The 122,668-nt window shown below is 37.3% G+C and overlaps 16 protein-coding genes and 5 non-coding genes across 64 annotated transcripts; 13 read left to right on the top strand and 8 right to left on the bottom strand.

Annotated features, from left to right (window-relative positions):
- Positions 1-1,229: 1,229 nt before the first annotated feature.
- LOC103318068 (LIM domain and actin-binding protein 1-like) lies at positions 1,230-3,500 on the bottom strand. 8 transcript variants are annotated; one of them, XM_032596098.1, is made up of 7 exons: positions 3,302-3,500; positions 3,143-3,211; positions 2,472-2,970; positions 2,097-2,390; positions 1,769-1,955; positions 1,529-1,637; positions 1,230-1,448 (listed from the first exon to the last, which is right to left on the bottom strand). In XM_032596098.1, exons 3-7 carry the CDS (start codon positions 2,759-2,761, stop codon positions 1,372-1,374), a joined length of 957 nt encoding a protein of 318 aa, XP_032451989.1. In that variant the 5' UTR covers positions 2,762-2,970; positions 3,143-3,211; positions 3,302-3,500; the 3' UTR covers positions 1,230-1,371. The 8 variants fall into 8 exon arrangements, with proteins under 8 accessions (XP_032451989.1, XP_008217427.1, XP_008217424.1 ...); XM_008219205.2 differs by having other exon boundaries at positions 1,769-1,973; positions 3,302-3,388; XM_008219202.1 differs by having other exon boundaries at positions 1,769-1,973; positions 3,029-3,211; positions 3,302-3,383.
- Positions 3,412-6,274, top strand: LOC100114076 (pumilio homolog 3). 3 transcript variants are annotated; one of them, XM_016986611.3, is made up of 2 exons: positions 3,412-3,501; positions 3,903-6,274. In XM_016986611.3, exon 2 carries the CDS (start codon positions 3,916-3,918, stop codon positions 5,890-5,892), a length of 1,977 nt encoding a protein of 658 aa, XP_016842100.1. In that variant the 5' UTR covers positions 3,412-3,501; positions 3,903-3,915; the 3' UTR covers positions 5,893-6,274. The 3 variants fall into 3 exon arrangements, with proteins under 3 accessions (XP_016842100.1, XP_001599242.1, XP_008217423.1); XM_001599192.4 differs by having other exon boundaries at positions 3,492-3,644; XM_008219201.4 differs by lacking the exon at positions 3,412-3,501 and adding an exon at positions 3,503-3,707.
- Positions 6,076-16,517, bottom strand: LOC100114110 (proteasome adapter and scaffold protein ECM29). Of its 3 annotated transcripts, XM_031926636.2 has the most exons (28): positions 15,423-15,719; positions 13,886-14,133; positions 13,693-13,811; positions 13,472-13,621; positions 13,079-13,357; positions 12,787-12,982; positions 12,577-12,665; positions 12,258-12,450; positions 12,040-12,185; positions 11,671-11,971; positions 11,410-11,596; positions 10,970-11,326; positions 10,722-10,897; positions 10,540-10,641; positions 10,258-10,464; positions 10,068-10,182; positions 9,804-9,987; positions 9,437-9,725; positions 9,130-9,366; positions 8,691-9,035; positions 8,462-8,618; positions 8,225-8,383; positions 7,706-8,150; positions 7,377-7,560; positions 7,082-7,217; positions 6,809-7,018; positions 6,524-6,737; positions 6,083-6,412 (listed from the first exon to the last, which is right to left on the bottom strand). In XM_031926636.2, exons 1-27 carry the CDS (start codon positions 15,448-15,450, stop codon positions 6,535-6,537), a joined length of 5,442 nt encoding a protein of 1,813 aa, XP_031782496.1. In that variant the 5' UTR covers positions 15,451-15,719; the 3' UTR covers positions 6,083-6,412; positions 6,524-6,534. The 3 variants fall into 3 exon arrangements, with proteins under 3 accessions (XP_031782501.1, XP_008217430.1, XP_031782496.1); XM_031926641.1 differs by lacking the exon at positions 15,423-15,719 and adding an exon at positions 16,400-16,517 and having other exon boundaries at positions 6,076-6,737; XM_008219208.4 differs by having other exon boundaries at positions 6,076-6,737.
- Positions 16,518-17,025: 508 nt separating this feature from the next.
- Positions 17,026-19,265, bottom strand: Or187 (odorant receptor 187). The gene is made up of 9 exons (NM_001190635.1): positions 19,116-19,265; positions 18,920-19,042; positions 18,717-18,834; positions 18,336-18,594; positions 18,133-18,255; positions 17,956-18,046; positions 17,736-17,872; positions 17,235-17,367; positions 17,026-17,145 (listed from the first exon to the last, which is right to left on the bottom strand). Exons 1-9 carry the CDS (start codon positions 19,263-19,265, stop codon positions 17,026-17,028), a joined length of 1,254 nt encoding a protein of 417 aa, NP_001177564.1.
- Positions 19,266-21,656: 2,391 nt separating this feature from the next.
- On the top strand, positions 21,657-23,571 carry LOC100114187 (mitochondrial import inner membrane translocase subunit Tim22). 5 transcript variants are annotated; one of them, XM_008219215.4, is made up of 5 exons: positions 21,657-22,101; positions 22,304-22,649; positions 22,858-23,042; positions 23,111-23,183; positions 23,273-23,571. In XM_008219215.4, exons 2-5 carry the CDS (start codon positions 22,370-22,372, stop codon positions 23,353-23,355), a joined length of 621 nt encoding a protein of 206 aa, XP_008217437.1. In that variant the 5' UTR covers positions 21,657-22,101; positions 22,304-22,369; the 3' UTR covers positions 23,356-23,571. The 5 variants fall into 5 exon arrangements, with proteins under 5 accessions (XP_008217437.1, XP_008217436.1, XP_016842103.1 ...); XM_008219214.4 differs by having other exon boundaries at positions 21,657-22,162; XM_016986614.2 differs by having other exon boundaries at positions 21,657-22,022; positions 23,273-23,545.
- LOC100114230 (septin-1) lies at positions 23,205-28,048 on the bottom strand. Of its 4 annotated transcripts, none has more exons than XM_016986612.3 (7): positions 27,652-28,033; positions 26,376-26,568; positions 26,265-26,282; positions 25,548-25,806; positions 25,097-25,462; positions 24,895-24,999; positions 23,205-24,811 (listed from the first exon to the last, which is right to left on the bottom strand). In XM_016986612.3, the coding sequence occupies exons 1-7, from the start codon at positions 27,673-27,675 to the stop codon at positions 24,679-24,681; spliced, it is 1,098 nt and encodes a 365-aa protein (XP_016842101.1). In that variant the 5' UTR covers positions 27,676-28,033; the 3' UTR covers positions 23,205-24,678. The 4 variants fall into 4 exon arrangements, with proteins under 4 accessions (XP_016842101.1, XP_016842102.1, XP_001599322.1 ...); XM_016986613.3 differs by lacking the exon at positions 27,652-28,033 and adding an exon at positions 27,060-27,527; XM_001599272.6 differs by lacking the exon at positions 26,265-26,282 and having other exon boundaries at positions 27,652-28,048.
- Positions 27,819-31,753, top strand: LOC100114268 (tRNA N(3)-methylcytidine methyltransferase METTL6). The gene is made up of 10 exons (XM_001599293.6): positions 27,819-28,697; positions 28,945-29,373; positions 29,462-29,607; positions 29,697-29,840; positions 30,047-30,213; positions 30,430-30,497; positions 30,687-30,779; positions 31,004-31,067; positions 31,271-31,326; positions 31,532-31,753. Exons 2-5 carry the CDS (start codon positions 28,990-28,992, stop codon positions 30,201-30,203), a joined length of 831 nt encoding a protein of 276 aa, XP_001599343.1. The 5' UTR covers positions 27,819-28,697; positions 28,945-28,989; the 3' UTR covers positions 30,204-30,213; positions 30,430-30,497; positions 30,687-30,779; positions 31,004-31,067; positions 31,271-31,326; positions 31,532-31,753.
- LOC116417673 lies at positions 29,893-29,980 on the top strand. Its single transcript, XR_004227921.1, has one exon. It is a non-coding gene; the product is annotated as a small nucleolar RNA snR60/Z15/Z230/Z193/J17 (small nucleolar RNA).
- LOC116417672 lies at positions 30,273-30,358 on the top strand. The gene has a single exon (XR_004227920.1). It is a non-coding gene; the product is annotated as a small nucleolar RNA snR60/Z15/Z230/Z193/J17 (small nucleolar RNA).
- Positions 30,536-30,621, top strand: LOC116417675. The gene has a single exon (XR_004227922.1). It is a non-coding gene; the product is annotated as a small nucleolar RNA snR60/Z15/Z230/Z193/J17 (small nucleolar RNA).
- On the top strand, positions 30,855-30,939 carry LOC116417677. Its single transcript, XR_004227923.1, has one exon. It is a non-coding gene; the product is annotated as a small nucleolar RNA snR60/Z15/Z230/Z193/J17 (small nucleolar RNA).
- On the top strand, positions 31,119-31,202 carry LOC116417678. Its single transcript, XR_004227925.1, has one exon. It is a non-coding gene; the product is annotated as a small nucleolar RNA SNORD70 (small nucleolar RNA).
- A 768-nt stretch (positions 31,754-32,521) lies between the features above and the next one.
- Positions 32,522-37,938, bottom strand: LOC100114300 (eukaryotic translation initiation factor 4H). 3 transcript variants are annotated; one of them, XM_008219224.4, is made up of 5 exons: positions 37,079-37,938; positions 36,528-36,692; positions 35,987-36,243; positions 34,871-35,158; positions 32,522-34,729 (listed from the first exon to the last, which is right to left on the bottom strand). In XM_008219224.4, exons 1-5 carry the CDS (start codon positions 37,108-37,110, stop codon positions 34,578-34,580), a joined length of 894 nt encoding a protein of 297 aa, XP_008217446.1. In that variant the 5' UTR covers positions 37,111-37,938; the 3' UTR covers positions 32,522-34,577. The 3 variants fall into 3 exon arrangements, with proteins under 3 accessions (XP_008217446.1, XP_008217447.1, XP_008217449.1); XM_008219225.4 differs by having other exon boundaries at positions 36,008-36,243; positions 37,079-37,287; XM_008219227.4 differs by having other exon boundaries at positions 37,180-37,270.
- On the top strand, positions 37,926-42,367 carry LOC100114330 (cell death-inducing p53-target protein 1). 8 transcript variants are annotated; one of them, XM_032596101.1, is made up of 5 exons: positions 38,983-39,261; positions 39,330-39,376; positions 39,557-39,686; positions 39,942-40,098; positions 40,291-42,367. In XM_032596101.1, the coding sequence occupies exons 1-5, from the start codon at positions 39,243-39,245 to the stop codon at positions 40,394-40,396; spliced, it is 459 nt and encodes a 152-aa protein (XP_032451992.1). In that variant the 5' UTR covers positions 38,983-39,242; the 3' UTR covers positions 40,397-42,367. The 8 variants fall into 8 exon arrangements, with proteins under 8 accessions (XP_008217453.1, XP_008217451.1, XP_008217456.1 ...); XM_008219231.4 differs by lacking the exons at positions 38,983-39,261; positions 39,330-39,376 and adding an exon at positions 37,926-38,102; XM_008219229.4 differs by lacking the exons at positions 38,983-39,261; positions 39,330-39,376 and adding an exon at positions 37,927-38,580.
- A 300-nt stretch (positions 42,368-42,667) lies between these two features.
- Positions 42,668-47,899, top strand: LOC100114359 (pyruvate dehydrogenase phosphatase regulatory subunit, mitochondrial). 2 transcript variants are annotated; one of them, XM_032596094.1, is made up of 15 exons: positions 42,668-42,801; positions 42,876-43,250; positions 43,394-43,606; positions 43,689-43,852; positions 43,916-44,079; positions 44,159-44,342; positions 44,427-44,632; positions 44,748-45,063; positions 45,152-45,309; positions 45,382-45,530; positions 45,627-45,834; positions 45,963-46,052; positions 46,128-46,307; positions 46,388-46,588; positions 47,111-47,893. In XM_032596094.1, exons 2-15 carry the CDS (start codon positions 43,015-43,017, stop codon positions 47,318-47,320), a joined length of 2,679 nt encoding a protein of 892 aa, XP_032451985.1. In that variant the 5' UTR covers positions 42,668-42,801; positions 42,876-43,014; the 3' UTR covers positions 47,321-47,893. The 2 variants fall into 2 exon arrangements, with proteins under 2 accessions (XP_032451985.1, XP_031782504.1); XM_031926644.2 differs by lacking the exon at positions 42,668-42,801 and having other exon boundaries at positions 47,111-47,899.
- On the bottom strand, positions 47,855-61,337 carry LOC100114396 (CCR4-NOT transcription complex subunit 1). 5 transcript variants are annotated; one of them, XR_513165.4, is made up of 19 exons: positions 60,947-61,337; positions 59,781-59,993; positions 59,269-59,703; positions 58,888-59,175; positions 58,336-58,802; positions 57,714-58,190; positions 57,264-57,411; positions 56,445-56,996; positions 55,028-56,311; positions 54,598-54,894; positions 53,998-54,522; positions 53,217-53,830; positions 52,912-53,118; positions 52,712-52,838; positions 51,903-52,629; positions 51,466-51,821; positions 50,445-50,893; positions 49,305-49,427; positions 47,855-48,675 (listed from the first exon to the last, which is right to left on the bottom strand). XR_513165.4 is itself a non-coding variant. In XM_008219238.4 (18 exons), exons 1-18 carry the CDS (start codon positions 61,046-61,048, stop codon positions 48,597-48,599), a joined length of 7,347 nt encoding a protein of 2,448 aa, XP_008217460.1. In that variant the 5' UTR covers positions 61,049-61,337; the 3' UTR covers positions 47,855-48,596. The 5 variants fall into 5 exon arrangements, 3 of the variants coding, with proteins under 3 accessions (XP_008217460.1, XP_008217461.1, XP_016842105.1); XR_513166.4 differs by having other exon boundaries at positions 51,469-51,821; XM_008219238.4 differs by lacking the exon at positions 49,305-49,427.
- A 3,589-nt stretch (positions 61,338-64,926) lies between these two features.
- LOC100114433 (protein phosphatase 1 regulatory subunit 12A) lies at positions 64,927-100,460 on the top strand. Of its 10 annotated transcripts, XM_031928856.2 has the most exons (22): positions 65,095-65,412; positions 66,417-66,789; positions 71,315-71,445; positions 72,571-72,689; positions 73,090-73,249; positions 73,391-73,535; positions 73,625-73,755; positions 73,852-73,997; positions 74,627-74,767; positions 75,272-75,481; positions 75,564-75,675; positions 76,429-76,566; positions 77,312-77,470; positions 78,202-78,333; positions 79,841-80,051; positions 81,333-81,608; positions 83,105-83,309; positions 83,915-84,024; positions 84,670-84,741; positions 93,076-93,402; positions 94,933-95,028; positions 96,675-100,460. In XM_031928856.2, the coding sequence occupies exons 2-21, from the start codon at positions 66,541-66,543 to the stop codon at positions 95,026-95,028; spliced, it is 3,270 nt and encodes a 1,089-aa protein (XP_031784716.1). In that variant the 5' UTR covers positions 65,095-65,412; positions 66,417-66,540; the 3' UTR covers positions 96,675-100,460. The 10 variants fall into 10 exon arrangements, with proteins under 10 accessions (XP_032451981.1, XP_032451983.1, XP_031784730.1 ...); XM_031928870.2 differs by lacking the exon at positions 74,627-74,767 and having other exon boundaries at positions 65,083-65,412; positions 96,675-100,447; XM_031928862.2 differs by lacking the exon at positions 94,933-95,028.
- Positions 100,461-100,590: 130 nt separating this feature from the next.
- Positions 100,591-103,542, bottom strand: LOC100114474 (glutamyl-tRNA(Gln) amidotransferase subunit B, mitochondrial). Its single transcript, XM_001599426.5, has 11 exons — positions 103,418-103,542; positions 103,056-103,323; positions 102,578-102,725; positions 102,398-102,511; positions 102,154-102,326; positions 101,931-102,079; positions 101,614-101,849; positions 101,345-101,533; positions 101,142-101,275; positions 100,947-101,070; positions 100,591-100,860 (listed from the first exon to the last, which is right to left on the bottom strand). The coding sequence occupies exons 2-11, from the start codon at positions 103,166-103,168 to the stop codon at positions 100,642-100,644; spliced, it is 1,599 nt and encodes a 532-aa protein (XP_001599476.2). The 5' UTR covers positions 103,169-103,323; positions 103,418-103,542; the 3' UTR covers positions 100,591-100,641.
- LOC100114546 (ubiquinone biosynthesis protein COQ4 homolog, mitochondrial) lies at positions 103,327-119,585 on the top strand. Of its 3 annotated transcripts, none has more exons than XM_008219242.4 (5): positions 103,327-103,582; positions 104,235-104,386; positions 107,231-107,580; positions 107,658-107,881; positions 119,367-119,585. In XM_008219242.4, exons 2-5 carry the CDS (start codon positions 104,308-104,310, stop codon positions 119,515-119,517), a joined length of 804 nt encoding a protein of 267 aa, XP_008217464.1. In that variant the 5' UTR covers positions 103,327-103,582; positions 104,235-104,307; the 3' UTR covers positions 119,518-119,585. The 3 variants fall into 3 exon arrangements, with proteins under 3 accessions (XP_008217464.1, XP_031784783.1, XP_016842120.1); XM_031928923.2 differs by lacking the exon at positions 119,367-119,585 and adding an exon at positions 113,022-114,742 and having other exon boundaries at positions 103,425-103,582; XM_016986631.3 differs by lacking the exons at positions 103,327-103,582; positions 119,367-119,585 and adding an exon at positions 116,232-117,503 and having other exon boundaries at positions 104,234-104,386.
- Positions 103,346-106,447, top strand: LOC100114508 (UDP-sugar transporter UST74c). Its single transcript, XM_001599450.6, has 2 exons — positions 103,346-103,582; positions 104,235-106,447. Exon 2 carries the CDS (start codon positions 104,521-104,523, stop codon positions 105,499-105,501), a length of 981 nt encoding a protein of 326 aa, XP_001599500.1. The 5' UTR covers positions 103,346-103,582; positions 104,235-104,520; the 3' UTR covers positions 105,502-106,447.
- LOC107981281 lies at positions 107,786-113,022 on the bottom strand. The gene is made up of 2 exons (XM_031928888.1): positions 108,021-113,022; positions 107,786-107,901 (listed from the first exon to the last, which is right to left on the bottom strand). The coding sequence occupies exon 1, from the start codon at positions 112,193-112,195 to the stop codon at positions 110,222-110,224; it is 1,974 nt and encodes a 657-aa protein (XP_031784748.1). The 5' UTR covers positions 112,196-113,022; the 3' UTR covers positions 107,786-107,901; positions 108,021-110,221.
- Positions 119,586-122,668: the final 3,083 nt, after the last annotated feature.

The raw sequence follows: 122,668 nt of genomic DNA, 5'->3' as shown, positions 1-122,668 counted from the left end.
CCTCTGCGCGCGCTGCCTTGTACAAAGCTGGAGGAGGAGGAGGAGGAGGCGGAGGAGAAAAGAGACGGCCGCAAGAGCCTGCAGCAGCGGGGAGAGAATGGAGCGGCAGATTTATATTTGAAATTAGATTAAGCTCCTGCTCTTGAAAGCTATATAAACGTCCCGGGCCGCCCCCGTTACGCTTCCGCGAGAGAGAGAGAGAGAGAGAGAGGGACTCAATAAACCAACCGCTCGCTTACTTTTCTTTATTTTCCTCCTCCTCCCCTTCTTTTGCGCACTCATTTCCACTGTATAGTTCTTCTCTAGTTCTCCCTCGTCTGCGCGCAGCTCACACTGCCTTCCTCTTTCCGTTCTCCATTTCAATTCATCCCTTGTGCATATCGCCTGCATCTAAAGATTTATCTCGAGACTTATATTATTCCTCCGCGCGATTATTCTCTTCTGCAGCTTATTCGCTTCGTGCATAAGCTTTACAAGCGAATCCAATTGCACATAATATGCACTGAATCGTTTTTCATTATTTTATAGCATGTACTCGAGACCACTCGAGTTCACGATGGAACTATGATTACTCGTATCAACGCATTCATCCGCAACGAGTTTTTATTGCTCGACCATCGGCAAAACTCTACACCCTCATCATCCGCCCACAAATTCGCGATAATAATACAGCCCCCCTCCCGCCGCGCAATCCGGTCCTCCTCAACCTCGCCGAGAGCTTAAATCGTTTTCTTTCCGCTCTCTTATGTGCACCTCTATACACTATACTCCTTTCACCGGCATGTCGTATGCACACTGCCGCAGTATATAGTATAATATATTTTAAAGTCGAAGCTGCACAGGAGACCTGTATACTATATTCGCAGCCTCCGCCGCCGCGCGAGTTTTAATGGATGTTTGAGTGGCTATATATAGCCCCGGCTCTGATGGCCTAGTCTGACTATAATCTCTTTCTACGCTCTTTTCTTCCCGCCGCCGCCACTGCTGCTGCTGCTGCTGCTGCTGTGCGATCATTATTTTTTTCCGATGGGGAGAGAGTGTGTACGCGTTAAAAGAGTGCGCGCCCGCCGGTTTTCATTGCTCCGATTGGCTCGCCTATAATCGAGCGAGACTACTCGCAGGGGGTTGATGCCGGACTTGTCGCTTCATATTGCTTTTGACGACATTAATAAAATTCGTTACATTTATGCGGATTCGAGGAAGAAGATTTGATTAAGGATTCAATAGCGTTCATGTTGTATAACGTATACTGTATATGGCCATCGAATTATGCTTCTGTTTTTCTACGTCTTTTCTACAATCATTCATAATCATTCGGATTAATGTAAAAAAGTAGTCGCCGACATGAAAGCAAAAAGTTTGATAAAGCCCCTACAAGGGGGTCTGCAAAACTCCGGCGCCTGTTCCGTATCCGTATCCTTGCGGTCCGAAGTTTCGGGTGTAACATTCTGGAAGTAGGAAAAGTAGCGCTATCGAGTGGAGGAAAAATGGGCAAATTTTCTAATATTTCTAGTCTACTTTGACTCACGTTTACAAAAAATTTCACGGCAGTGTTCTTCGTAAGTGAACGGCTCCAAAGGCTTACGGCAGCAAAAGCAGCTGAAGCAGATTCTGTGATACGCTTCGCCAGAAACAAGCTATAGTAAATGACGATGGTTAAATTAAATTTTGAAATCCTCTAAACTGAGCCTATAAACATCCAGCGGAAGTTTCGGAAAGTCTTTCGAAGATTTATACTTATATTATAGAAATTAGGAAAAATACATACCTGCATTTCCGCGTGATAGACTTTTCTCTCGCATCTTCGGCAGTTCATGCCACCTCCGAGATTCTCGCGCACCGCCGGGAGTGGAGTATTTCTGGAGGTTCTGCATTTATGGCTGTGCCTGGAAGTGCACTTGATTCCCGGAGTCGTAGGTAGCGGCGATTCCTCGCCTCTGGGATCGTCATTCGATCTAAAATATAAAAGTGCCCTTTGAGCAAAAAAAGCAATAATTTAATTTTTTAATTTCATAATTGCATAGTAGCAGAAGTAGAACTTCGCACGTCAGAAACGTATATTTGATTATCGTCCAAATAGTTGTAGTAGACCCTACCTGCAACACCTCCGACTCGGCTCATCCGCGCCATCGAGCTTGCAACGCTGCGAAGCACAGTTGTCGGAAGCGCTCCGTCGATAACTCGAGGGAGTCGCGTGGCATGCCGAAATCGATACTCGGCCAGCATCGACGCTTCTTGCACGTCGATCGCACTCGGCTTTAGCGGAAAAAGTTCGGCGATCGGTCTTGGGTCCGTGCGACGTCGATCGGTTGCAGGCGCAAGCTTCTGTGCTTTTTTCGCGGAGACGCGGACAGTCGATTTTAGGAGCTTCTCGATCCACACTCCGGGATCTGCAACGAAAGGAGACTTTGGAACTTTCTTCCTTCTTCCAGATGAGGTCCATTAATTATATTGCACATAAAAGTTCATACCCAGAATTTAAACGACGAGCCTCAAAACGATCCTTCTGCAGTCCACGTCTTTCATCATCGCCGCAACGCTTAGCTCTTCCCATACCAGCATTGAAATCGTTTTTCTCAACTTTACACTCCCTTCTACAGCTTCTAGAGCAAGAATGCCTCTCTTCATCACGTTCGCATTCGTGATCGCAAACATTTTCACGCGAGTCGACTCCTCGACTGTCGTGATAACCGACTTGAGGACAGCCGATTTCTTGATCTGAGCGACCTTTGGGTCTACGGCATGATGATCTATTTGGCATCGAATGCTTCGAGTTTTTGCTTGATTTTCGATGGCATTGACAGGAACATTGGGAACACGGGTCTACCGTGTCCCTCCGTTTTTCGCAGGTCGATTGAAGGTACTGCGGAGGTAGGGGCGGATAATTCGTCGGTCTTCCGCGCGAAGGTAATATTTTGATGCTTTTCCTTTCGCTCCAGAATTTTTCAGCATCGCATTATACTATTTCTTCTGTCGTCGAAATTTAAAACATTTAGTTTTTACATCAATTTTATAAATAAATACAAACCTCAATTTCAGGCATTATATTTTATATTACGCAGGTACGGTTTTTCATGCTATATTACACATCATCGCACAATTTATTATCTAAAAATCATGTTCTGCTAATTTGTGTGGTTACCGGAAAACTGGTAGAGGCATCAATAATTCTTAACAACAGATTATTGGTTATGTTGCTAATCGATGAAGACTAGAAAAATGATCATCAACTGTTATTTATTTAGAAAACTAGATATTTTGACTTTGGTCTTATCTGTGATTATAAAGAATTTCAACTTACCCTGATGTAAGTTAGTTATATCCGCTTGTCATTAATATACCTATTATTAAAAAATAGCTATAAACAATTTTTCAATTTACCGCCAAAGAGTCTCTAGCCCACGTGATATTTTCATAGACCAATCATAGGGAAGAGGTCCATCACATACTCGTCGCGCGCGCGTATCGCCATGTGACATAACATAACCTTCAATCCAAAAGGTATAATTATTTTCTCGTGCACAGCAGCGTGCACCACTTGTCACGCGTAATTGTAATTTAACATGCTGTTAGAAAAGTATATGTTTGTCAACTAGTATTATTGTTGTAACTATAACATATCTATTACTCGTTGCGTTTGAAAGGTAAAGATCCATCAATCGCTTAAATATTTTACAATACAGCTGAAAAGTTCAGTTGAATTTGAGGTTATATATAATATTTAACTAAAAATATCATTATAATTAACATATTTCTTTGGTTTTACTTTTTTTGAAAATATATTATCGAAGCTCGTTTGATTTATAGAATTCTTGATAGTTTACCATTATTCAAAAGTATTGAAGCATGTTTATAAATATTTAAAGAACAAATATTACAATAACTTTATCTTTTTTTTTCAGATAGAATACAAATATGAAAGTGAAACGAGGACATCAGAATTCTTCTGATGGGCCAGCTAATAAGAAGACAAAGAATTCAAAAAGTTTCTCAAAAAATAAACAGAAGCATTCTTCATCTAGACATAAGAAACCACATCAATCGCCAAGACACAAAAAGGGACACCAATCAGCTAAAAATAAAGGACAAAAGCCAAAAAATAATGATCAAGATTCCAAATCCCCAAAATATGAAAAGCCAACAGCCAAGAATAATGATGAAGCGATTCCCAAACCAAAAAAGTCAAAATTCTCAAACAAAGTGGGAAAACCAAATTTAGATAGACCTAAAAATGTAAATAAAGATCAGACTGGAACTGATACAACGGGTGAAAAGCCTGATTGGTTGGAATACAAAAAGCAACAAAAAGAATTAAGAGAAAAACGAAGAGCCAAGAAATTGGAAGATACGTATGAAGTGGCAATTCAAGCAAAACAAATTGGTGAAAAACTTAGAAGGTCTAATTTGTCGGCGGATATGCAGGAGAAATTAACAAAGAAATTACATGATTTAATACAGAATCAGTATGCTAAAATGATATTCGCACATGATTTATCCAGAGTTATCCAATGGCAAATCAAGTACTGTAATCCAGATATTCAACTAGCTATAGTACAGGAATTAAAACCACAGTTACGTGAAATGTTCTATTCAAAGTATGCGAAAAATGTAGTAAGGACATTGTTGAAGAAAGGTTCTGAGAGTGTTAAGAAAAGTGTTTTACAGGTTTGTACTGGTCATGTTGTTAAGCTATGTACTAATGTTTTGGCAGCTCCAATATTTGAAAAAATCTATGTTGAAGTTGCTTCTGAAACTGAAAAATCTCAGTTTAAGCAAGAGTTCTATGGTGATATGTATAAAAATTCAAAAGACCCTAATGTCAAAACTTTGACAGATGTTTTTAAAAATTCACAAGATATGAAATCAGCTACATTATCGGGTGTAAAAGCCAATTTAATCAGGATATTAAACAAAAATCTTATCAATTCTACACTAGTTCATACAGTACTTTATGAATACTTGTCAAATTGTTCCAAAGAAGATAGAACTGAAATAATGGCATTGGCAAGACCTTTAATTGCTGATTTGTCTCAAACTAGGGATGGAGCAAAAGTTGGTAACTTGTGCATTTGGCATGGAACAAATAAAGACAGAAAGCTCATAATGAAATCATTAAAAGAACACATCAAAGACATTATAACGTCTGAACATGGTCATCTAATGATAATAGCTCTTTTAGATTCTGTCGATGATACTGTTCTATTGAAAAAAATTTTATTGCAAGAAGTGTTGAATAATTTATCTGATATAGTATTGAATGATTATGGAAGAAGAGTTATTTTATACATTGTTGCAAGAAGAGATACACATTACTTTCACCCAGCTCTAGTTGAATATTTAAAAGAAGGAGATGGAAATGAAACAAGTAAAAAGCCAGCAGATATTCGTGAAAAAGAACTTTTAGATAACATGATTGATAACCTTTTGGAAAACATTGTTCAAGATTCAAAAATGTGGTTGTCAAATGGTCAAATGCAACTAGTAACATTGGCAATTTTGAAAGCTAGTCGTGGTGATAAACCCAAAGTAGCTTTTGAAACTATAGCCAAATTCATAACAGACAGCAATTCCATGTTGCTACACGGTACAGAAGTAGTCAAAGCTGTGGAAGACCCTGGTTTACATATGATACTAAAGAAAATAATTCAAATGGATAAGAAACGCCTTGAAGACAACGAGTTAACGTTTGGTGAAGTACTTCTTGAGCATTTAACACATGAAGTTATAGAATTCTGGGTTGATTGTAACCGAAGTTGCTTCTTATTAGTTTTATTAGTTGAAAACGAATCGGAGAAAGTAGTTTCTGAATTAAAATCAAAACTGAAAAATATCTCAAAACTGAAATCTAAGAAAACAAAAGGAGCTACAATATTGTTAACAAAGCTAAAATAATGTAATTAAGAAATTTTGTAAATTAAATTTAATGAATAATTAAGCACATACATCGTTTTTAATAAATGTTTTGTAAAAATAAAAGTATGTAATCTAAATTTTTCCACCAAATCTCCTTCAATTATATAGATTAGAGTATGTATACAATTAGACTTGGGAAGATTTTGAAAAATATACAAATTATTTGTAATTGAACATTTTTATTTAGTTACAATTTTAGTATAAATAATTCATTTTAAGCTACTATTTCCCTAGCCAAGTAACAAAACGAATCTACGATATCGACAGTATAACCTTGTAATTTGAAAATACCCGACGGAAAATCGAATAAAAATCGAGTAAAACTTTGCAAATGTAAAATTCATAAATGATTACAAATCTATGATCCACGTTTTATTTACTATTATGCATAATTTAGTACGCAGATGCACCATCATTTTCTTCAGTTCAAGATGTGTTGATTTTAGCTAGTGGGCATTTCTTAATTATGACGTAAAGGTAAAAATGAAGAATAATCCCACTAAAATTGCAAAATAAAGTAAATATCGTTTGACATGGTTGAAAAGATGCAAGAGATAAACATCTGGCCACTGGCCAAATCACATTTGATCATGTGTACCAATATTCTTACATGAATATTATTTATAATTTAAGCATATCTTTGATATCAACAACCCTAGATCGAATCTCTGGTTGATTGTCTTTCGATAGTTCAGGCAACATATCCTTCATTAAAGCCATCATGAAATTTGATTGCTTGTGATTTTGCATTTCGCTCAGTTTTCTTGACAGAGATATCACAATATTTAATGCTTCTTTCCTTATTCTAGTGTATTTTGCGATACCTAAAAAATAATTTCTCATTACGTGTGCTTTTCTATGCTCAGTTATAAATCTTAATTTAAAATGAAATTACCAATAGCGTATCGCAAAATTTTAAGAAGTGTTCCGCAAATAATATCCAGCATTTCCTTATCATTCTCGGTACACTGATTATAATCCATTTTCAATAGAGCCAATTTATCAACATAACGATTCAGTGTTGTCAAAATAGAAACTTGAACAGGTCTTGTACTTGTGGGTAGGGTATCGAAGCAGTCTGCCACAAATTGTACACAATACTGATCTGAAACATTACATTTTTTTTTATTTTCGAGCGATAAGAAATTAAAGTTTAAGAAATACGTACCTTGAGTTTCTTTACAAGTGGGCCAAGCTTTACCAAGACCTTCATAAATTGTTTCCTGCAATTTTATTTTCTCTTCGCGCTTTTTCTTATTCTCTTCCATAGAATCGTCATCGTCATCGTCACCCTTCTTAGTTAGCTATCAAACGTTAAAAAAGCGAACATTATTTCACGATATAATAAGCGTAAAATCGAACGATCAACAACATAGTTCTATCATCGCGCAAATCATAATATAGAAAATACTGAACATTAGCAGTCGACGGCGTATAGACAAAACAGCATAGAATATACTTACTTTTGGCAAAACTTCTTGTGCAATATCATAAACCTGCTTATATTTATCTTCATCCAGCTCGTGCAAAACTTCAGTTAAAGCTTTAAAGGCATGACGACGATATTCAAGTCCTTCTTTTTTACTTTCCTTGTATAAAGCTTCTACAATTGTCTCTTTTAATTTCGCATCATTTTTCAAAGCATCCCTATAATTAAAAAAACTATCTTAATGATCACGCGCTAATAGAACTGCTAAATTCAAAATAAAGATGTTCAAAGTTACGATTTTGTAAATATATTAAATCCAAAATTAGATTCAAATAAAATTACAATAACAGTTTAATGCCTTACTTGCTGTTGCAAGCGAGAGTCGCTAAGGCGTTAAGCAACCTCGTCTTGCCATTCCAAGTTCTGCCCTGTAATCCGTTAACCAAGATATTGAGCAGAGAATTTCGGGCCTCCTCATCTATGGTTGCCCCGAGCTTAGTAGCAACCGTAGACACAGCATTTGCCGCCTGAGCTTTCGTGGTCCACGAAGCGGATTCCAACGCTGTGTTCAGAGTACTTGTAATCACAGTCAAGTTTTGCCGAATGCCGGCTTCCGTTCCTGGTGTAATCTCAGACCACAGCTCCGTCCACAATTCGACCGTCTTCTCGTTCTCGCCGACAACCTTCTCTGCATGCATAGCAAAAAAGGTAAGCGGCATCACGATGTTCGAATACTTCTTCAGAATGTCTTGATTGTGGTTGTTTATAGACTGCAAGGTTTGCCCGATCGCTAGACGTATCGAGTCGTCTGAAAAAAATACATTTTAATTTTCTATTGATTCGGGCTATTTAACCTTTAACAAAGGTAATATTTTTATATACCTTCACGCTCCATGTACCAAGTATTTAACATATTAAACAACTTATCTAGACTAGATTCTTTTGCGCATCCTACAATATGACCGATTGTCACAGCGTTGTTCTTCTTTATTCCAGCGTTTCTGTCCGTAAGACCATTGATAAGTGCAGCCAGTATTTTGCCTAAAGCACAATCAATTTAAAAAAGGAAGTACTACTATACTAATAAGTTGTAGATAAAATTTATATAAACAATCTAACCAGCATACGGTTGCAGCTCGTGTTTCATATGGCTACTGAGTTTTATTAGGAAATTTGAGCAAGCCAGTTTTGTACCCAGTTTCAAACTCGACTTGATAAGATCGATGACTTTTGGCATCAGTTCTTTTAAAATAGGCGCATCGATATATTGTATGCACTGTAAATTATTATTATGATTCATGTTGATAGAAAAAACAAATAATAACAAACTCGTAAGGGCTCAATTTACCTTCGTCATAGTATCCGTAGTGGCGTGAGTCTTAGTTTGCTGAGCAGTTGCGTTATCAATGGCCTCTTGCACCTCGACGGAATTAGCAGTCATGTTACGGAGGTACAACAAATTTGCATTTTCTACTTCGCCGATGGAGTTCAGAAGTGCGGGGATCAAAATTGGAATCGACGGTTTCAGCAAGCTGCCCGCGGTGGTCACAAGCTGGGAGACTGTTTGTAGTGATATCATTCGTATTTGCGACACCGTGTGCCTAATTCCTTCTTCCAACAAAACTGGCAATATGACCTGCAGAAGCTCTTCGCCAGTCTTGCCGTGAGATGCGTCACATTGACGAATACACACCTAAACATTTTTTTCATTTATTTACCTTGTTATAACTAACTATAATCACACTATTCTTTGTCTAAATAAATCTAATTGCTACAAAATAACATACCCGACTAAAAACTTTTGTTGTGTTCGTTGCTTCTTGTCGCGTGCCTTCGTGAATATCGTCCATCACTCTGAACAACTGCTTCCATAGCCCCGGCGCACATTCAACGTAATTTATTGATACATTTGGGGATTTCAAAAGATCAGCTAATGCCAGACAGCAACTGATTCGTACACGAAATTGATTGTTGGTCAAATTTTGCGTGATATCGTCTAGAATTTCTTTGTGGTGTTGTTCAAGCTGCGCATTTTAATTGCGTAGATCAATATAAATTTCTTAAATTTAAAAATAAACTTTATCTCAAACTTACAGCTTTGGATGTTGAAGGTACTATGGAGCGCCAGATGCTTGCAAAACTCTGCTGAGTCTTTGGTATAGGATCAAATTGATACCTGTAAAGTTTTGGTATGATATTGGGCAGCTGAGCAGAGAGATCCTCATTGATTAAAGAAGCAAGCTGCGAAAAGCCTAGAGCAGCTCCTTTCTTTGAAGTCCACAAGGCGTTGTGATTGGCCAAGTGCAAAAAACGATAGGTCAACTCAGGCTTGTTCAAATCAGTGGCTAATGAGCAAATTTCCTTGTATGTGGTCATGTTACCTCTGTCAGGATATATTTATTATAAGTTATAGAAGATTATATTGTGAAAAATGAAATATTTGAAGAATTTTAAAACTAACCCAGTTGGGCATTTTCCTAAGGCACCCTCTTCAAACAATTGAGTGTCATCCGTGACTTTTCGAACCTCTCTTCTTCCATGCAATAATTGATTAGTTATTGCGGATACTAAAGCTGCCTTTTTATCTTCTGAACAACTCGTATAAACTAGGTACAATCCTTTAGAAGCAATGTCTTGCACAATATCTAAAATGTTAATAAATGTGATTGTTAGTGCACATTTTCATTCAAACGTTTACTTTAAACTACTACGTATGTAAACTTACCACTATTTTCAGATAAGAAATCCATAAATGCACTTTGTATATCTGACAGTTTCTCAATGATCCCCTGTCGTTTAGAATTATGCTTTAGAATCGTCAACAACCATGTACAAACAGCCTAAAAAAATAGCATTATGATGTATGTTTCTAAATAAAATATATGTATACATAAAAGAATGGTCTTGAATATTACCTGTCTTATATTGGGATGAGGTTTAAAAGCTATTGAAAGTAATTTATCAAGAACAAACACCAGTAGGTCATTACTTTCTTTTGTGTATGGAACAGAGTGTTCAGAAGGCAGAGTTTTCCATGCATCTCTTGCTTCTGGTGAAGCTGGACCTTGAAGACAACAGACCAAAGCCTCTCCTACTGATAAATGAATATTGATGTCCTTTGTCTATTCACATAGTTATAGATGATAAATAAAAATTTGTTTCATTTCGTTATTTCTAATTTAACTTGAAAAACTTACTTCATTTGCTGTTTCAATAAATTTTTCCACTATCATCTTGGTGTGAGGAAATTCTTCTCCGACACAAATGTAACCCAATGACAAAGCAACTTTTTCTTTAACCTATATGCATAAATCAATATTTAAAATAACATAAACTTCTAATCTTAATGGTCACAGTTTCTAACTTTTTTGGATCATACCTTAGCATTAGATTTTGTATTGATAAAAATAGAGAATAATTTGTCTGCAACACTCTTTTTACTGGAGTTCTTTTCTGCTTCAGATGGTAAGGGCAACGAAAAAGATTTACCGATCTCGCCAATTCCGTTAATTGCAGCAGTTAACAGCATTGGATTATTTACATTTAGAAAATCGCCTAATTTCAAAACAAAATGATTAATTTTACAAATATTTCAACATTTTAAGAAGGAAACTTAATGAAACTTACAAATTGCTTTGACTGTATCGATGTATGTATTCCAATTTACCAGTGTATTCTTGTCCTCACTTCTTCTCAATATCAATTTTCTTTCCATTGAATATGACAAAGCCAGTATTGCTCCTTGCTGGTTTTCAAGAACTTTATCTTTTGTTGTTTTTAACATTTTGGAAATCTGATTTTCAAATTCGTTCGTTGGAACGTAGGCTAAGAAAACTGCGTAAATTTTTGCAGCAAGGTCTCTTACATACTCCTTAGATGAAGTTAATAATGATTGAATCCAAGACTGCTCTTTTGCATAACGTTCAACAATGTAAGTAGGGATTGTTCCTACTATCTCCAGCAATGCACTCAAAGCCACTTCATCTGAAAATTTAATTAAAATTATATAGAGATGCATCAAAAAGTATAACGTTAAAAAATAATAAAAATATTCTATGAATTTTTACCTCCAGTAACCTGTCCAAAAAGAACTACGATATCTACATAATGGTATAAACTATCAGGGTTTTCCTTGTATAATTTCTCCAAATAACGGCCAATTAGTGGCGTGAATTCAGAAGGATGTTCTATAGAGTCATTTTGAATTACAACGTTGGCGCTTCGTGCAAGGCAAAGTCGAAGATACGATATTATCTAAGCACATAATTAAAATTTTGAGATATTGGATGATAAAATAATTTTTCATAAAATTATTGTTTTATTTTTACCTCTACAAAAGTAGCTGTATTGAAGGGTAAGATTTTATTTCCAACTGTTATTTTATTATTACTATTTACTCGTACTTGAACTTTTGAATGAATATACGACATAAGTTGAGGAAAATCGGGCAAGGCAACTTCTTTGGCCAGACATTTTGAACGCTCATTTTTATATGAAGTTCCATAAAGAGATTTTAAGGCTTCAGATTGAACTTCCAGCTTTGAGTCACCAGAAGCTAGTAGTAACAGATATCTAGATGGTGCATGGTCTGGTGGAAACACTGTTGCGGAATAATGTACTGCAACAAATCTAAAAACAGAAGTTTGTTTACAATATTACAAAAATTAAATCCTCGTAAAAGAAATTTAAACAAATACCTGACATGGGCTTCAAGGGACTCTATATGGGCTGATAATAAGCCAACCATTAATGATATACCCGTATCGTCATCCTTATTAAGTACAAATGCAGATGTCATGCTAATCAAAGCATCCCTTACAGTTCTTCGCAGATCACCATCAGTCTTTCGAAAAAATTCACATCAATCAATAAAAAATAATCATATATCACAATTATTTGAAATAATTGTACAAACCGATGCAAGCATGTCAAAAAAGTTTTGCAACAAACTCAAATCTTTATTAACAAGACTTGGGATTCTCTGGCCAAGCTGTCCAATTATAGTGTACGCCATTAACCTATGTGCAGGCTCGGCTCCTTCAGTGATAAGTTTCATCATACCATTTTGTATGACTTTTGCTACTCGAACGATAGGTGTCAGACTGCATCTATAATATTATTATAAATTATTTCACATATTAAATAAAGTAAAGAAAATATTATATTCAACCTATGTCTGATTGCACAAATCAAGTTTTTTGGTTTATCCAATCAAGTAATCTATGCTCTCTTACTGTTGAACAAGGTTTGATGTAAACTGAAGAGCCAATGATTTAAGTTTTGAGTTTGTATTATTTGCACCATACAGGGATTCAAAAATAACCTGTAAGTTAAGACAAAGTTTTATTATGGTTTGTAAGATTATTTAATTAAACTGATAGCACTCAAATATTTTAATTTGATGTACCAAACAATATATAAAAACTCAATTTAAAATGTATTACCTGAATACATGGAGGAATAATAAAACCTGCCTTTGTCACTCGACAAAGGTAGTGTAATAATTTCAGCCGAATTCGAATGCTGGCTGGGGTCCTCTTTATCTCCTGTTTAACTTCTTTTTGTGTTGCCAATGCATCAGTACCCAAAAACAATGTATAAAGTGGTGCTGCTAATTGCATTGATGACCAGTCTAAGAGGCTATAAAATCCATAAAAATTCACGTATTGATATAAAAAAAATTACTGAAATTGAAATATTGTACCAAACGAAAAAAAAACTTTTTTAAAAGCATACTTTGCTATCTTTTTCAACTCCAAATCTGCTAAATTAGCAACGCTGAATCTTGTATCAGCTGCTGCGACAATCAAATGAATAAGAATGTCAGAATCCGAAAAAAAACCTCCAGCCAGAAATTTGACAATTCCCAACTTAGTTTGTTCAAGTTGCTCTGCTGTAGGAGGAGTTTCACCTATAACTCGTTTAAATGCATATTCGCTTAATCCAGGTGGAACTGGATATTGTGACCAGTCTATTGGTTGTCCAGGCTGCTGGTTCTCACTCTGACCTATTGAGCTATACAATAATTTTTAATCACTGTTGATTTTATATACAAACATTGATACATCTAAAAAGGGATTAATAATCAGACAACAATAATCCTACTTAAAAAAAAAGTAATGTGCTTACCCATAAGGCAATAATAACATGTCCAGCATGAAATTAAGTAACTGCTTTGCTACTTGAGGCTCATCTTGCAATCCAAGAAGTGAAGCTCTCTTCTCTGGATCCAAAGGTATATTCACATGGGCCAGAGCTGGCATTATTATAAGCATCAAACTAGGGAAATGTGAAATAAATTTAGACAATTTCAATAAAATAATAAAATCTTCAGTTATAATCTGACGTACCTATCTTGATGTGATAATGGTTTTCCTTGAATAGCATTTAATACACTTGGAATTAATTCTGCTTGCTTACTTATTTCCATTCGAGGATAACCAAGCTTAATATATATAATAGTAAAATTCTGAAATAAAAAACATTAGAGAATGTCTTGGCAGTTGATTCAAAGTATATACTTTAATACTAAAACTAACTTACAATTACAAAAGAACTAGCTGCAGGATCTTGATACTGCAATAATAAAGCCTCTACTGGAAGTTGAACTTGAGGCCTGCTTTTGATTCTTCTGTTTATGTGAATCAAAAGCTCCATAACTTTTTTCCTGACTCCCTCCTGGGAGCTGGAGAGCTTCAACAAAACTGGAGGTAGGAATTTGCATATTGACGCTTGAAGCTGCTCGTCTGTCTCTGCAGAGCCCAAGCGGAGAAAGACACGCTCCAGTAAAACTATGAAAATTTTAAAATCAATATTTTTATTGCAATCCCGAAATATTAAATGTCTTGGAATCGTAGCGTGATTAATCATGACAATTGTTCAAAGTTAAAATTTCAAGAGTCATTGTACCATAAAACTTTGAGGTTGGTTTGTAGATCAACCCAGTATTTATTAATAGTGGAAACTACTTTATGCTTTTAATTTGATAGATTACAGAGAATAATTAATACATTGTTATTGAAAGACCAATATTAACAACCAAAAACTATAGTATAACAAAAAAATTGAAATTATGTTATAATATTCCATTACTTGATGATATATTTGGTAAATCTAATTGTTATAACTGCAATAGTTATTACCAGTTAAATGGATTGCTTTTAAATTATTATTAATGCCAATAGTTTATTAAAAATATATTTAAACAATAATTTAAAAGCAATCTATTTTTGAGGTTAAGCAAAAATATTCTGATGAATAAAAGCCCTTGGAAGACGTGATTTTCCAAAATTGTCTCACATAGGATGGTTAATGGATATTTGTTAACATACATAAATTATTTATAATCATCAATATTCTAGAGGCATCTTTAGAAATAATTCAGAATATTATTGCTAAGTTATATAATCTGCAAAATGTTAAATTACTCTTCTGCAATCTTTAATTAGAGCTTAGTTGTGGCATTCTAATGAAATTAACACATATTGTTAAATATTACTTTGTTAAAATAATTGACATTTCAAGACTAATTAATATCAGTCCTTTTTTTCTGGAAAAAAAATAAAGACAATATCAGATTATTTGCCAGACACAATCCTTCAGAATCCGGAAAATGTCATTGAATTTAAATTGTATGCATTTGTTTGACAGCCATTCAAAAATTGAAGTGTCAAAACGTATAGCTTGATTCAATAATGATATTGCTATATTCGTGAATATTTGCATGGAAAAATCGACGCAAGCATATAACAACGAGTAAATAAATCCGGCCATTCATCATACAGAGACGCAATTGCATGGCTGTAGTGCAGAGAAAAATGTATCAATGAGTGGGTATAGTTTGATCCACGTTTCCTCCCTGTCCACATATGGTCTGCAGACTGCAGACTGCGTCTCCCAATCAATAAAAACATACTTGTCATCGCGCTCCACTTGGGCGAAAAGAAAGAAAACAAGCGCCGTCTCGAAAAATCACCGAAGCGATCAACGAAATCACTATCGTAAATTGATACACCAAACAGAAAATGGGCAATACTTAGTGAGCAATAGCGAACAATCAGAAGATTCAAAAGGAACGAACTTTTTTCATCCATCGGCTGATCGACCATGTTTCCTCAGAGAGACATTCGCAAGCTCGCTCGTCTCTCATCCAGCACAAAGAAGCACAAGACACGACACAACGAAGGCGGCGGCGGCGGCGGCGGCGGCGGCGGCGGCGGCAAAGACGGCGACGACTACTACGAGAACAGGCCGCGCGACGGCAGCAACAACGGCTGCAGAAGAGCTCGTCCGATTTGACAGCTCTCGCTCTCTCGGTCGCAGCTCTGGCGAAAAACCACGTGTTGCGGCGCGCGCACGCGGAGGGCAGAGCTAGTTAGCTTGCTGAAGCAGCCGCGATATAGTTATATCTATATATGACCGCGTATGTCTAATAGATGCGGGCGTGGGTAGCGATCCGCAAGTGCGCGTATATATATATATATATATATATATATATATATATATATATATAATGGTGTGTGTGCAGCGAGTACGCGTGTGCAGAAGAGAATCCGCTGGTGGAGCAGAAAACGCGACTCGTTCGCGCAACGCTACACAGAGCTCGTCGTCACTTTCTCCTTCCCCGTCGCCGCCGGTCGGGTAAACGCGCGCATGGATAGGTATATGTGTGTAGGTACTAGGTATTGTTAGAGTACACACGCAGAGCAGCCGAATAAACGCAGAATCACTCGCCGGCACGGCACGAATATAACGCCACCATCAGCGCACAACACAAGTGAGTATATATATGTATGGAGGATCGGATTGGATAGTGCGACGAGAGGGAGAGAGACGGAGAGAGCACGTATATCACTGCACAGTGCACGCCTGCAAGCGCAGGGGTGAGATAGAGATAGAGGAGACTAGACGAGGTAAGAGATCGAGTGCGGGAGAGGGAGACTCGAGCAATATTCAAGGGCCGACGGGGGCGTCGCGAGGTTGGGCTCGAGGGAGCCTGGCCCCGAGCGCAGCCGCGATCAGAGCGATTTTTATCGGTAAACGAGCCGCAGCACTTACTCAGCTCGTCCGTAGCCGCTGCCATTTTGGAACCGTCAACCGTGTGTGCGCGCGGCGATTACTACTGCTACTCTGGCTCGCGCAGTCTGCTCCGTGTGTCCGTCACCGAGTCACCGACTCTCCGGCTTCTACCTACAGCCTGCAGTACTTACTAACATACCTATATACATGAGTCTACCGAGTGTACGTATAAATGTTAGAGGTATCTATATACAGCCAGCCAGCTTTCTATAGGAAAGTACGATGATCCGAGGAGTTGATTCGCGCGCGAGCTGCCGGCAGCGGCAGGTAAGACCTATAAATGTATAGGTTGACTGTTTATTGTTTATGCGTAGGTATAGCTGTGCCTGTGTCGCTACTCGCTGCGTGTGACTAGATGCGGACTACTTGACCGACTGATCAGTCGGCGTTTCCGATTTCGCGCGAACTTTCCTAGAATTTCGAATCTGCTGGAGAGCAATCTACTTATATTATATACTTGGTAAAGTGGAAAAATATAAGAAACCTTTGACACAATTCAAATTATATTTTTTATTAAAAATGGTTGTATGTTCAGTGAAATCACATTCATCAAATTCCTGCCAAACTCTAAATATAAGAAGTATACAAGAATAATTAAATTATTTTTACGTTGACGATGAATTCGTGAAGGAATTTGTAATTCCATAACCGGTGAAATGTGCGTTTTTCTGGCTTCGATGAGCAGATAAGAGTACAGTAGCAACAGACCACGAGGTTTTCAGCATCTTGAAAAAGACATCGTTAAAACTGTTAGTGCATTTTCATGAACGCGCTCAGTAGCCGCATATAATAATAATTACAAAAATTGAATCACCGATAAAAAGTTCTCCAACGATAAAGCAACAAATGATCCGGCTGTCAATTTGTTCGTCTTACAACTTCGCCAGACGATCATATGTATGATTTCCTGAGCTTCGATTGAGAGCGTGAACCAATCGATAAAATAACTGCGCACATCAAAGTTTCTTTATTTATGCTCGTCCCATAATTTTATAGATTATTATATAGGTACCGATTCGTAAGCCAGGCAATTTTATAATATACGTCGAGATCGATACGTCGTATTTAAAAAAGAATGTAATCCTAGTGAGTATATATTATTATATACGGATCAGTTCTGATGTACTTTTACGAATTCACCCCAAGGTGCGATTTCGTACAAAATCGTGACTATATTTTCTAAAATTGCGAATATACAGTTCAATATATATTTTGAAAAGTGTAATTTATTAAACTTAATGTTGGAAAAGTCAATTATTGCAATCCCGAAAAATAGTTAGTCCTTTGAAAAAATCCATCAGCCCCGCATACTCACGCTGTAAGGCGGACATCGTCCGATACTTGTATTATTTGTTCGCCCATCCAATTTATGTAAAATATGTAAACAAGGAATATCGCTGTCACAACCATGATGCGAAACAGTTGATATGCATTTTTTTGATTGTATAAAATCTAAAAATTCATAAAGCCGTGTTAATTAGTTAAAGTGATTGTTTGTGCAATGCAAATATTATGCATATGGAATATCTTCTTACGTCGGCTATTACGAGGGCAATACCTGAGAAGCCGGCTATTTCTATGACAAGAAAGCCTGTACTGAATATTTGTTCGATCATATCGACTCCACTGAAAAAAAAATCAAAAAATCCATAATCTCTACTATATTTCACGATTATATCAATAGTAAATAAAACGCGCCGTGTGTACTCAACTGTATAACTTCGCGATGTTTTGCGATAACATCAATCAAATTGAACCTAATTAATTTACTATTTTTCAATTTATTAAAAGGTCCTCTTACGACAGTTGGCTCTATCGCATTCTGTAATCTATAACTGAGACCAAATTACAATAATAAAGTCGAGAATATAACGATGTAAAAAGTATGTTAAAAAATATATATATATATTCTTACCAAATAATAGCATATATTCCACAAACGTGGTTTACACATTTTGCAAACGTACAATTGACGGCCAAATAGGATACACTGGCATAGGAAAACGATACCATACAGTGCAGAACTATCTGATAGTAGCGAAAATCTTCGTTGATTATCATACAATAAAAGTAGTAAGGAAAGATATGAGAATATTCCACCCTGGAAGGAGGGTCTAGAATCGGCGGCAGGAACGTTACGAAACCAAAAATTGCAAAAGCTGGTATTCCATATACTGGGAGTTGACAAATAACAAAATTTAACATCTTTTATAAATACATGGTATACAATATGTATGTATGTATACATGCATAAACCATATGATTATTTTAGAATAAAAAATTTAATTTAACTTACAGATGTATGCGGTTGATACAAACTGTCCTTTTCGAGTATGCATTTGAAGTATCTCTATTTCCTTCTTGTTCGTCAACTTCTTCCAGTCAGTTTTGATTTTATCATAAAATTCTATAATCTATGCATGAAACTACGTTTTAGTGTCAAGTTCGTAACAATTTACAATAGTAGCGAATGCTTGAAAAACGGTTTTTGTCTTTTACCTTGCTTTCATGCATGTATAAAATTGAAGATTCGGCAGTACTAGAAGTAAGAAAAATGATTCCTAACATGTTTTCAAGAATTATGACGGGATCGGTGCTCCATTTTTCGGATAAACCAGCGATCTATTTAGAAAAACAATATATTTTGATAGATATGTTATTTTAATGTACATAATTTAAAATTTTCAATAATTACCAACGCTATTATGAGGGAACATGATGAAATTCCGTATGTTATAAAAAAGAATCTTTTGCTCATTCTCGATTGATATGGCCACAAACCTATACACGTTAAAACATATTTGTGCAGTGTGTAGTAAAATTTGTCATAACCATTCAATTTCATAATTATGTATACGACAAAATTAACACCAAAAGTTCATAACAAAAGAATCTGATTCAATCTGTATGTGTCGAGTTATAAACATTACATAATACTATATAGTACTTATAGTATAATCGTATTTGAAAAAACTATATTTACTCATGATGCACACTGACTTTATGTGCGTGCGTATGTGGCGGTATATCGTAGGATAAGGTTTTCAATTGATTTTCCAATCTTGGGAAAAGTGTAATTTTTATTTCATTTATACTTATATGAAATTATTAAAAACGTTACGTACTAGTATATCAAAAAGTATACTGATGACTGCACATCGAATCAACTTCGTGTGTGTTAATTGTAGTATAAGGAAATAGTTTTCCTTATTGATTTTTCAATCTCTAGAAAAGCGTAATTTTCTACACAATAATAGTTGTGCTTTATAAAATGATACTTCAGAAAGTTCTCAGTAAAGTAGTTCAATTAAGGAATTCATAATCACAGGAAGTATAAGTACACATTATTTGTTAGAGAATTAGTTGAAATCTACACTTGAAATAAATTTAAAACAATATCTATCTTTGACTTATACGCTTTATAATTATATCATGTATATGAACAATTGTTTGCAAATCTTACCAAAGCAAATTTCGTAATTAATATCAGGTTAATTTTTCTTTTTATGTTTTATATTTTTATAACTATGTAACACATAACTAATAGAATAAATCAATGTTGAAATAAATGTAACCATAAAAGCCTTCAGTTGAGTTACTGTTGGTTATTCAATTTTTCTTTTTATTTATATAAATTATCACAATATAAAATCATACATAAAGTAGCAGCTGACCAGGAAGTTCTTAGAATCTTTAAATAAAAAACATGCGTAATATATTCTACATATATTACTGATGCAAAGCTTTCCATTGAATGTGTTATATAACCTTTCCTGCCGTTAGCTTGTCAGTTTTGCAACTTCGCCAAATAATCATGCGCAAAACTTCTCGAGCTTCAGTTGATAAAAGAATCCAGTCCAAAAAATACCTAAATAATAATTTTATTGCATTTACATTAATTTGTCATTTCGTTTTTTTTTTTTTTTTTTGTTTAAGAGCGTAGTAGGAGAGATGTGCCTAGTACGGATACCCTTAGCTATTTTGGGCATAACATTTTAACGACGCGACGAATATATCTGAATTCGAAATTTGTACGTGTTCTCTAGTCCATTCTCTACAAGGAAATTTACGATCTCGAAAACATGCACCCAGTATATGGATAATTTTAACTATTTCGGCTGTAACTATTTACTTATACCTTCAACAAAAATAAAAAATTTTTAAGTGAATTTGTTCCTAAAATAGCCCTCTATGATTAGGAATGGTCTCGATTCGATGTTCGATCCGTGCAATAGTTAATTCGCAGCGTCAATATATAAAATCTGCAATTTTCAATCCTCGTGAAATAACTTTTTACACTTTTGAAATCCACATTTTCTTATTTTCCTTATCACTTGTAATCATCGCCACTGTGATTAATTTAAAATAACGGTACCATACTGAGCACATCTCCCATGCAAGGCTGAAACGTGTGTTTTATATATTCAATGTATCTTACGCAGCGAGCAAAATATCATTTGATGTTTTTAGAATTTGTTGACCAGCCCAATGAATGTAAAATATGTATAAAACGTACAATATCAATATTACTAAAATTTGAAACATTTGGAAAACATTGTATTGATTCTTTAGCTGAAATTTGAGAAATAAGCAAATTAATCGATGCCTCTTGGATCAATCTTATGGAATTTCATAAATGTATTATTATTTACTACAGATCAAATTCTGTAGTAAATAATAATACATATATATATATATATATATATATATATATATATATATATATATGCGCAATGTTATAAAAGGAAAGAAAAGTAATGCAAATAATTTGCATTCAAATTTTGACTTTTATAGATGTTTAATATAATATTCTGTAATTCGCAATATCTCACCATATATTAATATGCATACCGCAAATATGTTTGACACTATACTTATAAAAGTACTGCTGAGAGCTAACCAAAAAATACCCCTGTAAAAGAATGCGAAAAATGAATGAATAAATATACACGTAATAGCATTTTTTGGTGTGTATTTTAAATGTGTTTTTCTTTTAAAATAAAAGGGTTTTTCAACTCGTAAGTGCGAGTATGAGGAAATCGCAGAGGAATGATATATAGTGTGCGTATTACAAATATTACTATTATACACGCGTGTCTGTAGGTACTTAGGGATTTTATTATATATGTTTACATCATCATAATAGTTGTCATTTATATAAACGTGCAGGAGTTAACGTGGTAAGAACCACAATAAATCATTATGATTTTATATTTGTAATAAACGTGGAAAACATGCTTTCCTATTATTGTTTCCTACTTTTGAATTATTGATCGCGCGCGTATATGTATAGGTATACCCATAGAAGTTCGAAGAATGTGTTTTTTGGTATACGTCGCCATCATCACAACCAATGTATTGGTTTTCTATATTCTCTGTATGCAGTATGACAGGTCTATACCTATATAAGTATAGACGGTAGACTATTGCACGTGTCTGATGCAGAGCCGCGAACCGCGATATACCCTATATCGATCAGCTGATTTTACGCTTTGTACATAACTTTGCTGTAATTTTTAATAGTTCATTGACAATTTTTCCACGTGTACACATTTTACAGTAAAATGCATTGACTCTGTTATATGTGGGTATATTTATCACAGTTAAGTGTTGATGAATAATTACGTTGGAAAACCTAAATTGTTTCCATTTTGAGGTTATGAATTTTAGCTTTTTTATTTGTAAGTACGAGAAAGCCAAAAATAAAATATTAATATTTTATAAAAATTTAGAAAGTAACGGGTAAGAAAATTTTGAATATTTTTAAATAACTTTGATTTTGTTCTCATACATTTTCTTTCAAGAATGTATATTTGTTGCAATAATCAGATTTATTGCATCCATCCACAGTGTTTTCAACTTATGATTACAAATCTGTTGTAGTATTTATAAAATGGAAGAGGACTGAAATTTAGCACATTTTTCAAGATATAATAATATTGATCAAACATGCACAAGTTCAACAATCCATTTAATCCAAAGCCGTCAACACCTTTGACTGAGGAAGAAGGAGTTACAGAAGTCAAAAAAGAAAGAAAAAGTGTATTTGTGCACAATGAAGAATGGGATCAAATTGCAATACACCTCATTGGCACACAGCAGAGGTATCGAGAAAATATAATCATACCAAGAGCTTTAGGAGGTGGTTACATAAAATCAAATGAAGAAAAAGCCGTAGAAAGGTTTATGGAAAGCTGTGCTTTCAAAAGCATTATGAGCTGTGTCTTAGGTATTTTTGTTTTTTATTTGTAATTGAAGAGTACCTATGAGTAACTAGATACAAAGTTTGATCAAGTAGTAATTTTCTAGCACTTAATATTTTATTATAAAGACTAGCAAATTCAAAAATTGTCTAACTGAATTTGACAATTGAGGGGCACATTTTGAATTGTGCTAGTTTTTAGAACAGGAAATCTGTACTAGCAAAAACTTTTTAGGATTTGGACTTGGAGCGGCATTGGGCTTATTTACCTCTAGTGTGAATCCAAATGTTGCTGCTGTTGAAAAACAGCAAACAGCTCGTGAAATACTACGAGAAATGAAAACTACAACTTTAGGATATGCAAAAAATTTTGCTGTCATTGGATTCGTCTTTTCGGGTGTTGAATGTGCTATTGAATCAGTAAGTTAACAAGTATTTAAAAATAAAAATTTAGACAATATATGTCTAAAAACAAATTATAATTCCAGTATAGAGGTAAATCCGATTGGAAGAACGGCACCTATGCTGGAGGATTGACGGGAGGAATGATAGGTTTAAGAGGTAAATTATAAATGCATTATGTTTTACGATATTGATAATTTTATTATTTTCGGATTTTTACATATAAAAAAATTTTCTTTGCCTTGTAGCCGGTGTTAAGGCAGGCATTGTCGGTGCGGCCGGTTTTGCGGCCTTCTCTACAGCAATAGACTATTATATGCATAGATCTTGAGCTTCACACAGTCCAGCAAAACTGCCTGTAGCTCTACATTCTTCTTAAAACTCGATATGTAAAAAATTAATTGTAAAAAATCACCAACACTTGTGTGCGAGATTGCTTATACTGTAATTTAAGACTCATTAGCCAGTTGACAGTCAGAAAAATGTGTATAAAATATTAATAAAAAAGATTCTGTTAAATATCTAACAAGTAAAATTTTACAAAACATCTTACATGTATTTAAGTCTGGAATCATTCAGCTGGAATATTATTAAGTCTGAATTCAATAAAATAGAAGTAGGGATGGATTATTTTTACATTTTGAAATAGGTAAATTTAGTTTTAGGTTCAATGATATACAAGTTACGTATACATTATATTCTAGTGCAAAGCTAAATACCATTCTAATACGTTTATGCTTTAAATTTAATAAATAAGCGAAACGAGTTGTACAGCATTAAATACTTGGCATTGAATAATTTGTAAATTCAAAACACGATTATTACGAGATTAACATTGATTTCTGATCAAATTATGTAAACTTAAAATGACGTTTAATCGTTCTATAGTGTATCGAATAGATCCATCCATACCAGAAAGTAAGTATGAAAAAATATTGCTAGTAAACAAACACAACGCTTGCGTCGTCTGCCAAGCACGTTCATTATGAAAATATATATTTATATATACGCACAACTGCAGCGACATACCTTCATTACAGGTTTATAAACATTAAATTTGTAAAATAGTTATTCTTATATTTTTCTTGTTTGAATTGCAGAAAACTTAAAATACTTATATTTGGAAGTCGGTGGAAGGATTCGATTTTTATCCCTTCCATTCGAGTCTAATCTCTATAAAACCTGTTAGCTTCTTCCTTTAAAATATAAAAAACGCAATTTTTATTCTTTGATTGAAATACTGCCAAATTCTCTTTTTTGATTTTTTTTTTAAGTTTATAGATGTGAAAGTATATAAAAGCGACTAAAAAATGTTTGTAATCAAGAATGACTGCAAGGCACTTCTTAGGTTTCGCTGTTTATGTTCATAGTAAGTATTTTGTGAAACGCAGAAACCACGCGATTGAGAGTGAATTGCTTGTCATGTTTCTTGCTAAGGATAAGAGTTCAAATAAAATGAAAATACTGAGGTATGAAGTATATCACGATGAATCGATTAATCGTTGATGCACTTAAGATTCGACTTCAAACGCAGGCAAAAAACTTGGATTGCCCGCGTTAATCTCAGACTTTCAGAAGATAGTCTAAACCACAGAAATTCTTTTTCTTCAGATCTTTTGCATTGTTTTTTCTTGGCACCTGACACACAAACATTTTACGGTTGCTGTTGTTGCATTTGAGCCTGCATTACAGCTAACATTTCCTGCATTCTTCGCAATTCCGCTTCTTTTTCTTGCAAGATACGATCCTTCTCAGATACTGCATTATTTTTATCATTTTCGGTTATACTGTAAAAAATATCGGATATTTTAAATGTTCAATCTTCATTCTAAATTTAAAGGGAAAAAATATCAAATATGCTTATACTAACGTTTGACGTCGCGGTGGTACGGGAGCTCCTTTGGCCAATCGTTCACTTCTATAATTTTCATAATGTACTTCTTGAGTGACTTCTTGCAAATCCTGCATGTGGGTGCTATAATAAAAATACAATATTTGTTTATTCAACAATTTTTTTTTCTGTAATGGAAAAATCTTGAGGCACTAAAATTACGTTGCAACATTTTACTTACATCAACATAGTCCTTAGTTTTATAAAATCACAATGATCAGGATTCTCTACTTCTACAACTCCCCATGGGTAAAGCCGTCCACGAACCTTTCTTCCTTTTACCTCTAAGAGTGTAGTTGCGCCACAAACTGCAAAAGGAACAGCTTCCTTCAATTGCTTTACTTGTTCCTTGTAATCTTCGTCCTCGTCACTGTCACAATCTGGTAGAGGATAGATTTTAATTCCGTTTTCTTCTATTTCTTCTAAAACTCGTTTCTTCAAACGCAACATCTCCTTCTTTGTGAGAACGTCAGCTTTGGCAATCACAGGGACAATATTAACTTTATTGTGCAGTTGCTTCATAAATTCAATGTCTAATGGTTTAAGGCTGTACAATAAAGAGAAAGAATAATGAAACATGAGATAGAAAATTAAGTAATAAAGTCATAGACGTATAAAAAAGGTGCACATACCCATGTCCAAAGGGTGAAATAAAGTAAAAACAGCAATGAATTCGATTATCCACAATGTTTCTTCTGTTCAAACCACTTTCATCCCTTAAGAATCTTTCAAACTGGTCATCAATATATTGTATTATAGCTCTAAAGCTGTCTGTATTGTCAATTGCATCACCATATCCTGGTGTGTCAACTACAGTCAAACGAAGTTTAACACCTCTCTCCTCAATTTCTACAGTAGAAGCATCTAGCTTTACTACCTGATTTGTTTTCTCTGCAAAGCGCAAAACCAATATAAGCATAAGAATAATTTTTACATCTGCAATAATAATTTTCCACTAATACTGATAGAAAACTTTAAATTAATAAAAAACGAATACATATAATTTTTTTAAACTTATGTATACAAAGATACATTCCATGTTGAAATATATATCTTTGCTTTTTACAGATTTTTTAATCTGTGCTTTCAGTGCAGTTTTTCTACAATATACATGCCTTTTTAAAATAATAAATGATAAAATTAATCAAATCAAAATAATGCTTACTAAAAAGACTAAAATAAACAAGAAATTTTGTAAAACAAACAAATGTCTAATAAAGAGAACTGAGAACTTAAATTGATATTGAAATATAACAAATACACAAAAACTACATTCAACATTTATTACTTATTTCTCAAGTAGTTGGAAATAAATAATTTCATTTAAGAAGGCATATTTTTGTACTTACTACAAAGTTCTACCATTGCTATTGATTTGTAAAAATTATATAAATTGATTAATAGTTATCATGAGAATAATTATAGAAATTATTGAATAATAATATGGCAATAATATTCACCTGTTGCATTAGGAATAACTCGTTCAGGATACAAATCAGTTAGAAAAAGACTATTCACCAAGGTTGACTTTCCAAGTCCAGACTCTCCAACAACCATCAATGTGAATTCAAAGCCCTTCTTCACAGATTTTCGATGTACTTGATTGGGTAGATTTGCAAAACCTACATAGCCAGGAGTCTCCAAGCTGGCAAACTAGTAATAAATTATGTAAATTAATATTTGTACACAGCAGTTATATCAAAATTAATGGTTCCATCCATTCTTATATTTGGTCAATCAATGATTGTTAGTGTGTACAACAGTAACAAAGAAGCTTTCATAGAATGGAATGCTCTGCGCATAGTAGTGTCCTTCTCTAATGAAGTATAAGCTAACAGCATGGCAATGGCATATTAATTAGACTCATTCAAGATACTAGTCAACAATAAAATTCTGAATATAAAATCTGTGGTTACTATATCTGTTCAAAATCAATTCATGATTTGGAATTAGAAGAAAAAATGTCTAAAAATTGAAGCACTGTCAAGAAAATCTTCAAAAATTACAGTTCAACCCACAAACACAGATATCCCAATCAGGTTTAACCTTAAATGGGTATCACCTCCTTGAAAGAATGCATCATACTCCAAATATCCCGATAATGAAAGAAATTTACTACTTGTACAGAAGCAAAAACTGATTACCTTGCGCGAATCCATTCCGCACCGATCGATAAAGCCGAAAATAAACGAACAAACGTGCTTACGCCGAAACAATCCGGCGGCGCGCAATAAAGGAGTCAATCACTCCGGAAAGCAAAACGCGTGGGAAAGAGACGAGCAAGCTATATAAGCGCGATGAGAGCTAGGAGCAGCTTCACGAGCTAAAGACAGAAGCTGAAGAGAAGAAAGATGAAAATACACATCAGCGACAACTAAGTCAGCAGACGAGATATCAATCATTCATCCTGATGATGGCCAAGTGCCGACTGACTCGGCGTCTACTTATATGCGTGCAGAAAGAAATCATTGCCCCTCCGATCGCAATTTTCTCCATGATCCTGAAAAGTTTAAAGCTGCGCTCCCCTCCTACATCGATGACTAATAAGTACCTACATATGTATACCTATACACTGATGTGCTAAGAGAAAATGCCAAACAAAGCGCAGCAGGCATGTGACTGGTGTGTGTGTGTGTGTGTGTGTGTGTGTGTGTGTATAAAGTAAGTATTATGGGAACGCGTCGAGGGTGGTGCTGCTATCATCCAACACTTTGTACTAATTAATTGTCCACTCACCGTTTTCACGCTCTCGCTCGACATGTTGCTCGGTTTTTATGCTAGCTTCAATTCCTCGTTCTTGAGAAAAAATAAACAGCGGAACTGCAGCCGGAGACGACGCCGCGCGCTTGACAGCAGCCGCAGAACACACACACAACTAGAGGAAGACGAGAGAGCTATGGCAGTATAGGCGCGCGCACCGGGGTTACTGTTTGCGAGCTGTATATTATATCGCGCGATGTACGGGAAAAGAAACGAGGATGTACGTGCGGCCGTGAAGCTACAATTGCTGCGACTGCGACCGAGTTTCTTTCGCGCAGAGCGGTCTGGTGATAACGGAAGTGTGCGTGCCTCTCTGATGTGATGTGTACGTGGGTGCACGCGCGACCCGCACTTTGTCATCCCGTGTGTGTGTGTGTGTGTGTGTGTGTCGTGCCACTATGGTTATTGGCCCGGAGAGCTGCCGAGTGGTGGAGGGGCCGAGGCGTGGCCTCTTCGCGGCGTTTCGGAGCTGCGCTCTTTCTCTCTCTCTGCTGCAGCTTGCAACGCGCCGATTGCTGTTGTTATCCCGGCAAGCTCTGCTTTTTGTATAATATGTTGCCGAGAGTAGGGCGAAGTTTTTTTTTTGGAGAGGGGGGGGGGGTAATAAATTTAATATGAGAACCTATAGAAATTTCAGTTTGTTCGATTTGAAATTTTAAAACTTGGAGAAACATTGTGAATTGGTACGGGCTAGTTTTTTTTATCCTACAAGGGAATAATTATGTAAATTATTCATCAATGTGAACTTCATTGTTTTTTGCTTGTAATTTTCTCTAAATATAATATGGGGTAATATAGTAAAGTTACACAACAAAGGTTCTATAAAAAATTTTATGCGATTCGCGCCATGAATTGAAATATTTCGATTATTCGATATATTGAAATCAAAAATTAAAAAACGGCAACAATGGCAACGTTGTGAAGGATTTGAACGGAAGGTCTCTTCCTCATCGCACGCCACGCCAACGGGTCTCACCTCTCACCTCACTTCCTTTTCGGACGCCACCAAGAAACATGTGAAGGTTAGTTAGAACAGTATTTACTTATTGTTATTTGTAGGGAAACTATATGCTCATGTTTAATTTTCAAACCTAATATCTCGTAAATTAAATTAATTTTGTCTAAAACTTGTATATAAATTCAATTACTATATTCCACTTACTACAACTTGTAGAGAATATTATAACCTTGCAACTCAGTTTGTAGTTTTATTTAATTCATAAATCAATTGTATGGTTTGCTCACGCGAGTTTTTTAATTTTTTTTCAGATATCTATTTGTACGATTCTTGCGAAAAATAAAACATCAACAAAAATGGGTAATATAAATGATGATAACGATAAAATTTACGTCGGTCACGTGGCGAAGCAGCAGCTAACGGCCGAAGAAATAGAGAAAATGGAAGCGCAAAACTCTAGATTAGTCTCAGATTTTCAAGCTATGCAGCTTGAAAAGAATGCAAAGAAGCATTGGGATTTATTCTATAAAAGAAACGAAGTCAGATTTTTCAAAGATCGACATTGGACAACACGTGAGTTTGAGGAACTTTTGGGGTTAGGAGGCGTGGAAACACCTCAATGCCTATTCGAAGTCGGCTGCGGCGTGGGAAACTTAATTTACCCTCTGCTCGAGGACAACATCAATTTTCAGAAGATTTTCGCTTGCGATCTGTCTCCTAGAGCCATCGAATTTGTCAAAGTTAGTAGGTATCAATACATTTTATAGAAATTAATCTTCATTTCTGATGCGCATTATATACTAATAATCAACTTTTTTTTATAATTAGAGCCACAAACTATACGATCCAGATAAAGTGAAAGCATTTCAAACTGATATAACAATGGAAAATTGCTTTGATGAAATTGATTGCCCAATTGATATTGCAACACTGGTTTTTGTATTATCTGCTATACATCCAGATAAATTCAAAAGGTATAAATTGGATTTACTTGCAATATAATTAAGTAATATATATATATTTTTATAATTTTAATAACAATTTTTTTCCTCAATGTTTTTAGTGTAACAAACAACTTATATAAAATTATGAACAAAAATGGAGTAGTTCTCTTTAGAGATTATGGAAGATATGATATGGCACAACTAAGGTTCAAGGCAGGCCATAAAATATCTGAAAACCTTTATATGCGTCAAGATGGCACAAGGTGAATATTATTTTTGTCTTCGTTATTTTTCTTTTTATAATGATGAAAGTAGATAATTATTAAGATGATGAGTTCATAGTTCAACAGAAATCCTTTGATGACATACTTTTATGTCTTTCGCTCCTAACTGAGATACTATTACTGAATTCTAATTTATAATAAATATATTAAAAATCACTTTATTAAAATGTATATTTTAATTTTAGGAGTTACTATTTTACAACTGAAGAAGTACAAAATTTTTTTGAGTCAGCTGGATTTAAAACTATTAATTGTACATATATTCAGCGACGTACCGTTAATTTAAAAGAGAAAATTGATGTACCCAGAATTTTTGTTCAAGCTAAATTTACTAAGACTTGAAGATAAAAAGGTAACCATTCTATGCATGAATATGCATATTATTAAGTCACTTTTTAAAAAATATCCAGATTAAAATTTCATGATGATTTCATAGTTCAACTGAATATAATTTGATGACATACTTGCATATGTCTTTCGCTCCTATCTGATTTTTCCTAAATAATTTAAACATCACTTCAGTAAGAGTTACAAAACCTTTTTCTAAATGTAAATTGTTTTATTGCAGGTTTTCAAACTACTGAATGCATTAAATCAATAGGATTTATCTCCTTAAGAATAAAGATTTCTTGGAATGTAAGTTAAATATTATTAGTAGTGGTTACATAGTTTAAGTTTTTAAATGATGAGTTCATAGTTCAACTGAGTATAAATTGATGACACATTTGCTTATGTCTTTCGCTCCTATCTGATTTCGTCTTAAAATTGTAATATTTAATTCAAACTTTGCATTCAATATTTAATAAATTGATCGCTTTATTTCAGGTTTACAAATTGATATCAGCTAGTTTATTGGATATTCAAGTTTCTGATGATGTGGGAGCCCCTGTCATCAGCCATCAAACAATCCTTTATATGGTACATTGATAATTAATGCAAAATTTCCGTTATAACTATTTATAAACTTATTATAATTCCAACATATTTGCATCACATAATTTCATGATGATTTCATAGTTCAACAGAATTTGCTTTGATGACATACTTGCATATGTCTTTCGCTCCTAGCTGAATCTAAAACAAAATGATATTCAATCCATTTTATTTATAAGATTGCCATTCAATTATAACTCTTATTACAGGCACTTAAGGCATTCGATCTGATGTCGATAGAAACATGGAAAGAGAAAGGCAAAAGGACTGATGGTAAGTTCCTTCATTTTCTATGCAAAATAAAAATTCGTATTTATAGTTCTATATTTTATTCAATGATGAGTTCTGTGTTTGAAAAAATTAATGATGCACACAATATTTCGTCACTACCACTGAGAAAATAAAAAATATTGCACATTATTAATAAAACCGAAGTATCTAACAAAAGTTCAAAAATGTTATTTATTTTGTTTCAGCATTTTCTTGAAGACGTAAAATATGGATTTTACAAGCGAAGGTTGATTAAAATAAGGTAAGCAGTAATCAATTTATTTTTAAATTTAATTTTTGATCAGTAAAACTGCATTTTTAATAATTCTATGATGATTTAATTATATTCATATATATCTTTCATGAATGACTTTTATATTAGCTCTATCTGAGAATTGAAAAAATATAAGTGCAATTTATTATATTGTATTTTAAAATCAATATTGAATACTTATATCCTGTTTCAGAGCTTGGTATCTTTAACTCTACTGCAACATCAATTACTCTCGATCCTGTCAGCTTGATTCATTGTAAAAATAAATGACTCAGGTGTTCACGCATCCAGGTACTAACCATTGATCGCCTTTACGCAACTTTTAATTGTATAGTGATATACTGGCATTTTCACCTGAATTAAAACTGTATACAATAAAAGTACGAAAATTAAATGAATACTTTTCTTACTGAAATTTCCAAGTTTCTAATCATTCATTTCTACATACCTCAATCATCTTGTTTCATAAGCACTAGTTTGTGAACCGATATAAATGTATATACAAAATTTCGAATTATTATTGAAAAGAATTATATAAATTGATTACAAACTACTTAAGAAATCATAATAAAATGCTTAATTTGTAAGTGCGCGGGATTGAAAAAACATGCATAAATATATTGGCAAATAAAAGCAATAGGAGTAAATGTAGTTTCGCAGCAATAGGCAGAAAGCCTCGCATTCCAATTACTTAATTGGTCAACAGGAGGGAACACGATAATTTCGGTTCGACTTCGCAAAAAGCTATGCAGAAAAGCTAGGCGTGGTGATTCTCATTCACATGTGTTATTTTGTAATGACTATAAATTGCAAGTGTAAATTTAATAATTTAACAAATTAATCTTTATTATATGAAAATAATATTGTGATGAATGTCATGATAATACGATTAAGTCAATTTATTTGTAGTCAAGAAGAAATGAACTGACGCCATAGCTTATTTATAATATATACGGTGGTAGTAAACTCATTATTTTCATAATTTTAAACTATTATGAAAATAAATGTTAGCGCTTACAACTTGCAAACGCACGATTGTAATTCTTCAAAAAACCAAAAGATATTATCATACATAGTCAAAAAGCATGAAGTAACGTAGAATCAATTAAGAAAAAACTAAACATGCAAAAGGCACGTAAGTGATCAAATTATTGGTACATATATTAAAAGATAGCTTACAAAATACATTAATCATAGTATTATTTAGCAGATGTATACACAATTTGAATTACACAAAACGTCCTTCTATAGCTTTCTGTAAATTTTATTCCTTTTTTACGACGACACATTACACGGATACGAAGCAAACAACTACTTTTATTCACGAAATAGTGTTTCATATACAAGCGTAGCTTTACATAAAATTAATCAAGTTTCTCCGTTTATACTTTTCACTATTTTATTCTCATCATTCGTCGCTTCCTTTCGTTTAATTATTTTTTTATTTTTAACATATGTCAGTCAATCAACGTTTAAACTTCATCATAGCACAATTCACTTAATTAGTAAAAATGTATTTGTTTTTTGTCATTATTGTAAGAGTGACTCAGCATTATATACGCGCTTGGATATACTTTTGATGTTTCATTCTTATGATTTAATAAAGATCTAACGTGTTTAAAATTCACGTAAGTTCTTTGGATTCGTTACACTTGCTTAGCATCGGTAACATCGTTCTATCGGCGATAATAAAAATTTTTTTACATTTTTCGAATTGGTGATTCGAATAATGCTCACGTTTTATCAATTTTTTTGTCTACTTACGTCCTTTAATAGTGTATTTTCGTTTTGTAGCAAAGAGAATGTGTACACAGTGAAAAGGGAGAGATACTTCAGGTCAATAATAAAAGCAAAAGAAAAACATTTTAAGAAAAGAATTGAGTGGAAAGAGAGGGATTTCACTAGCTTCTTTTTGTACTCTTCGAAAATCAGCGGAGGAGCAAAACTGCAACGCATTCTTCTCTCGATTCTAAGTTTGTCGAAGAAAAGTGCGTGCATTCTGCGTGTAAAAAAATTGATTGGTTTTACTATTTTTTTTCGATTACTTTTTATTATTGTTAATATTATTATTATCATTATTATTACTTTTGCGCTCCGTGCAATGCAACTTTATTTTTATTTTATGATTGATGTACTCTTGATGTCGTTTACAAGTAGAGACACAAATTTTTTCCCAACACAAATCTGCATGAATATCAAAATATATTCGTGCACGCGGTATTTTTGTTACCTATGTCAATAGTCTTAATTATTCACATAAATATTATCGATATTCAGACATGCATTTACGCGTCTGATGTGGTGCCTGTACGTGTTCTATAATTAACTATTATTATTTTTTATTGGTTTCTCTTAACTTCTAGAAGAAGTCTCTAATTTTACGCTGGTTATCGCATAAGTGCTGTATTTATTGAATAGAAAATGTCTTATGCCAAATTGCTGACGCTAAGCGCGGTTCTAAGTTCCTTTTTTACGTTGTTGAGAAACAGGCTCATCATAATGTTGTGAGGAATAAATTTTATTAGTGAAATATAATGAAAAATAAAATACCAAATCGCATAATTGAAATTTTTGTCGACACATACTCACTGTTTTTAAGAGCATCGATTTATTTTTCTTTTGATTGCAAAGGGGTGTTCTAATTATTATAAATTGTTTTGCTGTAAAAAATTACTAATATTCGACATATCATTCTTTCAGATTTTATATGTACATCAAAACATAATTCTTCCTGAAGAAGATAAATAAAATTTGTACAATATTAGTTTCGGTATCAATGCTCCTTTGAGATAAAAAAAAGACAATCAAAAATGCATTATTCTCAAACTTAAATCTTTTTACAAATAACTTTGTATATAGACTTGACTTTAATAAAAAAAAGTGTGTCTAAACAAAAAGTCATACGAATATTTGTTTTCCAAGCTACCATACAATTTTTCAAAACAGGAAAAATTTGACTTCCTAATTTCTCAATAGTGTCTGTCTTCTCAAAATCTTACTAAGAAAGACTCTCCCCATAAACAGTTTTTTTTTCATCTATTGTAAGATCGAATGAAAAAATTATTTTGTAATGAAAAAAAATGAAGTCTCTAGGGAGATTCTGGCTATTGACATCTACCAGGAAGTTGGAAGGACTCTTACATTCAAGCTTTTTCCAATGAAATTTGCTGTTAAAGGAGACTGATTTCTCTCTACTGTTGACTGGGAAGAAAGAAACTGTTACAGCGCAGTATGTGAATTTACTTAGCTTCCTCTGCATCATCTTCAATTTTTTCTTCTCGCGGCTTGGCCCCACCGTAAATCGAACTACGTGTGGCGGTTTCAGCTAGCGCGTTCACTGGATCCTGAACGGTTCTCGGTGCCAGCACCAAACGTTTCCTACCAGTGGTATCTACACAAAATACAAACGTTATAATTATGATATATAGTTTATTTAAACTGTATTGCATTACTATTGATCAAATGATAAGTCAGTTTTTAACCATAAATTTTTGTAGTTTATACAAATTATAAATTAATAAAGAAGACTAACCTGGAGCGGGTTCCTTCATGAAGGAATCTTCAGGATATTTTCTGTCAGAGGGTCCACCACGCGGTCGACTGCCGTACCTGGAGGAACCGGCACCTGGGGGGGCACCCACGGGACCACCTGGTCCACCTGGACCACCTGGACCACTGGCGCCGCGGTAGTTCCAGTCCCTACCACCACCGGCCTCCTCGTTTCCACCAAAGTTGCCATAATTTCCTCGGTTGCCTCGGGGTTCACCGCCAAAGCCACCGCCAGGCCTACCACCTTGCATCCCCCGATCATTGTACCCTCCTAAAATATTTTTTGTTGCATTCGATCGTTCAAGATTGAAATAGGAATAAAATTAATATGATATTTTTTTTTTAATCAGAAGTTGATCATTTGCTTTGAATCGGTTTTTACATAAAAACTTAATGCAGACTACTCATTATTGATACTTTTCAAATTATTAAATTATGCCATTAATTTGATCCATACATATATATCTTTTATATATATATATATATATATATATATATATATATATATATATATATATTCTATCAGTTCAGATTTATCATCAAACTCTTTATTTTTTTTTTAATAATTTGCAATGTAAATTTAGCTTGTTGATTCGAAACTTGAGCATAAAACATAAATATGCAATGTTTTTATCACTTTTGAAAATTGAAGTTTTCTAATGGAACTTAATTTTTAACATAAAGGTCATGCAACTTAACAAGATAAAAAAGTTTTTAACGCTATTAAACAAATTCTAGGAATTTGAGGGTTTAAATGTTGTTTAAAAGTGATTTGCACGCTTTGCTTGTAGAACATACTAATTTAAAAAATTAATATCAGCACATATTTGTTATGCAAGCCAACCTCTGATTTTAGAAAAAAAAATATTTAAAATATATAAAAAATAAATAAATCATTATGCTAGGTCCAACCAAAAAACCAAAAAGAAACAAAATAATAATTCAATTATTCTACATAGCAATGTAAGTTGTATGTTAATATAATCACAAAGAATGCAAAATAAGATTAATAAACTATTCAAGTGTTTTATGTTATAAAAAAATGTGTAAAATGTATTGAAGTATGGTTTTCAGGTTTAAACTTTAGCATAACGCTTACTCTGAAACATGAAAGGGCTACCAAAATCATCGCCATATCCTCTTGGTGGACCGCCACCATCTCGGCCACCTCTGAAACCACCAGGGCCACCACCTCCTCTGCCCCTTCTATCGAAACCACCTCCTCTGTCGTTCCTTTTGCCCTCGGCTACATCGATCTTAAGAAGACTTCCTTCTACCTCGACACATCCATTTAACTTGATAGCATTCTTGAGGTCTGACAAATCCTCGAATTCAACGTAACAAAAACCTTTAAACCTAAAACAAAGGTTATTCAAAAATTAAATTTGACTTGTAATACATCAACTGAAACACTGGGCCATAGGTACCATTGTAAAGCAAATGATATCAATATCTGCTATACAAAAGCACAAAGTTTCATCTAAATGAAATATTTATTGTGTTTCAAACATAAGCTAGTTAAAAGTTAGCTACATTAATTTACGTTAATAAAAGCAGATTGTTGTGTATGACTGATCTTCATACTAACAACATAGACATTATCAAAGGTCTGACGTGAAGCGTTAGGAACAATTACAAACCTATCTGTCTCTCGATCCTTGACAAGTCGAATGTTCTTCACATTCATATTCTGGAAAATTTTGTCGACATCACCCTGGACAATACCATTTGGTAGATTGCCAACGTATGCAGTGTAGGGTGGCTCGGTAGGCAAAGGTTTACTGCTGCGCGAGCCTGAATAATCTCTGCAAAATAAAACAAGTGAAGCATTAGCCAAGCGCACCCCCGGAGCAGCGAGTCTTGAGAGAGCCAGAGCCAGGCGATAACGAAGCAAAGCTGGGAGGCCAAGACCGGAGCACCAGCTGTTTTGTTTTCCCGGCGAAACGCGTCAGAAGGAGATGGAAAGAGCGTGGCATAAGTTCGTGCGCGGAGCGGCTGCCACAAAAGGAGTCGGCGGGGTGTGCGTGTGCGCGGGCGGCTCGTCCGGGACTTAACCTCGCAGGCGGTTCCCGTATCTCGATCGAATCGCTCCCATCACAAAAAACTTCCGTGGCCTGTCTCGAGAGGCAGTTCAAACGTCCAGTCATCGCAGTTAAAAGCGGGCGTTCAGAAGGCCCCAGCTAATACTTGCCTCAAATCATCGTAACCACCTCGTCCAGCCATGTTGGATGCACGAAAACTAACCGGGACGGCGTGGGTCGTGCAGAGGGAGAACTATACCTATATACCTACCGCCTGCAGCGTATAACCCGCTGCGCGGACTTGGGATTTTCCGCGACGTACCGCCGAACTTGGCTGAGAGCTCAGTGCTGCCAACGCTCCCAAAAACTCGGATGCATTAGCACTATTACTAGCGTCTATAGATCCTAGGACTGTATAGCGGCGCCAAGTTGTGGCGCCAATATTTGAATTTGGCTTCAAAAAGTTATATAACATATATACGTATACATATGGTCAATGGCTTTTTCGTACTATTATTCATGTTTTTTTGAAAGTCTGGGAAGTATAAATTTAATAAGTTATACCGAGTTTTCTTTGCACTTGTTATTAGTTTGTTTGCATTTTATGAAATGATAAAATTTTACAGAGTATATAGAATATCATAGAGTTCTTTCACAGAATATGTTTAATCATGGATCTTATTTATAAGTATTATTTGTTAATAAAATATTGAACATGCGTAAGTTGCTAAGGAAGTTTAAAAAAGAACTTAATTTCATAGCAGATATCGTCGCAAGTAGGAAATTGATAAGCAGTCTCATTAAGTCATTAACTATTTAATTTCTTTATCACTTAGTTACGTACTAGTTACTCAATAATGCAGCACGTTCAAAATGTTTCTCACAATATATGTATAAATTTATAAAACATCAATGATCCATTAAAATGCCCAATAAAAGTATAAGAATTAACGTACATACATATCAACAGAAATCTCGAGTTTTAAAGTATGCACAGAAGCAATTCAATAGAGCGCGCAAAACGAAACGCGCAGATCTGCACGCAGCTTCATCAGTGAAGTCGATCTGCACTAGTAGAGTTTATTATATAGCTAAAAGATGGAGAAGAGAAGGAGCGAATCGGCGGCCAGTAGTATAGCCACAGCTTGGCATCAAGCATCGTTGACGTCTTGGCGGGGATCTACGAGAGCATAAGTAGTGTATACAGTATATAGCACACACATCGCCCATAGTCATAGCGGAGCGCCTCGTCGAAGCACGTATATATATATATATATATATATTCCGCTCATTTATCCCCTAATAAGTATACGGTACGCTATAGTGTAACATAGTAAAACCGCGAGTGCGCGCGCCCTCATGGTATACATACGTCAGCTGTGTGTTTTTATTGTTGCGCGAGCTAGAAGCGCACCGAACCTTAGCTTAAGTATATAAGCTGCATGCTGCTGCTGCTGCTCGTCGAATAAACAACATCGCAGTCGCGGACGTAACGCGTGACGAGTGAAAATTGCTGCAAAAAAACGCCGAGAGTGTGTGTGTGGCATCACGGAATATTGAGTAGCAGCTATAGTGGCTGACTGCATATCAGTCGCGCGAGATTTCGCAGTTCTATCCTACGTATACTAAGTATTTCTACTCGTATACTCTAGCGGCCAGACTCAACGAGAAGGTGAGAGAAAAGACGTGTAGGGCTCGCGCGCGATTTTCCGCCGCTGCCTCAATATTGTGTAATAGTAATTAAAATCGATCGGAGCGCGAAGTCGTCACCGCAGAGCCAGCTGCTGAGACGCAGTCCATAGTATACTTATGCACGCACAGCACACAAGACTCGTTTTTGCGGCTACTCTGCTGCGTTGCTGCAGTGTTTTTTCCTCTCTGCTTATACTCGACCGAGTTGTCTTTTTGGTGCGCGAGGAGAAAAAATAGAGACGCTCAGCTAGCGCTATGAGCGAGAACGAGAGGAAAGAGGTGACGGGAAAAAAGAGTTATAATATTGCTGCAAACTTTCGTAATCGCGTCACCGATATTTTCGGAAACCTATATTATACTTATACCTATACTCGCATAGTCGCATCTCGACGGCGGCGGCGGAGCAGCGCGTGCGCGCGCGCGCGCACCACGGACAAGGGCGCGGATTAAAGTTTTTGTTGCGCGAGCCACTGATCTTGTGTTTTGGGAGAGCCGAGGCGCGACCATTCTTTCAAGGCCGCTAAATTTCTGGAAAAAGGGCTTGCGTTTGTCAGCGTTATTCTCGATATACTGATTGCTTGCAGCCTTGAATATTTACATTTGGAAAAGCAATCTGAATGCTATTAAAGCTCTGTGTTTGATATGTTTCAAAGTCTGAGATGTAATGTACTCAAGTTGAACTTTTAAACATCTAGCTTCTATGATTTCTTTTTTCCATAATAATAATAGTTTGCAGCTTCCTGTTGGCCAAACAAACCAACTATATATTATTCAAGGTCCAAAAGATTATCTTAATATATAAAAATGTAAATGTATCAATATCAAGGTAGCAAGTCTTTTGAAGTAACATTAGCCAAGACACTTTGATTTTGTTATTATTGTCTCGCTCTTCGAAGACTCATCCCAAAACTATATTATGCAACTTTTAATAACCTAGTACAACTGACCTGTTGCAGGCAACTATAAATACCATGAACAAAAATGGACCACCACCTCCGTATGATCCCCCTCCGACAGCACCTCCTAGCTATGCACAGTGTGTGGGCGGTGTACCACCGGCAAGTCCATTTACACCGGCTGAAACATGTAAGTAAAGGGTAGCTCATGTCAATCATTGTCTTGTTTGTGAACTGATGAATAAAATTGCAGCAGTATACTTTTACTACTCTTGTTTTTTATTTTAAAAAAGAGTTCAACTCTAATAATGCTTGGATGCGCAGTCATCAAGTAGAATTAAGTATAATTTTTGGCAGAATTAAAACTATTCAAGCAAACGTTTGATTATAATAATTAAAACTTCAGTTTATTATAAGAAAATCAATTTCCATTTTTATTATTCAGATGTCAATGGGCCTACAATAGTGACAACTATAGTGCCACTTGGACCTGGTTCAACGCATACGATATGCCCGCATTGTTATGCTGAAATTGACACTGCAACCAGAACTGAGCCTGGAATGGTGGCTTATATTTCGGGATTTATAATTGCACTTCTAGGGTATGAATCAGTAATATATTATAATAAATTCTATGAGTATAAGTATCCTTCAACTTGTGTTACATAATTGTTACTTTTTGTTTCTCAATAACAGTAATTTGTATTCTAGTAGTAAATAATTTTTTTAATCCTCAAGACTTACTCAATAAAATTTAATACTATAAAATAATAATAATTAAAACAATATTTCAGATGCTGGGCTGGTTGTTGTTTAATACCATGTTGCATTGATGATTGCATGGATGTTCACCACACATGCCCAAATTGCAAGGCCTATCTGGGTCGTCATAGAAGATAAATTTAGCGTAATTAAACTGACGTCTTATCGCCATGGGATTTTTCGAAACTTTGCGGGAATGCTTGCGTATAGGTATACACTAATAGAGATGCTTAATTTACCACTATTATTGACAAAATGGAAGTACTATTTAGCAATCGTTTTTCGCACAAAAACATTCCTAATATGAGAGTATACTTTTTATAAGAATCATCTATTATCTCAATATTAGAAACTTATTGAAAGTATAAATTTAAATTTCAAAAAATGGCTATAATTTTCAATTACCTATTGAACATTTTGAATTGTATAAGCTTTTTCAAACCATTTATTCAAACAGCATTAGGAGAATAATCATTTTAAAAATAAAATGTATAAAAAATATAAAAAACACAAGGATTGTTAAACAAAAGCAATGATATCAAACTTAAACATACGTTAATTCTATATTCTATATACTTCTAATTTATTATTTAATTTATTAGTTGATGATGAAATACTTGCCATTATCACTTAAATTCGTTAATCTATTACCAAACACTTGAAGAACAACATTTTCAACTTAAAGCAATTGAAGCGTATACACACACCCATATTACAAAATATCTTTACTTTACATAATTTTTTTATGATTCTATGATGCATTTTTGAAGATTTACTTTTGTTTGTATTAAAAATCACCAATTTATATAATATTTATACACTTGAGTGGGCATGTTCATACGCATAGTAGTACAAAGCAAAATAATTTTTTATAGATTTTTAACTTCTTAAAAGTTACAAATATCAATCAATCTATTGCTCAAATTTTGTGAATTTTATATAACAAAAAACTTGTATGTACAGCTTTAATATAATAATATTTCTATTACTACTATTTATCTTTCGTATAATACGATATCTTATCAACAGCTTCGTTAAGCTAATTTAAAAATAAAAAAACTTTCAACTTTATACAAGAGAAATTACCATATAATATCTATTATATGAGTGCTTGTAAATTTTTCTTTTCTATTTACTACTTATATTTAAGTTTCTAATCTAAATGTTACTAAAATATTTAAAAATATCAATTACAAAAATATTTTTAATATTCGTTTGGAAATTAATCTATAAGATTAAAATTGTTAACTCAGCAATTGATTGGTCGATTTTGCACCAATATGTTTTTTTATGAATATACTACACAACAAATTATTCAACATTTTTTATTTTTAAAGCTGTCAGATAAAAGTAAATGATACACATATACAAATATTTAAAAGAAATGGTTGTAACTTGGACTGCCTAAGATAAAAGCACGATTTTATAAATATATATACAAAGTTACGCAAAAATAGAATACGAAAGACTTATATTACTTGTTCAAGTCTTTTTACAAGGAAGAGATTCTTTATCATTGACAAGTAAATGTATATTTATGGCATACATATTACTGCTACATTAACTGCGCAAATAGAGAACGAACTGTTAATTAAGTAAACTAGTGAAAAATACATTACACCGTAAAAGTTTTTGCGCTAAATTAAGCGTTCTTACTGTTTTGGCAAATCTATAAGAACTCAATTATTTTTGTAACTTTTCAACGTAAAAGTGAATTATGCAATGTGATTATTTATAAGAACATACTATTATTTAATAATTTTATACCAAAGATATCGTGCACTGCATTACAATGAAAAAAAATCGTGTGTATTTTCAATGTTTGCTTGATTTAAAAATGCAAAAATTTTTACTGTGTAGAGTCAATATATTTATTTTGATTAATTCAATGTTTGCTTAGGTGCCTTAAAAAATTATGTGCAATTGTACTAAAAATGTATAATAAACGTTATAAAAAAAAGTAAAAATAATCCAAATCAAATATTAAAACAATAAACAAAACCATAACAATGACTAATGTGTAAAAGTTAATTTTCATGTAATACATTATACTTGTACACAAGTAATGTATTTGCCAAGACCATTAAAATAGTTACCTTATACAAAAAATCTCGTCTACTTATTTGTAATACGTAATATTTATTACTTGTCATGAACTTTATATATAATACAATACTTTATTCATTACTTACGCGAAAATATTACTGTTTTCGTGCGTGCATAAAATATTTTAACATTTACAAATAGGTTTTTATTGATCTTTGTAAGTCTTAACTTTATTAATAAAAAACTACTATATAATTTCAAGCATTCTTCAAAATGTTCTTTACCTTTAAAATTTTCCCGCATCAAATTATATATATTCCTCCCGCCCGCCCGCACCGCGAACTTCCTTTTAATTGTTGTGATTTTTTAAACAGCTGATTTTGTCCATAACCTTAAATTTTTAGCGCATAAAATACGTGAAATAACAAAGTATAATATGAAACGGTTGTGTTATTAGAAGTTTGTCAATAGACAAGATAATTAATAGTTGCATTGTTGTACGTAGTACATATATACATATATAAAAATATATACTGTAGGAATCTTCCGTAATTTATTTTTTTGCTCCTAGATTATTAAGTATTTCGTTAATATTTTTTCGAGGAGCTTTTTTAAAGCAATATTTATGAAAGCACAATTTTCAATTTTCTTTATATAAAGAATTAACTAGTCTGTTCACTATGGTATTCAAATGATAAAATCAAGCAAATATGTGGCAAAGATCCGGTATTTTTCGTCAGCGTTTTCTGGCAAAAAAAACAAAATTACTTAATATCAATCACAAAGTCATTGTCAGAACAAATGTGTCATCTGCCACAAGGGATGAAACACCTCCAACTGAAGCTGATGTAGTAATATGTGGTGGTGGAGTGATGGGTGCCGCTGTAGCTTATCATCTTGCTATGGCTGGCTGGGGAGATCGAACAGTAATCGTAGAAAGCAGCAGGTAGAAATTATAGTTTTTATATTCCATTTTGGTTGTTCAGCATTGTTATATACTTATACTTAGATTAAAAACTTGATACTTGGTCTTGTGAATATTCGATTGGAACAAATTGAATCTAGACAATTTTGTTTAATTATTTGCAGACTAGGAGGAGGTACAACTTGGCATGCATCAGGTCTTATAGGTGCCTTTAAACCATCTATGACTCAGGTTAAGTTAACACAAGACAGCATAGCTTTATATAAAGAACTTGAAGCAAAAGGTTTACCTACTGGCTGGAAACAGTGTGGAAGTCTTTCTCTAGCTCGGACAGGAGATCGAATGACAGTTTTTAGAAGAATGAAAGCACAATCTGTGTATATATATAAATAATTTAAAAAGTATATTTTTTAGAAATATTTTTATGGAATATTATTGACATAGATGAATTGTTTACAGATCATTAAATACTGAATGCCATTTAGTTACACCAGAAGAAATAAAAGCATTATGTCCTTTATTGAAAGTTGATGATCTGTTTGGAGGCTTGTGGATTCCTGGAGATGGTGTTGGAGACCCATATCAGATATGTTTGACATTAATCGAAGAAGCTGTTAGAAATGGTATTCAATTTATCTTTGAATTATTCCAATATTGATATGGGTAATAAGTTGAAATATTTTCAGGCGTACGAGTGTACGAAAACTGCAAACTAACAAGAGTAAAGACTATAAATGATAAAGTAGAAGCAGTAGAAACATCGCGAGGCACAATAGAATGTAAATACTTTGTAAATTGTACCGGATTTTGGGCTCGTAGTGTAGGAAAGTTAAGTGAACCATATATTAAAGTAAGTATATATAGAGTTTTTGTATGAAAAAGCATAAAAACTTGAGTAAAATAAAAGTAAGTATTTATTATTGTAATAGGTTCCTTTACATCCAGTGGAACATTATTATCTTCATACAAAGCCTATTCCTGGTCTAGATCCTATGACTCCAGTAGTTAGAGATTTGGATGGATACGTTTATTTTCGAGAAAATGACGGACGCATATTAGCTGGTGGGTTTGAACAAGTTGCCAAACCCGTTTTTGAAGATGGTCTCATACCTGGTAGTTGCAATCATTTTAAATCTGTTGGTCCCTAATAAATGCTAATTAATCATATGTTTGTGTATAAATTCTTCGTGTTGTTAGAAAGCCCAAATGAGCGTTTTTTGCCTCCGGACTGGGATCACTTCCACATATTGTTCGAGCAAATTCTTCATAGAATACCGAGTCTGCAAAACGCTAAACTAGAGATGTTATGCAATGGGCCCGAAGCATTTTCTCCCGATTGCAAATGGATCGTCGGGGAATCGCCGGAAATAAGAAACTACTATGTCGCTGCTGGAATGAAAACGGTAATTATTGGCGAAAATTTACTTTCATATAGCTGATGTATAAATTGTTAAAAAAAAGATAGTATGCTTTAAATCATGTAGTACCAATTAAATATTGTTTCTATTTCACTCGCAGATAGGAATCGCCGCAGCAGGTGGAGTAGGTCGGGTGACGGCAGAGCTTATAACGAAAGGTCTAGCCTCGATGGACTATTATGAGCTTGATGTAACGCGCTTTCTTGGGCTGCACAACAACCGCAAATTCTTGCGCGACCGCGTCAAAGAGGTACCGGGCATGCACTATGCCCTTCAATATCCACACCACGAATTTAAAACTGGTAGAAACTTGCGAATGTCGCCTATTTATCCAAAGCTCAGGGAGGCCGGGGCCGTTTTCGGACAGGTCATGGGTTACGAAAGACCTACTTGGTTCCAGCCGGATAATGAACAGGGTGATTAAATTTTTTTTCATAGCTTGGTCTCGTTTGCGAGTTTACTTGATTTGTCAAAACCGATAATCGACATACATTCTTTCAATAGATATAGACCCCATGGATGGAACGCAAAAATACAAAATCGCTTACACAAACACTTTTGGCAAACCTCCTTGGTTTGGGCACGTAGAAAAGGAGTACGCTGCTTGTAGAGAAACGATAGGGTTGAGCGACTATTCCTCCTTTACGAAAATTGATTTATGGGTAAATTATGAATCTTGATTATTATTATAAGAGTGGAACACAATTTCATTAAAATTTTATATGCACACCCAGTCGAACGGAACAGAAGTGGTAGATTTTCTACAGTATTTATGCTCAAACGATGTTGATGTGCCAGTCGGGAGCATCATTCATACAGGAATGCAAAATCACCGTGGTGGATACGAAAACGATTGCAGTTTAGCACGGATTGCCCCAAATCAGTAGGATCCTTTCTTTTTTATTTTAATACAGGCGTTTTTTCCATAACAAAAAGGATTGAAGGGGAAACAAATCTAATATGAATATATCATTTTCAGTTTCATGATGATTGCTCCGACGATTCAACAAACTCGCTGTAAATACTGGCTAAAAAGACATTTACCATCCGACGGCTCGGTAGCTGTATCTGATGTCACCTCGGCTTACACGGCTATTTGCATTATGGGACCTGCTACGCGTCAATTACTTTCTGAGTTGACTGACACCGATTTGAATCCGAAAAACTTCCCCTTTTTCACATTTAAGGTGGATATAATTATTGTATAAGTGAATATTTATAAGCTGCATTCTTGACTCTCTCCGATTCGTCAAAATTTAGAGAGCATTTTACAGAATCGTTATATTTTATTAATAAACTATCAATTTTGTTTTAGGAACTCGATGTTGGATTAGCTAATGGAATTCGAACTATGAACTTAACGCACACAGGAGAACTCGGATATGTTCTATACATTCCTAACGAAGTATAATAATTATGAAAATATTATTAATAATTTTGGCTTTGCTAAAAATTGAAACTTATGAAAACAATTTTTTAGTTTGCTCTACATGTCTACACTAGATTAATAGAAGCAGGTGAAAAGTACAAAATAAGACATTCAGGATATTACGCTACAAGGGCATTACGAGTTGAAAAGTTCTATGCGTTTTGGGGACAAGATCTGGATACCTTCACTACACCGTTAGAATGTGGTCGAGCTTGGAGAGTTAAATTTGATGTTAGTTTCAAAAATAATTGTACGAAGTTTGATTTTTCTTCAATACATCTGCTATAGCTCATTTTTTAATTACATTTTAGAAAGAAATAGATTTTATTGGTAGAGACGCTCTACTGAAGCAGAGAGATGAAGGGGTAACGAGACAATACGTCCAATTGTTATTGAACGATCACGACCCTGATATCGATACATGGTGTTGGGGTAATGAGCCTATTTACAGGAACGGAAAATATTGTGGGATGACAACTACCACTGGATATGGATTCACGTTTAAAAAACAAGTAACAATACTGATATTTCCGTTAAACTAAAATAGATCTATCTTTAAGTTATGTATTATCTAAATAACATATTTACTTTTACTATTTTATGTATTTTTATTTTCATATTCATTTTAGGCTTTTTTAACAAGTTCCATTATTTCTAATTAATCTAGTTATTTAAATATAGATCTACATATGTGTATATATTTAATTTAAAAATTTAATGTTTCGGCGTATGTGTGTGTGTGTGTGTGTGTGTGTGTGTGTGTGTCTATATATATATATATATATATATATATATATATATATATATATATATATATATATATATATATATATATATATATATATATATATATATATATATATATATATATATATATATATATATATATATATATATATATATATATATATATATATATATATATATATATATATATATATATATATATATATACGTATATATTTATATATATATATATATATATATATATACACACACACACAGGTACATAAATTACGTTTATTTTCAAATAGGTATGCCTAGGATTTGTGCAAAATTTGGATTCTAAGGGCCGGCCTCAAGTTGTAACAAATCAGTATATCTTATCAGGAGACTACGAAGTGGACATAGCGGGAATAAAATTCCATGCAAAGTGCCATCTGCATAGTCCTAATCTACCAACTAAATTTCCCGATAAAGAAAGAGATTCCTATCATGCTACGCGTGGTCAACAAATCGTATAATTGCATTAGACCAATTACTTTCAAATTAATGAATTATCTTTTTAATAAGAATGCATCATTTCTTATATTGAAAGATAAAGGTGATATTCTGCAGCCGTATCTTTGCAGCACAATGTCTATAAGCGATGCAGATTTTTACATCTCTTTTTACAAATATTTAAAAGTATAAAAAATGGTAGAATTACGTCTGCTTTATCACATTTCATTTTCTAAGACTAAAATACTTTTATATAGAAATGTAATTGTTTTGTAATCTCATGGTACTACAGAAATTGAAAGTTTACAAAGAGATACATTAAAATTTTACTCAATTATAAATTATAAACGGATTGAAAACAGATCGTTTTAAGATAGAAAAAAATTGTACAATAAATAATCAAGTAAAAGTGTCAATTGACCAAAAGCCTAATTAGCAAAAGAGTAAGATATTGGTACGTCAATACTTCTAAAGCATAATAATGTATATTATCATGTATTTCTTGGAATTGCTGTTATCTTGTAAGGATTTGTAACTCATGTACAGAACAATGTATATAGAAATTTTTAACTTATTTAATAAATGTCATTCGTAAATCTTTACATAACGTTTTCTTTCTTTTCTTGTCGCATTACATGCGTAAACTTATCGAAAACACATTTTTTGTACAATATTACATCCGGGTACCATTTTTCTTCAAGAAAGACGTCGGGACACTTCTTGCATTTGCTCCGGACGTACTGTAAAGACTTCGCTCTTTGTTTACTTAAATATTACATTACACTTGACTTCAAATCATAATCAACACCCATTACTGTATATCTTAAATCAAAATAAAGAAAAAAAATTAGCATAGTTCATCATTGCATTCTATGCAGAATGCCACTGTTTCTTCACAAATATTTTTCAAAATTGTCTTTGCTTTTATTGTATAGCTTATAAAGTATAAAATACAATACTAAATTCACCTATCGGTGAATACATTATTTAGAAAGACCCGATTTAGGAGACTTAAAGAGTTTCGTTGCTTTTTCTCATACATATTTTGTCTCACTGATGCAACGAAAATCTGCCTATTCATATTAAAATATCAACATATTAATTGTATTATCTATTCTACTCACTTATATTAAATCTTATAATTAGTGTATGTATATATGTATATATTTATACGATTATCATTTGAGTCCAAAAAAATTGTAAAGTTTGAAGTATGGTACACCTAGATCAACAACTTTTTACACGCTTATTTTCACGTATATACTGTACAAGAAAGTCGACAAAGAAGAAAACGTCTTATCACTCTGGGATCTCTGGCTCTGGAGTTGGTTGAACTTGTTTTTGAACCATGCACGAACGAGCTACCGACTCAAATAATCTGAAAAGAAAATAATTTATAAATTATAGTTGCCATTAATTAAACATATATGATTTAAAGAATCTTTTAGGAATAAAAAGTTGTAGAATAAAGTTCAATGACAGACAACAGAATTTTAACTGACTTTTTATATGAGTATCAATAAACTATAATTAAATAACGTTCATTACAAAGATCACTATTAGATGGATGTTGTTAGTTAATTGACAAAATTATCGATCTTGTAATTATTATAGATCTGTTTTGAACTATTAGAGAGTTTAAAATCTTAATTTTGAAATAAAAGATCACACTATTTTTTTATGCATGAATGACTAAAGTTAATTGTTAAAATACAGAAAATCAATAAAACAAAAGAAAAATAAACCTATCATTCTATCAAATTTTGAGAGACTTCTTGGTGAATAAAGATATGATAGCAAAATTCAACTTCAATTGTAAATGTTTCGTGCAAATTTCACGAATAATATTAGTGACTTGTACGAAGAATAACTATAAATAAATGGTAATAAATCTTATGTTATAATACTAATGAATTTAATCCGTTAAGTAGTCAAACTTCTGAATTTAATGAGAAGTGTTTATTCTTCTTTTTATCATAAAAATAAAATTGTACAAAAGACTATTACGTGTAATAATAATTCGATGAACGGACAAAGCTCTGACGTCGAAAGGTTGTATGGAGTTATAAGAAGCTATTATTTTTGTTCTGAAAATCCTTTTACAGAATCGAGGTGATTGAGTCAAAGAATCTTAAAATAAAAATGAAAGATGACGAAAACTGTGAATGTGGCAAATTCAGTAGTTTATGATGTATAAATAAAAAATAAGTAATATCAAAATTTTTAATAGAGCTTTTTTTCATAATCATTCACATTACTTATTTGATTTGGATTAGAAAAAGAATTAATCTCTGCACCGAACTCGTTACAATTAGTTATTCATCCATACATATCGTATTCAAAATAAAAAAATTAACTCAAAAGCTATATTAAAAATTGTGATGGATAAAAAATTAAAATATGAATATTCTGGCCTAAATTTTAATATAAGGGCTATTTTTCGCATTCTTAATTAATTTGTTTATAGCCAGTCATTCTTGTTATACTTTTTTTTCTTATGATAACGGGTACTCTGGCCTAAATATTTTTCACGGTGGAAAAAATTAAAAGAAAATCTCAAAATTGTATCATGTAAAATATTGAATAACATTTTGTATTCAAATAAATTTGGCATTCACGTATTCAAACATCTAGTTTTTTCCATAGATTGTGACTGGTTTCTTACAGCAATAAAAATACAAAAAAAAAAGAAACTTCAAAAAGAAAAAAATACAAATTTCACTGATTAATGGTTTGCTGCTAAAAAAAGTGATATATTAAGTTAAATAAACATATACTTATATAAATATTTTTAAAAGATTGATATTAATTAAAAATATTTTTGAATAGAAATAAATACAACAACAATAATTCAAACAATAATAAAATAAGAATAATTTAACAACAGTGGTAGACCAGTTCACTCTCACTTTTTAATACTTGGCTAACAAAATGAGCTATAATTTCATATAATGCTAGCTTTCAAAAATTAATAAGACTCAGAGTTTAGGCTTGAAACTATCTTAAATGCGACTAAAATAATAAAAATATGTCTTCAATTTAAAAAAACTTAGAGAGCTGGTTTATTCTGATTGGATTATGTAGCAGATCACAGCAGAACTAAACGAAGTAAAGGATAGAAATAGAAGTATGAAAATGAAAACTTACTTTTCGATTTCGTGTGCGCAATGCACAAACTCATGCTGCCAGAACTTGTAGGTCGGATTTTTTATGAGTTCGATAAAAGTAATCAGTAGTCCCCATGGATGGGGCCGGTTGACAATTAGTCTCTCTAGCAAAACTCTAGTTATCTGCTCCTGTATGGCTTCGGTGTTTGCCTCGGAGAACAGATAGAGCAGTGTGCAGCTGAAGTAGTGCGTGTGGCTATTAGGATAGCGCAACTGATTTGCTATGGCGTTCAAAAAAAGATAGCGACCCTCAGTGTCTAGATCAACAGCAAGATTCTGGAAAATATCCATATGAGCTGAGTGCGCAATTGTCGACATGTTCGGCGTGTGACCTTTGCTACGGATGAAAGCAATTGCCTGTGTTCCCACATACAGGACTAGGGCATTCATTAGCTGAATGTTGTAGCGCATGCCGGCTTCCTGAGATACCTAGGTAAAAAGTACATGACATTCTCGATTATTTACAAGTATTTATAAATGAAATCGTAGTGTAAATTCATTAGTTTTTTGAAAATTGAATAATATTTTTCATAACACGTGCATCGAAAACGCGCTTTTCACCTATGAAAAAGTGGAGCTAAAGTCGAGTTTTTCAAGCCTGGGCGAAAGGCCTTTTTAGTGTTTTTATGTGTATATGTACATATAAACACACATATATACATATATATTAAAGCGAAAGTGAGCACTTTCGCCTCGGGAACGTAAGTAGAACACTTTCGCCTCCAAAATGTTCAAAATTTTGAAAATGTTCAAAATTCTGTTTTTTTAGGCAGACTAAAAAGGGCGCTATCGATGCCCTGATTATAAAAAAGCACGGTACACAAGGGGCGAATTAGCCTTTTCAGACTCGGATGATGATTGAGCACTCCTGTCTGTCTCGGCATACTCAAAGAGCTCAATCATCATCCTCGCTTGAAAAAGCCAACTTTCACCCCTAGTTGTGTAATGTACTATTACTTTATACATTAATCGTGAATAGAAATAGCATAAACGATACAAACTACCTGGAGGTTGGTGCGTAGATCTCCAAGGAAAGTAACTGGTGCACGAGCTTTAAGATATGAGTCAAGTTCCTTCCTGAACGTTACAGGTTGTATTAACGTGGCAAAGTTTGTGAGTACCCGCGGTGCAAGGCTAATCTCTTGCAGCATATCCACCTTAAGATTCGGAGTGAATGGATCTGGTAGACGCATGTTACGCGGGAATGCGCTTAGAATTAAATTACGCATCTGGATGCAATTTGGCGGTATGACATCGCAGAAACCATAGTGGTAGTCACACAAGAACTCCGGAAAATCATGCAATAGCACCAATAATACTCGTAACGTTCCTTTGTACAATAGTGTAACTGGCTTGGCTGTGATAATTCAAGGAAGAAAAAAAATTGAATATTTTATTTCCACTTATAGAGTATATAGAAATTAGAAAATATACTCACCCAACTCAGCATTTCGTAGATAAGGCGCAAGATATCTGAATAGGTCAATAAGTAGCTGGGCGTAGATACCCCAGCATCGTTGCTGTGGCGTGATGGCAAGCATACGACCTATAAAGACACGATGAGAGACAAGTTCGAGCCAAGCGTAGCAGAATCCAGGGGCCTTGGCTGGACGTAAAATGTGCAGAGTATGGCAAAAGGCGGTCAGGACTTGGTAGTTGACAGCCTCGAGAACAGGTTCAGGTGCGCACAGCTCAAGGAATAACATAATAAAGATTCGATGGTAGGGCAGCTGCTGGAAGTCGACTCCACGCATCTCGTGATCCTGAAGAAGTACACCTGCGACAATACCCAGGACTTTGTTCAACAAATTGATTTTTGTATGAGTGTTAGTTGCGTCGCCAGAATGCTTGACAAGCAGGGCAACTAATCTGACAAAGGCATCCAAAGTATGGAAACATTTAGCCCGAACGACCGAAGGGGCTGTATTCGTCTCTGAGAGAGCCCGATAGCAGTGGTCCACGCACATCTGTGTGCTAAGTTTGAAGAAGCGTGTAATGAGATCGTCGGTCTTCAGGATACCATGAATGTTCATCTGGTGGACAAAGACACCAAAAGCTTTTGTTGGGTCACGCGCATGAGTCGGATTGTGATACATTGTAACCCACTCGCGCAGTAAGTACTCTGTTTTTTCTACCAAACCTGGAGGATCTTCAAAGTCACGCGCCTATAAAATAAAATTAATGATTTAAATTTAAAGACTTTTAAAATATATTATACATGAATCAAAAAAGTTCTAATGTACTTACTCTTACTTGGAGGATTCCAGAGTGAATGTGGGCAGTGGGACCTGCTGGCGCTCTGTCTGTAAGTGTTGTGGGATCGTTACTGATACGCAGTGAATCAATTAGTGTATTTAATCTGTAGAGCGATATGCTGGAATATATGATAACTATGTATTAACGATATTTGTTTGATTAAAAATCTAGAGATACAGAAGTCTACCTACCCTTCAGGTGGAGCTCTATGGACTGACATTCTTGCAAGTATTTCAATACTGTGGAAAAGATCAGGTTCGGTAACATGAGTCGTTTGTCTCTCATCGATTAGATACAATTGGACTAGTTGCATTGTAAAAGCTGTAGCCATTGCGCTACCATTTTCCATGGCTTGGGCCAATGCTAGATCATACTGAGGTAGGCTTACTAAATGAGATCTATGAAAAAAAACAACAAAAAACAAAAAAAAACATTTAGACATACTTGAGTGTGCATTACGCGAATTATAAAATTCATATTCTAAATAATGGCTTACCTGATGAGACAATCGACAGCCTCGAAATTATATCTGAATTCTTCTCTACATTCAATGAGGCATCTTGTGATGTTCTTATTTGTCCACTGCATACCATAACCTCTCGGGTGTTGCAAACATTTAAGTATCCTTAAATGCAATTCTCTGTACCTCATGGTGATCTCGGAATCCATGACGCCACTTGAAAGCGTCGGCCCATCTAACAAACCCTCAACGGCTTTTTTGAGCAAGACCATCGCCGCACCAGCATCTCTAGAGCGTCTTGTCAGAATTAATGATTCGAGCAAACTGTGTAGAGTCGCATGCTGCGGAGGCGGCGTACTCGGGCCCATTGTGGTCAGTAAAACTTCAACCTCATTTGCAAGCTTTTCTAGTAAAGAGCCTACTTCATCATTGCCAACAGCAGTAGCGGCATATGCGACTTGTTGCTGAGCTGGAGCCACGGCCATAGGGGCAGGTGTACTTGCAGAAAAAGGTTGAATTAATGAAGATTCGGCAATTGCTTTGGGAACGAAAAGTGTTTGAGTGTCGCGTTCGGAAAGTGGTAGGAAACCCGGGATGTTGCGAGCGAATTCTTCGTACACGGCCATTTGTTGGACTGTCACACCACCGACCTAATATGAGAAAATACAAAAAAAAAACAGTACTTAAATTGCATATTGACACAATAAAATAGTATTATTTATGTCTGGCTAATACTAATATACTTGGTCCATTCATGTTTTTATCAAAACTCAATGTGTGATCACTCAGTATCACTAGTTAGTGCAATTGTAAGTACCTTTAGTCGGATTTGTTCAGGCATACGCTCAGCTTGATACTTGGCCAATGGATCGCAATATCTTCTACCTTCTTGTCTGGCAATTTTGCGTAGCTCAATCTCGTTGAGCAATCTTTTGTCCATTTCGGGAATGGCTTTCTCAACAGCAGTCTTCTGTACGAAGGCACAAGCTAGCTCCATGTTATCTGCAGCAACAACATTCGCGGCTTGCTCCGCTAAATCTTTCTGTGTGGGTTGGGTACCGATGATTGCCATGAGGAAAGCGTTCTTTAGGTTTGAGCTTATAGAAGATAGGATCTGGTCACGACAAGTGATCATAGCCATTCCCGCAGTGAGATTGCGGACCATTTGACGTGCTGCTGTGCGCATTTTGGATTCATCTGGATCGAGAGCAAAGTCCTTTTTTACAGTATGCTCAGTTGTAGTTAGAGCAATTTTGATGGAACGATCAACCACTGGATGAATCCATTCTTGAATAGCGCGTTCAACGGCTTGTCGAACAAATGGCTTAAGGTTGGGGTGTGCCTTAAATTATATACAAATAATTTAAATACAGCTCTCTATAAAAAAAGTTTTAAAAATCAAACTCAGTTTATTTACCTGAAAAAGTGGTAGATTGTTGTTGATCGTGATGTGCGGAGCAATATTGGTGATACTGGTGACGTTTATATCCATGTAGTTGAAACGAGGCTCAGGTGGTCCAGTAGGCAATGACGGTGTGGTATTAACCGGAGCTGCTTGTTGCTGCTGTTGTTGCTGCTGTTGTTGCTGCTGTTGTTGTTGATGCTGCTGTTGTTGCTGCTGTTGTTGTTGTTGCTGTTGCTGTTGCTGCTGGTGCTGGTGCTGTTGTTGAACAGCTCGACTCTGTCCTACTAAATCTTCGACGGGTCCCTGTTCCTACAATGTATTTTAACGTTTTTATTTATATTCACTTCAATAACATTTTTATTTTCATAGGTCGCATAAAATCTATCGAACGGTTTGCTAAATATAATCGATATTGCTCGATATAATCATAAATGATTCTAACCTGTGGTTGTTGCTGAGGTTGTTGTTGCTGTTGCTGACTGGTAACATTATTAGATACCTCTTGTAGTTTTTTATTTGGCTGCGATAACTGGTACTCTAAATTGACAAGTTTATCAGGATCCTTTAAGTAAATCGCAGGCTTTAATTCAGCCACATCAATGCTCAAGTTTTTGCAGAGAACTTCTATCTCAAATTTAAGATTCAACTTTAAATCTGGTTCTTGGTGGAGTTCGGCAAGTACATTCATAATAGCCATAGTCCAAGGATTTGGCGGGCGAAAAACTCGACTTTTCGCACAGCTCTCGAGAACCTTGGCAACAAACGGCACGACGTATAAAAGTTCCTGTTGACCTTTGCAATAAGCCTCAACTAGCAAGCTTTTGAGGTCTATGTCAACTTGTAAAATTGGTTTGTTTCGGCCAAGGGTAAGCATACCCAACCAGTGACCAAGATTCTTCAGCAAAGAACGATCCGAAAAGTTTGCGATGCCTTTATCACTTCGAAGCAATACTTTTATGTTCCTGAAGGTTTCCCGAGTTACCATTCTATTTACTTCAGACACCTTTAGACAATCCAAAAAATTGGAGTAAAGAGCGTGAAAGTTCAGTTCAATACTCGCCCTCTTCATCACAAGATACTGCGCCATCCACGGCCAGTATTCCTCGGTAACAATATCTCTGATTTCATCACATTTTTGCTGCAGATTGAGCTGACTCAAATTGTTGAATATAAAAGCTGTTTTATCTTGTAAAGTCTCGGGTGGTGCAGTGATTTTCTCTTCTTTGTCTGTAGCCACTAGCAGGGTATCAATGTTTGTGGCATTAGCAATAGAAGGTCTGGCGGAAAGCGATGTGGTCGGCGTTGTAGAAGGCTTAGCTTGGGTTGTACTTGTGGTAACTGTAGTCGTCGCAATAGTCTTGAAAGGCGTTGTAGCTGGCGCGAGCATTGCGGCCAAGGATTTGGGCAATACTTGGCCCTGAGGGCGTGAGGGTGGCTCTTGACCTTGCAATCCAAACTCTACGTACTCGATGAGATGAGGCGGGAACTCACTGAAATGCGGAATGCTACGTACATGGTCGCAGTAGGTTGTGTACTCCTTGAGGCGTGACTTGAAGCGGTCCAGAGCAGCAATACCAAAGTAGTACATCTTGTTACCCTCCGGTTTACGCAAGGCATCAAGAACGAAGCGCAGAGCCAAGCCGAGTGTCATATAACTAGTCACTAGGCCTCGTTCGATTATACCCCCGAACAACTGAGCCGTGATGTGTAATTCCTTATCAGGGTACTACTTGAGGCAATAATAGAATATTATATTATTCGCTGATGCTAAGCAAAATATCTTTTCTTCATCGCAGTGATAATTTCTATTTATGTTAAATAAATCATATTCTAGATTATTGATTACACGATGAACTCACCTGAGGAAAGAATCTATACTCTTCAAAGAGGTTGCGCAGCATACAGTGGAAGACATCGCGTTCTCTTTTGATGGTCGAGTCCTGAAACCTCTTGAGCATATCCAGGACCTCATCGATCGACAAAGTCGGGTGTGGTGGATGATTGTAGATTCGCTGGAAGTATCCGTTGGCTTCGTCCTCAATCTCCTTGGATACATTTTGGCTCATATCGGGAAATAGGTTTGAAGTTTCGGGAATACGAGTTTTTTCGATGCCAGATGGTGGACCCATTCTGTTGAGACCACCAATTGCCGCTCCCCCAGGTATTACAGAGGAGCCTTGGGTGCCCACTGGACCCGAATGCAACTGTGAGGAGAGTGGCAACATTGGAAATGGAGATGGCGACGGGCCCATGAGACGAGATGGCGAGCCTGGCGCCGATACTAAAGGACCCAAGGTGCCCGGCAAATTGAAGGCAGAGTTGTTAGGTGGACCAAGGCTGGTGCTCAAACTCATTGAGGCCAAACTTGAGTTGAGATTTGATAAGGTGTCCACTTGCTTTGTGGAGAATAGCTGCATTAAATCAAAAGGTTTTGGTTTCAAGTGATGAATTTTTTGTGACAAAGGCTGCAAAACACTTCGACTTAAAGTGCCTTTAATACATCTTTGTCACGTAGAAAAAAATCTAAAATATGGTGTAGTATTTCTAAACAATAAACGTTAAATAGTGAACAAGTTAATACAAAGAAAACAGTATAATACCCTTCTGGTTTGATAAACACATTTTTTTGAGTGAAATCTAACAAAGAAACTGAAAACTAATATTTGTTTAATCAATACCTGTCCGCTTAAAGCTGGATTGAAAGTATCAAGTGGTCTATGTCTGAGAACAGGCGGTGGTAATCTGCTAAGCGTTCCTTTGCTCAACATCAAACTGCAATTTTGTACCATACCCAAAATTGCATCGGCACACTCTTGCGATACACTCCTGAAAATAAATAAATTAAAAATTGTTATTTGAACAATTTTTATGGTCTTTTCTGCATTGCTGTATATTGCTTATAGCATATAATGTTATCTTATCTGTATCATTGCAATGATATTATCTGTATCATTGTAATGATATCTGGCTATTACAGTATTACTAAATTTAGAATGCAATTAATGCTATGAGGATAAATTTGTCAAATGCAAGTTAAATGTTTAGCCATCAATAGTATTATGCTTATTTAGTATTTATTATGGACAAAACATTTTTAACAATTACATACAAATATAAATTAAACTTACCCAACACAAACTTGCAGGCAGTGTAAGATGGTTGTAAGAGTTTCCTGAGGTAGTTGACTAGCTTTGGACATGGTTGGATCTTCCTTAATTCCAGATCCCAAAACTTGGGGACACCTTCTTTGTAGAAACTTGACACAGGCCGCAACAAAGGCTTCGCCATGATCTCTGATTTTGTCTGTGAGCCATTTCTCAAGTTTTAGGTACTCTCGACGTGAAGCTAAGCAGGCCAAATCGATGACAAACGGAAAAGACTGAGCATTAAGAAGGACTGACAAAGCTTTAAGATCCTGGGCAACGTCAAGTATGCGTGAAAGTCGTGTTTGATCATGTTCGCCTCGCAGGTACCACTCAGCCATTGAGTGCATGATGATGGTTTTGATCTTGACATTGTTGGTATGCCATGCGTGATGCAGGATTACTGCACTATTAGGATGGTTGCCCAAAAATATTGGCATAAGGGCACTTAAAAGCTCTTGTCTGTAACAAAAAAGAAAGAAAGAAAGAAATATATTAGCAACAAAATTAACATCAATGAAACGCAATGTTTTGTATATTAAAAAAAAAAACTCTTAACGAGATTTTAAACCCTAACATTTAAAACATAATTGTAAACTCTACATACCTGAACATCGTAATCGGTGGTTGGATTTGCAATAACGATAGCACAAGTACATCCGGACAGTGCTGTATTGGCCACTTGAATAAATCTTGAACGGCCACCTGTAGACCTCTCTCAGCCATGTAGAGCAATAATTCAACGACATTCAGAGATCTCCAGGTTAGTGCTTCTTTGTTGTCAATCTCTGGTGCTGCCTTAAGAACGTCAATCGTGACAGAATGGTATGCATAATCGGCGAAGCAAAAGATATCCGGATGCTTTATGATATGCTGAACGATTGAAAACTGTCCCTTCAAGTTCTCCCAATGGCGATAAAATACCTCCACAGGGAACACATCAGGTGGGTAGCCTTGACTTTGCAAACCCATTCTTATAGCACTTATCACCAGGTTGAGAGCCTGACGATCTTTGATTATAAATTCTGGGTGATCGAGTTTTGATAGTACTTCGTTCCATGATAACGATGCATTCTAAAAAAATAAAAATCATCTTAGCATTGAAGCCTTTGCAAGATTTAATTAAACACTGTTATGCTAGGAATGCTGCAAAACTTACTACTTCTTTGACAGCTTGTACAAAAACTTCTATGTTCCACGTGATTGGAGCATCACCCGATTTTTCTTTGTTATCCTGATTTGCACCGGAGTTTTCCCAAAAGGAGTGCAACCCCCCGGCATCTTCCAGACCACTGCAGGTGCGGGCCATGTACCCGAGAATTTTGGCCACGCATCGAGGGGTTAGTTCTCGAGCGCCGAGGCTCGCTAAGCTGTTTCGACATTCTTCTACGCTGCTAGTAAAACCATAGCCTAATTCCATAATCAGCTCTACCAAATTGGTATTATCCTAAAAAAGAAAAAGATGAGAGAATAATTATACATGCTATTTGTGCAAATACTGAAGTAGCTGAATTCTAATAGAATAAATGAAAAACAGTACCATTTGATTTGTAGCCATGATTGAGTCAGTGCTATCTTCTGAGACTTCCCCGTCACCTGGATACAGAAGTGGTCTTAAAACCACTGGTACCAGTTCACGGGGAAAATCACGTCTTAAGCTATTTAAAAATGTTTCCTTAGTATCTAAGGATAACTTATTATCGATTGCTGTTTCTGGTATATAAGTTAGTATAAGCTGTAAAATTTCTGGTGAAGTATCCTGGAGACCTCCTTCCTTTTGCTTCTTATTGTCGTCAGTATTGACGTGATTCTTTATGAGCTCAGATAACTGCTTCTTTAAGTGTTCAGTTGCACAAGCAGATATCTCTGAGTTCTGTGAGCGCTGTAAAGCTATAGCAAAAACAACCTCATGCACCAATGATAATCCAAGTATTTTACGTAAATTTTGAAAAAATTTTGGTGATGGTAAGATTTGCTAAAATAAAAAAGGAAGCATACATAAAATATTTTGAATGCATGATTTAAAAAATTTCTGAATTTATTTTAACTCACGTTTTTTCGATGGAATGGATAGTCGATGGCAAAACAGAGATTTGAAACAAATGATGGTTTGAGCAAGAGGCTGTTACACTCTTGTTTCAGCAACTGTACTTGGTAGTAGTCCTTGGAGTTTGGTTCTGGTGGTTCTCCAGTCGAAAGGTCGATGTGTGAGAACAAACAGCGCAACAAATGTCGGTCTGCCTCCAGACCCTTCCACCGTACCAACTGTATAACATTATTTCAGAAAAATTAATTACGTACAAAATGCTTCTATTGAAATAAAATATATGCTAAGTATTTTAGAACCAAAGAATTTAGGCCAAATATTTTATAATCAACTACACGATAGCTTGCTTTGTAGAATTAGCTTATTTAAATAGTTTTCACAAATAATAATCCATTTGAGTTTTGTGAGAAGAAAATTAATTAAAAAGATTTTTCTTGATTGATTCATGTTTATCAGATAAGAAATGGCACAAACAAAGAAACACAATGAAAATTTTATCAAAGATAAAAACTTGAAAGAAGAGTGCACACTCAGTTTGGTGTTGTAAAATGAAGCAGTGGTTAACTCACACGCATTCAGCAAGAGTCGTAAAGTATCAAATTATTTTGAGTGAATCTAATATCATATATTCGATTTCTTTCTTTTGAGTCATTTTCCCAAAAGTTCCAGCTGCTAAACTGCCTCAAAGTCTCCTGAGAGCTCATTTTATGATTTTCATAAAACATGTCTGGTCAAGATTCGCGATCAGGAAAACGTAGGATAATCGCAACTGAGATTTCTCACTTTCACGAGAGTCAAAAGAAAGCTGTAGGAGTCAGCTATTAGGGTAGAAAGAGAGGAGCGAAAGAGGCACCGAACAGCACGGCACGCGAAATCTCGAAAAAAGGAAAGGAGTACAAGTATACAGGCAGAAGAGCAGTGCAAAAGGTGCAAAAAAGTGCCTCGTTCGCACAGCGACGGGGACCCCCCCCCCACACACACACATCGGTGCGGTGAGAATGCTCGAGACAAACGCACAAAGAGCGAGAGCCCCGAGCACACTCATACAGCGCGAATGAGCGAAAGCGAGAAAGATATAGGTGATGTAGCCACACAGCGCCGCTCTTGAGCGTGCAACGAAGAGGGAAAAAGAGAGAATTAGGCAGAGAGTATGAGAAGGCTATATACTTACAACCGATATTTCCCGGCAGCTGTCCCAAAAGTTTTTCTTACACAAATTCGCAACCAAATAACTGATTTGTGATAAAGTAAAAGACAACGAGTCCAGGTTCATAGTTCCATGAATCCGACCTCGAAAGCTTCAAACAGGTTTGAAGCTTTCTTCGGTGTCCACGAATCCTCGCCGCCGCCTCCTTCGCCGCCTCCTCCGCCGCCGCCTCCGCCGCCTCCGCCGCCCCGCTCGCTGCTTCTGTCGCTAGGGCTGATGCTTCTCTTCTCACTGGCTGCTGGGTATAAGTTATCCTCGACAAGCGCATGTAGTCTACATCGGCGTGCGAGTCCTGCGACCAACATCGGGGACGGCCTCCGCGCTGCTACTCGCTAGTCCTCGTCCTCGCCCCCTACCTCCTCTCTCTTTCTCTGGCTCTCCTGCAGCTTCCTCTCAGCACGACGACGACGACGACTTCCTGCTAACTCGCTCGCTCTTGATATGCGACGTTCTTCTTGGCCTCACACACACACACACACACACACACACAGCAGCTCTCTCTACTTAGCTGCTACGCCGAGCAGGAGGACGACGTCATGGCGCACTTTTTCGACACAAACAGCTCGCGCGCTCTCTCTCTCTCTCTCTCTCTCTCTCTCTCTCTCTCTCTCTCTCTCTCTCTCTCTCTCCGACTCGACTCCGCGACTCGGCTGCACGCACACGCGCAAGCGCCCGTACGTGTGTGTGCGCGTGGCGCCGCTCTCGGCGTCCGCGTATCCCCTCGTTTGTGCCCTCTCGCGGTTCCTGCTTGCTTGCTCTTCCGCAAGAACAGGGCTACAAGCGGGCGCTCGTCCGAGAGCGCGGCTGCAGTATGGCTCCGTCAGAGCCGAGCCTGAGCTACAGGCGCGTCCTTGAGAGCTGCAGAGCGGATTTCGCTATCCACGCGGGGATGATGCTCCGGTTACTCCAGCGACGGCTCCTCTTCGGAGCTTATCCTCATCCCCAGCTCGCCAACTCTATTCGATGCGGCTTCCCTGGGACTACTGGGCGCGCAGCTGCGACTCCTGGTGCTAACTCTCTCGAGTGCCGCGGATCTCTTTGTATATTTATCGCTGGGAGCAGCTCCTCTTCGAGGTCTGTCTTATCTACACTTGTAGACACTAGTGCGAGACTGCGAGTACTGTCCGCTCTGACTTGGTTCGGTTGCACGACGAGGGAAAGAGAACACTACACTTGTGCGCTTTTCGGAGCAGTGCTCCGACTGAGTCCGCGAGAGAGACACTTGATTGGATCGGAAGGTAAGTAAGAGAGAGAGAGAGAGAGAGAGAGAGAGAGTGAGAGAGAGAGAGAGGGAGAGAGAGATAGCGAGTTTTTTAATAGGTACAGCAGAGTCGCGGACAGCCAGCTGGTGGCGCCGCGCTGGATGATTTTGCGCTTCAGGCTTCTGCTGCGGCGACGTTGCTGTCCGAAAATTTTGCGATTTGTGCGATCCAGCCTTAAGCTTTCTTCGTACATATAACATAACGTTGCGCTGATGTTTGCGTATTACGTATGCCGCAATGTTGTTTGAAAAATTTCTGTTGCCCTGCGACGAATTGGTTGTGTACATACATACACACCTCCCTCCATACAATGTTTATCTGTTGATTTTCGAGCTTTTGTTTACATTTTAGCTCTCGACTTGGTTGTCTCTCCCGCATCTCTCCGCAAGCAGACGAAGAGGCTTATAATCGTGATCCAGCTTGATGATTCAATTTTGCACGTGAAGAACTGGAAGAAACAACTTTTGGACAATAATGGAGACTTTTTTTAAAGAAAGATCTTACGTTTTGATGGCGTAAACATATCTGTACACCACCGTGACTTCAATAATGATCGATATTTACCGCCTGTGCGAGTATTATTTTTATATGTAACTTGAAACTTATGTTTACAAAACTTTAGTATTCTTTAGTAATTTCGAAACGGAAAAGGTTCGCCGGTACGGCAGATATCTACATGTCTGGGTAATCGACTCACTACCTATATAATACATACGCTTATTTTGAACGGTCACAGCTAGAAAACAACGGAAATTCGTTTAAGGCCGGATGCACGCTGTATTATTACTTATCTGTCATTTGAACTGGCAAAAATAACAAGTGGTTTTCGGTTTTTCTGCTTGCTAAAGCGATCTACAATAATGAAAAAAAAAATAAGTTCACTTTTATTTTTACTCATATGATATAATAAATTTTATTTATGATTTCGCGCGTGATAGTTATAGGTACCTATATATTGAGTCACTTAAAAAAAAATAGAATTTATAGCACAGTGTGGCTAAAATCCGCTGTTACGTCACGCCCATCTGTGACTAAAGTAGTCCTTTTTTGCACCGTGTTTATCACACTCGCTACGCTTGTGCGCTAACCTCACGGTGCAAATAAGGACTACTTTAGTCACGAATAGGCGAGACTTGCGGACTTTAGCAGTCCGCGCTATAAAATTTTATACGATACTCTTGACTTAAATGGTTCAGTTTTAGAGGGCGCTTATCGCCCTCGCTACGCTCGGCTGCTAACTGCGCCGTGTAAAAAAGAACCATTTAAGTCACACGTATCGTAATGTACTATTAAAATCTTCATTTACTTATTAAATTCGTCTAGTTACGAAACATCAACACACGTCATACTTGTTGATGAGTCTCGGGACTGTGTAATGTGTTATAGTTTATATCTGGTACTTATCTAGAGAAAACCAAATATTCAAAAATAAAATTCACTTAATTTTATATTTTTAGCTGGTAACTGGTTCATTCCACATGCGTCATGCGTGCGTACTACCTACATTATAAAAATATCCGTATGATAAAACAAATAGTTTACGCGCAACTGAGTTGGTCTTAGTCTGAGGTATAACTTCAACAATAGAACATGTTTCGCGTATAGAAGCAAAGTAAAAAATCGGGCTATTTTTAAACTCAAGTTCAAAAATCGCGCACGTTCCGTCGATGCGTGCGCAGCCATAAGCTCATCTTCTTTCCGTCCAGCCGTCCGTCTGCGCCAATCAAAAAGCTAAAATAACCGCTGTCGCGCGATGAGCGGCTGCCGTCCAGTCGTCGTCCCACAGTCCACACACTCACTCGCGGGCCGCGGCGCGGTCTCCACTCTCCAAGTCTCCAGTGTGCGGCGGAGCAGAGCGCAGCAGCAGAATGAAAAGCCCACACACCAGCGTAATTATATATACACACAGTCAAGTCGCAGGCTCGGACTCATCGCGAAAACGCGCATCAGGGGCGCCCCTCGCGCTCGCGCATACCAAAAGTCCAAAAAAAACTCGGGCGCGAGAGTGAGGAGACGGAGCGCGCTCTCTGCGTGTACATTGTAATGTAAAGAAAAGCGGTAAACCATAGCAACGAGAGCGAGACGCGATAATACGGAAAAACGCGCATAATTATCACGACAATTGGCCTGCGGTCTCGCTCGCGCTTTACAACAAAGCTCCGTCTTTCCCTACTCCGCGAACCTAGTCACATCATCAGAGCGCGGCTGCCTTGTAGACATTAGAGAGAGAGAGAGAAGGAGAGAGAGAGTGTCGGTGAAAAACACACGTATACCGCGCGAGCGAGGAGAGGCGACGGCGAGAAAGAGAGCAAAATTAACGATACCGTGTGCGTACTGCGTGTATCAGTGTATTAACCTCTCGCTCGCGCACAGACACATATACAGTCACACTGACGGCGGAAGGGACGGCGCGGAGACGGCGGCAGCGGCAGCGAGTAGTAGAGTAGTACAGATGGAGCCAGAGAGAGACGGCGGCGGACGAGGCCAAGAATAGCCAAGAGCACGCGAATCTAGCCGTGTCGCATATTAAGAGTAGCCGTAGAGTAGATCGTCTACGTCGGGAGACAGAGACGGAGCGAGAGGCAGAGTGAGAGAGAGAGAGAGAGAGAGAGAGAGAGAGCGAGAGAGAGAGAGAGAGAGATAGAAAGACGAACGGAGGCGCAGCAGAGCGCGAGCATCAGCAGCTCTCAGTCTGAGCCAGCTCCGGACGGGACTCCACAATAGCAGTGGGACAGAGACGGGGAGCGAGCGGAGAGAAAGAAAGAGAGTGCGAGCGAGAGAGGAGAGGAGAGGAGCAGCAGAGAGCACACCGCGGCGGAGACGAACGACCGCTCCCCTGCACACACTGCTGCACAAGATTCCCGTCTGCCTGCAACGCACCGAGGCGAGGCCTGCTTCTTCCTCAGCGATTCGGAGCCCTCTGCTCTGTACACCGTCGCGGAGAGGAAGGAACGCGCCAGAAGCTGGAGCGCGCCGCTGCACTGCTCGAGCCACACGGAGCCCGAGAGCAGACTTTAGAAATCGGTATATATGGGGGCAGGCGGCAGAAGAGAGGCTCGGCATAACAGGCAGCAGAAGAAGCAGCAGCTGAGGATCTGGAGGAGCGCCGCGACACTGCGCCGGCCAGCTTGCTGCTGCTGCTGCGCCCAGGGTCTTCTTCATCGCCAGGTTGGTTGCTATACTCTCGCACTGCCATAGCTCTGGGATCATCTGTGGCTCTGTCGACTGACTAAGCCCGAGTTTTGTGCCAACTGAAATAACTTGGATCGTGTGTGTAAATGTGTTACTTGGTGTACAGTGCTGATGTAGCTGCTATAGAGAGCTGCTCTATCCGTTAAAGTCGAGAAATATTTCTGCTTCTGCACAGTCAACGTAGACTGAGCTTATTATCCTCTACTCTCAGTGTCCTTTATTGCAAACTGGCTCACGCAGAGTAATAGAAATTTCTGTAAAGTTTGCTTGGTTTGATTTGTCTGTGCTAAAACTCAAATTTTTCATCGGTAGTGCACACATGCTTCCACCGCTTTAAAGTCTTCTCGAGAGTCATCTCTATATTTTGGTTTTCCGACAATAGCTGTTAAATACAGCACCTTAAAAACTATAAAAAAAACCTATGATTTTTACGAACTGGCAGGCTGCCAAAATTGGCTGATTCTCAACATACTGCTTTGCAGTAAAGCATTGGAGGCTTTCATCTAGTAGAATATCCTACTAAATTTTCTTGTTAATATTGTGATTATACAAAACATTCAAGCATGCTCGAGATTGCTGAATAAGTGTTTGGCGTGAGACTTTTCTAAAATTATTCAGCTTCTTTGATTCTGTGTAAGAGAAGTACGAGATTTCAGCTTCAAAAGAATTTCATTTTCAACTCTATTTTTTCAATTTTAAATGGAATATAAATAGTGTTTTCTTTTTGCTCCACTGATACATAGAGTGTATCTAAATATTTTCAATTAGATATGAATGAGTACTTGATAAGAGTTTCTGTAATCAGCTTTCTTTTCAATTACTATTCATTCAAGCTTCATTCTATTATCTTATAGATCTTTATGAAATTTTAAAGCTCTTTTTGGCATGATAAGAGGTAGAGCTACAAAAAATATACTCAAACAATCGATAAGAAAATATGAAAGTGTGTTTATCTAACTAATACTTAAACTTTTATCTAGGTTTAGGAGGTGGAGAAGCTGGGGACAAGTTTCCTTGTAGTGATTACAGAGCAGTCTATGCATAAGCTGCATTTTGCCTGAAAAGTCAATTCATCAATCAGTAGTCAAAGATAAATCCAGTGCAATGTCGTTGGAGAACAGATCTAGCTCGGCTCTGTTCAAGAGAGCCGAGCAGCTCAAGAGATGGGAGCAATCGGAGACAAACAGGGAACCACCTCGCCCCAGGCAGGTGACCAGGAAGATTAAGTTTTCTGCGGATTGTGTCTTTTTGGCTGCTTGTGCGGCAGGAGACAAAGATGAAGTTATCAGGCTACTGCAGAAAGGAGCTGATATCAATACTGGGAATGTTGATGGCCTTACTGCACTGCACCAGGTAAGACCCAATGATCATTATCATGTACTCACTCATATTGAAAGAAACGGCGCAAATATGGAGGGTCATGTATAATAGAAAAACGTGAAAGGGTTCGCTCTTTTGAAATCAAAAGACGCTCCTATATCTCTTCCGAAAATCAGTGTAAATGCGATTGCCTACCGCTTGCATAAACGCCGGTTAAAGTCGATTCTATCTTAAGTGGAAACTGAACCAAGGACATGCATTCTGCAGGAGCTGCAACTCTGAGAACAAATCAAAGTTCACCAGTGAGATTTGACGAAAATAAATCTCGGACGAGCGCAGGAACGGCTTTATTTACTCTCGCACGAGTGCACGCTACTCAAACAATAACGACGATTATTTATCAAACAGTGAGTTGAGCACACAGGCTTTATTATGAGTTTCGCTCTTTGAGCGCGCATCAACATCAACCGCGAACATATTCGTGATTCATCTCATTGTGTGGGCGCTTGCACAATTCCATGATAACCATCGACTCGTGTATCGATGAATCAAGTGTAATTTGTCTTTTGTGAAAAATCGGAAACCGGCAAAAAAACAAACAAGCGCAAGAGATTATTATTTCAAAACTCAAACGTTTCGATTTGAAAAATTTTCCGAAAAATTCATCGCTAAAACTTCCTCACACCCCGCATCAGCAGAATTCCGCCGCGGTTGACGAATGGCTCGTCTCTCGCATTTTTTTCATTTCCGACATTCGGCGGCGTCGTCCTCGTCGTGTCGGTCAAGGCGCGATCATCTGCCAATTGGCATCGGTCTCTCACTCTCTCGTCCCGTATGTACACCTCGTGCGCCGGGAAAACCGTCTTCGGCAAGCATTATGTAAAGGTCCCCCCCTGTACATGCCATTCATTCGCCGCGCGTAAGATTCCATCTTGGCTCCTCGAGATTTTTAAATGGATCCCGCGCGCGCTCGTAAGATTTTCGCGTGCGTCTGCGCATATGTATCGCGCGCGGGTTTGTTGGTCTTGCGGGGCCGAAGATCAAAGCGGGACGTGCTAGATATAGACGGAAGGCGAGCAGGTCGCCCGAGCGCTCGGTGGATGTAGGTTGAAAAAATTCATTTTCACGGCTAGTTGGAGCGAGCTGATGGGCGATGGGATAGGAGTATACACATTATAGCGTTGAGCGTTTTGAGACGGATTTTGAGTGATCGTTTTATCAAGCTCGCACACGTCGCGGCTGAAATGCAATTGTTAATCACTCGTAGCTCAACGGTGCGACTGCTATTTCGAGAGGCGGCGGTATTTTGGAAAATTTCTAACTGGTTTACACCTCTAAACTTAAACATCGAGCCCTGTGTTTGTTTTTCTGAATTTTCTCGAGAGTCTATTTTTGATATTCAAGTACACGCATCGCCGGACACAGAGTCGCGTTGAGATTGAAAATCTACGAAAACGCTTTCGTAATGCTCTGGGAGATTACGTTCTGTGAAAAAAATTTGTCTACTATGGATTTACCTGTCGTATCTAATTTTGATGAATCACACGAGTCTGAAAATAATGTTGACGCGCCAGCCTTTGGGGGTAAGCTTTCATTCATAGTCGCTTTCCACGTCACATGTACCGAGTTTCATTCAATAAACTCTGATTGTTTGCTTTGGAATGAGTATGCGCGTGGGAGATTAAAATTCTGGAGCACGTTTCGCATAAATTCGAAGTGCCATCGAGCGATCGAAGCTGTTGATTTTCTATATTTAATACTACGTATCATCTCATCAACACAAAATTTAGCGCTTTTTTCAAAAGACGCTCGCCCAAGCAGCCAGAGCATCGGAACAAATTCTAAAATTAAAGTTATGATACACCAGAATTCCTCTCCTATACGTTGTTTCTGTAAATAACAACATCGCTTTTCACCGAGCATCAGCCGTCTCTTTCCGAGGCAAATAAAAATTTTAGGAAAACCGCTCGACTCCAAATGTTCAGTGTTCTAAATCAATCTAAACAAGCTGCGAATAAGACACTACAAAGTGCAAATCCGTAACGCATATACGTCGCTGCTGCTTATCAGTTATCGGATAACGCGAGTCTGAATCATCACTGCAACCAGTCAACCCGTTGAAATCGACCCTATACATACATGTACAGTGTACACTACTACACGGGAATCAATCAAAAATCGACGTCCGTCATGAGAAAGCAAGAAGAGGAGAGGAAAGCAAAGAACGAAAGAAAGAGAGAGAGAGAGAGAGAGAGAGAGAGAGAGAGAGAGAGAGAGAGAGAGAGAGAGAGTGAGGCCCGGTACTGGAGCGCGTGGATGCTCGAGGCTGGGCCGTTTGTGAATTCGCGAAAATAGACGTTGAAAATACATCAGGCATCGGCTCGCTATTTATAGGCCTCTATTACCAGTCACACAGACCACTATGTGTAGTTGTGCGCGTTCCGCTTTGGCCCTCCCTTCTCCACTCTCGCTTTTCTCTCACTCTCTCTCTCCCTCTCTCTCTCTTACTCTATATATTTCGACGTTGTTGTAACGGCCGGTTTATTTTTTTTTTTTTTGGCTGGACAGAACGAGGGCTCGCCGTGGCACCGAGATAACCGATAATTTATAATTGAGCACTATTTTTGTCGGATTCGCTCGCCGGCGAGCTTTATACTCGTCGATGAGGCAGCTATACGCGGATAGCGAGCTTTTCATTCGAACGCGCGATCTTGTTTGTTTTGTCGCTCAATCGGAGCTATTGCATTGTAAATCAGATGTCAATCTTTCTGGTTGACAAATTAGAGCCGGACTCGTCCCCCGTCGGACGTAGGAGGATGTAATCTTATTATCTAACGTCTGAGAGAGTTATGATTCTGAGTCATGAATTTTATTCAGTCTCCGGGAAACGTTATTTGGAAGCGTACGCTGAAACATAATACTGCACGTTTTCCTCAAATATACTACGCAGGGTCTTTTGGTATAACATTCGAACAAGCTCCCGCGCTTCCTGCAGTGCATTTTGTAGAAGAAAGCTCGAACGTTATACGATTCGCGATAGCGTTCCCGGTACTACACGATTTCCATGGAATGATGTTTCGACTATAACTTTCCTCTCGATTACACGACGCTCAAAGCGAGTAAAGCTTCTGAGTGAGCTTTTAAAAATAGCACATACGCACCTAAATCAGTCGAATCATTGAAAAGTTATATAGCTACATAAAAATAATTCGCCGTCAAAAATGCGCTATTTTGATACATTGCTCTCTTATCCGTGACTCAGAAATTAGAGGGCATGTAATCAAATCGCCGCCGCGAGCGTGAAATTTATTTCGTATACGAGAAAACGCTTTTTAACTCAGCTGCGTGTGAAATATCGTGTATGGCGTTCGATTGCCGCTAGGCTGTTTTTCTTGAAATTTATCGAGTATTTCATGACACTCGTGCACTTGTTTTCTCGTGATTTTACTCTTCAATGAAGTATATTTTTAAAATGTGTCTCGTTCAGAATAGAGGAGAGTCAGATCGACGTCGTAAATTGCAAGGCCTCAACACCAACTTTCTAGCAAATAATGAGGCAACTGATAGTATATAATTAAACACTACTTTTATCAACGTTTCTCTAGTCGGTGACTAAGTCAGACTTGTATTTTAATATCAACTGCTTGAAGTCGAACAATGATATTATATTCTTATCGCCGAATGCACAATGAGCGCTGTATATTTTACTTAGTCCATAATTTTGTGGCCTTTGTGTTAAGCTTCTGTATTTATACAGGAATTTAAAAGTTAGAAATGACGATTATCAATATTCAAAACGAGGGTAGAGTCATTTACTAGACTTTGCTATGGATAGTAAATGCTAAATGCTCTCGAAGAGAAAGATCTCACTAGTGCCCGGATTCGGTAAAATACCTATACCTAGATCGGGAACTTTAGTGATATACATTACCAACATTTTATATAGCCTTTCTATATTAGTTTCTCGGAATGTTCTTCCAAATTCCAGAAATAACATTTCTGCTCTAAATTACGCGATACAAATAATTGATTACACGGCTGTCGCGAGCGTGAAATCGCATTAGAAAAAAGGCACGGCAACACAAAAGCTCTCCGTTATCTGCGTCAGTATTACGTCGAAAATGAAACGTTGAAAAATTTTAAGAATGCCGTGGTTTCAAACTGTAGATAATCGCGAGTCTAATGTACTGTGTAAATTTAAGTATCTGTCAGCTATACTCATTCGTTTATACAGATAAACAAACGTGTAGTATCGCCTTTTCTGGGTCAAACATATGTCTTCGACTTGAACACATGTTGCAGGGCGAATAGAAAAATACACAAGTACAACTTGTGCCATTATTGAGAATTAGGTTCGCGGCTTTTCTATTTTAATGTTGGAATCAGCTTACGTATTCAAAGTGGCACATGGTTGAATCGATTAGTAACGCTAGGTGTGGATCGGGTCTATCTTTTCGTAAAGCATTTCTTTTCCCTCTTATCGCTGAAAACAAAAAATTGACGCACACAATGTCAATGCTTGTGATCTAGGAAAATAAAACGCGTTTCATGTTTACAGGCCTGCATCGACGACGACCTAGACATGGTGGAGTTTCTGGTGGAGCAAGGCGCAGACATCAACCGAGGCGACAACGAAGGCTGGACGCCTCTGCATGCGACCGCTTCCTGTGGCTTCATATCAATCGCCAAGTCAGTACCAGTAAACCCAGCAGAGTCTTCCTGACTCACGTACTTCCATCCTGCGTAAAAATCGCCTGCCCGCGCGGGAGCTACCGGCTTTACGGCCGATCACTTTTGGCAGGAAACGCATATACAAGCGCTCGCCCAAGTCGTTAAAACGCTGCCGCTTAAATCCCGATTTTACGGGCGTACGTTGCGCAAGCTCCCTCGTCTGCGCTCATTGTTCGTCGCCGCGGCTATCTTCGAGAGCGTATTTTGTTGTGACTTTTGTAGCTGTTTGCGCATCGGAGACGACGCGTCGTTTTTAGTTTACGGCTCTTCTAAAAATATGGTTTTTCGTTCTTTTTTCGCTGCGGCATTTTTGCGCGTCGCTGTTGATTGAACTCGGAGGTGGAAACTTTGTGTGTTGGCCGGCCGATTAAAGCCGAGGAATCGGCTGGGAATAGAGCAATTGAAGAGGATGTAACAGCATCAATGAATGACTAATAAACCCCGCTGCGAGAGATCATTAAAAAGCTATTAAAAGAAAATTTTAGAATCGATCCCACGTCACGCGCAACTTTGACAAAACAAATGTTCGTTTATAGCCGCATTACTTTTAATAGCGACTGCCCGTTATTAATAAGACTTTCATGATTTTAAAATAAAATACGAGCAATAAGTTCCAAGCTGATTATGTCTGATTATAATGTGCTGGAATTATGGTTCAAGGGCTTGCGATATTACGCGCGCAGTTATTTGCGTCAATGTTTCGTGATTAAAGAGCTTTTTACAATCAGCGATGAATCTTCGCCCCTTTCACCAGTCGGGTCCGCATTTATACTGCACTCGAGATTAATATAATCACATTTTCTTAATTATGTCTGCAAAGTTTTAATTTTTGTCGTATCCGTAATTTAACGAAGCTCGATGAAGTCATTTAGATAAGTAACATCTACCATATAATTGTCATATACATGCTTGACGGTGAACAAAAGCTCACAACACAAAGCGCGTGAAAATCAATTATTATACCGCTGAAACTCGAACGCTCTAAACGAGTCTTATTGGCGTCCGGCACTCGTTCAATCTCCCCAGCGCAAAATCCATCAATTGTCCTTTAACACAAGATTCTCTGTTGGTCTGCTCGCACAGATACCTGATAGAGCAGGGCTGCAATTTGGCAGCGGTCAACAACGACGGCGAACTCGCCCTCGACATAGCCGAGAGCGACGAGATGGAGGAGATGCTTCAGAAGTACATCGACAAAGCAGGCAAGTGGTCGAATGCAGGGAAGAGGGAGAAAAAGACCTTTCCCAATAGCCTGAGCTTAATCGAATTGAGTCACGGGACTGGACGCCATCCTCCTTTCCATTATCATCGACGACTACATGTCGTTGCGCAACGGCGAATGGCAGTACTTTTTTCTGCATCGCGCGCGCTCTGTCACTCTATGTGCTTCGATAATTAAGAGACGCTGATGAGATGGTCTATTAAAAGACTGACGTACTTTTAAGCTATCTGCAAATTTGATTGATTAAATTTAACAATCCTGTTTTTAATGGAGTTTTGCATTACAAATTTGAGAAACAAAGATTTGTTTAAGTAAAAAAAATCAACATTTGTTTTAAAGCTTGACAGTTGTTCAATTTGTTTCATGACTTTGTAAAATAGGCATTGACTGCGATCAAGCAAGAAGCGAGGAGGAGAGGCTGATGCTGAGCGATGCAAGAGCCTGGAGATCTGGAGCACCCGGAAAAGACGCGATGCATCCTCGGTCCGGAGCCACAGCACTACACGTCGCCGCTGCCAAGGGTTACACTACAGTCATGAAGTAAGTTTGAATCAGACATCAAATATGTTAAATCTTTTTCTTATGTGCTCTTAGCACGAGGCCTAAACGTTAATCAAAATATATTCCGATTTTCCAATAGAAGCTAACTTTCAAATTAAAGTAATTCAATCAAAATTTCAGCATCTTGCTGCAAGCTCGGTGTGATGTTAATGCGCGAGACAACGATGGATGGACACCACTTCATGCTGCAGCGCATTGGGGCCAACGTGAGGCTTGTAGGCTTCTGGTGGAGAATTACTGTGATATGGATATAAAAAATTATGCTGTAAGTATAGTTATAAAAATTGCAAGTCTACTATGAAACGTACATAATATTACATAGTATACTATAAGTAATTGTTTTCATTCGAATAGGGCCAGACTGCATTTGATATAGTTGATAGTAGTATTTTAAACACCTTTGAGGAACTAAAAAAGAAGCAAGAGGTCTTATTAAAAGATCACCCCCAAATTATTAACAAACAACCAGCGATACCAAAGAAACGGTGAGTCTTAAGAGAACCTCAAAATAATCGTTTTTATTTTCATAAAAATCTAATCCATATTACTATGCCAATCTAATTGATAAATTATAATTTCAGTGTATCAACAAACAAAGAGAATTTAGTTATTGATCAAGAAGGAACGGAAACGTATGTAGAGGAAACGCCAAACAAAGTTAAAAAAGTCGAACTGGAAATTCAATCCGATAAAGAAGAGTCGAGCATCGGGACGAACAGTGACGTCGGTAAGTTGGCATTTTCACTTAATGTGCCGTAGAATCTCTTAGCCAAGGACTTTAAGAAAAATTGCCGCAATAATTTTTATTCATTTCAAAAATATAATATATGCTTAGAATCTGAATTGGTGCAGATTCTGTATGGGATACTTTGGATTGGGTTTCAGATGAAATAATGGAGGAACGAACATATATTTTTGCAATTTATAATTTTGTTTATTCGACATTCGCATAGTCAACTCGTACATTGCGTTATATAAGAAAAATATAGTTCAACGGAATCCAAAATGAATCCAAGGTGAAAGATCTAAATTAAAATACTTGAAATACTCGATTTCTTGACTATAAGTATGAATAATTTAAAGTTATCATAAAATCATCTGTAGTTTTACTCAAAATGTATTCCAATTATTATTAACGAGTAATGGTTTTGTTTATTGTCTTGTTTGAAGTTGAGAACAAAATATTGCGACAGTTTATTTTTGATCGGCTGCTTTAGAATTTAGGCTTCTACTTTTCTAAACTATAAAATATGACCTGCTCTCCTTCCTCTTGCCCGCAAGATTAACTTCTATCTGACACATTATTACAATCTTTTCTTATCGCTATTCTCCCTAAACTACGCTGCGTGGATTTAGAAGAGGGAGTCGATACCGACGTGGATGCAAGCGAGGGTGAGAGTGAATCTGAGACTAGCTCAGATACACAAACCTCCACGTGTTCTGATCAATCTAATAAATCAAATCGATCAAACAACTCTACTTGTCTTACCGATGATGGTGAGTTTTGCTCTCCAACTCCCCCGAGGAGCTCTGTGCCAACTTGTTTTTTGAGAATTTGTCGCTAATAATTCCGTTTTTTCTTTTTGTTATTTACTTTGGTTGTTCTTTTGGTTTCCTGAACCGTTTGACGTGGACTATTAATTATAATCAATGTGCAATATGATAGAAATTTATACACTGTTTACACTGTACAGTCATGAGTATTTATGAATACTTAATGCAAAAGTATCATTTGAATGATATATCTAAATAGCAACATAATGCACTTGTGTTTTATTTTCAGATACACACACACTGTTTTTGTTTTTGTTGTATAATTTTTATAATTGAATTTATTATTTCTAAAATTTGTTATGCTCATGACTGATTCTATGTAATAAATAAATAAATGAATATATATATATATATATATATATATATATATGTGTGTGTATATATATTCATATCGATCAGCTAGGTATATAACAAATGGTAAATGACTTTTATTTTTTTAATTTACAGAAAAGAAAAATAGAGTGAATCGCGAAGAAAGAGCCTCGCATAGTCCGCAGCCATCGCTGGATGTAAATAAAGTTCCTAATCAAGCACCCGTGGCACCACCGAAGCAACAAATTGAGAACAACGATGAGGGTTCTATACCCTCATGGCGTCGCTCGGGATCCTTCAGGAACCGCGGTCTTGAAACAGAAGCAACCAATTCAATTTCTACGAGTCTGTATATTTAAAAATTATTTTAATGATATAGGTATATTGGTTATTGGATATGAAGTATTACAAAATCGATGTTTTACAGGGATTGAGGAACGTGAGAAACCAGTTATAAAGACCCCACCTTCTCCGACAAAAGTTCCAGAGGAACCAGAAGTTGTGTTGAGAAGAACTCATAGTTTTGAAACGGATGAAAAGTGAGTAAACGTAATTCTTTTGCAATGCTTAATCAACACGAAAGCTTACGTCTTTAATATATTTTAGTTGTGTGTTTTTGGCAGTTCAACTTAGTATTGATCTTGTATATTGCACGAGCACAATTATTGTTTTTTTGTTTATTACACAAATACATTTGTGACGTTTTTATCTCGGTATAGGCAAATCAATTATTTGATAAACGTAGTTCGAATTCTATTTAAAGTCGTAGATGAAAAATCGATAGTCTTTTCAGTAGTAAATTAGAAAAATTAAGTATAAATAATCAAATAAGTCAATTGGTTCATCAAGGGGCGCGGTCGCGTCCCGATGGCAAGTGTAGAAGATACTTGAAAACTACTTTTTTTTAACTGTTATTCTTCATTTTTTTAAAATTGTTTTTATATAAAGGGACGATTAAGTTCAAGGGGTGTGAAATATGTATATTATTAAAAAACTTGCCCATTTTCTAATTATATTAATCATTTTAAGAAATATCTGCTTTTATAGTTCTTTTTGTTAAAGCGACTAATGTGCAATAAAAAATGTCGCACATACAGAGAAACCATTCCATTACTAATAATTAACTCAATGCTTGATAATGAGTAAAAATTTTGCCTTAATCATTGCTTAAAATATTCACACCTCTTTAAAAAAAAACGATGTAAAAAATCACTTATACGGAGTTAAAAATGACACAAAAGTCGAGTCGAGTCCGTATATAAGTGTGCATGGCACGGATGCATGTTGCGCAGGTTCTATGAGCAGTACCTGGCACTGAGAGCCCGTATCAAGGCAGCATCCTGCCCTACTCTCCACCGCTGCAATCCACCAACCCCTACTCATAACAACGCCACGACCGCTCGATCTGCATCCTTGCGCGATACTTACAGGTACGCGCACCTTCCAAAAGTATTTTTTTTACTTCCGGACTTTCTACGTGAGCGTATGTACCGTGTACGACACTAGAATTGTTTACTGAAGTCATGTCGTATGTATTTATTGGGAAATGAATTGATATAATGGGATTCATTATTTATATTACTTTAATTACTACTTTTCTTGCTAATATAGCATTCTTTCTGACTTTTAAATGAAAAAAAAAATTATCAGGGAATATGACTATTAACAAACTCTGTACTGTTCTCTGTGTTTTATGTGTAAAACTTTCTGAATACTCTTTTATACAAATAGGGAATTTCATTAGACAAGGGTGTGTGGTAATGATTGGTAACAAAGCAGATGTAACATATAAAAGAACTTAATGTTTTTTAATTCGTCAATAACTTAATTTTATGTATTCTTTTTTTATTTACCCATATAGTTTTTGCATGGAAATTTAGTGGCAAATTATTTATATTGGAATGATGCATGAAGTATTCTTTTAATGGTATGAGGTATATGAAGAAAACCTGTGGTATAATGGCGAAACCACAGTGATGTTACTTAATACATCTTTCATGAAGTTGTATTAAAACACAATCATTTATTGATTAATCTTATTTTTGGTACTTTCTTCAATATATATTCTTTTAAACAAATACTCATTTCAAATGCTTATTTTCTACGTTTATAAAATTTATATCTCATTTAATTAAAATCCTTTTCTAATAAATTTTCCTTTGTTTTTGTTTACAGGAAAAAGGAGATAAAATTGAATTTAGAGCTAACGCGAGTACCACAGGGCAATAGTTTACAGTCACCAAGTCTGCCAAACAAGTCACTACCGACCTCACCCGTTTCAAATCTTAGCGCTAATGCCGTTATCAGCCCACTACCGGCTAACCAGATTCGCAGGTATGTACAGAACCGCACTATAGTCTCTTTTTTTACAATTTACGCGCACGCATCATTTCAACACAGATGCGGTTGTTTACGTCCTAAGAGTGGGCATTTTTTATCTACTATGTACAATATGCGTTTATTATTGCATAAGAATAATTTAATTTGAATATAATAAGCGACTGTACTTGGAGTAGTGAACGTTTTTTTATTCAATCGGCCAGATTCAGAATGTGAATGAATATAAAAATGTTTTTATTGAACCTCGAAATTTTCAAATTTAGTTACATAATACATGAATGTTATACAAAAAGTGCCCATTAAATAATAACAAAAGGCTTCTATGCCTAATTGTGACTAGTCGTTTTATGCCTAGATCGTTAACATAATAAACGGCTTCCTTTTTTCTATTAGCATTAGATCTTTTCTTATTGTATAAAAAATGGTTCAAAAAAATTTTATGCAATACTTTGCTCTTATTACTTTTACTAATTTTAGTGCAAAAAGTTATATTCATTTGATTTAATTAAAAATTTTTCATGTTTTATTTTAAATACTTCATATTCTTAAAGTTGATGATTCACTGCATCACGAATGTTGAAAAATTGATAATTAGTGCGAGAATAAAGATTCGAAGTTGTAATAAAACAAACATTATTTAAAAAAAAAATCGTCCAGCAAATGTAAATTTGAAGCAAAAGTACTTTATACTTTCAAAATAATACTTATAAAATATTATCGAGTAGCATATCAAGCCCGGTCCAAGTATCGCCAGCAGTTCTGTCTACGTCGAACAATTCGACGACAGCACCTGCAACTCCTACCACACCTGGTGGGAGCAAGCTAAGCCCAGGAAATATCTTCAAAAATTTCTTCAAGTGCGTACTCACGTCGCTTGTCGTCGGAGTTTCACACAGTTGCAAAGCATTTTTTTTACTTGAACTTCCATGTATTAGTTGAAGATTTTTTTTATCATTTTTGTATATATATCATTCTTATATTTGTATGAAAAAATAGAGTTTAACTGTGAATTAAATTTATTCTCTATTATTTAGAAGCTTGCAAAATTGTACGTAATTACATTGCTTTAAAGCTATTGTTTTACCTAAGTAGTAGAATCATTGTACCATATTTATATTGAAGAACGTAAAAAATTTTAGTCGTTTTTGTTTTTGTAACAAGTGTTATACAATAATTAGATACATTATTCAACACTTTTCAACTGTGTATCCAAAGCGTGTGACGAATTGCATAAAACATTTGACAGTTTCATGCCTCGTTGATATTGGTTTTTACCATTTTTGTCTTAATTGCAGTTTGGAACCGCATGATTAAAACAGTGTGCTTTGTTAATCGTAATAAACATTGTTTTACCTTTTATTTGCAAATTCTTGTACTCACTTACGTAGATTCTAATGGAATAGCAAAGCAACATATTTAACCATTGCCAACGTGCTATCATGGCGTTAACACCGTATTTTTTAATTCAGTGCAAAAACAAATTGAATGTCATTTTTCCATGTAGCATTTTTGGACGTGGTCAAGCAATATTTTAGAGTTCGATGTTAATTTTATTTTACTTAAGTTTAAACAGCTTGGATTCTGGTTATTTAATAGGCTGCAGGTGCCATCAGAAATCAGCGCGTTAATTCGATAGAAGACATCGTCGATATGAAAATTTTGTTTTGAGTTTTTAACGATTTATTTAATCATGCGAGGGTGAACAGCTACTTTGAATTTTTTTGAATGCATGCTTACTCAAAATATAATTACCTACTACTTCAAGCTGAGTCGCCATATGTGTGTGACATAGAAAACATTACTCGCAAAGTGTGAAAAGACATTTCCCTGGTTTTATTTTTGATTTTGTAGTATTACAGGATTACCTACATACCATTATTACAACGACGTTTCGATGGTTTGTCTTAATTATGGATTCTCACAAATCATTATTGTATATATTAGAATATTTTCGAATCAATAATGCTTCTATTTGTTCTGCCTATATTATGTCGTGTCTTATTTATCACATGTTGCGTATATACATTGCAATATGGTAATTGGCCCAATTGCAAAAATTGTTTGTATGATACACGCTTACTGTGGAGAACGCCGATGCAAACTATCGAAACTTTACATTAACTTCCACCAGTATTAATTAATAATGTAAAAATATTCTATAGTACGTATTTACGAAATAAAGCGTAATGTTTAATTTCTGATACCCAAAAGAATGCATTTTGATATGATTCTCGCATTTTGATAGCTAGGCACCTTGAACGATAAGGCGAATAAAGTTCGGAGTGTCCAGCTATGCAGCTGCTAGCGCTTTATCAAAATAATCCAGATTACGAAAACGGCACTCGCCACTTTTCTGTCTCGCAGGTCGTTCGTGCCACCGGTTCGTGACGAGGAGAGCGAGACGCAACGCAAGGCGCACGCGAAGCGCGTCCGTGAGACCCGGCGCTCGACGCAGGGCGTAACTCTAGACGAGATCAAGAGTGCCGAGCAGCTCGTCAAGAAGAAGCAGCAGCAGAGCAACGATGTCGCTGGCTCTACAGCTACCGGAACTACCACCACCGCCAGCGTCACTCAGGTAGAATTCGAGGATATAGCTGATGCGACGACTCACCGCCAAGAGTTAACTGGCTCTGCCAAGTCAGAGGTTGTCGTTAGCAAGCTCGGCAAGCTCGCCGCGCTGCTTGCCATACCTCACGTGCTTTTCTCGAGGGGCAAGGGTGGGGAATGCTTGGATCGCGCGCGAGCTTTTTGCGCAAAAGAAGGAATCGAAATTGTAGGGTTTCTGGGTGGAGCAGGAAGCTCCTTCTGACTGTTTGACTCTCATGTTTTCATCGCGATTTCGGGTGTATTACATACATCGTTGAGTTGCCCAGAAATGTAAATAGTTTGCATTGAGCCGTGACTGTAGTTTTGAATCCTATTGCCTCAGTATTGTTAGCGAATAATTATTATACGAATTCTATGAGTTAGTTAATATTTTGCCATAAAGAGTAGAATAACGTAGATTTTGGACATGACTAAGGATTTGTGTGGTAACTGTAATTTTTACTGCGACCACAGTATAAAATGTTGCAGACTGCGTTACAAAAGTGCAAAAATTATAACACTATTAGGTACTTCTATATAAACATTGTTTCTGACTTTTTTTTCTTATTTTTTTGTATTCAAAGTTATATTTTTCCATGATCAGTTACGAAGAGAATATTTATATTTATTACAATAAATATCTTCATTAATTTTTTTTTTTTTTTTCATCCGCGCACGATCCCGTAGATTATCGTCTTTTTTGTGTCATCATGTCATATCATATATACCTTCAGTTTCTCGTTTTTCGTTACTGTGACGTTGATTGGAGCTTGCAAGGACTATCATCGGTACGATGTAAAGTGGCTCTTGGTGGTGGGTTGCGCGCAAATTATAGCAATGATTAATTTGGTCTATTTGGTTTTGTGTTTATTAATAAGCGATAGCTATGTCTCAGTGAAAAAAACATCATATTCTGATCACAGGCATAGTAAAAAGAAATACCATTGAAAGTATTGTCCATTAATCTCTGAGCTTACTAAGCTAATCAACAGCTTAATCACTGAGAGAATTATTGTAGTAAAATATTTTCTGTTCGCTTCTCGCGTCATTTCATTTAACGTAAAAGTGGGATCTACTTTTTTCCAGACATGTAACAAAGCAATATTTTGATTTTTTCATTTTTAAAAGCTTTGTTAGCATGATAATTTTTCAAAAAGTTCATCCTACTTATATCAATTCACATCATGAATTAACTGCCAAGCTAGAACGGTTCTCTCAGTGTCCCAATAACTGGATTTTCTGTTGTGATGGCGGTTAACCCCCCGTGCAGGGCTTAGCTTCGGCCGGCAGCAACTCGACGACAACGGCCTCGATCACGGCCACAATAACCACAGCCAGCCCTACGACGGTCAGCGCCAGCAAGCCTAGCCCTATCGCCAGTAGCACCTCAACAACAGGAACCACGGCAATACAGTCGCAACCATCGCTGACTACGACGGCGACCACGACGACGACGACGACGACGACGACGACGAGTGCGGAGGTCGAAACGAATCTGCCAGAGCGCCGGCCCTCCTGGAGGCTCAAAGTAGACAGCGGCAGCAAGGTCTGTGATGCAAGCGTACCCAGCGTAGAGCCACCGCTTGTTGTGCTCGCTGGCGACGAGGCCGACGCAGGCGGCTGGTGTGCATGGATGTTAAATTTTATCGGTTGGGAGTACAAGTAGTAGATTACTGCAGGTCTTATCGTTCTGCAGCTACGAGAAACACGTATTTGCACGCTCGCTCGACAGCACTCACGCACCCCGATAGGGTTTTTTTTGTTGTGTTTGTTCGAACCAGGACGATATTTTAATATTTGTTTATGTGTACCTATATGTACTTGTGTGTTTGATGAGGTTTTGGATTACAAAATTGTTTTTGGGATTGTTGTAGCTATAGATAGAACAGGTAGTGAAAAGTGTCGAGAGGAGCTAGTATCGTGCAGTATTTTGAAGAGATGAAATCAAGCAGGGATCGATTTATTCGAGATTATTCTTATTTGGTTTGCTGAATAATGACATCTTTGCTTGATAATTATTTTACTTGTTACTAAAAATTTAAATTTGAGATTTTAATATTAGAGATTTTTAAATTAAAACTATAGTTTTTGATAACGTTATTTTTATGCTTGTTACTCAATGACTAATTAAAGAGTATTTTTTTAACAACGTAGATCTGTAGAGCTAATTTTAAAGTATTAGTTATATTTAACATTCGATAAGTCACTAACTAGCGTAACTTCAAAAGTATTCCGTTTCGGTAGAATTTTTGGTCTCGAATGCAACGTATCAATCAGTTATAATGAAAATGATACATTTTTTGATCCAAAATTCTGGTCCCTTAATTTAGTCACCTGTCGATTCCAGAATGTGTACGAGCTTCCATTTGTACATACATGTCGTATTTTTTATCTTAGCCTGCGCTTGTTTCATATTTGTCTATCCTTACCAGTTCTTTTATTCTCGTGAACCAGACACTTTTGTTTAGCGGCAAAAGGTACGTTTCACGATTTTTTTTTTCATTGGTCTCACAACTATCGCAATAAAAACGATGCAGCAACAAAGAAAAGAGAGAAAAATAAAGAGAAGGAATATCGTTTACACTGTAGCAAAAGGAATGTCGGGGTATCCAGATGTAAGTGCATGATATAATTTGGGGCATGCTAGTCCTTAACATTTTACGTCAATATGCTTATCGCGATTTATTATATCCATGTGCCGCTATTCACAAAATGTTTTTTGTCTTACCACTGTAAATAAATACATACACAATATATACCTTATACTTTTGCAGTTTTTTGTAAGGAGAGCAATAAAACTGTTTTTCAAAGTAGTCAATCACAAACAAGGCTCCTTTTATTTCTTTTTTGCCTCAAACGCTGTACGTCGAGAAGAACTATGGTCTGCTGCACCGGGGAATCGTTTGTCTTATTCAAAGAATATTGTAATCGTAAAAGAGTCCTCCGGTTGCAGCACCTGAGTCCTTCTCGACGTGAAAAGCTCGAGCAGAGATAAAGCGTCCTGAGACATTCTTGAAAAAAAAGTCTATGTCTAATTCACAGTTCCAGCTAGAGGACGCGAATAACAGATCTACGTCAGCGGATACGACGACGGCGTACATAAGGCGGCCCACCGGGGGAGGTGGTGGCGGTGGCTCGACTCTACCTCGGCCTAGCTCGGCTCCGGTCGATAGCATCGCCTCCAGCACTGCTGAGACGACGGTTACCCTGCCACTCAGACGACCGCTCAAGCCACCGGAGGATAAAGGTAATGTGACGACGAAATCTAGTTGTTTTTTAAAGTTTTTTGCTATTACATTGAGAGTCAAGTTTTCGTTTTGGTGGTTTTATTCCATGACAAATATAATTCGCAAGAATAAAGCATCTTTGTGTAACGAAAATAGAATCGGGTCAAGTTGTTTCGGTTGATTTTATTTTCAAAAAAGTTTGCAAATACTAGGAGGTTTATTGGGTATGAACTTTATAGGGTGATTAGCTGGTTAATTCGGCTCCTCTTTATAGTGACTAAAGAGCCTCGTAAACAAGGTGTAGATGAACATATCCAAACGTTAACAAGTTTAAACAGACGCTCCTTGGTCTGCTTCTCATAAAATATGAAAATTTTTAAAATATACGAAAACTTTGTGAATGACCCATTCAACATGAATATCGTTGGCTGTTTGCCCGCAATGAAATACTAACAATAACGATTATTTTGACGAAGTTTTATTTAGAACGTAAAAAATGAGAGTCATCTCTGATTCATTGGATTTTTATAGTTTCTTCCTTAGTATTTTTCAGTAGAATCTTTAATCCAATTATTTTTACCAATTTTCTGTTTTATTGGAATAAAAGAACATCTATTAATTGCAGAGCAAGATAAGGAGAACGACAGCCGAAATGCACAGGCGACCCAGGCTGTTATCCAAAGGAGGCGGAGACCAAAAAGAAGATCCACCGGAGTCGTTCATGTCGACATGGACGTTAGTATTATTTTTCAATTGACATTCCCACATAATAGTACAAGAGCTTCTTAAAGTCGTCGACGGCTCTAAATCATAGCAATTAACGGCCATGCTGTCGACAGTAGCATTTTCGGCTCTATTTTTGCCAGGCGACTAATGCTAGTGCGCACACGTATGGGTTGATAGATTTATTACATCATAAACAAGCTTTGAGTAGATTGTGCTTAGTAAAAACAACCGAAAAACTAGTTTGAATAAAAATCCTTTTAATTTTATATTTTTGTAGAACGTAGTTGTTTAGATTTCTACTTATTGTTATGATAATAAATCTATAATCAGTCATGTTTCGACTGGTATATAGATAAGAATAATAGCATATTTAAATTTGAAAAAATTAAAATAAAACTAAAAAATAGAATCAGTGACGGTAGGCTTAGCAAGTTTCGCCAGCATGGTCAATTAAAAACCTTCTGATGCACTCGAACAGTTGGCGATCGTCGATTTTCTTCGGGCACCTTAAATATAATTGATGCGGCAATGGTATATAGCGGCGCGTGGGCCGGCTTAATTTGAGAAGCCAATGTTTTCATTTGACGTCAGGTGTAAACACTGTCTATTAATGCGTTGAACTGTAATCATTGGACTTTTCTTGATCTGTTACAGGAAATCGACCCGGAAAAGCAAGACATCCCGGCGAGTGGCGATTGCGATGATACCAAGATCAACCATAATGAGGTGAGTTTTTTTATTTTTGTGTTTAACATACATTTTAGTTATGTAACACGCGGTTACGTATTATTTATTTTAAATTTCAGTTCAATAGTGAATTATCCCACACATGACTTAGGGAAAAATTCTTTAGATGCACGTTGATTTATTTTTTGACAAATTAAGTTCTAAAATAATGCACCCAGGTTTGGCCTTACTAATAAGTTAGCCACTATCAAAACACTTTTTTTTTGTTTACATACAAACTTAATTGTGACAGGCGTATCCCAAAAGATATTTCCGCTTATTGGTAATAATATTTTTAGTTCGTAATCCGCGAAATGACGCAAAGGACGAAAGCAATTGAAGCGAAAAAAATATTGTCTCCTCGTAGTTGTGAAATAAACGAAATAAAAATAGCTCAAATGATATAATTCTATAATTGGCACGTTATATAGGAGAGATGGGGGCGAACTTGAACGCGGGGCAATACTATAACTCTTTTATAACTTTTAATTAAAGCGCACCTACGCCCCACCGGTAACATATATATGTTATATCTCACCAAATCCAACATTTGGACCGTCAGACTTTTATGTAAGCGGCGGTTATGCGTTCAGGCCCAGTGAATTAAAAATTCTCGATCACTTTCTGTAACTTTTAAAAGTCAGGAAAAGTGTGACCACGCCAGTGGGTCTAAAAATTAATATTGGCCTGTGAGATCAAAAAGTACACGTTAAAAGAGCAATTTTGACGCCGGGTCGCTTGCTGTACATAAGTTTTAAGGCTACATATTGACAATTGAATTTTTTAAAACCCTTGGAGCTAGTTTGTACATCAGGTACGGGGCAATACTGTACATAAGATTAACATAGAGAAATATGGAATTGAAATCCATTTTTTATAAACATGCCTTTAGTAATTTAATTATACCTTAAAATGGTTCGTAGATACTAAAAAAAAGATCAGTAAAAATCTGGTATGCTCAAAAAAAGCTGTTAAATGCCGCATAAGCTGTGGTAAGGGGTGACTAATCTATAATAGCGAAATGGGTCGCGAATATAATATAAAAGCTTCATCTCCGTTACAACTCTTGCAAAAATAAAAAATGAAGTTTGAAACATTATGTATACAATTTTCCGATTTAATTTTTTACCCAATTCTGTATTTAAATTCAATCTGTATAATGTTGCCCCGAGACCGTTATAGGATTGCCCCACCCCTGGGGCAATTTTATAAATCTGATGCTTTGTTAAAACTGTGGACCGATTTTTATAGTGTCCATTTAGGGAGATGAAAATTCGTGTATAACTACTTTAAACCAAGTTCTTGAAACCCAATTATTTGATTTTTTATTTTCATGTAACCGTTTTAAACTATAAAGCGACAAAAAAGCGTTCAAGTTAGCCCCCCTCTCCCCTATATAGATAACTATTACGAATATTACTTTAATAAGTATATTAAATATAAATCATAATCGAAAACATACATAATAGTACATTTTTCGCCTTTTCTTTTGCGTCGCAAGTAGTACTGTTCTTCAATAGTCAGACGCCGATGCAGGATTTGAACATTCTATAGTATAGCATAAGAATACAACCGTAAGGTCACTTGACAAACATTAAACCTATTTAAAGTTCAAAAGGAATAAATCATATACTACTCGTCGTTTGAATTAGTTATACATAGTATTGATTTTTTAATGCGATGAAATAATTATATCTTAAAAACCTGCAGCATCATAATCGACTGTTTTTACTATCTTTTTTAGTCTTTCTCTGTCTAACTCTCGCAAAAGGCATCGCTTTTAAATACAGATGTAAAAATAGACGCTCCAATCCCCCTGAATCCACTGAGTTGTACGAGCAAGGCGTTAAAAATAGATCAGTGTACACATAGTCACACGCGCTCCGTTGTCCGACTCGTCCGAAAAATTGCGAGATGAGACCTGGCTCTCGTTCTCTTTCTCCACACCTCTCTATACTACTTTTCCTCCTGAAGTCCATTGATGAATGGACTTTCGTCTACCCTCGTTTTTCTGATTTTTTTTATTCTTGCAGTTATGTTCTAATTTTCGCAAAAAAATGCATAAATCAGCCCGTGAATTTCCACTTAAAAATAACTTTTTGCAATGCTATTATAGCTTCTGCGAAATTTAGTGTTGCACTAGTAACTCACACTAATTGGCAGCCAGGGAACGTTTTTTCGTGGGCTATCTAAATATCTGAGGTTGGCTCGTGTGCGTACGAGCATTTACGAGAAAGACTCCATCTTCGATGTTATAATGAACTTGAAACCATCGACCGCGTTATTTGCAGATACCTATAAGGATTAGGTGTTGTTATTTACGTTGAAAATAGTTCTGAGAGTTTACAGACGCATAAATCAATGAAATAAATCTATTATGCGGAAATATTTGTATTCAAATTATGTTTATACGGGTATTTTGTTTTCCGAGATTAATCATGCCAATAAATTATTGTATTTTTACTTTTATTCAAAACAAGTTGAAATTGCCGTACGCGCAACCTCTAGTATATCGTTTATGCCAAAAGATATATTTTCAAATAAGGCTACTCAAAATCAATTAGCAAGTTATTTCATACTGTACTCGTCGACACAAGTCGACACAAGCCTGGGTGGATTTACTTTAGAAACGAAAGTCGTTCTCTCCACCAACCCAAAGTTATAAACCATACTAGGAATGAAGGCGCGCTTCGAAAATTCACTATAAGTGTTGGGCGGCACACTAACTTCTGCTAATATTTTATAAGCATCTGATACGTTACCATACCCGCAATACTATTTTAAAATAAATAATTCCCAATGTCGTCGTCATTAAGGTTTGAGTAGTGAATTTGAAGAAAAGTTCAGTATAAGAGTCAGTGAGTTTGTCTATCATTACAATTCAAAGGGCATTGTATGATGATAGACTTAAACTTACTGACTCGGATACTGAACTTTTTTTTAAATTCATTCTTTTAATTGCACTTCTCACTGACATTTCAAAAAAACGGAATAATATTCACACACATTATTATTATTACTTTTAAATAGGGTTATGGTGCCATTTTTCAATACACATGTTTTAATACTACACTCTTGGTAATGATTAATTTACTAAGGTTTCTTGCTAGTTACATTTCATATATTTTTTCTGCCATCGAGGTTTCCACATTTCATTTTAAACACCTCAAATATTTCTACCAGGGTTATGACTGTTTTGAGGTTATGAATTTAAAGCGCGGTTCTGATCTCGTTGCCTAGGCAACCAACCAGCAACCAATCAGAATCACGTATTAAATGCTTCACACACATAAAAGCCATCATTTTTTTAAGAGAGGAAAGAGAGGGAAGAGAGGATTTTTTAAAGAGAGGAATACTATTTCTTTGAAGCGAGTCCTTGCTATTGTCGAATACCTCAAAGCAAGATAAAAAAAATAAGAGAGATTTCTGAGAATCAAAGCGAGCGTCATCGGGCGTACAGCACAAAACCAGCAAACTGGCCGAGTCTCCGAAAAAGCCGCGCGAGTAATTAGAGGATCGACTGCGCGGGTGATTTGCCGGTTGAGTTGAGCTGGCCGCGGTCTCGCGGCTCGTTGCAATCGATTGCACACACGGGCGCGAGGACCACGTGCGGAAAGCCGTCGCCACCGCCGCAGGCTGATTCGAAATATCCATGCGCGCTTTCTTGGCATTGGCATCGCCGCGTAAATATCCTCCCGCTCACTCGCTCGGGAAGAGAGTGAGAGACGGAGAGAAGTAGATCAAGTATGCGAACATGCACAAACAAATAGAGGAGCTGTGCACGCGAGCGTGTGAGAAGGGGACAGAGAAATATGTGTGCTGGAATGCATATGGGAAGGCTTATAAGAAATCGACGTCGTTTGGACAATTTTAAACACGATGTCTGGCGAGGACAAAATATACCAATTTAAGTAGCTAGAGACTTGAAGTATACTCGAATCTATAGTGGGACGAATTCGCAGAATCAAACGCCTCGCATTGGCAGGGTTTACAAAATTATCAAGGTTAGCAAAATATGGCACAAGTAAACAAAAAGTGTAAATTCAAAAATACAAGCGGGAGTGTGCCGATTTTACCGCCGCTGCAGAGAAATCGCGCGTCCCGAGTCGTTTACACGATAAACTTCGAGCCAAAGCGCTTCGATCACTCGTCGCTGGTTAAATTAGTGTTCGCGGCGAGGAAACAAATCAGCCGATTCTAAAGTCTGTGGATTATCCGCGCCCACTTTTCAGGGATTAAAATATTAAATTTCGATCCGCGAATTCGGAATGGTCCTGTTATTCGCCTGCGCTTAGGGTCAAGGGAAATCCGTTCCACATAGCCATATCCAAGAAATAATCCGCGCAACATAGTCGTTGTCGAATTGAGCCAAGAAGCCAAGATTTTGAGGAGAAATCCTGTTGTGAAAACAAAGTCTCGCTTATACTCGCACTTCCGATCGCCGTAACACGCTCTGTATACGACGACTCAAACATCACAATACTGCCGACAGCGCAGCGGATATTTACGCACAAGGAGTGGAAAGAGCAACAAGAGGCCCGTCCAAACGAAAAGAAAGTATACATGCAGAAGAGGCGATCGTGAATAACGCAAGCCGCGCACTAGTGTGAGGCCAGAAATAGCCCCTCATCGACGTTTGCAGCGATCGTGTACCTTTGACATTCACCGCGAGTCGATCTCCCACTTGTTTTATTGGGGCCGACTATAGTACGTTCGGTTGCACCGCTGATGATATTTCCTTTTTCTCATTCAGGTCATTGCTAAGTCACTTCCTCGTTTGTCATCTCGATCGACGAGAACGCGAAAGTTGACGAACTGAGAGTGTAAATTTCATCTTTCAAAACAATGAACCCAGATTCTCAGCCCACCTCCTCGAATTTTGCAATCCACTTGTATACTGTTGCTCAACTCGGGTCAATATCTTCCGTTCCATTTCTAAAAATTACGACTCGTTCGGCGTGGCTAACAAGCGCACGGATTCTAGACCGCGCGTTGTACGAAAAAAAGCCGAGAAAATTGGAAAGCCCGCGAGCGCGCGAAGAATTAAAAATAATCGGACATGGGTGACGACGAAACGTTTCCCCGAGAGATTTTTCAGCATCTCTCCAAACAGCTGCCAATTGTTTCATAAACCGAAGCTCTTCGGTGGATCTCACATCCGCGAACGCGTCTCGTCATAACAGTTCTCTCTCCTATCATCTCCTTAATCCTCCCAAAACATCGCGAGAGAAGCTCACCCTTTGTTCTCTCTCGTTCTCTCAAGCGCTGTAGACGCTCTCGGGCAATAATCCGCTCATCAACCAAAAATACCGCGCATTCTGAGCCGGTGGCAAAGTTCTCATTTATTTTGAGATTGCAGCTAAGACTCTCTCTTTCGCGCGCGACGTATAGGTCGACGGCTGCAAGCTCGCGCGCACGCGAATCCCATTATTAGTAATGGCCTCTTTCCGTTCTCTCTCTCTCTCTCCCTCTCTCTCTCTCTCTCTCTCTCTCTCTCTCTCTCTCTCTCTCTCTCTCTCTCTCGCGCAGGGCAAGCTCGAAAACAAAGATTTTACGTTTGGAGGTTATGAGGCCGACAGCTTCTATATGATGTGCTCAGCTCAGCGCGTATAGCTACCTACTAGTTAAGCCGTCGCCCTCGTCGCGCGACTTTTGGCACCGAAATCCCGCAGAGAGAGAGAGAGAGAGAGAGAGAGAGAGAGAGAGAGAGAGAGAGCAGACGAGAGAACTCGCGGAAGATGACGCGCGCTTCGAAAGAATAACACGGTTCCTCATAATATTCTCAGCTAATGCTGCCCGCATGTGTGCGAAAATAGACGAGCGCGAAATTCGCGTTTAATTGGCACATCGTCGGCAATCTTATTAGCGGCTCTTTGTTCCGAGAGATCCAGCGGTAAGACACCGCGATGTCGATCTCTCCCGTCGTTATACCGATCCAGCGCTTATATATTTAAATTTTCGAGCGAGAGCCAACGCTCGCGCGGCGAAGCAGCAGAGAAGGAGAGACGGGCAGAAAGGGAAGAAGGAAAAGCGATGGTCGCGAGTATAGCCGATGCACCGCGCATCAAAAGCCGACGGTCCGGCTAGAGCCTTAAATGCGCGCGCTCGCGCTTTATGCAGCCAAAGCCCAAAGGCTGCGAACAGACGGACCGCGGGCTTATATAGAGGTACGTATATACACGTACCCCGAGCATACAGCCGCGTATAACGGGCGCAAGCTCCCTCTCGTTCCTCCGCTCGCTATATAGCCGAGCGGGCGCCTTGAAATCGCGTCGGCCCGTATGCGTGCGCGCACACAAAACGACTCGCGGCTTCCACAAATAACTCGCATGGAAGTAGCTACTCGGCGGCGGCAGCGGCGGCAGCGGCGGCAGCGTCAGTCAAACACTTGCTGTCATGAAGTTAGAAGCCTCGTACCGTTACTCTGATATCGCGCTATAGTATATATAAGGCTGCGTCGGGATCGGAACGTCGATATTAGAGTGTGCCGCCGAGTGCAAGTGCAGTTCGGAACAGCTCGGACTGGATCGGGTTTCACGATGAAGAGCTGAACGCTGCAGCGTCGCGCGTGTGTTTGATTCATAAGCTGTAGTGCAATAATCGATAGAAGATGTCGACGTACCGCAAGAGAACGCAGCCGAAACCGACGACGGCGGCAGGACTGCGAGCCCAGGCCTCGGCGAGCGGCAACTCGATCTTCCGCAACCGGCCCCGCAGCATCGCCGGCCTCTTCGGCAACAGCCAGAACAGCTACTCCAGTTTGCTCGGCGGCTCGAGCTATTCCAGCGGCAGCAGTAGTCCCAGCTACCTCAGCAAGTCCTCGCTGACGAGCAGCAGCGGCGCCTACAAGAATGCCTACTCCAACTCGAGCGGCAGCCTCAACACCGGCTACCAGAACCCCTACACAACGTACGGAGGCACCTCTTCCGGCTACGGAGCTCTGACTCTGCCCTCCTCGAGTCACTCGAGCATCGGCTCGCTCAATCTCGCGACGCCCTCGACGAGTTATGGATACCTCAACGGACTCGGCAGCAGAAGCTCGCCGTCGGTGCACAGGGCCGGAAGCTTCAACAAGCCCAAAACCAAGATCGACAGCGGGAGCTTCGGGTCGAGGAGCTCGAGCCTGCAGAGTTTGGCTGGTTCCGAGGGATACGTTGTAAGAGATTTCGCACTTTCAGCGCGTCGATGATTCATCGAATAATAATCGGGGATAACGAATGTCCGAATTGGCTTATAACCTTGACATTGAGCCTGATGTTTATACGATCGCGTAAGCAAATTTGCTGCACTCGAAAGGTTTTTGCTCGTTGATTACAACGCTTTTTCTCTGAGTTATACATGCAATTATTCATCGATGCGCGGTCAACAGGTAGATGTGGCGTGCGGTCGCTAGAAAGTCGTGAATCATAAGTGATTAAGCGTCTCGACATCGAAATTTTTTACAGAGCACACCTCAACTATCGTAATTTTAAATAAATTTATACTCAATCGAATGTAATTTGGCTGATTTAAGAGATAAAAAAACGGGTAGAAGATTTCCGGTTAGTATATTGCACGGGTTACAAAGCGTATAATTCAATTTTATTTATAGTTTCCCTCCCTTCGTATTTTTTCCTGCACTGATGTTTTCATTTTTGAATATTCGTTTATTCATTCTATTTTTAATCCCCTCGCGTTGCACGCTCAGGTTATTTCGAGAAACCCGATGGACAATAATCTTTCAATGAGTTTATTTTCTTTGTGAAAAAGTAACGCGCCCTGTTGACACGACATGACATCGAGCATACATTGTTGAAACAAAGAAAATATGAGTATACAAGCTTTCTTTTCTTTTTTTCGTCTTGTTGATACAAGATGATCTCGCATACAGGCCACAAGCCTATAATGTACAAAACTTGCTCCGCATGTACAAATTTAGCTCAGTTGACAAGTTACTCGACTTTTGTTTGTTTGTCGATTGTAATTTATTATACGTTTCGTACGATTTACGCTCGTGAAGCGACAATTGTTACTTTATTTTGCCTCGAACACATTGCGACAAGAAAAGCCAGTTCGACTGCCAATTGGAAGAGAAGCAGGGCGCGAACTAGTGTCAGATTTCGATAATCGTCGGTGGATTTTCGAGACACCTAGCTCGATTCCCGAGATGAATAACTATTACCTCAACTGCAGTGTTCATTTTAATTTCAGGCCAGCTATTGTTCAAATTTATGTTTCAAGACTTAATTAGTATAAACTCGACAGAACAAATAACTTTAATGTACACGTCGGAAAAAAAAATTTTGAAATTCTGAATAAAATTCTAAATCCCGTCCTTTTCTCCAAATGTTTCAGAGCGGACACGAGCGTTCGGGTCGCTCGAGCAGGCTGGGCTCGGTTTCCTCGCTGAGCTCGGAGACGGGCGGTGCTACCCTGGGCCGAACGAAATCCAGCAGTGGAACGACCTCCGAAAACGGTGAGCTCGACTACAAGAAGCTGTACGAGGAGTCGCAAGCCGAGAACGAGCGGCTGCGCGAGAAGCTGCGCAAGTCCGACGAGTCGCTCAAGGAGACCCAGAGCCTCCTCGAAAAGGCCCAGAGCAAGAGCTCGCTCTCCGAGACGGAGAAGCGCGAACGCCGCGCTATGGAGAGAAAGCTTTCCGAGATGGAGGAGGAGCTCAAGGTAACTATACCTACTGCTCGCGTGCTTTTTTCTCTCTTTTCGTATACACCCGATGCGGGATTGTTTACTATACTCTTTTTCGTATATCCCTTTTCTTGGGGGTGCTTTGCTCGGCTACGCCAGCGAAAGGTTGACGAGATTCATTGTACAAGTGTTTATTGCGAAAGTTTATGCTTCAATTCGTTTCATATTCTCAAAGCTCGACAATATTTTCACGATGAACAAAGGTGAACTGGATCAAAAAGTATAAGAATCAATTAATACTATTCAACAATGATTCTTCTATACTTGAACAGTCAATTTATGCAGCCGTACACGGTTTGACTTGTAATTAAAATAAGACGCGAAATAGCTAGTTTTTTTTTATATTTTTGTACAAACAATTCCGTTCATTCTGTGCAATCACGTGAAAAAGTTTGATCAATTTTGGTGCATAATAAAGCTTATAAAACCCTATCCGTTTTGTTATTCCTAGTAGGTTGCACGTGAAATATGATACATTTTCTTTTGTTTTTTCTTTTCCACTTTTACGCCGGTTGCGATTGTCTGATGCAGCAGGTTGCTGATTCTCTCTTAATGTGCATTGAGAAAAAAGGTTATTTTTTAATTAAACTATCCTAACTAGATCACTTGATGAAAGTATTATTCAAGATTATCTTTATTCTTTGATAATTTTCAACAAATAATCTGACGTTTGCATTTTTCTCACTGAGCATTCGCGCGTCGAGAGGGAACAATTGGAAAGGCTTCAGAGCATCGCTTTAATTTTCTTTCTTTGCCGAGCCCTGTATTTTTTTTGTCTCAATTGGCCACCATTCTATTTACTTCTTTCTCCTCGGCAGTTGCTTGAAGTTTTTTTTTTTTTTAACACATCTGTTTTCCTCTCTTTTTATTCTTTTCGACGTTACTCGCGACACGACGAAATTTTACGACGTACCCTGGCCCGAGTCCAGGCTGCGGGCCTTGATTTCCCATGTAATTTCTTTCGTTATTATTTTTTTCGCGTTTATCGATTTAGCTCATACGACGCGCTCAACCGATCCCTTACTGATGCCTCTTTAGTAATGTACACCAGACGATTGAACTGCAACAGCGTTTTGATGCAAAACTTAAATTTTTTCCAAATGGACATGGCATTTTGATTTAGAGTGATGGTTTCTTTAATACATTTTATAACAAAAATAAAAATATAATATGATAGTGGACTAGTGTTTATAGCTGCCTAGGCTGACTATAAGGGCAATTTTGATTTACTGTTCATTTTCATTTTGTATCGTGAAAAAGGAAATAGTTTTTTTGAATTGTTCTCTCCTTAAAGAACATCAATAGATTTGCGTAAGGCAATAAACCAAAGAAACGATCATTTCAAAGTTTAAAAGCCATTATGTTCTTCCTTTGCTTCCCTAAAATTCAAATTAAAGGGACCGTCACCTACAAAAAATTGTTTGGTTGGTGTCGTACTGGAACACGTATTTTATGGATCACTGCGAAATTTGGGGTATCTTGGGCTAACCGTTTAACTGTTTACAGCAATTGCAAAAGCTCAAAGCTGAAAATGAGAGATTGAAAGCCGAAAATCGGGCACTTACCCGCGTGGTATCCAAACTCACCAATACTGCTAAATAGGTAAAGGACAAAGATAACGACAAGCATATCTCCGTTTAACAAATTGTACATTGTACGTTACGTACAATCATTAATTACCATTGTTTTTTTCTTACCTTAATTTTTCTCTTAATTTATCTTATTTCTTCTATACTATACTTGTTTTATTTTTTCTCTTTCTCTTCTTAACGTTCTCTTGATCTGCAATGATTTGAGTACGATTTTTTGTCTTTTGAAATTATATTTTTTTGCTACACTTACTGTCTCACACCACTAAGCTTATTTTTGCAGACTTGTTCGATTTCGACTTTTCGTTACTCTCACGCCCATCGTTCTGTTGTTTAATTATGGACGTCCCACCTGAGCGTTAAAAAACTGTGCAACTAGAGAAAAAAAATAGAAATCATTAATTCATATTTGAAATATACAATGCAGTATTTTTATCAACTTGGTTTTTTGTATTTTTTATTTCACTTTGAGAGTAGTTGTCGACTGCATTGGATATTATTAGTTTGCGAAAAATGTAACTGTAAATGTTAAATTTACAGCTAAAACGTTATCGACACACTGTGTTAGATGCATGAAACGTTAGAAAATTTCGCACAATCGAGCGCGGTCATATAGATTAGTCGCGATGAAACAGCATGAGTCGCATAAATGCGTACAATAATCAGTTTCGCAAGTTTTAGAATCATAGGAGAGTAATGCACATGTATGTAGCCCTAAACACTTAATCAGACATCATAGTGCTCATTTTCAGTATCTGGATTATCGATATAAAGCTCCTGCATTGGACCAGTTTAAAAGTTACCGAAAAAGATGCACGACAATAACTGTATACCCGTCGATGCAATGACGAACTCGAGTAACACAAATATTCCTTGTTTTTGCGTTTTTCGTCTGACATATCAAAGCTCAAATGCAAGCTGCTTTCCCATAAGGCGTCTGATGCGAGCTCCCAGCCTAGTTTGGCCTTCCAGTGAACGCCCCGCTGCAACATTAACCCGAGCTTCAGTCGTTTTGCGTGTTTTTACTCTCTGTTTTTATCTTTTTGTCTTTATTCCCCTGCCAATACTTATACAATGACCCGATAATCCTTAAACAGCATGAATTGTGAAAGACCAGCTCCGCAGCGTGTGCCTTGTATGTCTTTCGCTTGAAACGTCTGTAAACATTGAAAACGAAGGTCCTTCCTTTTTCGCTCGACGCGAAGGATATGGCCTTCCAAAATTAGAAAAGAATCATGATCAACGTTATTCTTTTTATTATTTTTATTCTCAACGCGTTCATTATGTACACGTGTTCTGTATACGCGCGAGGCACGCTTTCGAATTGTGCAGTTATATGTTCATGCACCACAATTTTATTCCAACAGTAAGAGCACAATATTGAGAATATTTGATTATTACATATCTATATACGTGTTAACGAAAGCTTTGAAAGCGTGTCATCTTGCGTTGGTACTTCATCACAACAGCAATTTATCATTCACATTGGTAACATTATTGTATTCACCGTGTATACACTTTTATTGTATATTTATATGACTTATTTTCAATTATTAGTTGCGACACCACGACTCAACACAAAGTGAAATTGATAAGAAAGCCCTCGCAGTGTTTTTGAATCGTATTGAAAAAATCTCTTATATGCTCTCTTTTTTGCAGATGATGGAAACGCTCAAGTGCGAAAACCAGAGGCTAAAGGACGAAAACGGTGCCTTGATCCGAGTTATCAGCAAGTTGTCGAAGTAGACGTGTCGCGAGGTGGACACACGCGCGGATGGCCAAAAAAAGAAAATACACGGTATTTTCTCCGTCGTCGATCAGCCGAGCAGCAGTCGCGGGGTGAGGAAAAAAACGGGAAAACTTAAAACAGGGAGAAATAATCTCACATGTAACTGCCGACGCCGTTTCTCCCGACTGTTTTATATAAACGAGCTGCATATGAGCCGATTGCAAACGAACGAGAATAAATGGAAGGGAATTGGACAGTGAGGGAGAGATGAGATGAAACGAGTGGGCGGAGAAGCAAGCAATTATCTTTTATTATTAACAAAACGTCACTATTCGCGTTAACAATAACTGTCGTCTTTATTGCAAATGGATTGATCTTTTTGTGTTTAGTAAGTTAATTTATTCTATATAGATGGGGGAAAAATCAGTTGCTCTCGTGGCTGTGTCAGACAATGTAGAGAGGGAGACAAAGAGTGTATAAGACGGGAAAAAAGAGTGAGAAGCGACGCGCCGAACCGCTTTATTAATTGTCAATTCTTCAGCCTTATGAATAAAATCGTCTCGTGATCGGTGGGATGTGAAAGTCCCTGTGAATATCAATTACATGGTCATCGTTGCTAGGTTTACGGTACATTTACAGTCACAGATCACTGAAATGAGATTTTTTTACAGCAATTGTCACGAAAAACTTTGCATTTTTAAAGTTTTCGATCAAAAGGGTGAGTAAGTGTGTGATTTTAATAGGCAGGAATAATAGATATAACCACCTATGTGATGCAGCTTAATCAGCTGAGTTGACTTTTGCATCCCTTTGAGTGTACATGCATTTGTGGTTTTCCGAACTTTTGATAAACATATAAAAAGATATTAAATTTATTTTACATATTTTCATTATTGATGCTATTATGAAATAAGTCTTTAATGAATTGACTATGACGTCGTTCATTTTTGTTAGCTTTTAATGTCAGTTTATGTATTAGTTCAATACATTTACATTTGTTATAATAATAATCGTTCAAATGATATATATTTATATTATTAATGTCAGTATTCTGAAATTGTTAAAAATTAAAAACATTTTAATAATTTGTTTTTGATTGGAATATATTTAAAGACTATAATATGAACGAACAAAAAAAAACTAGATATATAGTATTTTAAAAATAAATTAACGAAATGGGTTTTCAATCAATTAAAAAAATGTTTAAAATGTGTAAAAAATTGCAGTATTGTTGTCAATGGAAAGTCAATGGAAGTATTAAGTTTCATATGCGATCGTCGAAAATCACGTGTATGCACTCTCAAGATCTATGTAATTTCATTATGTAAAAAGGGAAAATCGACAATACTACGAATTTAAGCTTAATATGCGTTGAGCATCCGTAGAAACAACGCGTATGTATATGTTATCATTAATTCTTTGAGCTAGAGTTCGGCACATGTTTTCTTTTTTTTTTACAAACACAAAGAAAAAAAGAAACAGTAGAAGAGGTGATATTGGTGATGATTTTTTATCAACTGCACTCGTATAAAAGCACGCAAAACGTTTTCGTTGTCTGCTTTTTGTCTTGTACAGCACATCCGTGTTACAAAACACGTAACAAAGGAATTTTGTGTAAAAGAATTTAAAGGATATGAGTAATAATAGTAAATAATGATAAACTCCTGCAATATGTATTTCGTGCGTTTTCATATCGAGTTTTACTCGATGAAAGAAACTCCAAAAACTATCTCTTAGATAATCGCATTAATTATTATAGGAATGCCACGAGTTTAAAACTTTCGTGTTTCGCATTCGCGTAAAATGTAGAGAAGAAAAACGGGAGATACGAAATATATGAGAAAAATAAAATAAAATGAAGCGAATCGCCCTACATGGGAAAACGCCGAATCGATCGGACGAATTGTACATTTTTTGTGTAACGATTAAGTAATGAAGAAAATAAAAAAACTAATGATATCTTCGTGAGTCAACTCTGAGCGTGTAAGGTAGAATCGCAAAGCGTGGCCTTTATTAAAAAAGACTGCTATTTGCTATCAAACTTTGTCACTTCAATCTCAAGATTTTACACGATTAATCAAGACAAGAGTTTGAGAAAAAATGTTGAAGTCCCGGATTAACAAATTTTATTGGATAAGACTACGTCGTGAATTTGATTAAAATAAGCGTAGCTAAATATTTAACATTGTTCGGGTGAATAATCCAACAAAAATAAGTAATCGGTGACTTATTTGAATAATAAATCATGTATTCATTAAATATTTCACCAATTCTAGTAAAATATGTAATAAAACAAAGTATATTACACTTTAATCAATAACGTAGAAATAATTTGATCCTACTTAAATACGTTAAAATACGCTTTTATTTAATAGGATCTCATTATTTTATGGTAATTTATTTTGTTTTAACAATTTACGACTACTTGTTAACCTAAACATCGAGATTAAAGGTTTATACTGGCGATTCATATTTTTCATTATATTTTCTAATCAGGGATCACGAATATACACTTTTTCTAAAGAAAAAAAAATGAATTAACTGCGCTACTACTTGTGCGATAATATATATACAATTGCTTTGGAAAAGTATTTTACACAGATTATTGTTGTAACAGGTCTACATACTGTGTTTTCTAATGCAATTTTGCATGTGCGACCAGGCGAATCTTTTTAAACGCAAGTAATTTTTGAAACTTTGATAACACTATTGCGTGAATGTTGCTCACCCGGTTTTTGTCTGGCCTCGTATGGAGATGCGAAGATTGACTACTGATTCACAGTTGACGTTTTTTTTTTATGATATTGTTGTATACAATTGTATAAAAAATTATATGAGCCTAGTTGTTTCATAAAAAAGAAAGTTTGTTAAACGAATAACATAAATTACGCGTAACCATTTCTCTTAGCTCGGCACTTTTATTGCATTGTATAATAGTGATATCTATGTGCTTATTGTATTATATAGTTTAAAAAAGCGTTCGGGCGATTTATGTATGGAATAAGTATTTGTTGCGGGTTTCGCAGGTCGATCTTAATCAAGAGCTTGCAAGATTTTTGCTTTTTTTACGGCCCCGACATATTTGTTCTATTTTTGAAAATTTGTCATTCAATCGTATAGTATAAAAAGATATGCAGATAGTTTGATTACTTTATGTTTATGCAGAGGATTCGAAAGTAGTTATCTGACAAGTCAATCGCATAAAACTTAGTAAATAATCTATTAGTTTTTGTTTCCCTTAAGACATTTTTTTATGTCACTTAAGCCAAATATGAGGCATTTATTACAAGTACGATCGCAAAGTTGATTTGAAATAAAGAATTGAATAAATATTGAAATAAAGAAAATGAAAAGTACGGTCTTTTTTGATTCAGTTAAGATCGACACCTGCCAAGTCTCGTTGAAGTCACATATAATGAAAATAAAACGTATGTTACACCGATGCGACTTTTTAGCGCAAGCAAACATTGAACGAAATATCATAAAAGTATCAGATTCATATGTTCTATCTTCTCAATCATAATGATAATAAAGATCGCATACACATACATATATACGCTATACTATAATTGCGAGTAATAGCATTATAGCTACACTGGGGGACTGAGGACTCTAGTCTCCAATTCATTGTACGAGAAATATTTATTTCCTACTTCATTTTGTACTTGTAACTATGAACGATAATGCAATTAAAAATTTTGAACATGTGTCTATTATTTATGATTAATACATTATATACCTATATTTGAATAATTTATCTTATTGTATATAGATAAGGATTTGTTTTATTAGAGAATTTGCTAAATATTATTTTCAAAATTTAGTAGTAGTAAATTAACAAATGAATGACGTGTTAAAACGTTTATAAACAGATTTATTCACTTTTATTTACAATACTTAGTCATCTAACATTTTTTTTAATATTTTCTCAACATGGCCCAAATTGGCTTTTTCATTTGTGGATTTTTTTATACGATTCATGAAGAATCTAAATAACTTATGTTTCCCCTTTTTATATAGTTCAACTTCTTTTGGATATTCGTTTAGAGTGTCTCGACAAATTTTGCGTAATTCTGCTTCATCTGTTATTTGAATCCAGTCATTTCTTTCTACTATCTACAATTTTAGTAGATTATTTAGTTAATTATTAGATAGTTTTATTAATATTAGTAAATAATATAATTGAATAGGTTAATAATGACCTGTCTAGGAAAATCCTTAGGATTTTTTAAAATTTCTTCTAAAACTCTATGGAACACTAATAAGTTAATTGTACCTGATTCTAGCAGATCCATCAATTCACAGAGATGATCTCGTATGTTGGTACTAAAAAGGAGTTATAATAAATTAGTTCTCTGCTTATGAATGAAATTTAATTTGTCCATGATGAAATTTACCAATAATTAAAATCTAAATCGTTTTTGTACAAAAAGTGCAATAATTGGTTTAATAAAGTTTTTGCAACTAAATTTGGTGTGCGCTTCTCATCTTTGATGATGTAAGTAAACAATTCTAACAATTTTGGCTCGTTCTAAAAAAGAAACCAAACACTGAATTATTTTAAAGTAACATTTGCGGATTACGTTATCACCATACTTACAACTAATACAAGAATTAATGCCTTATGAACAGAAAACTTTGTTGCCAATTTTTTTCGCGTTTCTTCAGGCATTTCTGGTATTTGTTTTTGCAAGGACGGAGCATCCACTAAATTGTATTTATTTTCAAACTTTTTATGAACGTGAATATGTAAAGGTGGAAGATTTGGCTCTGGCATAAAACGATAATCCTGTTAATATTTATGAAAAAGAATAAACATTAATTTGTATTAAAATTTAAACGTATTTTAAAAAATCGTAATTTTTTTGCCTGTTTTTCTTCCTTATCTCTCATAGAAACGGTCTTATTATTCACAGAATCCCATGCTCTTGTTTCATTGGTAATTTTAATTCCGCTTTCTCGAGCTTTTATTTGTCTTTTGATTTCGTAGTTAACAGCTGCAGCAACTGCTCTCACACTTCCTATATTTTTTACTTCTGTTCTAACACCTAAAGCTTCATCTGGTTTATTAATCGATACATTAGCATCCACTCGCAATGCTCCCTCTAAAATAATTCATGACTTACTAAAACAAAACTATTTTATTCACTCTTAAAACTTAATGTGGAAATTTCAAAACTGCAAACCATCCATTCTGCAAGAACACGTATTCAGTCTTTCTAATATTAGCATAAGTTCTTTGACAAGTGCTGCAGCTTCTTCTCCATCACTTAAGTCGGGTTCAAATACAAATTCCATCAATGGTACACCTGCTCTATTCAAATCTATCAGACTCCTAAATGAAACATATGTAATTAATTGAAACACTATTCAGAAATTTTTACGATAAACATATTGGAACTAAATTACACTTTTGAAAGTTCATCGTGTATCGATTTTCCACTGTCCTGCTCTAATTGTATTTGTTTTAACTTAGATGATTTGAGGTAAGGCTCTTTATGAACTCCAGGAGTGAAAACGTGAAACTTGAGTTCTCCATCGATAGCCAAAGGTTGTCGCTGCTGGGTGATCTGGTAACCAGCCTATTTTCAACATACAACAAACAATGCAAATTGCATAAATTGTCATCATAAAATTAAATTTAAATACTTACAGGTAAATCTGCATAAAAGTAATGTTTTCGATCAAACAATGAGATTTCATTGACTTTGCATGATAATGCAAGTGCTGTCAGAACACCAGCTTCCACACACCTTCTGTTTAAAACCTATAATTCACAACCGTATTATACAATCAAATTATAGATCTTTAAAGGTAAAAGCATATAACATACAGGAAGTGTTCCTGGTGTTGCGCAATCAAAGAAAGCTACACATGTGTTAGCTGCCTTTCCATATTCCGTGCTGGCTCCAGAAAAAAGTTTTGATTTTGATGCGATCTGTGCATGAATTTCCAAACCCACCACAGCATTCCATTTTTCCCTTGAAAAATATACAATTAATCAGTAGAATGGTCAATTTACAACACACATAGATGATGAAATTAAAATTATATGCCAAATAAAAATTTGAATATTTATTATTATTTGATATTGTTATGAAATGATCAGCAAGTCTATGTGATTGATGAATCTTAAATGATTGACTATATATACAAAAGTTGACAATAACAAGTTATTTGTTGATAAGCAAGTCTGATTTAACGCAAAAGGAAATATAAGAAAATTCACTGAGAGAAATACAGTGGTGAAAGATTGAAATAAATTGTAACCTAGCAGAAGTAAATGTTTGCTGCACGCAATAAAGGCTTACTTCGACTTGGGTTTCTCCTTTGCCTTATTACAGAAAAACCTCTTGAGAAATGAGTAATTCTGCTTCAGGCCGTTGTCATTGACGGGAAACCGTGGAATAGCAAATGACTTCATCTTTTTGCTGGTATGTAAAAAAAACACTGTACATTTGATTTGATTGCCGGCACGGCAGCGGCGGCAGCGGCGGCAGCGGCAGCGGCGGCGGCGGCGGCGGCGGCGGCGGCATTCCTATATGTAATTTCACACCACTACCATCATGCTGCATCTTCCTTGTTTATGTGAACATGAATAATGGCCGGAGGCCGGAGCTGAGTCTGTGTGTTATTGAAAACATAACCTCCGAATGCGGAAAAGTGGAGTTACTTATAGTTCAGTCGTGCCACGCATTCCGTGGCCTTCGGCACGTTAGTTCGCTCAGCAATTATACACACTTTATACGACGCTTTAGCACTTCGCTCTGGATGATCGCGGAGGCTTGACGTTCCAAATTCGTCCGCTAAGGAAACCTATACCAGATATTCTTCCACGGTAATTGCAACATTTTTTCGCGTTTTAACAAGCTCCTTTGCGCTAATCGGCGACGGCGACACACTGTGCGCGTAACCAGTTGCAAGTGAGAGGCGCTTGTTCTTAGTCTATAGAGAATCTCTGCGCGAGTTTTGTGTTTTAATTATTGTTGCTCCTTTACTTTCGAAGAATAATAATTTATAATTATTATTTTCTTACATTATTTCTTTCGCTATTCAATCAAGTTTTTGTTGCATTTTTTTATTGTCTTTGCGGTAAATAACCTAGAATATTAATCGAATTTAAAGGTTTATTTTTGAGAAAGTGAATGGTGTCTACTTGCAAGCAATGTCAGTTCTATATGTAAAAGTATGTACCTTGATTTGAATCTATACATTCTAGATAAGATGTACAGCATTCCAGCAGTAGTGACATAACTCTTCTTACTCACTTTATAGCTGATGGATAAGCAAAGTTTATCCGCTTTTACATTTAATTTGGCCATGATGAAATGTATGGTTTTTACTCTCTACTGTATTTTTACTACTGTATTACTCTCTTTCTTGTGTACTCAACTAAAATATACCTCCGTGTAATGATTCTCTTTGAAAAAAATTTGTTCTTTAGTCAGTATTCATTTATACATAATCTTGTCATATTCTTATTGTTTCAGGAGGTGACCTATTGATTGTAAATGTTATTGTCAAGTTGAAGTTTTATCAGTCAGTATAAAAAAATAAGTTAATATGTCTACATCCATTTCACGGTGTGCTCGTGGGCCAATGATTTTCAGAGCAAAGAGGATGAAGATAGCATTACCGATGTGTACGTTTTTTTAATCTGCAAATAATCAACAATTAGCGTGTGTTTCAAGCGTGATAATAATGAACTTGTAATTAGATTCAGCTTGTGCAATTGTTATACTAGAACTATACTAGATCAGTACAATATTTGCAATCATGTTTAAGATACATCAAAGTACAGTATTCTATAAGGCTGCATCAGCCTTAGGCTATGGCTTATCATCATTGATGATAACTGTTGTAAATAAGACAGTGCTAACATCGTTTGATTTTCCATCATTTCAAGTATTAGGTATAGGACAAATGCTGGCCACAGTCATGGTCCTTTTTATAGCCAAAGCTCTTGGCTATATTGATTTTCCTGGATTGGAAAGATCTACGTTTAAGAAAATCTTTCCATTGCCATTAATTTACATATGTAATATGAATTTTGGTCTTGGTGGAACAAAGCAACTTAGTCTTCCAATGTTTACTGTGCTACGTAGATTTAGTATATTAATGACAATGATTGGTGAGTACTACATACTTGGAGTGAAAGCAAGGACATCTGTACAATTGAGTGTTTACACAATGATTCTGGGAGCTTTGCTAGCAGCCTCAAATGATTTAGCTTTTAATTTAGAGGGATACGTTTTTATTTTACTAAATGATTTTTTCACTGCGGCAAACGGAGTGTATATGAAGAAAAAGTTGGACTCTAAGGAATTAGGAAAATATGGTCTTATGTATTATAATTCACTGTTTATGGTTGTACCAACTATTATATTATCTTGGTGGACAGGTGATATTGTTAAAGCATATCAGTTCCCTCACTGGACTGATGCATTGTTCCTAATTCAGTTTGTGATGTCCTGCTTTTTGGGCTTTGTTTTATCGTATAGTGTTATTCTCTGTACGTATTATAACTCTGCCCTGACTACTACAATAATTGGTTGTCTTAAAAATATATCCGTTACATACTTAGGAATGCTCATAGGAGGAGATTATATATTCTCCTGGATCAATTTTGTAGGACTAAATTTAAGTGTGTTAGGTAGCTTAATTTACACTTGGGTTACTTTTCGCAGAAAAGAGCCTGCTGAGCCAAAGTATTCTCCTTTGACGGAAGAACAAAATAATAAGATGCAAGTTATATGACCTTTGAATAGCAATTTTGTTTGAACAGCATAATTGCTAAAATATTTTTTTTAAGAAGTGTTGAATTTCAATTTAAAAATTTTATTTAAAAATGATTAAACTCTTTTGATTTCTAAAGAGTCAAGATTCCGCGATTGTTAAAGAATATACAATGATCAACATCTTCAAAACGCACATAACTTGATGGTGTATAATAAAATGCCATTTTTACTTGCCTTTTGTAAATAGTTATAAAAGTATAGGTAGATTTTACAAAAATTTTGTAAAAAAAAGATCAAGTCCATATAAGTCATGTTATTCGTAATTATCAATGCATCATAGTCACAAATGGAATCGAAATTCCAATCTTTTCAATTTTTTCGGTATCATTTCCAGTGAATGTTTGATTGAGACGTATATAGTCATGCGTGCAATGGTCTGATTGTCATGTGCCATTAGCCCATCTTCTAAGTATTTTTGAATTTTACGTTCTAAGTTAGTATTTTATGTGATTACGTGAAAGTCGCTCAGCGTTGTGAAGCACCACGAGTTTGCCAGATTTGACAGTTAAGTTGCAAATTTTGTTATAATTCGGTTTTAACATTTGCTAATTTATACAGTACTTTTTTTGCATTTCGTTTTTCTTTGAAGACTTCTTATTTTTCGAAGTCTTTCGAAATAATGAATAACAAAATAGTCTCAAATGAAAATACATTGTGTTGATATTAAATTAAATATCGAATGATATAAAAGGTGATGTTAAAACCGAATTGTTCGTACCAAAGTTAAGTTACTGTTACCAGGACAACATTGCGTGCCATAGTACACAGTGGCTTATAAGATTATTTACGCCAAATGATAAATTTAATTTTGACCATCTAATTAGTTGTAAATTGTAACATAACGTTTTATTATGTTCCTAAGTTACGTGTACAAAGAAGGAAATAAATACTGTAAGAAAATATAATCAAAGCATTTGTTTGTAGATAATACTTTACCCTTTATACAATAAATATACAACATTCGTAAAAAGATTGATTATAGAAAAATTTGAACGTTAATTGAATACACGAAAAAATCATTACTTATCCATAATGCATTATGAATATTTATAAAAGAAACTCGGGTCTGATTTTGCAGTTTTAAACATCGACCTTACATTGTTAAATAGTTTTTGATCACTTTGTAATTAGTGCATTTGCGCAAATATTTCGGTTGTCGGTTAATAGAACGGAATCATTATACTTCAGTACATATACATATTTATAACTACAATTATCTGTCTAACGGTGCCTTATTTACTGATAAGAATTCAAGTTCCACGAAGTCTATACGCGGGCATATCAGTGCGAGCGGAAATTAGATACTTTGACTGGCCAATCAGCTTGGTATAAATGTATAACACTTGCCGCATATGAAAAATATCACCCAAATTCAAATGATTTATACTTTTTAAACAAACTTGTCGTGGCGTTGTTCTGGTAACTTAATAAACTCATGATTATAGTTTAAATTTTTTTTTTTTTTAATAAATCAAGTTGAATAAAGTAAGTGTAAGGGAGAGTATGGGGCTAATTTGATTTTGAGACAGTTTCGTATTTTGATTTCAACAATTTTATACATCTAGCGTCAGTAATACGGTATATTAAATATTTAGATCGATAATAGTTATAGAGATGCTTTTTATCCACAGCTTATTCATTAAATTATATCTAACGATCTTTGGATAAACAATATTTAATTCACGCAGGTGACCATCAGCTGGGCTCGCCGAGGGGATACTCGTACGAGGCATTCGTCGAGCATTATGCAAAGCACCACGTAGACCTGTCGCTGCTGCAGCGAGCTCTGCTCACCGCGGGCTCGGCAACTATCTCCATCACGGACCCCTTCCGCGGCGACATGATCGCCTGCCTGGGTGAAACGACCGGTGACCCGGCTCTCAGACATTGCCGCAGTCAAATGCTAACGACGGCCGAGGGTCAGAGAATTCTCACGGAGAAGCCTCGCATCAATACCCAGACCGTCGATCTGGCCTACCTCAAAGGACTGCCCGAGGGCACCGTCGGCAAGACCTACTCGGACTTTTTGGAGGCAAATGTGAGTTCGACTATAAGTAGTAGCTGGAAATGCAGAACAGACTTTGAAATAGTAAATAATTCAATAATACGTTTTAGAAAGTATCGCCGGACGACAGATCGCCGGTGCAGTTTGTCGACGACCTGGAGCTGGCGTACGTTATGCAGAGGTATCGGGAGGTGCACGACATATTCCACGCTATGCTCCTGATGCCGACGACGATGCTCGGCGAAGTCACCGTCAAGTGGGTCGAGGCTCTGCAGCTGAGATTGCCCATGTGCGTCGCCGGAGCGATATTCGGCGCGGCGAGGCTCAAGTCCAAGTAAGTAGTCATTTTGTAAGCTAAAAGTATTTGCTTTATTATTATTGTGGGAATGTGGATCTTACAGGGTTGTGATAAATAACTCGATAGGACAATCTAGTAATAATAAACTGTATTGTGAATAATAAAGTAGAAATACACTTGAATATACGCTCGTTAGGTTCGCTCGGTTGTTTAGGGCTCTTAGATGTTCGCTCGTTCGAGGTCGCTCTGGGACTGCTTCTTTGGCGGGGCCTTGTCCCTCTCGGCGCATCGAGGGGGGTGAGGGTAGCTTGGCGAAGGCTTGGCAAAAGAGGGTAAAAGAGGGCAAAAGAGCATTGGAGAAGTGCTGACAGAGGGCAAGGCAGTCCGAGAGACCGATAGAGGGACATAGAGGAATTAGATATAGAGATCACAATCGGTTAAAAAGCGAAGGAGAATTTCAATAATATCATTGCGTAGTTGGTGAATGAAAGAAGAGATTGTAAAGGGTGGAAATATTTTACGTTTTGCGAGAGAAAAAAGAAGACGAGAGCGTTGGGTGTCGAAACGAGAACAGGCCCAGAAGATGTGGTTGAGATCTTCATCGTCTTCGCCGCAAGGACATAAGGGAGAGTCAACAAGATTTTTGTTATGTAAGCTGAGAATGCCGGGGTCGACACCGTCGAAGGCGCCCTTGATGTCTAAAAGTAGGGCCACAGTGTAAGAGTTATTAACAAAGCTAGAATAGATGGAGCAGGTGAAAATAGAGAGGTTGTCGGAGCAAGAGCGACGTTTGCAAAAGTCAAACTGGTAGCGAGGGATGATCTCGTATCTCTCGAGCCACCAGTTGAGCCTGCGAAGAATCAGTCTTTCAAAGATTTTGAGGAGAGATTGAGCAAGAGAGATAGTCGGAATTTGCCGGTGTTGCCTTTAGGGATGAAAAAAACTAGAAATTCTTTCCATGAAGGCGGAAATTCACCTTTCAAGAAGAAATCGTTGAAGATGGAGAGAAGATGCTCATAAATGATATCTGGAAAGTGAGAGATGAGGAGGTTATCAATTTTATCTAAACCAGGAGCCGAGTTGGTCTTGGCAATGCACTGGTTGACGGCGATTTCGAGTTCGGTGCGAGAGAAGGGTTTGCAAAAGAGATTGTTAGTGAGAAGAGAAGGGGTGAAAACAGAGGGGAAGTTGGGGTAGAGACATGAAGGAGGGTAGATAGAGGGAATTAGGTCGTTTTGTTTGGCTATATTGGCCATGTTGTTCCGAGCGTTAGAAGCGCCGAGGTTGCGGTGTCTGAACCTTTGAATAAGGTCCCAGAACTTTTTGGGGTCAGAACGAGGGGTCAATGAAGAACGTGTATCGCGATAAGAGTCTTTTTTTGCTTGGGTGAATACGGTTCTTGCGTGATCTTCAACGGAAAGAAGTTCGGTGTAAACTGCCTTTCTAGCAATTTCGGCTTGAGAGCAGTCCTCGTTCCACCAGGGAGGTTCGGGGTCTTTGGGACGTTTGTTTGATGAACGAGAGACGGGGATGAAGTCTTCGATAGTCCGAAGGATAAAAGAAGTGAGGGCCTCGTACCTTTCAGATGGTGAGGCGTTGTCAGGGAAAAAGTCAGTGAGGAGCTCTGACAGAGAGTTTTCGAAAGCGATCCAGTTTGCGGAGGAAATACGACGGTAGTTAGGGCAATGTGAGCGGAAGGAGGCAAAGGGGGCGGGTATGCCCAAAGAGATTGAAATGCGATAGTGGTCACTTAGAAGATTGTCTTCTAAGGCTGACCAAGAGCAAATGGAGAAGAGATGGGGAGAGATAAAGGCGAGGTCCAAGCACGAGGAATTGTCGGGGTTTCTTCTATTCAAGTAGGTGGGGGAGTCGTTGTTGGCAATTAAAAGGTTGTTATCAGAAAGGAAATTGAGAAGATAGTCCCCTAGGTTGCAGGTGGAGCTGCTGCCCCAGGCAACATTGTGGCAGTTGAAGTCGTCTGCTAGGAGAATAGAATTAAAGGTATCGATAGAAGAGAGAAGTCTTTGGAGGTGGATGTTGTCGAAAGTCGAGTTGGGGGGCCTGTAGGCGGAAACGATGAGGAGCTCACCTTGAGAAGTAATAATAGAGACAGCATTAGATTCGAGATTGTGGGTGGAATTATAGGTGGTGATCACGTTAAAAGGGATAGAATTGCGAATACAGATGGCGGTGCCACCTCCTCTGCCTACTGGCCTGTCATTGCGGACAATGACGAAGCATTTCAAGGAGGCATTGTCGAGGGGATTGAGCCACGTTTCGCGAAGAATAATTACGTCATAGTTTTCTGAAAGTTCTTGTATGGAGGCTCTGCGCTATCTAAAAGAAAGGCAGTTCCATTGGAGGATGCGAAGGTCTTTAGATTGAGAGTGTAGAGCCATTATTCGAGATAAGAGAGTGTTGGAGAAGCGAAGAAATGTCGGAAGCGGTTTGTTGGAAGCCTGCTTTAGATAAAAGAGGAATTAAGAGCTCGAAAATGATCTTAAGGAGGTAGCTAACGGAGGCATTGGGGTCTGACGGCGGGGGTGGTAGCAGCGGTGAAGACGGTTGGGGTGTTTCAGTGGGGGCTGTGGCTGGTGGATCAAGTTCAGAAGAGAAAGCGAGGTCCACGGGGGAGATGGGGGCAGAGGTGGAGGAATTGAGTTGGCTGAGGGCCAGAGGGCGGCCGTTGGGGGAGAAGAGGCAATTGATATGTTCAGAAGAGAGAGAGGGGGTGCGTTGCGAGAAGCCTGGTGGGCGCGAGGGAGGCTTGGGGGTAGATGTACGGTTATGGGGGGGAGACCCATTGACTGGTGGTCTATATGAGCGAATGACTGAAGCGTACGAAGGGGAAGAATGCCCGCAGGGGGAGTTGCTGGAAGAAGAAACCGGTGGTGTTGTCGGAGGAGAAGCGGAGTCAGAGTGGGGGTTAAAGAACAGAGGAGGGGGCGCGAGTGGAGGTCCGGGGTGGTTGGTGCGGCGTGATTTGGGGCAAGTTCTTGAGTTGTGTTCCGGGGGGTTAGTGCGTAAAACGTGTGAGAGAGCGTCGTTCAGGGAGAGGTTGTTGGTAGCAGCGAACGAATGAAGCTGCTGCTGAAATATCCACTCAGGGCAGGACTTGTCCTTGGGGAGGTGATTGAGGCCGCAGTTAACGCAGATGGGTTGAGCTGCTGCACATGGGCATTCGCTGACTGAGGGATGAGAGGGCTGGCCACATCTTTCGCAGATGGGTTTGCTCCTGCACTGGGTTTTGAGATGACCATATCTGAAATAGTTCAAACACATTTTAACAGGCTGAATGTAAACTTGAATGGGGTATCTAACGTAGAATAAGTTAATAAAGCTAGGGAGATGTTGGCCTTCGAAAGTGAGGCGAATTGTTTTAGAGGGAACTAGCTTGGTGGTGTTGTCCTGAAGAGTGATCCTTCGGTTGAACCTTTCAGCTTTGATGCCCTTGAAAGAGGTGGAGGAATAGGAGGCTGCCTGAAGTTCTTGTAAGATGACGTCGTCCGAGATGTCCGTTGGGACGTCCCTGATGATGGCTTGCCTGTTGAGACGATTAAGAGGAACAGAAAAGCGCAAGTTTTGTTCTTTGAAGTTGGGGTCTAGTAGTAGAGAGTTGTCGGAGAAGCGGTTCGATAGAGTAATGGAAATCTTGAGAGAGCCAGAGGAGGAAATTGAAACGATATTACCTTGGTGCTTAGAGGCGATTAACCTGCCTATTGTGGTGGGATGCAAGTGACCCTTAACCAGTTGAGGGTCTATGGGTTCGGCGAAGATGATCAATGGGCCTTGGTTGTGGAGGGAGTAGAGAGACGGTGGCCTCTTTGTAGGAAGCTCCTTGTTGGCAGTGATGGTGGCGGTGCTGTTGCTGTTGTCAGTGGTGACGTTTATTTTACCTGCAGGTACAGAGGCAGCAGGAACTTGAAGGGTGTCAGTTGAGACTGAAGACGTGGAGGTTGAAGAGGTATTGGAGGCTGTTGTGGCAGCCAGCGATGAATTCTTGGAGCTGTTATGGGAAGTTGCAGCTTTCTTGGGGCGAGAGTCGTAGTTGGAGGTTTCGTTGTGGGCAGCTGAGAAGTCAGACCGGTCGCTAGCTCTTCTCTTACCAGAGGTGGGCTGAGACGCATGGTCCTTGTAGGTCATAGTTATATCAGAGATGCCATCTGTAAAGGTGGTGAGATTAGATTGCGACAGGGTTTTCTCATCTGAGGATGCAGATGTGAGGCGGTCAGTTTGGATGAAAATATTTTGACTGATGGGGGGATGGGGGAGAGTGAAAGTGTTAGAGTTGGGGGAGGTTCCAGGGAGAACAGAGTTAGAAAGGTCGTCGAGATTGGACTGAATGGGCATGGCGATAGCAGGAGATTGAGGAGAAATAGGGGAGAAGGGTACGTGGTGCTGAGAAGTGGATTGGTGTGACGGTGAGAAGGGCCGACGGCCCCCCGTCGCCGGTTGGAGGTTAGGTGGCGGAAACAGGTTAACAAAAAGATAGATGAGAGAGAAGAGAGAAGAAAAGTTCAAAAGAATAATAATTAAAATAAGGGCGTCGATGTTGTTGACGCGCACAAGCACTTTAGATAGTTGAAAAACAGTTGAAACACTCGTAAATTGAGAGAGCACAAAAAGCACGTCCGTTCGGTTTGGCGCCAAAACGGAAGTCCTCTTTCGATCTTAAGGTTTCTCATAGACTCTCTCTCTCTCTCTCTTACCGGCACATGGTATACGTACCCACTAAACACGCATTCCCACATTATGAAATAGCCCTGGTAGAAATATGAATATTAAAAATGGGCTGGAAAATATGAAATGACTATGAGAAATAGACTAGTCATTACTTGCGATGAAACGCTTTTTCTTCCATTTCTTGAGCATTTGTTGGAATGGACATAACCTTAAATCTTTTGTATTGATATTATTCCTTGTGTCGTACACTAATTTCAAAGAGGCTGTTGTAATATATTTGTATAGCAATTAAAATTCCCGCCTATGTTTATGTATACACGTATTGTGCTGCGATATATAGCTGGCTTGGCTTCTCTCCTTTTGCTTACAATCAAACTAGTCTAGCTCCGATTCTCCTAGCACACGCATCGGACATAAATATATTCTCTTTACCAGTATACAAGTGTGTCTCAATTATTATAACCTAATCCACTCGCACCTACTCCTGCATCAGGTTATGGGCCCAGGAAACGAGGTACGACCGAAAATTACCGGCTGAGAAAAAGAATTGATCACACTCCGAGAAACAAAAACTGCCGCACAGAGAACCGCAAGAAAGATGGCAAGCCGCACACATCCAAATTCGTATATTCCAGTAGAGCGTCTCACTGGCCGAGCAAATTACCATTCGTGGTCGATCGCAATGCAGGCGTACTTACAGTTAGAAGAATTGTGGGATACAATAGAAGCCCTACCGGATAAAGAGATAAATTCGGACGCTACAAAGAATTCAAAAGCCCGCGCAAAAATTATTCTGGCCATTGACCCCATCATCTACGTCCACGTGACTCAAGCAACCACCGCACAAACGGCTTGGAAAAATTTACAAGCAGCATTCGACGATAACGGACTTGAAAGAAAAGTTGGATTGCTCCGAGAAGTCGCAACAACGCAGTTGGCAAATTGTTCGTCAATGGAAAGTTATGTAAATAAAATAATAACCGCCGCGCATCAGCTAAGTGCAATAGGAATGAAGCTACCGGACGAATGGGTCGCTATGCTTCTATTAGCAGGACTATCAGACTCGTTTAAACCAATGATAATGGCACTAGGGAGCTCCGGAATAAAGCTAAGCTCTGATTTAGTGAAAACAAAATTGATTCAAGAACATGGACAGAGCGAAACGATAGACGACGCCGCAACCTCAAGTTTTCTCGCACACTCGAACCGCTACCGCAATCCAACACCAATAAACCCACCACGCTCAAACGGGGACTCGCGACAAAAACCGCGTTGCTATAATTGCAACAAGTTTGGTCATTTTTCTCGCGACTGTACCGCTCCGCGACGACGAGCGCCGAGCGCAAATATAGTCAACACAGAAGAGACTGATGACTATCCAGAAAACGAAAATTGCGACGACAACGACGAAGTGGTGTGCGCATTTTTAAGCTTCGCGTCTATCGATAAAAGGGACTACAAAAATAAATGGATTTTAGATTCCGGTGCGTCCAAACACATATGCAACGATGTGAACATAATTGAGAATCTTCACAAAAGCTCCACAGCAAACTTAACTGCTGCTAACAATACTAGAGCAGTTGTGAAAGGAGAGGGAGACGTAATGCTCGATAGCGCCGAGAAAGACTATAATAGCAAAATAAAGCTACAGCGAGTGCTATACGTACCGGAGATAAGTGCAAATTTAATGTCAGTAAGTAATATAACGCGAAATGGATATATAGTCACGTTTAAGAATACGTTCTGCTTAGTAACAGACAATAAAGGTCAAACCGTACTTAAAGCCGAATTAGATAAGAATAATATTTATATTGTAAAGCTAACCGAAGGCAGAAGCAGCGTCGCACTATACACAACCACGCACACAGAAACAGCTTCGAGCACAACGAAAACATCAACAACGAGTATCGACATTTGGCACAGGAGATTAGGACACATGAACGCGCCATATCTTCGAGAATTGCGAGACCATGCTGCCACAGGAATCAACTTTACGGGTGATATCAAACTATCGTCTTGCGATACATGCATCATGGGTAAACTCTCGAAGAAGCCCTTCAAGATCAACAAAAAAAAAAGGCTGATAAAAACTTACAGCTTGTACATAGCGATTTATGTTATGTCCCTGAACCTTCGATTGGTAACGCAAAATATTTTCTATCGTTTATAGACGACTATTCCAGAAAAATGTTTATTTATTTCTTAAAAACTAAAGATGAAGTACCAAATATTTTTGTTCATTTTATAGCCTACGTCGAAAACCAATGCGAGGAGAAAATAAAAGTACTCCGAACCGACATGGAACAGAGTACGTCAACGATCGACTAAAAGCTATACTAGACTCCAAAGGAATTTGCCATCAAACGACAATTCCGCACAACCCACAGCAAAATGGGCGCGCAGAGCGCGTTAATCGCATCCTACTGGACAAGGCCCGATGTATGCTCCTGGAGTCGGAGCTGCCAAGAAAGTTTTGGGCTGAAGCGGTTGCCACAGCCGCATATATCTGTAATCGCTCACCCAAACGATCGTTAAACGGATTAACGCCGGAGCATCTCTGGACAGGCAGCAGACCGGACCTCTCCAATCTAAGAGTCTTCGGATCAAAGGCTTTTATGTATATACCTCAGCCACAACGAGACAAGCTCGAACCAAGAGCCACGCAATGCATAATGATTGGTTATTGCTCCAAGCAGAAAGGGTACAGACTTTGGGACCCTAAATCTCAGAAAGTTATATCTGCTCGAGACGTAATTTTTCAAGAAGAACCTGTAAATAGTAAAAAGTCAGATATTGTATACTTACCTGTTGGTGCGTCTGAAGAAGACAATACAAAGGAAGATACTCCCCTCCCTACAGATCCGGATAATCAGGACCTTTCAATCGAGATAACCGCCTCTGAAGGTCAAACTCAAAAGTCATCCTGTAGTCAACCATCGAATGAACCACAGTCTGATGGAAACGAATCCAGCTCAGATACCGACACAGAAACCGGTCACAAGCAGCGTAGATCTCAACGACCAAGGAAGAAACCGAAGCGACTAGACGATTACGTGCTTTTTTCTGTCACCAGCGATCCCAATGAACCACAAAACTTCAATCAGGCCGTAAATGGAGGAGAAAAATATCAATGGTGGACAGCCATGGAGGCTGAATACAACTCCATAATCCAAGCCGGTACATGGGACCTTTGCGATTTACCAGCCAACGCAAATCTTGTAGGATCTAAATGGGTCTACAAGAAAAAGATCAACCCCAACGGGTCAACGCGCTATAAGGCAAGGTTGGTAGCGAAAGGATATTCCCAGTTAAAAGGATACGATTTCGAAGATACGTATTCGCCCGTCGTGAGATTTACATCGCTGCGTCTACTTTTTTCCTTCGCTACACGAGTGGATTTACTCATCACTCATCTCGATGTCGACACCGCTTTTTTGCATGGAGAGCTTAAGGAGGTAATTTACCTACAACAACCAGAGGGTTTTATCCCACAAGACCAGGAAAGTAAGGTATGTAGATTGAAAAAGGCGCTATATGGCTTAAAACAGGGAAGCCGCGCTTGGAACCAAAAGCTTAATGGAACTCTCAGGTCCTTGAACTTAAAACAATCAGAATTCGACTCCTGCATATATTTTTATTATAATAAAATGAAAATGATAATTGTGGCGGTCTTTGTTGACGACATACTAATTTTTTCAAACAGCATTGATTATATGCAGTCGCTTAAGGAGTCACTGGAAAAGGCCTTCTCCATCAAGGATCTCGGACCGGTCAAAAGATGCCTGGGTATAGACATTGCTCGCGATCGAGAAAGAGGAACTATATCATTAAGTCAACCGAACTACATCGAAGACATTTTGAAACGCTTCAACATGGAAGATTGCAAGGATATTTCTACTCCCATGGAAATAGCAGCAGATCTGAATCCGGCTCCTCCAACAGTGGAACAAACAGTGAAACAGATATTGAGAAATTGAAGCGAATACCGTATCAAAGCGCAGTTGGAGCGCTTATTTACCTAACACAAGCTACTCGACCCGATTTAGCATATGCTGTAAGCACAGTTAGTCGCTTCAATAACTGTTTTAATTTTAAACACTGGGAAGCAGTAAAAAGAATCTTAAGATATCTTCAAAAAACCAAAACAATGTGTCTTCGATATACAAGAGATTATGATAACCATATCACTGGTTACTGCGATGCGAGTTACGCACCAGACCCACATGACGCCAGATCCATATCCGGATACGTTTTTACAATGCAGGGAGGAGCTGTGAGTTGGCTGAGCAAGCGACAACAGACGGTGGCCATATCACCCACCGAAGCGAAGTATATGTCTCTCACAGTCGCGGGGCAGGAGGCAATCTGGCTAAGAAACCTTGGAATGGAACTTGAGATTATTCGCAATAGACCGCTCATTGTTTATTGTGATAACAAAGGATCAATCGACTTATGTAAAAACGCAAAATTCAGTTCACGAACCAAGCACGTGAACGTTCGACATCATTTCCTAAAGGACAATATTGAAAAAGAAGTCTTGGAGGTGAAGTTTACAAGCTCAGAGGACATGGTGGCTGATCCTCTCACCAAAGCAGTCTCAAGTACAAAGCTTGTCAAGTTTAATCAAGATGTAGGGCTGAAACTTTTGTAATTCTTTCTTTTTTATGTTAATTATTCGAACTGTTGTTTGTTAAAAGTCTTTCTGATTTTTCTTTGTAAACAGCGGAGAATTTCAATTGAGGGAGGATGTTGTAATATATTTGTATAGCAATTAAAATTCCCGCCTATGTTTATGTATACACGTATTGTGCTGCGATATATAGCTGGCTTGGCTTCTCTCCTTTTGCTTACAATCAAACTAGTCTAGCTCCGATTCTCCTAGCACACGCATCGGACATAAATATATTCTCTTTACCAGTATACAAGTGTGTCTCAATTATTATAACCTAATCCACTCGCACCTACTCCTGCATCAGAGGCTTACGGATTTTAATCGATTTCCAAACGGTTTACACAATTAACAGTCAATTAGAGTTATACCAGCACGACATACGCAGATATTTGTGATTTTCTTATTTTTTCACTTTTTTGACCCGACTTATTTTGCGTAAGTAGTACTTTCGTGGCCATCGACTAGCTATCATCTGTGCATTGCTTTAGACAATGAAATCTATTTTTACAAGCTTGAAAATTCCTTGTGATGTAAAGTTTATGTAATGTACAATTAATAATTTAACCTTTTAAATCTTCGCGCGTTTGAACTATATTAGTGTCGCGTTTGATGAACGTAGTATAGCTGACGCGTACGTCCAATTTGCATATCAATTCGAGCATTTTTCCTCTCTCGTCGCACCCGTCGAAGGATTCGGACGTGTTAGCTTCGCCAACTCTCAATAAAGCTACAAGTGTTGAATTAAAACTAGAGTGTGTCATCTTTAATTTACGACTCCACAACCTAAAAGCTTGCGAGCTTCCCTATAACTTCACCTTGTAATACGGTATGACTCTATCTTACTCCAATGAATGCGTAAAAAATGTCCGAAAAAGCGTTTCATCGCTGGTCAAAAAATGGACCTATTTTTCGCCCATCTCTAGTAATACGTGGTATGTTGTAGCTTTAAACTGATATCGATTTCTACCAGGGAGCACATTACGACGATAGTGGCATAAGTCGTACTTTACACGGCATGGCGTATATAAGCCGCTGGGACATAAAGATCATTATAAAGACCATAAAGGTATGCAGGGCCCATAAAGACCATAAAGATATGCACGGTGCGTAAAAGGACTAACTTATGCCACGGATAGTCGTAACTTAAATGCAAATTTATGTCACGGATGGGCGTGATTTAAATGTGAATTTATGGCACGTAGTGCTATAAATGCGGATTTATGCCGCGTAGTGCTACACGGAGAGAAATGTATCACTAAAAATTACTATACTGTATACTAATCGGGGCACCAACTCGGACCTATGCAGAAAATTTAGTACGTTTGTGTGAAAATTTACTATATATACATTTATCAAAAATTGCTATACCAGTATAGTAAAAATTGCAATTCGCTCTGATTCGCTGTGTTCCGTCGATAAAAAGTTATCGACAGAGCTCAAAAATTCGTCGTAAATTAACCCGACGACAGAAATTCGCGACTTTCGTTCTTAAACTGCATGTGACAAATAAATGATGAAAGTTCTCCCCTCCAACACGCTACAAACATAAATAAAAGAAGAAACATTAACAGATGACAAAATGAAAGGGACACAAATATATTTCTTTTTAAATTTAGTATTCATAAAATTTGGTATGCGGTATAGTAAAAATTGCTATGTAGTATAGTAAAATTTGATGATTTGAAATTTTACTACACCAAATTTTACAAATTTACTATAAGTTGAGTTTGTGACCTCTTTACTATATTGGTATAGTAATTTTTGATAAAAATTGTAGGAATATTTAGTGATACATTTCTCTCCGTATAAAAATGCGGATTTATGCCGCGCAGTGCCATAAAATTCTATTATTCACGACTTCGTAGAAACTTTATTCCCCGAAAAGCGGGACAAAGGTAGCATTTTAATCCCGCGAATTTACTTTATTCCCGCAAATTTACTTTATTCCCGCAAATTTACCTTATTCCCGCAAATTAATTTTATTCCCGCAAAATCTGAAAAATGTTTAACATTTTAAAATGTGGCTGAGTAGGTCCCACTTTTCAAGAAATAAAGTGGCTACACAGTTCAGTCGTGAATAAAGCACTAGCAGTAAACCCACCCGCAGGAATAATTTACAACTTAAGTCACTTGTTGCATAATGTACTATTGTGTATTAAATTTCAGGCAGCGGAAGCTTTACCTGAATTATCATCTTCCTTGGGCTGTGCAAACAGGTAAAAATGCCAAGTTTTTGTTGGGTGTGTACTTCGAAGAAAGATGGGAACAGCCTCTCGAAGATTTTCATAAAGAAATGAATATTAAACGGCTTGTGTAGATTATTAAGCAATTATATGTTATATGTATAGTTTTTTTCTAAATATTAATAAATAATTTAATTTCTTATTCGTTTGCATTCAAACCGTTGCGATAAATGTAACAATTTCTTTTAGGAATTAGTTATCTATAAATTAAGTTATTTTCAAATACAGATTGTGACGGCAGGCCCAGCCCGGGGATAAGAGAACAGCAACAGATAACTTGCCTAGCGTAGGCAAGTTACCGACCGAGTGGCCCTAGTAGCCAAATGTAAATAGTCTACCTATGCGCGGGTAGATGGCGTGCGTGCATGTAACACAGGAGAGAGGGAGCAACTCGGGTATATAAGGAACCCGGAGCCAACAGCGACTCAACACTGATTGAAAATAAAAATAACCTCATTCACAGTATGCGTATAATCAACAACTCCAATGTTAAACTAAAAGCCATTAAACTCGCCTATTCCACGCATAGCAAGTTTTAAAAAAATATGAATAAATCTTTTGATTATTGGACGGAGGTCTATTTTAATAAATACTAAAAGTTACATTACTACAATGTCTTACACTAAACATTCGAATTAGAAATTATTCACTTTCACTAACTTTTTTATAAAGTTCTTTGGAGTTAAACAATTTTAACATAGCAGAAGTGGGAGTAAAATGCGTACAATCGATTTGGTATGTACATCGAACACGCAAAAATGGCTTTGACCATAATTAGTTCCAACTTATTCCTAAGCTTATCTTTAACTATATTAACAATCGAAAATACTCTTTCTACTGATGCGTTTGACGATGGCAAACTGAATAATACAAGCGCTAAGTTACAAATGTTTTTAAATTTGCTACCTCCGTCAGCACTTTTAATCTTAGAAACTTCTACCCAGTAGTCGACGACATTTTTTTGAGGACTTATTTCAACTCTGTGCAACAAATTCCATTGCCTGATTGTCTCATCGACATCGCCAATAACATGTTCAAAATGTTGCGCTACTTCTAAGATATCTGGCTTAATTTGCTTCGATGCGTTTTCCTGTGAAAAGATTGAGATTCTTTCAAGAATATGTATCTTATCGGGCATTCTTTGTTGTAATTCGCAAGCAAGTTCAATTAAAAATTCTCTACATCTGATTTTTATATTGTTTACGGTTTCTTTGTCAAGAGATCCGCTCATTTTGTTGAAATCGTAGCCAAAATTTATGCAATCATAAGGCATAAAGAATTTTGATAAATCAAAACTGTGTATTTTAGATCGACTGATTTTTTCCAATTGAGCCGGAACTACTATTTTTTGTAAGATAGAATAAAATAGGTCATTCAACTCTCCAAAAAGTTGTATCTGGTCAGCTTTATCAGATTGGAAGTGTTTACTTAAGTCAATTACCGGTTTTAAAATGCTATGAATGAATGTTAGGTACAATTTGTTCTTGTCCGCTTTATACGTGGCCGCCAATTGAAATGCCACATAACATTTTTCTTTGCTTTATGCCATCTAAAGAAAAGCTTTAAAGGATCCCACTGCATCAAAACTATCAAAATACAATACTTTCTGACTAACCAGCGAGTGTCGCTTAGTTTAATAATTTTTTTCGGTCCTTTTACTGTGCCTATGATAAGATTATATATATCTTTGTATTCGAGCTGACGTTTCGTGCTGTGGCTAAACCAATTATGCGTTTCTCTTATTATATAGTCAAGATATCGAGGGAGAGTTTCGCACACTTTTTCAGCTGCTAAATGTGAAGAGTGACATTTTATGATAATGATGTGCGGATTCACTTCATGTAGAAGCGTTGTCACGGAGTTATTCACACCGAAATTAACACTCGCTCCATCAACACCTAAACCCAAAAATTAGCCAGTACTCAAGTTGTCTTTTTTTAGATGCGTTAAAGTGGTATTTACGATTGCATCTGACGTTCCCGATTCCATTTCGATCAGTCGATAGAACGCTGTTATAATTTTTCCTTCTTTATTGCTAAAATACCTTATTACTAAACATAAAAGTTTCTTATTATCTATCGCCGTTGATTCGTCAATAATTAAAGAAAAGAAGGAATCTCCAATATCGCCGAGTAATTCTTCGAGTATGGAGAGAGAAAGATTGTTCTTAATTAGAGCAGTACACTTCGTCCGATGCAGCTGATGGATTTCTGGCAAAACAGAAGACTGGGGATCCAAGCTTTTAATGACTGTAGACAAATGATTTATTGTTTGAACGGATGTGTGTTCAGCCGTAAAAAAGGCCAACTTGAGTTCGACAATTTTTCTCGCTTTAGTTAAAGCAGGCTTTGCATATTTATCAATTTTTGGCAACGATACTGCTTCTTTTTCTCTTACCATTGCTCCTACATGTTTTTTAGTTTCAGCATGGTCTGTTAAATTTGTATACTGAGCGGCTAAAAACGCTTTGCAAACCACACAATAGGCTTCTTTTTTTTCAGAATTATCTGGCGCTTTCGTGAGCCAACCTTTATTGAAGAAACCATACGTTCGTTACGTTAATACGCGAAAGTAAGCTGAAAATTCGATATACCTTTTCGATATTTCTTTCCTGTAATGCTGCTTGTAATACGGCTTTGCCTTAACTGTTTTCAAATAACTTGTTACTTTAGGCATTTTGAAACGTGATCTGTAAAAGTTTTGTGACAGTTATGGTTCTCGGTATTTCGCTGTGTCGAACAAAAGTAGCGTGTTTGTCAGCGCCGCATCGAGCGAAGGCACCAAGCAGGCAAAATAGGTTAGGTTCTTCAGTATTACACTATTCCCAGATAACAACGTGTCGGCACAGAGACGTCCCCGTGACGGCACGAGATGGCGGCATCCACGACAGCACGCGACGTCCAGCTGCCGCAGCACAGAGACGGCACGTGACGGCACGGCGAGACAGCACGACGTGCCGTCTCTGTGCCGTCTCTGTGCCAGCAGAAAACGCTACCGGCGGGGAGCGATTTTATCGCATATAAAAATAACGCTAAATAAAAATTAGTTAGAACGCATAACTAAGCATCTACATCATAAATAATTAATAAATTTTGTTATATAGTATAAAAAAAATTTTATGTAAGAAAAAAAAATCTGCCGGGTGTAGGGCTGGAACTCACGATCTTTGGATCAGAAGTCCGAAGCTCTAGCCTCTGAGCCACAACTCTTCTTACAATTTGATGC

The sequence above is a fragment of the Nasonia vitripennis genome, chromosome 1, assembly GCF_009193385.2.
Source record: "Nasonia vitripennis strain AsymCx chromosome 1, Nvit_psr_1.1, whole genome shotgun sequence".
NCBI classification, from domain to species: Eukaryota; Metazoa; Arthropoda; class Insecta; order Hymenoptera; family Pteromalidae; genus Nasonia; species Nasonia vitripennis.
The sequence above is the reverse complement of the archived record's forward strand: the minus strand, read 5'-3'. Positions and strand labels throughout refer to the sequence as shown.

What these genes read in the sequence shown, in the direction of transcription:
- LOC103318068 (XM_008219206.1), bottom strand. Translation starts at nt 2,761, where the DNA reads ATGCCAAATAGATCATCATGCCGTAGACCCAAAGGTCGCTCAGATCAA. An exon ending in GCTCGTCGTTTAAATTCTGG is followed by an intron (nt 2,391 to 2,471) that starts GTATGAACTTTT and finishes CTTTCGTTGCAG; the next exon opens with ATCCCGGAGTGTGGATCGAG. An exon ending in TCTATCACGCGGAAATGCAG is followed by an intron (nt 1,638 to 1,768) that starts GTATGTATTTTT and finishes CATTTACTATAG; the next exon opens with CTTGTTTCTGGCGAAGCGTA.
- LOC100114076 (XM_016986611.3), top strand. Translation starts at nt 3,916, where the DNA reads ATGAAAGTGAAACGAGGACATCAGAATTCTTCTGATGGGCCAGCTAAT.
- LOC100114110 (XM_008219208.4), bottom strand. Translation starts at nt 15,450, where the DNA reads ATGGTCGATCAGCCGATGGATGAAAAAA. An exon ending in TCAGCCGATGGATGAAAAAA is followed by an intron (nt 14,134 to 15,422) that starts GTTCGTTCCTTT and finishes AAATTTTCATAG; the next exon opens with TTTTACTGGAGCGTGTCTTT. An exon ending in CGAGCTGCAACCGTATGCTG is followed by an intron (nt 8,384 to 8,461) that starts GTTAGATTGTTT and finishes ATTGTGCTTTAG; the next exon opens with GCAAAATACTGGCTGCACTT.
- Or187 (NM_001190635.1), bottom strand. Translation starts at nt 19,265, where the DNA reads ATGAAATTGAATGGTTATGACAAATTTTACTACACACTGCACAAATAT. An exon ending in GTTCCCTCATAATAGCGTTG is followed by an intron (nt 19,043 to 19,115) that starts GTAATTATTGAA and finishes TTTTCTAAATAG; the next exon opens with ATCGCTGGTTTATCCGAAAA. An exon ending in AAACATCGCGAAGTTATACA is followed by an intron (nt 18,047 to 18,132) that starts GTTGAGTACACA and finishes TTTTTTTTTCAG; the next exon opens with TGGAGTCGATATGATCGAAC.
- LOC100114187 (XM_008219215.4), top strand. Translation starts at nt 22,370, where the DNA reads ATGCACAAGTTCAACAATCCATTTAATCCAAAGCCGTCAACACCTTTG. An exon ending in CATTATGAGCTGTGTCTTAG is followed by an intron (nt 22,650 to 22,857) that starts GTATTTTTGTTT and finishes AAAACTTTTTAG; the next exon opens with GATTTGGACTTGGAGCGGCA. An exon ending in TTGAATGTGCTATTGAATCA is followed by an intron (nt 23,043 to 23,110) that starts GTAAGTTAACAA and finishes TTATAATTCCAG; the next exon opens with TATAGAGGTAAATCCGATTG.
- LOC100114230 (XM_016986612.3), bottom strand. Translation starts at nt 27,675, where the DNA reads ATGTCGAGCGAGAGCGTGAAAACG. An exon ending in CGAGCGAGAGCGTGAAAACG is followed by an intron (nt 26,569 to 27,651) that starts GTGAGTGGACAA and finishes ATTTATTACTAG; the next exon opens with TTTGCCAGCTTGGAGACTCC. An exon ending in AAACTAAGGACTATGTTGAT is followed by an intron (nt 25,000 to 25,096) that starts GTAAGTAAAATG and finishes TTTTTATTATAG; the next exon opens with CACCCACATGCAGGATTTGC.
- LOC100114268 (XM_001599293.6), top strand. Translation starts at nt 28,990, where the DNA reads ATGGGTAATATAAATGATGATAACGATAAAATTTACGTCGGTCACGTG. An exon ending in GAGCCATCGAATTTGTCAAA is followed by an intron (nt 29,374 to 29,461) that starts GTTAGTAGGTAT and finishes TTTTATAATTAG; the next exon opens with AGCCACAAACTATACGATCC. An exon ending in CATCCAGATAAATTCAAAAG is followed by an intron (nt 29,608 to 29,696) that starts GTATAAATTGGA and finishes CAATGTTTTTAG; the next exon opens with TGTAACAAACAACTTATATA.
- LOC100114300 (XM_008219224.4), bottom strand. Translation starts at nt 37,110, where the DNA reads ATGGCTGGACGAGGTGGTTACGATGATTTGAG. An exon ending in AAGGATCGAGAGACAGATAG is followed by an intron (nt 36,244 to 36,527) that starts GTTTGTAATTGT and finishes CCTTTGTTTTAG; the next exon opens with GTTTAAAGGTTTTTGTTACG. An exon ending in TAGCCCTTTCATGTTTCAGA is followed by an intron (nt 35,159 to 35,986) that starts GTAAGCGTTATG and finishes AAAATATTTTAG; the next exon opens with GAGGGTACAATGATCGGGGG.
- LOC100114330 (XM_032596101.1), top strand. An exon ending in ATTTACACCGGCTGAAACAT is followed by an intron (nt 39,687 to 39,941) that starts GTAAGTAAAGGG and finishes TTTATTATTCAG; the next exon opens with ATGTCAATGGGCCTACAATA. An exon ending in TTTATAATTGCACTTCTAGG is followed by an intron (nt 40,099 to 40,290) that starts GTATGAATCAGT and finishes ACAATATTTCAG; the next exon opens with ATGCTGGGCTGGTTGTTGTT.
- LOC100114359 (XM_031926644.2), top strand. Translation starts at nt 43,015, where the DNA reads ATGTGGCAAAGATCCGGTATTTTTCGTCAGCGTTTTCTGGCAAAAAAA. An exon ending in TCGCTGCTGGAATGAAAACG is followed by an intron (nt 44,633 to 44,747) that starts GTAATTATTGGC and finishes TTTCACTCGCAG; the next exon opens with ATAGGAATCGCCGCAGCAGG. An exon ending in GCACGGATTGCCCCAAATCA is followed by an intron (nt 45,531 to 45,626) that starts GTAGGATCCTTT and finishes TATCATTTTCAG; the next exon opens with TTTCATGATGATTGCTCCGA.
- LOC100114396 (XM_008219238.4), bottom strand. Translation starts at nt 61,048, where the DNA reads ATGAACCTGGACTCGTTGTCTTTTACTTTATCACAAATCAGTTATTTG. An exon ending in CCACCGATTACGATGTTCAG is followed by an intron (nt 58,191 to 58,335) that starts GTATGTAGAGTT and finishes TTTTTGTTACAG; the next exon opens with ACAAGAGCTTTTAAGTGCCC. An exon ending in CTGAACAAATCCGACTAAAG is followed by an intron (nt 53,831 to 53,997) that starts GTACTTACAATT and finishes TTCTCATATTAG; the next exon opens with GTCGGTGGTGTGACAGTCCA.
- LOC100114433 (XM_031928856.2), top strand. Translation starts at nt 66,541, where the DNA reads ATGTCGTTGGAGAACAGATCTAGCTCGGCTCTGTTCAAGAGAGCCGAG. An exon ending in CCAGCGATACCAAAGAAACG is followed by an intron (nt 73,756 to 73,851) that starts GTGAGTCTTAAG and finishes TTATAATTTCAG; the next exon opens with TGTATCAACAAACAAAGAGA. An exon ending in AACCAATTCAATTTCTACGA is followed by an intron (nt 75,482 to 75,563) that starts GTCTGTATATTT and finishes GATGTTTTACAG; the next exon opens with GGATTGAGGAACGTGAGAAA.
- LOC100114474 (XM_001599426.5), bottom strand. Translation starts at nt 103,168, where the DNA reads ATGAAGTCATTTGCTATTCCACGGTTTCCCGTCAATGACAACGGCCTG. An exon ending in CAACACCAGGAACACTTCCT is followed by an intron (nt 102,512 to 102,577) that starts GTATGTTATATG and finishes TGTGAATTATAG; the next exon opens with GTTTTAAACAGAAGGTGTGT. An exon ending in ACTTTTATGCAGATTTACCT is followed by an intron (nt 102,327 to 102,397) that starts GTAAGTATTTAA and finishes TGTTGAAAATAG; the next exon opens with GCTGGTTACCAGATCACCCA.
- LOC100114546 (XM_016986631.3), top strand. Translation starts at nt 104,308, where the DNA reads ATGTCTACATCCATTTCACGGTGTGCTCGTGGGCCAATGATTTTCAGA. An exon ending in CGGACTTTTTGGAGGCAAAT is followed by an intron (nt 107,581 to 107,657) that starts GTGAGTTCGACT and finishes AATACGTTTTAG; the next exon opens with AAAGTATCGCCGGACGACAG. An exon ending in GCGGCGAGGCTCAAGTCCAA is followed by an intron (nt 107,882 to 116,231) that starts GTAAGTAGTCAT and finishes TTTTTCAAACAG; the next exon opens with CATTGATTATATGCAGTCGC.
- LOC100114508 (XM_001599450.6), top strand. Translation starts at nt 104,521, where the DNA reads ATGTTTAAGATACATCAAAGTACAGTATTCTATAAGGCTGCATCAGCC.
- LOC107981281 (XM_031928888.1), bottom strand. Translation starts at nt 112,195, where the DNA reads ATGCCCATTCAGTCCAATCTCGACGACCTTTCTAACTCTGTTCTCCCT.